The sequence below is a fragment of the Prionailurus viverrinus genome, chromosome D1 (assembly GCF_022837055.1).
Source record: "Prionailurus viverrinus isolate Anna chromosome D1, UM_Priviv_1.0, whole genome shotgun sequence".
Classification (NCBI taxonomy): domain Eukaryota; kingdom Metazoa; phylum Chordata; class Mammalia; order Carnivora; family Felidae; genus Prionailurus; species Prionailurus viverrinus.
In genome coordinates, this window is record NC_062570.1 from 97,687,158 (window position 1) to 97,800,049 (window position 112,892).

At 53.4% G+C, this 112,892-nt stretch overlaps 1 protein-coding gene across 4 annotated transcripts; it reads left to right on the plus strand.

Annotated features, from left to right (window-relative positions):
* The first annotated feature begins 19,782 nt into the window (after positions 1-19,782).
* Positions 19,783-102,920, plus strand: PRDM11 (PR/SET domain 11). 4 transcript variants are annotated; one of them, XM_047878178.1, is made up of 8 exons: positions 19,783-19,988; positions 55,109-55,233; positions 55,605-55,708; positions 56,303-56,565; positions 79,444-79,511; positions 94,236-94,423; positions 98,627-99,253; positions 100,445-102,920. In XM_047878178.1, exons 2-8 carry the CDS (start codon positions 55,115-55,117, stop codon positions 102,607-102,609), a joined length of 3,534 nt encoding a protein of 1,177 aa, XP_047734134.1. In that variant the 5' UTR covers positions 19,783-19,988; positions 55,109-55,114; the 3' UTR covers positions 102,610-102,920. The 4 variants fall into 4 exon arrangements, with proteins under 4 accessions (XP_047734134.1, XP_047734133.1, XP_047734135.1 ...); XM_047878177.1 differs by lacking the exon at positions 19,783-19,988 and adding an exon at positions 54,220-54,494; XM_047878179.1 differs by lacking the exons at positions 19,783-19,988; positions 98,627-99,253 and adding an exon at positions 54,220-54,494.
* Positions 102,921-112,892: the final 9,972 nt, after the last annotated feature.

A 112,892-nucleotide genomic window follows, 5' to 3' on the forward strand; every position in this document is an offset into this window, starting at 1 on the left:
ACAACGGATGACGCATCGTCAGAGACAATGGAAGCCAGAACACAATGGACTGACGTCTTTAACGCGCCAAGAAGAAAAAGGGAATCCAGAAAAAAAACACCCTTCAAAAGAGACACTGCAAATAAGTGAAAACCGAGAGGATGCATCGCCAGCAGACCTGCTCTATAAGAAATACTCAAAGAAGTTCTTCAGGCTTCAGGGAAATTACAGCTGAAGGAAAGTCTTTTACAGGAAGGAAGTCTAAAAATGGTAAACATGGAAGTAGTTATTGAAAAAAATGTCATTCTCTTAATTTAATTTAAACATAATTGAATATATAATATATATATATATTGAATATATATAATATAATTGAAGTAAAAACATCACAATACTGTATTACGGAGTTTATAACGTATGTAGTTGTAATGTATATGAAAAATGTAACACAAATAAACAAGAGATTGTTACAAAGGTCTTACCTTTGACGTGAAGTGATAAAATATCTCTGCTAAATTCTGGATACATACTGAAATCCCTAGAACAAATACTACAAGATAACACAAAAAGGTTTGGCTGAAAGGCCAATAGAGAAAAGGTTGTTTTGTAAATGTTTGGTTAATTCAAAACAACACAGGAAAAAAGGGACAGAGAAACAAAAGATTCATGGGACATATGGAAAATAAATAGGAAAATTGATAGGCCTACATTCAACAATATCAGTAATTATGTTAAATGCAAATGAATTAAACATTCCAGTTAAAAAGCAGAGCTCATCAGACTGGCTAAAAGAGTGAGAATCTTTATGATTTTCCTTTTTTAGTTTTAATGTTTATGTTTTAGACACAGAGATAGAGCACGAGCTGGAGAGGGGCAGAGACAGAGAGAGACACAGAATCCGAAGCAGGCTCCAGGCTCTGAGCTGTCAGCACAGAGCCTGATGCGGGGGCTCAAACTCAGGAGCTGTGAGATCGTGACCTGAGCTGAAGTCGGATGCTCAACTGACTGAGCCACCTAGGCACCCCTCCTTACCATTTTTCTTTTGATTTTCTTTTCCCTAGCTTACTTTATTGAAAGAAGACAGTATATAATACATATAACAAAAAAATATGGGGTAATCAACTTTTCTTTATCAGGCTTCTGGTGAATGGTAGGCTATTAGTGGTTACATTTTGGGGGAGTCAGAAGTTCGATGCAGACTTTCGCCTGCATGGGAGTTAGTGCCTCTAACCCTCCTCATTGTTCAAGGGTCAACTGTACTTCGATCTCATTTCCATTTATAGAGGACCACACCAAACTACTGCTATACATATTCTTTGCAAGTTCATATAGAGCACTCGCCAAGATAGAGCATTTGGTAACCCATAAAATAAGCCTCAAAAATTTTCAATCTTATGAAGTCTGTTCTCTGTGGCCAACGGAATTAAGTTGGATGTTAACAATAAGGTAGCTAGAAAATCCTCAAATAATTAGAAGTTGAACAACGTGTCTTTAAGCAACTCGTTGGCCAAAGAAGTAATTGGAGAAGCAATTAGAAAATATTTAGGGCTGAATAATAATGAAAATACTACATCTACAAATGTGTGGAACGCAGCTAAAGCAGTACTTAGAAATTTATGCCATTAACTGCTTATATTAGACAGTAACAATTCAAATTCAGTGGTGAAGAAACTAGGAAAAGATGACCAACTAAACTCTGTGTAAACTATAGCCTTCGGGTAATAATACATTATCGATATTGGCTCATTAACTGTAACTGATGTATCATAGTAATGGGACATGGGATAATAGGGAGACTGAGTGAGGGGCATGGGAACTCTGTACTATCTTTCCAATTTTTCTATAAAGCTAAACCTTCAAAAGTAAAATCTATTAAAAGGGAAAAATTCGCAGCAGGTATAATGCAGCCACACATAAAGGTGATGATGCGTCATGACCAAGTAAGGTTCTTTCCGGGAATGTGAATTTATTTTAACGTTCCAAGATCAATCAGTATGATTCCCCTGCTTCCAGGTTATTGTGTTAAAACAGAACTTGGCAGAATTCAATACCCATTCATGATTTGTAAACATTTCAACAAATTAGCAGTAGATGGGAACTTCTTCCACCTGATAAAGGAGAGAAAGATAGATAGATAGATAGATAGATGATAGATAGATAGATTATAGATAGATAGATACATAGATAGATGACAGATAGATAGACAGACAGATAGATTATAGATAGATAGATAGATAGATAGATAGATAGATAGATAGATGATAGATAGATAGATGATAGATAGATGACAGATAGATAGATAGACAGATAGACAGACAGACAGATTATAGATAGATAGATAGATAGATAGATAGATAGATAGATGATAGATAGATAGACAGACAGATTATAGATAGATAGATAGATAGATGATAGATAGATGACAGATAGATAGACAGATAGATAGACAGACAGATTATAGATAGATGATAGATAGACAGATAGATAGATGATAGATAGATAGATAGATAGATAGATAGATGATAGATAGATAGATAGATAGATAGCCTTTAGTTAATATTATACTGATGAATGACCAGATGTTTTTCCTCCAAAATCAGCAATCAGACAATATCTACTCTTGTTATTTCTACCCAACATTGCACAGAGAGATCGAGCTAGGACAATAAGGAAAGAAGAGAAGGAATACATAAAGATTGAAAGGGAGGAAGAAAAGTGTCAGCGTTTGTATGGGATTGAAATGATCAGTTTTGAGCGTGGGATGAGAATCTGGCTTGGCCCAAGGAGAGGGACTCTGGTGAGGGAAAGAGATACTGTCACCCATTTTGGTGGTTGCCTGGGTCGGGTGTTCTATTTTATAAACTAAAGGAGTTGAAAACGCAAGGCCAGTGTTCCTCCACGGGAGATTTGCTGTGCTCCAAGGAGGCACAGGAAGCTAAGGTGATGAGCTGTAGACAGAGCGAAAACTCTTGGCTTAGGTGGTTAAGAGACCAAATCATGCTAGAGGAGGGTCCTGTGAGAACCACAGACTAGTTTCTTTCTCAAGACACACGTTATACTTTGGACCTAGATGGAGTGGGAGAGGAAGGAGCTAAGCACAAAACACCCGAAGAACAGGGGAGACAGGTATCTTTCAGGTTCTTAACCAAAACCCGAGACAGTCCCAGCTGAAGAATAGGGATGAACCAGATATGGGCTGAATACTATTAAAATAGCAAAGCATCCAATGCATAGCTTTACACAGATTGAGATGATCGGCCTCTCCCCCTGTTTTCCAACAGAAAAAAAGAAATCGTTGCTACTGAAAGACATAATTTATATAGTCTCTACAGTCCTTTTATACCCAAATGTCTGGTGGTGACAATTTAAAAAGTGGTAGACACGCAAAGAGGAAGGAGAAGGTCACCAAAAAATAGGAGACCCATTGATGATCCAGATGCTGGAGGTAGCAGCCAGTACATAAAAAGAATCATAATTAATACATGAAAATAAATGGAGAGATGGGGCACCTGGGTGGCTCAGTCAGTTAAGCACCCGACTCTTGATTTCAGCTCAGGTCACGATCTCACAGTATCGTGGGTTCGAGCCCCGTGTCAGGCTCCAAGCTGACAGTGCAGAGCCTGTTTGGGATTCTCTCTCTCCCTCTCTCTTTGCCCTTCCCTCAAAAATAAATAAATAAGCTTAAAAAAATCATTGGAGAGAAATATGCACTAAACGAACCAAAGATAGTGAATTCTAGTAAAATATTAAATATTTTTAAAAATCTAATGACCACTGTAGAATTGAAAAAAAAAATCAGAATTGAAAACCCGAAATGGATATAATAGCAGATTGGACACAGTATGTGACTGGATCAGTGAATTCAAATGAACTCAATAGAAAATACCCACACCAAAGTATGCAGAAAAAAAATATATAGGGCTAAAAGGTACAGAGCAGAGGAGAAAGAAGGATAAATGTGTGAAACACATTCAAAAGTTCTAACACACATACAACTGGAGTGCTAGAAAGAAGATAGAAGAATAAGGCACAACCAGTATCTGAGAAATAATGCTTGAGAGTTTTCCAAACACTTCAGATTCAGTTATATTCAGTTATATAAAGCCCAGCAAACTCCAAGCAGGATAAATATAAAGTAAGCCGCACGAAGGCTTATAATAAACAGCTGAAAACCAAAGAGAAACCATAAAAGCAGTCAGAGGTGAAAGGAAGTATTACCTTGAAAGAAGTAACAGAGAAACTGACGAACTGATTTTTACAAGAATCTACCGAAGCTGGAGGACAATAGAATAACATCTGAACATTTAAGGAGCTGAGAGAAAAAGTTGCCAACTTAGAATTCTATACCTACCAAAAATGTCCTTTAAAATTAGACGCGTGGGACTCCTGGTGGCTCAGTCGGTTGAGCCTCCAACTTCCGCTCAGGTCAAGATCTCACGGTTCGTGAGTTTGAGCCCGCGTCGGGCTGGCTGCTGTCAGTGCAGAGCCCGCTTCAGATCCTCTGTCCCCCTTCTCTGCCCCACCCCCCCCTCTTTCTCAAAAATAAACAAACATTAAAATAAAATAAAATAAAATTAGAGGCGAAATAAACATTTTCATCCAAGCAAAACCAGAACGGTGACCAGCAAACCCGTATCAAAAGAAATCCTTCAGCGTGAAAGGCAATAGTCCCAGAGGGAAGGACAGAACTGCAGGAAGGAAGGAATAGTACCAAAAATAAAAAAAATGTAGGTGAGTATCAATATTCATTACTTAAACCAGCACTAACGATACCGTATAATGTATCCTGAGCTTAGAGCAGATTATGAACACAAATACACGACTACACTGGCACAAAGGACCAGAAGAGGCGAAATTGGAAGTGTTGAAGGTCCTTGGTTGGAAGTTCTTGCCTTGTCCAAGAAGTAAAAGTATGATCTTAAGGTAGACTTAAGGGCTGCGACTGAGCTCCACTAAAAAGAAAAAAACTAGATCTCTAACCAACATGCAGGACAAGAAGGAAGTATGAAACCTAACCATGTTGGTAATTAGATTAATTATAAATGGATAAATAGTCCCCATTAAAATTTTAAATTGTCACTCCCAGTTTAAAAGCTTCAAATCTTTAAAACAAAAATAATAGGCTTTTTAGAAAGGAATGGAAAAATTCAAAATCAGAGTTATAGATTTTAACATACTTCTCAGTAAATGACAAGTAAGCAAACACTAAGTAGCAAAGTAGGGACTATTTATTTAATTTAAACAATATGATTAACCAGCTTGACCTAGCTAGCAAATGTATAGAACATCTATTCATTAACTTCAGAGTGAATATTCTTTTTAAATGCTTGTGCAAGGGGCGCCTGGGTGGCTCAGTCGGTTGAGCGTCCGACTTCAGCTCAGGTCACGATCTCGCGGTCTGTGAGTTCGAGCCCCACGTCGGGCTCTGTGCTGACAGCTTGGAGCCTGGAGCCCGTTTCAGATTCTGTGTCTCCCTCTCTCTGCCCCTCCCCTGTTCATGCTCTGTCTCTCTCTGTCTCAAAAATAAATAAACGTTAAAAAAAATTTTAAATGTTTGTGGAACATTTACCAAAACTGACTATATGACGGGCCATAAGGCAAATAACAAAAATTTTTCAAAAGGCTAAAATTATACAGACTATGCTCTCTACTGGGGTGAAATTCGATTAAAAAATCTATACAAAAAGATAACTAGAAAATCTCCAAGTGTTTGGAAATTAAGCAACACATTGCTAAATAGTCCATAGGTCAGAGAAGTAATCACAATAACAATTAGAAAATATTTTGAAGGCTAATGAAAGCCTCTGAGATGCATCTAAAACTAGTGATTACAGAGATTTATAGCTTTAAATGCAATTATTATAGAAAAAGACACATGGAAAATCAGATTTTCTCTTTTTGTTTTTTTTATTGTTTATTTAATTTTGGGAGACAGAGAGAACACGAGCAAGGGAGGGGCAAAGAGAGGGGGACAAAGGATCAAAAACGGGCTCCGTGTTGACAGAAGAGAGCCCCACGCGGGGCTCGAACTCACAAACCGTGAGTTCATGACCTAAGCTGATTGGAGGCTTAACCGACTGCCCTGAAAATCAACTTTTCTAAAGTTCTATCTCAGCAAATGACACCTAAAGGCAGTAGAAGAAAAGAATAAAGATGAAAGAAGAAATCAAATGGTAGAAAAAATAGACCATAAAGTCAACATAGATAAAACTTAGGCTTTTAAATAAGTAAATAAAAGCCAGCAACCCCTAGCGACACAGATCAGGAAAAGAGAGAGAGGGAGAGAGGGAGAGAGGGAGAGAGAGAAGAGAGAAGAGAGAAAGAAAGCATAGATTATATCACTGAGAAAAGAAATTATCACTACAGATTCTACAAATACTAAAAAAGATATGGTGACCTCAAGCACCATTTATGTATGCCGATAAATTTGACAATTTAGATCAAATGGGCAAATTCCTTGAAAACATAACTTACCATGCAAGAAAAAGGAGAAATACTACAGTCTGATATTCATTTAAAAAATTGAATCTTTAATTTGAAATCCTCCCTCCAGGAAACCTCCAGGGCCAGATGGCTTCACTGATGAATTCCTTCAAATATTTAAGGAAGAAACAATGCCAACCATATACAATTTCTTTCAGAAACAGAGACAGAGAAAACACCTCCGAACCTGTTTCATAAAGCTAACATAACTCTGATAACCAATTCTGACATTTTTATTATTATATATTGTAAGAAAGGAAAGGAAAACTATACGCCAATATCTCTCATACATATAAATGTAAAAATCTCAAGTAAAATAGTGAAGAAAATCTAGTGACGTATAAAAAGGGGAAGTAAATCATGACCAAGCGGTTTAGTCCAAGACTACAAGGTTACTGTAACATTCTTTCAATGCAATTCACCGTATTAATAAAGAAGAAAAATTATATAATCGTCTCAATAGATATGGAATTATTCTTTGACAAAATTCAATATTTGTTCGTAATAAACTACCAGAAAACTGAAAATAGAAAGGAACTCCCTTAATATAATAAACAGTACCCACGGGGCGCCTGGGTGGCGCAGTCGGTCAAGCGGCCGACTTCGGCTCGGGTCACGATCTCGCGGTCCGTGAGTTCGAGCCCCGCGTCGGGCTCTGTGCCGACCGCTCAGAGCATGGAGCCTGCTTCCGATTCTGTGTCTCCCTCTCTCTGACCCTCCCCCGTTCATGCTCTGTCTCAAAAATAAATAAACGTTAAAAAAAAAAAATTAAAAATAAATAAATAAATAAATAAATAAATAAATACATAAATAAATAAATAGTACCCACAAAAAAAAAAACCACTTAGCGAAATAATGGCTGTTGTCCCCCTGCAATTAGAAACAGGATGAAGAAGGCTACTGTCACTCCTTCTGTTTAGCATTGTACCAAGGATCCCAGCTGGTGGAATAAGGCAAGAAAAAGAAAAGGTGTAAGATCGGAAAGGGAAAAGCGAAATTGCCATTCAGCCACATATGACACAGGATGGTATATGTCAAAAACTTCAAAAGGGTTTACGAGCAAACTATTGGAAGTAATAAACCAATTTAGAAAGGTTATTGTAAATAAAGTGACTTTGCACAGATCAATTGTATTTCTATCTAATACTAAGATCAATTGGAAATAGAACTTCAAAATCCACTAGTTAGAAGTGGATTTTAAAAATCAAATGCCTCGGGGGCTCCTGGGTGGCTCAGCCACTTGAGCGGCCGACTTCAGCTCAGGTCACGATCTCACGGTTCATGGGTTCGAGCCCCACGTCGGGCCCTGTGCTGACAGCTCAGAGCCTGGAGCCTGTTTCAGATTCTGTGTCTCCCCCTTTCTCTGCCCCTCCCCCGCTCTCTCTCAAAAATAAATAAACCTTAAAAAACATTTTTTAAAAATAAAAAAAATAGAATGCTAGCAAGGAAAGCTGATGACAATGTGGGGGGATGAACGTCCACATACTTTGCTGGAATAGTGATAAGTCAATACAAAGTTTTGGAGGGAAAATTAAAGAAAAACCTTTAAAAAATACAATTTACCCGGTAATTTCATTCCTAGAAACTTATCCCTGGGACCAGACACACAGGTAGAGATGTGCACGAGGGCTGTATCACACCCTTGTTCACAATGTCAAGAAAATTGGACGACACCCGATGTCTCATGACATGTTGAATACCGCGCAGCTATTAAAAATCCTGTTACAGGGGCTCCTGGGTGGCTTGGTCGGTTGAGCCTTTGACTCTTGACTTCAGCTCAGGTCATGATCCCGGGGTCGTGGGATCGAGCCCCCGCGTGGGGCTCTGTGCTGAGCATGAAGCCTGCTTGAGATTCTCTCTCCCCCTCTGTCCCTCCCCCCTGCTCACGCTTTCTCTCTCCCCCTCTGTCCCTCCCCCCTGCTCACGCTTTCTCTCTGTCTCTCTCCCCCCAAAAAGTAAAAATAAAATATTGAAAAATCCTGTCACAGACCAGAAGTTACAGGGACTTGTGAAGATGTTCGCGCTAAATGAAATGGTCGTTTGACTCTTGGCTTCTCAGGGAAGGAAGGTATCCTTTCCTCCAGCTGCCTTCCATCTGCTACATTGTGATCACAGATTTGAGACACTGTCTCCTTTCACCTGAGGCGGGTTTTGCGTGTTCTGTTTTTTCTACTTGTTTGAGGCTGATCTTCAAGGAAATCTCTTCAGCTCGCCTTAACGTGGCAGGCACCCATGAATCTTGGGAGGGACTGTCCTGTTATCACCCAGTTATTATTTCAGGTAATATTTAGAATAAAGTCAAAAGTTTCCCCTTCTGTCATCTGCCTCTCTCAAAAATGTCCCATTGAGATTTTTTTTTAAATGGGCTTTATTATTTTGAAAATCCTTTTATTTATTTATTTTTATTTTTTATTTTGGGGGGGAGGGGCAGAGAGAGAGAGAGGGCAAGAGAGAGACCATCTTAAGCAGGCTCCACACTGAGATCCTGACGGGGGGCTAGATCTCACAATCCCGAGATCACGAGCTGAAATCAAGAGTCAGACAGTCAAACCCCACTGAGCCCCCCCCCAGGCACCCCATATTTTTTTTAAAATACTTTTGGGGCGCCTGGGTGGCTCAGTCGGTTGGGCGGCCGACTTCGGCTCAGGTCATGATCTCGCGGTCCGTGAGTTCGAGCCCCGCGTCAGGCTCTGGGCTGACCGCTCAGAGCCTGGAGCCTGATTCAGATTCTGTGTCTCCCTCTCTCTGACCCTCTTCTGCTCATGCTCTGTCTCTCTCTGTCTCAAAAATAAATAAACGTTAAAAAAATTAAAAATAAATAAAAATAAAAATACTTTTAAATTTGCAGAAAAATTGCAAAGGTATTACAGAGAGTTCCCCGTATACCCCTCACCAAGTTTCCCACGTTATCAACATTAGTATGATACATTGGTTACAGTTAATGGACCAATGTTGATACACTGTTATTAACTGAAGTCAGTAGTTTATTCAGATTCCCTTAGTTTCCACCTAAAGATGTTTCCGCTGTGGGATCCTGTCCAGGATGTGACCGGGATGTTCAGTCATCATGCCTCCTTGGCTCCTTTTGGCTTTGCCAGTGTCTCTGACTTTCCTTCTTTTTGATGACCTCAACTTTGAGGAGTATTGGTCAGGTATTTTGTGCAATGCCCTTCTATGGTGGTTTACCTGATGTTTCTCTCGTGGCTGGATGGGGGCCATGGGTCTGGGGGAGAAAGCCATTGGGAGTTTGATGGGATGCCATTACATTTACAGGACGATTCGAGGAGAATTGACATTTCCACACACCGAGGGTTCCTTCAGGGGTGGGATACATTTCTCCATCATGCTCAAGTCTTCTTTTATGATCGTCAGTGAAGTTTTATAGTTTGTTTCTTGTGGACCTAACATATTTCTTGTTAGGTTTATTTCAAGGTATTTTATAGCTTTTGTGGCTATTGTGAGTAGGAGCTTTTCAATTACATTTGTTTCTCAATTGTCCTTGCTGGTTTATTGGAAAGCCATTGGTTTTTGTAAATTTATATTCTGACTAGCTACCCTCTTAAATTCACACGTAGTTTATGATCGTTCTGATTGAGTCTCATCATTTTTTGATAGATAATATCTTAGGCAAATAATGATGTTGCCTCTTTCTTTTAAACACGTATGCCTCTTAGTTAATTTCTTATCACATTCGTCAGAAGCTTCAAAGCAATGGCGACTAGGATTGGAGACAGCAGGCATCTTTGTGATTTTACTGACGCCAGCCTTTCACTTGGTTTTATGAGGTTTCCTGTGGGTTTCTGACAATCTCTTAACATTTCGGAAATGTCCTATTCCTATTTTAGTAGGAGTTAATATTAGGAATGAAAATTGAACTTTATCAATGCCTTTCTTTTGGTATGTGAGAATCAGCACCTTTTTTTTTTTTAAACATTATCTTCTTAGTACAATAATTATTGCTCTGTTTTGTTTCCCTTCATGGTGCCAATTTGCAATTTGCTTCCTGGTCCGGGCACCCTCAGGGGAACTTCTCTGCCAGCCTCCTCCCTCTGCGGCTGGGATGAATCTCACCTAAGACTCCTAACCCCTCTGGCCACCTCAGAACAGTGGCAAACAGTGACCCACCTACACAATTGCTAACAAAGCCCACATCTACTGCTGATGGTGAGGGCCCAATGGGAGCAGGGGCGGGGGGATGCATGAGAAAGAAGAAAGCCAGTCTGCCCACCCAGAACCTCAGGAAAGGCACAGGGATAGGAGGGGCCAGGTCTCTCAGAAGGTTGAGGTAAAGCCTGTGGCTGAAAATACAGGAATCTTTTTTTAAAACCCATGCGAGAAGCAGTGAGACTTCCAGATAGCCCATCCCAACCCCACCCCTGGCCATCAAGGAGTTGTCCCTATCTTGTACCTGCAGACCACTAGAGATATCTTTTCTAGAGAACACAGAGAATCTTCTGACTTGATTTCACCAGGTGTTGAAGAGGGTGAGAAAGGGTTGAATTAAAACTAGATGCTGGGGCACCTGGGTGGCTCCGTTGGTTAAGCATCCGACTCTTGATTTTGGCTCAGGTCACGATCTCACGAGCCCCAAGTTGGGCTCTGTGCTGACAGTCCAGAGGCTGCTTGGGAGTCTCTCCCTTTCTCTCTCTCTGCCCCTCCCTTGTTTGTGAGTGCGTGCTCTCTCTCTCTCTCTCTCTCTCTCTCTCTCTCTCTCAATAAACAAGCAAAAAACAGGTGCTTAAGCAGAAGTCAGAAATCTGCAGTTTCCTCCCCAATGAAGTCCAAAATTAGAGGTCCTTCTGACCTGGCATCAGTTTGAAGTCACTCAGGACTAGACTTAGTACCCCAACCCCCTCGCCACCCCCCACATACACAGAGGATAGAGTGGAGGATCACTGATTGTCAAAGAAGGAAAACCCTGCACCACACAGAGGAATCAGCCCACCGTAGTCTCCAGTGAGCCCTGTCTACAAATCCCACGCACTCGGGCGCACAGAGCCCATTTAGTGCCCCACTCTCAAAAAGGAAAAGGCAGCCAGGGATCACTGGACATTGGAAGAAAACCCCAACGTGAGAAAGAACCCAATACATAGTGGGGGAAAGAACTTGAAGGGGGCAAATCAAACAGAGGATGGTGGGGGTGGGGAGCAATATTCCTAGAGAAGAGAAAACGTTGCATCCGTTAAAAATAAAGGAAGTTCTAAGAAACAGAGAGCAAGAAGCCTTGTTTCTTGATAAAGATTGAAAATATGGGAATTGAAAAAAAATTTTAAGCGTCTCTATGTTGAAAGATAAGGTCACGGAAATCTCCCAGAAAGTACAATAAAAAGGCAGAAATCTTGGGATATTGATGGAATGAAATGTTACTCAACACTAAAAACTAACAAACTTTTGCTGGTTCAAGCAACAACACGAATGAGTTTTGTAAAAAAAAAAAACAAAAAACACACAGCAAGGGGCGCCTGAGTGGCTCAGTCAGTGAAGCCTCTCACTTCGGCTCAGGTCATGATCTCAGGGTTCGTGAGTTGGAGCCCCACATCGTGCTCTTTGCTGACAGCTCAGAGCCTGGAGCCTGCTTCGGATTCTGTTTCCCTCTCTTCCTGCCCCTCCCCCACTTGTGCTCTGTCTTTCTCTCTCAAAAAATAAAGAAACGTTAAAAAAAAGTTTAATAAAAAAATACAACAAAATAGAAACCAAAAGCCAAAATAGCAAGAATATGTGACAGAAGCCATAGGCATCCCACGGAGCCTATAGTATTCACTGTCTGAGTTTTCAGAATGTTTGCTGAGCACTGCTATGGAAAAAAATGTCTCCAGGGAAAAAAACAAACGCTCTCGTATATAATCTCACAGGTTTGAGGATATTGAAAATTATAATGAAAGCCATTCTACTATGTTGGAGGGTATATAAAATCTCAGCTATGAAAAAAAATAAGTAAATGAAAAAAGATGAGTCTATTACGAACTCTAGGAAAAACAAAAAGCTGTAAAATAAAAGAAATTTAATTACAGTGTGTCTTTGGCTCAGCAGTTCACAATATTCGTGTGGTCATTATAATGAAAACACTGAGTAGGAACACAATCCAACATTGAGATCTGACCACATTGAGCCTATGGTGGTGGTAAATTGGGGCGGGGGGCGGACATCAGGGAAAAGAAAGTGTAAATGAATTTAAGAGTCTCATCTACCATGTCAGAAAAATCAACAGATAACATCTAAAACTGATTAATCAAAAGCTAGCAATATAAGCATACAATTTAGGAATGCAGAGGCAAATACTAGCTGTACCAAAATAAATTCCAGATGGATCAAAATATTTAAACAAAATATTAAAAGTAAATTAGAAGAAAATTGAGGACAATGTTTTTACAATTTCCTGAAGGAGGTCTTTCTAACCATGCCCACAAAGCCATAAATAAAGGGAAAACAGAAAACATTTGAATTTCCATATAGTAAAAGACATCATAAATAAGCTTACGAAAACCTTCTGAAGTGAGGAAATAAATTGCATTGTATATTTCAAAGGCTTTCGCGATCCTTCATACGTAAACTACATTTATAAATCAATAAAAAGACGCAAGGTTCCCAATTTAAAAGGCACAAAGGATACGATCAAGCACTTCACAAAAGAAGTACAAAAGATTCATAAGCACGGGAAAATATGCTCATCTTGCTAACAAAATCGTGTCACTTACAACAGCAATGAGCTATGCCACTTGCACATCAGGCTAGTGAAGATGAAGCACAGTGGTGATGTTGAGTTTGCAAACACCTAGTCTAGTGATTCCCATGTTTCTTAACTTCACGGACTAGTAGACATTCCAGAAACCTGAGGCAACCAATTACTAACTATTTGATAACTTTTTGTTTTGCCAAGTAAGGTCACTGGGGGGGAAGAACCCCCCCCCCCAAAACTGCCTACATTGTTTACACGTGCTGTTACCAACAGTTGGTAAGGGAAAGAACATTTAAACACTAGAATAATAGAGAACCCATAATCTCAAGTAGAAGATTCTTTAAGATGCATAGGTCTGGCTGTATGAAATAATCCTCACTGCTTCATGGTTTGTATCTTCTCCACAACCGGGGAGAAGTTCCTCTCTGACAGAGGTGTCTCCGTGCATGGCCATGTGAAAACTGGTCTTCATTTTACAGATTGTGAGACTGAGGCTCTGAACAGATGTAGGACCCGACTCTAGTCCCCCCAGATGCCGAACCGCAGGAGGAGGACCAGAACCCACATCTCCTGGCTCCCGGCCCAGAGCTGTCTTCACGACAGGACCTGTGACCTGGCAACGTGGTTGCGCTTTCCTAGAATCAAGCATATTCCCCTGTGGTGGACACTTTGGAACTCATCAAACCTGAGATCTGACCTGGGGATAAATCATCTCCGCAAGAGGCCCTAGCTCACAGGGAGCTCTCTATGTGCAATGGCATCCCCTTTGTTGTGGGAGTGGCTCCATTTCTTCCCTCCCCACGTCCCCTCCCCACCCCCCTCCCCACCAGCCGAAATCTGTCTCTATGTGGTTCCACCCAGCAGTCCCGAATCTGCTCCCGCATCTGCATGGGGTCTTGCTCGCTTAGAAATGTGTAGCATTCAGGAGCCTGATCCCAGAGTTTGCAGGGACTGGAAAACAGCCTCTGTGATACCTCAGTCTCCATCCCGCCCACCACCCCCTTCTTATCCCTAATGAACGAAAAGAAAAAGACAACACTAGGGACATATTTCAACATTTCAATGATGATTGTTGCCAACACTCCCAACCCAATTTAGAGATGAGGAGACGGAGACTCAGAGACTGAGAGAGAGAGACTTCTGTAGAAGCCACCTGTGCCAACACAGCACACAGTGAAGTCCCCCCGAGATGCAGGGGGTCACCCGGGTCCTCAGATCAATGTTTCCACCTTCTCTGCCTTCACCAGTCTGCCAAGGCCCTGCGCGTTATACACAACAGAAAACTGTTTCTTATAGCTCTTGAGGCTGGAAGTCCAAGATCAAGGTGCCGGCAGACTCAGGGTCTGGTGGGAACCCACTTCCTGGCTCAAAGAGGGCTGTCTTCTTTCTGTCTCCTCACAGGGCCGAAGGCCCAAGGGATCTCTCTGGAGCCTCCTGTGTAAGGGTGCTGATCCCATTCATGGGGGCCCCACCCTCAGGATCTAAGCTCCTCCCAAAGGCCCCACCTCCTGATGTCATCACATTGGGGATCAGGTTTCAACATATGAATTCGGGAGCGGGGCACAGACATCTGGTCTACTGCACCGGAGAGGGAGTTTTGGTGTTTTCAGCTTCTCCGGCGGGGCGCCGCGGGGGTCACGCCCTGCCTCTCCCCAAGGTCAGAAGGTGGGAAGTTCCCCGGTCACCGGAAGGGAGGTCAGACGCTGGGCAGCCAGAAAAAAAAAAGGCAAGTGTGCACGTCAGTCTCATCTCTAATGTGGGGATAATTAAGCAAGATGGTTTCTGAACGTGCCGACCTACTCACCCAGCACTCGAGGTGGTTGGTGAAACATGAATCAATTCCCCCGTCTCCCAAGCTTGCAGCTGGCCAGTGATTTCTGCTACCTTTCAAATAAGTCCAAACTGGGGGAAAGTGTGGCCCAGATCCCTGCACATCTGCCCCTCATCGCCCTCCCTTGCCCATCCCCCCGCCCCCGCCGAGGCCCACTCTGGGCACAGTGACCTTCTGCCACCTCAGCCAGGTCCTGTTTCGGGGCCCCTGCACCGGCAACTCTTGGTGGGTCTGTTTCCTGCCGTGCCTCGACGGGAGGAACTAACGGGGGCTACTCCGAGGGGGTTAGGTAGGGGCTGGTGGTCTGTGCTTCCTGGGGAGCTGGCAGGAGAGAGGCAAGCTGTATGTCAGTTGAGCAAAAAATAGCAATGATGATCTGACCCAGGGCATTAGGCCTTAGCCACCATCGGCAGCTGGGCAAGGAATCCCTCGGTCTTAAGCCAGTCCCTCCTTCCTTCCAAGAGAGGGATCCCTCAGCTGTTGGGCAAGTGAACAAGACAAGACCAGAAGGGGACCGTGCCTGGCTTAACACAAGGCCCAGAGAATCCGGGTTCCTTCAGATACTCTTCCAAATGTGGACTCATTTTAAATATTTATTTCTTGCCGTTAACAAGGGGGGACGGTCATCTTTAATAAAAGACAGATGAGACAAAGCTGAGTCCGTAGGATTAGAAGTGAGAAAGAGGGAATGAGGAGGAAGCAACTGCCAAAGCTGTTGGGAACGGGGGCGGGATTTGGCTCTGAGCTTCCTGGCAGCCTATGCAAAAAGGGAAACCTGATCAGTTATGGAGCTCTTCTTATTAGCAAGGGACATGCTTGCCAGTTCCCCGGGGCGCAATGCTGTTGATTTTCTATTCTTGTTTTTTCCAGGCACTAAATCTCGAATGAAATTTCTCACTTGAGGGTTTAGAAGGGATCATCAGTTGATGGCATGAACAACATGCTTGTTTTATAGCAAATGTGGAAGTGAATGACTAGAGAGCCAGGAGGCATTTAGCTTGTATCATTGGATGCATATTTTGCTGTATCATTATTATTAGCGGGTAAGAAAGGCCTCAGATTAGCTTTTCTTTCCAGAGAGCTGAGCTTGGGTCACTTAGAGCCCTTATTGTCCTCACAGGGACCTGGAGGGGGCTCAGATCGTCAGCACATTTTTTGCGGGGGGAGGTCTTAAAGTCCCCGACCTCACATTCCAAAATTCTACTCTCCTCGTTTTGTGTGATATGCCCAAGAGAGAAACTTGGGAAATATTTTACCTTAGGTTGAAAAACTGCATTATGGGGCGCCTGGGTGGCTCAGTCGGTTAAGCGGCCGACTTCGGCTCAGGTCACGATCTCGCGGTCCGTGAGTTCGAGCCCCGCGTCGGGCTCTGTGCTGACAGCTCGGAGCCTGGAGCCTGCTTCGGATTCTGTGTCTTCCTCTCTCTGCCCCTCCCCCGTTCATGCTCTGTCTCTCTCTGTCTCAAAAAAATAAATAAACGTTAAAAAAGAAAGAAAGAAAGAAAGAAAGAAAGAAAGAAAGAAAGAAAGAAAGAAAGAAAAGCTGCATGATGGAGAAGGACAGTGAACCGGAAGTGTCCAAGAGCGGAAGATATTGAGCAAGGGGGTCAGGCAGACCTGGGTTGGAATGTTGTGCCACCTCTAACTAGCTGTGTGGCCTCAGGCAAATTTCTTAACCTCTCTGAGCAGGGTTTCTTCTCTGTAAAAATGGTGATGATTTCTGCCTCGGATTGAGTCAAAATGGTAACGTCCCCAAAAGTGTGTGCAGCCTGTTGCGTTCATTTCCATCCCCTATCCCCCCTCCCCTGCTAGTTTCAGGGAATTCAAGCGGAGCGCCCCCCCCCCACCCCCCCACCTCCACTCACAGAGCTGAAGTGAGCTTATCTTCCGTGGCGATTACCTTCAGGCCCTCAAGTCACTTGCTGCCCACACTAACCCGAACCACCTGTGCCGGCCCCTGGTGGCCACGGGCTCCCTTTGGACATGGTTCTAGCCACTCTCCCAGCTTGGTTTCAGATTCCTCCCTGTGCCTTGGTCTTGATTATCGGCTATGCGGCCGCTTCCCGAGGGCAGAACGTGAGACCCCCCGCCCCGAACTCTTCACATCACGCAGGAGGACACTGGAGCCCGCACAGTCCCCCTCTCCAAGTCACACAGCGTGAGCTATGCCTCAGACCCGGGTCTCTGTCCCGTGGAGCATCTCTCTGCTCTCCGAGGGTGACAGCTGAGGTGCCAGCTCCCCAGCCCGCGGTGCCTGAGGACCCGGCCCCGCTCCGCAGGTGCAGCCCCCAGGACCCCGGCGTTCCTCGCCAAGGGAAGCCGGACTGGGCCAAATGGGTGGGGAGATTCAAACAGAAAACCAGCACTACAAGGAAAAATTCCCTCTTTGCCTCACTTACCAGCTCATTCATTCTCTTAAAAGACCACTCTTTGGCTCTTCGGAGGCTGTGACCACACTCTCTCTTTATCCGCTTGGCTTTCTGGCCTCATCCCTAGTTCCTCCGCCCACCCGCTCTCTCCTCCAGGCGCAGCTGACCACACGTCAGACACCCTGGGCACTTCAACACCCCTAGATCTCTGCTCGAGCTGTTGGCCTTCCTGAAATGCCATCTCACCACTGCTGAAAATTCCAGCCTCCGCAAGGCCCCCCTCTGACATCACTTCCTCGGTGTGCCATGCTCCTTGAAGGCAGCGAATGTTCCTTCCTCAGTGCCCTTCCCCTGCCTAGCCGCTTGGCCCCCAGCATAAAGCTTAGGGAAGCTGGGCGTGCATTCATTACTGAATTATTTCGAGTTAGCTGTGAGTGCCTCCGTAGAGGCCAGATGGAGACGTCCTTGAAGGATCCCGTTTGACTAATCTTGGTACTTCCCTGTACCCCACACTCTGCCTGGTGTGGACCAGATGAACACTCCGGGAACTTTTATCGTTGTATTGGATGCCATATAATTATGGCATTAGCTACTGTTACTGTGGCCAGCCTGGCGATGGGCCCCTTTATTTATTTTTTTTAACGTTTATTTATTTTTGAGACAGAGAGAGACAGAGCATGAACGGGAGAGGGCCAGAGAGAGAGGGAGACACAGAATCGGAAGCAGGCTCCAGGCTCTGAGCTGTCAGCCCAGAGCCCGACGCGGGGCTCGAACTCACGGACCACGAGATCCTGACCTGAGCTGAAGTCGGAAGCTTAACCGACTGAGCCACCCTGGCGCCCCGCAGCGATGGGCCCCTTTAAATACAACTCTCATGGCCCCTCACGCAGAGCTGGCAGGACACGTGGGTTATTTAGTGTGCCTCACTTTGCAGATGAGAAAACTGAGGCTCAGAGAGGGAAAGTCACTTACTCAAGATCACACAGCTAGAAACAGACACTGGCTCCGAAGAAGCTGCGTTTTTGATGTCAAAGTTAAGGGGAAAAGATGATGTGGTACATAAAGTTTTTCGCCCTTCACCCCCCCCCCCCAACATCCAGACTCCAAGAGCCATCAGCACTTCCGGGGACCTGACCATGGACGCCCATCTCCCGGCCAGGCTCCCCGCCAGCAGCGAGGTCGACAAGGAACTTCATTCCCTTGGGAGGACGAATCCCCAGGGTAGTACCCACCGGAGGCTGCCTGTGCCAGCTCTTGTCGGCTCAGATGGACTTTTGAGGGGGGAGGGATGAGGCGCCCCTCAGTGGGCAGCGCCCCACCTAGGCACCTTGGTGGGATCGAATCCCTCCAGGCAACTTCTGAGTGAGGGTTATGGCTCGCGTTTTAAAGCCAGCGCAGCACAGCCTCCCCTGGCAGGAGACCTTGCAGTTCAGCCTCAAGCCTCGCAGACAATGCCAAGAGAAAGGGGTTATTTTGGGAATGGTTGCCCTGGTTACGCCATCCCGCGGTGTCCTCTGCCCCATCACAACCCCTCCGGGTCTTCTGGGCGCTGAAGGAAGACTTTCAGACTTTTAAACACTTTGCCTTTACGAAAATTCCGCCCCATCTTTTCTTGGCTACTTTGTGACATTGAATCCCATTCACAGACGGAGAAACTGAGGAACCGAGCAAGTGAGCGAGGCGTAAACGTCCTTTCCAGGTCGGCCAGGGACCAGCCTGTCCGATTCTCAGAATCTCCAACCCTGTGACAAATGTCGATTTGAACAACACGTGCGATTCCCGACCTAAAACCGCAGCCCACCATAAACAGTTAACATTCCAAGCGAACCCCCAAATCCCTTACCCTCAGCTTGTAGCTGGTCTCCTGTGTTTTACGACTTTAGTTTGTATCTCCAAACTGCTGGGCATTCAAAGGGTTAAAAGGGACCAGGAGGGGGCCTGCTGCGCGCGGCGGGGCCTCGAATGGGTTAAAAATATAAACGCATTAACTCCCCCTGACTATTTGGATCAAAACGGGCAGCCAAGGGGCCAGGAGAGCTAGGGAGCACACCCCCCCTCACCCCCGCCACTGAATGCCTTTTTAAAATTCTAGAACTTTTAATTCCGACCAAAAAAAAAAAAAAAAAGTGTCCCAGTTCGAAAGTTCTCTTCACCTTTTCTTTTTTCATTTCATTTCTTTTTTTTTTTTTTTTTTCTCGATTTCTCCGCGGGCTGGGTTATAAAACTCGCCCTCTCCTTTTGGGTTCGAGGAGCTGGGTTCCCCCCTCCGAGCAGCGCGCGGGGCGGGGGCCGAAGGGGCCCCGGGAGTTTTTCTCCGGGGCCGGGTTGGGACGCGGCTGGTGAGTCCCGGCTCCGGCCCCTGAATTGGGGGGTCCGCGTCTGCCCCAAACGCCGCTTTCTTCCGTTTTCCATGTCATTTCCTGTACTAATAAGATGGTGGTCAAAGCAGGGGAGGAGAGCAGCAGCGAGTCGCCGCCGCCGCCGCGCCGAGGCTGGCGCTGAAACTTTGCCTCGCCGGGGACCAGCGCGCCCGCAGCGCGGCCGCTCCCGCCGCGGGGGCCGCCAGCCGGGGCCGCGCCGCCTCCGCCGAGCCGCCCGCCGGGCCGCCCGCGCCGCCCGGGCCCCGCGGCTGCCGCAGCATTCCCGGGAAGGTGAGTCAGCCCCGGTAGCCAATGTGGCCATTGAAAATGGCTTCGGAAAGCGCTCGGCAGTTTGCCAGCGAGCGCGGGGGCCGCCGGTGCAGGGGCTGCGAGCGGCTGCGGGGGGCGCGGGCGGCCGGGGGCCCGCGCGGGAGGAGCGGGGGGCCCGGGCGGCGCGGGCGCGGGCCGGAGGGGGGGGCGGCTCGTCCCGGCCCCGAGGTGGGTTAACCCTCGGCAGGTAGCTGCCGCCGCCGCCGCCGCCGCCGCCGCCGCCGCTGCTGCGGGATTCGGGGGCCGCCCCTCCGCCTCCTTCCTCCCCGCTCGCTCCTCGCTCGCTCGCCTTGTTACAATGTAGCCTTTTCTCTGCGCCGACGTTCCGCCCGCTGACGGACGTGGCCGCCGACCAATGGGAGCGGCCGCCCGGGCCGAGCGTTCGGAATGAGAACGCGGTGACACGGGCGGGGCGGGGCGCGGAATGCTGGAGGGCTCCGTGCGGCCGCTGGCCTAGTTCTCGGGGGCACTTTCGGCTCGGCGCCTGGGGCATTGTGGGGGGCTCGGGCCCTTCGGGAGGCGGTGGGGCCTCTTCCAAAGCAGCCCGCGACTTCCCGCTAAATGTGGCCGAGCCGGAGGCCGTTTCTTTAATACGTTTGAAATCTTGGTTGCGGTGTAGACTCTTCGGGAAATCTCTGTGGAGTGTAGCCTCCTCCATCCCCCCACTCGCAGTCCCCAAGGTGCTCGCTCGCACACGCGGAAACTGCAGAAACTTAGCGGCCGATGACCTTTCTCCGGTCAAGGCCAGCACGCCCTAGGCAAGTCGCTGCAAGGGGAATGCACATTTCTTGAACGCTGGGCGACGCCGGTTGAAAAGTTGCTTCTGTCTTGAACTGGGTTGGGCAATAGAGGCTTGACCCCCGGGATGGGCCGGGACTTAGGAGAGAAAAATGTTAAATCTCTCTTCTTAGACGTTTGCTTCATGTGGAGAAAGGCCGTGGTATATAATTTGGAGTGGCTGAAAGGAAGCACGCCCAGCCCTTTGTGCGCGGGGACAGGAGGCAATAATGAGAGATTGCTCTTGATGGCTGGAAACCCTATAAACTTAGGGGTTTTTGTCTGGGCTGGGGCGAACGAATTTTCCGTGGAGCTTGATGCCTGTGGCACTCAAGCTTCCTTTGTCCACAGTACCCCTTGAGAGGCATTGGGAGTGTGGGGTGCGTGGCCAGGAAGCTGGCCACGCGGGGCATGGTCTTCACCCACCAGCTCTCCGGGAGGTGCACGCAGGGTGCTGTGTGGGCGCAAGTCTGAACACCTTCTGGGAAGAGCCCGAGGCGGCTGCTTGAGTTTAATGACAAGGGGTTTCTCTGTTGGAGTCCTTCCCCCTCCGCCGCATAACTCGCGTGACTTTGAATTTGGCACAGTTACCTTTGGCCTCTCTGAACCCTGCTTGTCCATCCCTAAAATGGGGCCAACAGAGCCTGTCTGGCAAGGCAGTTGTGAGATTAAAGCCGATAGGGATAAGATGCCTCGTCTACGCCCCGCTCCTGATTTCAGAAGCGTTGTTCTCTCTCGGGGATTACTGCTAAACCGTGCTATCCCGGGGAATATCAGCATGACCTGGCAGGCCCCACCCAGAACCACGCGGTTCCAAACTGACAGGGCCTCCAAGGAGCCGCTGGGGCAGGGTCTGGTTCTCTTCTCTAATGACATTCTCAAGGATGAGGGGCTCCCCTCTCTTGTCCCAGGAGCCCTTGATCCACCATCACAACCGTCCCTTATATACTCCAGCGGCACGAGTTATGGTTCTGTCTTCTAGGGCCCTTGGATTGATGCGTTTCATGAATTTATTCTCCTTGGGGTCAAGTAAGACTTCTATCACCTGAATCTTTCCTCGCCCGGACGGGGGTGGGGAGGCAAGGTTTTCGCGGTTCTAGGTCACTGGCGAGTATGAAGGAAGTAAAGACCCCTGGACTACGAGTCAGGAGCCGTACTTGTTTATTCAGCTGCCTCCTTGGCCTGTCTTCTTGGCTATGTCACAGTCATGACCAACACATGGTATCCAAGGCTGTCCCTTAATCTGCTCCCTAAGCCTCCCCGAGGGCTCTGATCTTGGCCAAAGCTGCCACCTTCTTGCCAGTCCTTAAGGCAGAAACGTTGGTGTCTCGGTTCCCTCATCCCAGTCCACATCCTTCCCCAGGTCTAGAGAACTTGAGCCTGTAGAGTGTATCCATCCACCTCTCTCCATCTCCCCTCCTCTCCAGCATCCTGGTCTCTCCCCAGGACAACGTTCAGAGCCTCCTAAGTGCCCACCTGCAACCTTCCTCCCATGCCAGACTCCACGGTGCAGTCTGTCAGATCTGTTCCAAAAAAGATCACGTCAGGCCTCCCATTTCTCGCTTAAAACAGTGAAAAGCCTTGTCGGTGCTTCTGGGATAAAGAACCAAATTGTCACCACGACCTGAAAGCCCTGGAGTGATCTGGCCTCTGCCCTCTCCTTGGCCCCATCTCCTACCCTCTCCTGGATCTCGCCGCGCTCCGTGTGTTGTTTTCTCCTGCGCGTGCTTGGCCCTCCTCCGGAATACGAACGGTTGAGATCTGAGGAATGAGTTAAGGCTGGCAAAGGGCAAGACAGAGTGGGAGGGTGTCTGGTGGTCCTCATTACAGTCCCCTACAGTTCCCAGTTCACCCGGGCACACGGTAGGACGGAGTCTAGGCCCCCTCGTGTTTGGGTGGGGCTGTGTGGCTGGCCAGTGAGTTGTGAACTTAAAGTGACGCAGGTCGCATTGGGCCAAAGCATTGAGTGCCTGGCACAGGCCCGTCCAGAGTGCCCTTTTCCTGTGGCAACTAGCAGTAGGTGGGATGGTGGCTGCTCTTGCTTTTGCTTGTGTCACTATGTGGGATGGAGCCCCAAGACCTTTGTTGTCTTAAACCACTGAGATTTGGGGGGAGGGGATGTTGGTTCCTACAGCATAACCTCACCTGACCTGACCGATACGGGGACTAGAGGAGCACTCCAGGCAGAGATGAGCAGACACACGCAGACTCGGGGAGGCTCATCCTTAGCAGCCAGGGCGACCCTGTTGACAAACAAATCTGAGGCCATCAATCCCTGCCTGAAAACCCCTTCAGGGACTCCCACTGCTGTTAGGAGAAAGATAGAAATCCCTTAGCTGCCCTCCAGACCCTATGGGGACACCATTTTGCATCCCTCCATTTGCTGTGTTCCACCTGACATGACACTTGCCTCCTATTGTCCCCTCTGCCCTGTCCCCTCCGTCCCCTCATATTGTGCATTGCACTCCCCCTGCTTAGGCTTCCTCATCCTTCAGCTTCCGCATCACCTCTTCAGGGAAGCCCTCCCTGATTAGGTCGAATCCCCCATTACAACCTCTCATGGCCCCGTGTACCTCCCCTTTGCTGCATTGCCGGGTAGCAATTTTTACATTTGTGGGTGTGGTTATTGATTGTGGTCTCCCCCTTTCGTCAGACCACCGGGAGCTCTGTGGGGGGCCGTGCCTGGGTTGGCTTGTGTGTGTGTGTGTGTGCGCACGTGCCTCTGTATTTCCAGTGTCTGCCCGCAAGAGCTGCTCGATAGATACCTTCTGAAGGATCCCCAAGCACTGACTGCAGGCTCACTATATGCTGGAGGTGAAGGACAGGATGAGTGAATGCTGTCTCCCGGGCGTAAGGGCAGGTGGGTGCAGCCAGAAGGAGGTGTCAGCCGTGACCGGCCTGTAGAGTACAGAAACTAAGCTCCCCATACTTACAGGCGTCCATGCCGCAGAAGGGCTGTGTTTCTGGGATGTTTGAGAGGCGATTCCAGGAGGGCAAGAGGGTGAGATATTTGCAAACCCTTGCTGATGTGCTGAGCGAGAGAGTGTATGATTCAGCGAAGGGGCCACAGAGTAGGGAGAACCGGGGATGACGGAGATAACGACGATGAAGGCAGCAAATGTTTTTTGAGGGCTCATGGCGTGCCAGGTATGGTCCTAAGCACGTCGCTCTGTGGAAGACAACTCCACAGGGTGCGTGCTGTATTTCCATTTCACAGATGGGTAAATTGAGGCCCATTTACTTCATTGAGGTGAAGTAAAGGATCCAGGGTGACACGGTAGCATGGCCTGGATTGGGACCCTGGCATTCTGATGCCGCCTCCCTAGGGATGCCCTCTTAGAATGAAGGCAGAGAACCCCAGACCCCCCCAAGGAGAAGCCCCTTTAGAAACGTCACACAGGGTTAGAAAATCCTTATTGGGGGGTAAGTTTCCGGGAGGAAACACCCACCTAATATTGGGGTTTGTGCAAGCGGGTTTCTGGCTCAGAGCCGCTTGGTGGCCTGGTGCATCTCCACCCCTGCTGGGGCCTAAGAGTCTTTGGAGGCCCCAGAGCCCCATGTTCTCAGAGTGGGGCCTGCAGCTGGCCCAGGGGCTGCGCCGGAAAAATAAGCCACGCAGAAAGAAAAAAAACAATGAAGAAAAAAGAAAAATGTGCTGTTATTTTTAAAAAGCCTGTTTCCTATTGCAGATTTGTATCTGCGCTGCAAAGTCCAATGTTCACACAGTGCAGCCACCCTCGTGCTGATGGCTCTGGCTGAGGCTCTGGAAGAGGGGAGGCCCGGGGCATCCCTCAGTCCTTCCTTCGTTCATCGGGTGGTCGGGACGCTTGTGCCGTCCCTGTGCCAGGCACCGTGCTGGGCTCGGGGGGTGAGGTGTGGGAGCCCAGTCTTGGCCCCTGCAGACCTCACAGGCCAGTGCGAGAGGTGAGCGATTCACCAAGCAGTTACAGGGTCTAGCAGAAGGGTGCGAGGCACGGACTCTAAGTCAAGGAAAGCTTCCCTGAGGAGGAGGCAGGCTTTGAGCTGCGTTTTGAAGGGCGAGGAGGATTTGGGCAGCAAAGAGGCATTCTAGTATGGGGTGTGGCTTCTGCAAAGGCATGGGCCCACAGAAGGTCTCCGGTAGTTCCCTTGGCTGGAAACTATGTATAAGGGAGGAGGTGGAGGGAGATGAGGCTGGAAAGGGAATAATAGTAATAATAATATGAGTAACACACCAGCCCCGATCCTGCCTCAGGGCCTTTGCATTGGTTGTTCCTGCTCCCTAGAGCACTCCTATCTGTTATCTCCAGGGCAAGCCCCTTCACCTCCGGCAGGATTTGCTCAGATAGCACCTTCTCATGGGCACCTTCCTGTCTTAAATTCCCTACCCCCTGGTCCCTCCACGTCCCAGCCTTTTTTCTTAGTGTGGAACACATAGAACGAGCCCTGTGTGGGCCTCACTTATCTTGGTTCTGGCCATCTTGTAACTCTAATGCCAGTTCCCAGAGAGCTGGGATTCTCGTCAGTTTTGCTCTTTGCTGTATGAACAGTGCATAGCACGTAGTAGGACCTCAGATGTCTATAAAATTAGGGAATGAATTGAGCACTTACTCTGTGCAAACTGCTTTACATGCATTTTCTCACGTAATCTTCCCAGCAGCACCCTGATATTGGTACGATTATCTTCCCATTCTTTAGGGGAAATGGAAAACCCAGGCTCCGAGAGGTGGAGTAGCTTGCCCAAGGTCTCCTGGCGGGGATTCACATCGAGGCCATCAGGCTCCCGAGCCCTCCCGCCCTAACCCCCGATGCTTTGCCCCAGCCAGGCTGTAAAAGGTCGACGCTGCTGAGCTGAGGAGTTTACCTTCTGTCTGTGGGGCCGCAGGGAGGAGGCAGCCGACCCGGAGATCAGATCCAGGTCCCAGATTGCTGCAGCAGGTTGGGTGTGAGGTTGGAGGCGGGGAGGCCAATTAGGAGGCTGTGGCAGTCATCGAGGCAAGCGGGGATAAGGACGAGGGCCTGGGGGTGGCCATCCCAAGGTGGAAGGTGGGCTGGCGGGGACTTGACCCTCCACACTGGGGCTCGGAGTGGGTGGGTTGGGGCACAGTTCTGTTTCTGGGTAGCTAGGACACCCTAGTTAGGACCCAGCGAGTTGGGCTGGCCTCCTGGCAGGGAGGGGGGCACCGAGAGGGAGCCAGGGGAGCTGGTCGGGGGCACAGTGCTGGGCCACGGGAAGGGACATGAGCCTCGGGTTCAGTCCTGCTTCTGCCCCAGGGAGACCTGGGTGAGGGGCTGCTGCTCTTGTGGTTGTGTTTCCTCATCAGCAAAGTGGGATGATGATAGTGCCGGCCTCATGGAGGCTCTAGAAAAAGAAGCACGGGGCACCTGTGCATGGCATAAGGCCAGCTTGGGCGTCGCCACCTTGGGTGTGAGGTCATGACCGCAGGGAGGCATGCCTGGGGTGCAGAAATAGTCGTGTGCCCCTTGCTGGGGACAGCAGGGCCTGGGTATGAGAGGCTAAGCGTGGCATGGGGGCCTCCTGCTTAAAATTGACCTGACGACGTTTTCAGACACCCGTCCCACCCCGTCCCGCCCATGGGCTTGTGTTCAAGGCCTGCCATGTCTTGGCCTCAGTTTCCCTTTCTGTTAATGGAGACATTAGTGGGGCGCCTGGGTGGCTCCGTCGGTTGAGCGTCCCACTTCGGCTCAGGTCGTGATCTCCCAGTTCGTGAGTTCGAGCCCCGCGCCGGGCTCTGTGCTGACAGCTCGGAGCCTGGAGCCTGCTTCGGATTCTGTGTCTCCCTCTCTCTCTGCCCCTCCCCCGCTCATGCTCTGTCCCTCTCTGTCTCAAAAAGAAATAAGCTTAAAAAAAAAAAAATTAAATGGAGACATTGGTATCAGTCCTGTGCTACGTTCTCTGGAAGAAAACTTTTTCCTCCGTTTTCTCATGACCAAATTTAAGAGGAACACATACGATGCCCCACGAGGTTGCTTCTACATCCATTTATGGATGGGGGAAGCTCAGTCAAGTTCAGGGGGGTTAAGTGACTCGCTCCAGGTCACACAGCTATAATCTAATCTTTCCAATTACCTCAGGAAACCCACATTTATTTACATAATAATTCCCTGCAGGTCTCCTGGGTGCTTTAAATGTGGGGTTTATTTATAAGCTCTTGGTTTACACAGCTGGTTTCAGGACCCTCTCCCCACCTGGGAACCTCATGAGTGAGAACTCGCAGGCATATCTGGACAGGCCAAGAACCTCCACGAAGAAATGACGCTGGGCGAGGGGAGAAGGGAGGAGGACGGGAGGGCTGCTGGCTGTCCTGCTCCCCGGTCTCGGCCTCAGATCCCGGGTGGGTGCCGAGGGGTGGGGACCCTGTGTGCAAAGGCACACCTGGGCCTCTGGAGCCTTCAGTGGCTTCTAGGGCTTTCTCCTCCACCCTTCTCTCTAACCTACCCAACCCGACCCGTAAGGCCAGCGGGGACGCTTCCCAACTTTGCCTTCCTCCAGATCCCTTGTGAATACCCCAGCTCTCGTGACCCCCATTTGGGAGCTGAGAAAATAGAGCCTCGTAGCGGGAGAGCGGTGCGCTGGGGCTCACGCTGTTTAGGGAGCGACCAAGCTCAACCCCAAATCTGACACCCCTTCCTGGGCACCCACCATCCTGCCATCATCAGAGCAGGGTGGGCCTTTGGCCCAGTCTCTGCACCCTGCTCTCCCGAAGGAGAGGCTGTCGGGTCCTGCTTGACTATCTGCTGTGGCAGCGGATCACCCCTTCCTGAGGGGACGGGGGCAGCGGCCCCCGGGAATGTGCGTCCGCGAAGGTGCTGGGGTGGGGAGGGCCAACGGGGCTTCTCCTGGGCTAATGGCGGGGTTGGGGGCCCGAGTGGGACCAGGAGAGGAGACGAGCAGCTTGACCTGGGCACTGAGCTGGGCTGCTATGGACGTCACCAAGCAAGTAAATATGGAACCACCCCCACAGTGTCAGCTTTCCCAGAGTGGCTTCTCCCACTATCTGTCACTTTCCCCAAGGGAAAGGGGTGAAGACTGGGAAGGGCTCCTGCTGCCCGATGCTCGGGGGATAGAGATGGACGGCCTGGGAGGCTCTGGGGCGGCTGAGGGGCATGGGGAGTGGCCCACTGGACCCTCCCCCCCAGCAGGGAGTGAGCCTCTCGTGAGGGCAGCTGACTGGGACCCGGCCCAGGTGGACTCAGCATTGTCATGGCCCAAGGTACGGGGAAGTTGGGCTCTGGTGGGCGGAGGTAGGGGGAGGTGGGAGGAGGCAGGGGGAGGTGCGGGGAGGCACTTGCAAGCTGGGACCCCGTCCCCGACCTCTCCGCAGCCGGGCCATTCATTGCCCCAACCCAACAGGGCAGCATTTTCCCAGGGTGTTGCAAGGCACCTCCCCAGACAGCTGCACCCTAGAGAAAAGGCCAGAGCAGCCAGAGTGGCTCGTGTTTAGAGAGGAGGTGAAGAGGTCAGAGGCTCAAGGTGTCCCAGGGACGGGGGCAGGGTCCTTAGACTGCGGGAGGGGAGGCCAGAGGGGTGAAGTCTTCAAAGGAAATCCGCCAACTTAGCATCCAGGGGACGAATTTACCCCCCAGAAAGGACCTGGGGTCTTGGGTGGAGGAAACGCAGAAAGGGAGGAACCAGGGCCAAGTTTCAGGCTGGGTGATCCCCGGGGCCTCTGTAAACACCAGCAATAGCCAAACTTGAACGAAGCCTGTAAGTGTGGCCGGGCCCTTCCTGAAGCGGTGTGCCGCCTGATCATGCCGGTGTTATTAGCCGCCACTAACAGAGAAGAAAGTGAGGCCCCGAGACGTGAAGTGACTTACCCAAGGCCCCACAGCTGTGAAAGGCAGAGCTAGGACTTGAACCCAGGTCTGTCTGATTCCGGAGGCTGAGCTCTTCTCTACTGTGTGGGGCTGCATCGCTGTTACTCCACGGGAACTGCTCTTGGCGGCTGTGCTGGGAAGGAGGGTCGGCTGGAAAACTTGCTGGGCCCAAGCACCTGCCCCTGTGATGCTGGGTAGTCCTGAGAAAGTACAGCGTCGGCCAGGCCGCTCATCCTCTCTGTGCCTCTGTGTGCTCGTCTGAGAAATGGGGCCGCATAGCACGGGTGCTGCCCGTGTTACAGGGTTGTTGGGCCCTTCCCAGCCAATATTTGGGACAGCCGATCGGGGAGTGCCCCTTGGGCTCTGGAGGACCAAACATAAACACGTGATTCGATGGGCCCCGAACCCAAAGAGAGGGTGGTCTGCTAGACCTCTCCCCATCTCTGGGCTGTGTGTTACTGGTGTGCAGCGAGGTAGGTACAACATTGAGAGTAAGTGATGAAAAACTCCTACTGCAACTTGACATTGCTGTGTCATTCTTTATTGTAACTTACAAAAGCATCAGTTGGCAACAGATTGGAAAACTTAAAAAAAAAAAAATCTCTTTCACAAATAGCGTGAGGAGCTCTGGCCCAGATCGTAACTGTGATTGAAGGTGGAAAGTGCCCTACTTGCTCAGGGATGTGGCGGGGAGGGGAGGGGTGGGAGAGGGAGAGCCCGTTAGGCTTCCTGGAAGAAGCGACATAGAGCTGGACCTCGAAGGGAGAGTAGAAGTTTGCCAGGTGGAGGAAGAAGGCAGGAAAGTTCAGGCCCTGGGAACAGTATGTGCAAAGGCAGACGGCCTGAGGATCGGGTGGTTCAGGGACGTGGTCTTGGGTGTTTGCGAAAAGGGAGAGGAGATAGTTCTGGGAGCCCGACCGGGGGGGCCTTGAATGCCAGGCTGAGTCAGGACTTGAAGACTATTCTGGAGGCGGAGGTCCTGAGGTGGGAGATAAAGTCCCAGCTTAGGAGGTGCTTTAAACGACCGAAGGGGCCATCCAAGTGGTGTTTCCTTTCGGTCTTCAGCCTCCAGGAAGGCAGTTTCTTGGTGCCCAGTGGGGTAAGTTGTTGGTGAGCCGGCCTATCCTTGTCCCAGTTGAGGCAGCCAGCCCCATGATTCTGCTGGTGCCTGGTGGCCCCTGGGTCCCTTCTGGCTGGACGGGCAGGCAATCAATCCTCAGGTGTGAGCAGCAGGCCTTCCCAGGCTGCTCTGGTCAGTGGATTGGCACCTGTCGTGGCTGGCTGGCCAGGGTGGAGCCTTCGTGTCCCCGCTGCCTGATGCTACCCGTGCTATGAACTGTCAAAGGGGGTGTCCCGGCCGCCCCCAGGGAGTCCAGAGCCATGCCAGGGAATGCGGGCAGGAGGAGGGAAGGCCGAGGTCCGAGGCTGAGGCCTGAGGTTGACCAGGCACTGGGCGCGATGGCGTGGGGTCCGAACAGGAGGTGAACAGTGGACAGCCGCCTGAAGTGGCTTCCCGCACCCACCCTCTGCTGGGTCAGGGCTGAGGCCTGCGGGTGTGGCTTGAGGAGTGAACTCTTGGTTGAGGCGATGACGGACGGTGGGTGTCCCATCCGGGGCTAGCCAGGTGAGTGTCGCTGCGGTGGTCTCAGCCTGGGGAGGAGAGGAGCCAGCCCGCCCTGTCTGGGGGCTGCTGGGAACAGCCCGTGGTGTGCCCGGGCCTGCGTGTGGCCACAGGTCCAGGGAGAAGGCTGGCCTGCGGGGAGGAGAGAGAGCTGTGGGAGGCCCCTCTCCTGCCCGCCCCACCTACACCCTCTTCTGGGGCCCCCCGTTCAGAGAGGCCCAGCCTCCTGCTCCCTCCCTGCAGCTCCCTGTAGGCTGGGCCCCCAAGCCAGCGGCAGGCAGGACTGTCTGGCTGCCATTTAGCGGGGAGTCCAGCTGCCCCGGATCCTGCGGGATGGGGCCGGGGAAGGGGGGGTGCGGGGATTTGCAGCCTGTCTAGGTGCTGGCTGTAGGACCAGGAGTCCCTGAGGGGCTCTGGTTTTGACAGTGGCCTTGGTTGTATCTGGAGGCTTAAGGCCTGAGTCCTTGGACCTCTGTGGCTCTCTCTGCCTTGGGCTGGTCCCACACTGGACTCCATACTTGCCACGGCCCTAGGGTCCCCCTGGGGTGACAGAGGGAGGCTCTGGGGCAGCCCTCCCTCAGGCTTCATGCTGCTGCCAGCCTTGGCCAGAGCTGGCGCTTTTCACCGTGAGCACCAGGTGGGACCTCCTTGCTTCTCAGTGGCCCCTCTCCCGGATCAGATCCTCCAAGGCTATGCCCCGGGCCCAAGGGCAAGTCCGGCCCTTTGGCCCACTGCAGCCGGTCATGGCTGCTCTGTGACTGAGCTTTGCTCTTCCTCCTTTGGTTTCCTTTTGCGGATCTGTCACCTGCCTCTGCCCCAGTTCCCTGGCTACCGGTGAGGCAAGGGCTCACTGGCCTGGCTCCTGGAGTCCCCTCCCCCAGTTTCAGGTAGAAACCGCACTCTTCCTTGGCACCCGCCAGTGGCTCCCTGCCCTCTCTGAGCACCCTGGCCCTTGGCCCAGGACAGTGGCCAAGAAAGGCTCCTCTGCTCTTTCAGACTTACTCCTGTCTCCTCGCGCGTCCTTGTCTCTGTCCGCCAGGAGAATCCTTCTGTGTGTTCCTTCCTGGTCCCTGCCTGGGGCCACAAACGGGCCCCTTTCTGGCTGCCTCTGGGCTTCAGATTTGCAGCAAGTCTAGCTGCTTTTGGAGCTCCGTCGTGGCCACCTCCGTTCCTCAGTGCCCTGTATCCGTGGCCTGGATGGGGCCCTACGTTTTGTGGGAGCCCACAAAGCGACTATGTGGACGATGTCTCATTTCAGCTACGCAGCCGGCTTGGGAGTTAGCCACCCTCCGCCCATTGTGCAGACGAGAGGGTTGAGGTGCCATGGGGCTCAGTGACTTTGTCAGGGTCTCTTAGGAGAAGTCAAGGGCAGGTGCTGGGACTCAGACCCATGTCTCTTGGCTCTTGGCTCGATCTCATTGCTGTCTTGCCAGGTGAGGTAAGAGCTTCATTGACCTTTGCTTTTTATATTGTCGGGGGTCAGAGGCTGGCTGGGGCTGGGGCTCAGCCTGTTGTGGATTAGGGCTCACCACGCGCCCGCGGCCATGGCCATGGCTTGGGCTCGGTGTCACAGGGGCGGTCAGCTTTATGAGCATTTCTTCTCCTCCTTCTGTCCTGAATTCTTGTCCCCAGCGTGAGGTCCTCCCAGAGACACAGCCCCTACGCTGGGAGTCTGAGGCTAACGCCGGGCATGCTGGCCAGTGGCTGGGGGCTGCTGGGACTGAGAGCCTAGAGCTAGGAGTCCCTGGGAGGGAAGGGGGGTGGAGAGACTGGCCTGTGCGTCTCTGCCCAAGCCATGGTGAGGGTCCACGGCCTCTCCCTCCTCTAGCGTCCGATGCTCTGTGCTTCCTTAAAGCCACTCTTGGTGCAGGAAGAATAAGAGCTTTGCTCCTATTGCTCTGATAAGGCTCTGAGGTTCCGAAGGGCCAGTAACCCACCTACCCTTGTCTTCTTCACGTTTTTTCGAATCCCTCCACCCCAGGGTGGATGCTTTTGTACTTCCAGGGACAGGGAGTTCACTGGTTCCCTAGGCAGCCCACCGTGTCTTTTCTTATATTGTTTTACTAAGTTTTAATCGTGTATGGAATATACAAATGTACCTTTTCGTTGCAAAAACGTCAAATATTATTTAAACAGCTAAGTATTCTCTTCCCGGATAACCACAACATTCCAGCCGCCTCCGCAGGGTTAATCATCACTGTTATTACTTTGGCGTATAGCCTTCTGGATATTTTTCTATGCACCGACACACAGAACCTGTAGGAATATGTGCCATTGTAATGGGTACGTGTGTGTGTGTGTGTGTGTGTGTGTGTGTGTGTGTGTGTGTTCAAACAAATGGTTACGGATCATTCGGTCAATGCTTTTCTCACTTAACATTGGATCTAGGAAATCTAGTCATGGTTTTGCATAGTCAACTACTGTAATTGTTTTTTCCTCCCTCCCTCCCTCCCTTCCTTCCTTCCTTCCTCTCTTCCTTCTCTCTTCCTGCATTCTCTTAATGAAAGGCATTTAGGTTAATTCTGATTTTATTCTTCTGCCTTCCTGGGCTTACCTAGAGTAGCTATACTGCTGGGTACGGGAGCCTGTTGCATTTTTTAAATTTGTTTTTTTAACGTTTTATTTATTTTTGAGACAGGGAGAGACAGAGCATGAACAGGGGAGGGTCAGAGAGAGGGAGACACAGAATCGGAAGCAGGCTCCAGGCTCCGAGCCGTCAGCCCAGAGCCCGGCGCGGGGCTCGAACTCACGGACGCGAGATGGTGACCTGAGCCGAAGTCGGCCGCTCAACCGACTGAGCCACCCAGGCGCCCCGCCTGTTGCATTTTTTAAATGCTTATTGTACAATATTTAAAGTCTGTCCACTGAGACTTTGCACAGAACCAAATGTCACCCTGTGGTTCCCAAACTATTCCCGTGTCTCTTCTTTAGAGCCGGGGGAAAGGGCTGCTCTCCTGTCCCCTGCCAAGTCCCCAGAGAGCTGCCGACGGTAGCCACGGGCCCTGGACACTTTCCTCCTTCACACTTGGGTTTTTCTACCCTTACTCAAAGGACGCGTTTTTGCGTGACCCGTCGCTTGGGTGGCTGTTGTGGCAAGTGGGCTCTTGGTGGCCTTCAAATCTTGGTGGTTCTGGGAAATCTCCTTCGCCTCTCTGTGCCTCAGTTCCAGCCTCTGTAAAATTGAGGTGACAGCTGCATCTGCGTCACGGGGCTTCTGTGAGGACAGAGGCGAACACAGGTAAAACACAAAGTGTTGTGCCAGGCGCCCAGCAGAATCCCAACAGTGCTCTATCCCGAGGCCTCGCCTGTATAGCTGCGCTCCTCACCCCTGCGGACAGGGGCCTGTGCTCCCGGTGGGCAGCCTGGGATGACTCCAGCCTTTGCAAAGGTCTCATCCCCCTGTCCACTCCCTGATTTCCCAGAGGAGGCTGCTGCCTGGGAATGCAGCGGGTAATTGGATTTCTTCCCGGCTTGGCCCTGCAGGTCCTGGACCGGGGCCTACGGGGAGGGAAGGAGGTCAGCCTGACCCTTCGCTCAGTGGTGGTGGCCGGGAGCCTGGTAACGTAACCCCACACCTCGGGCAGATTTACCGGCTCTCAATGGGGCCCGTTGTGGCCGGGGATTTGATCTCCCTTAGCCTGCAGGGTGGGCAGGAGAAGAAAGCAGCTTGGGGCCAGCCTCTCCCCGGAGAGCCCTGGGGCCCCTCTGGGCCACACTGGCTGGTCCAGGCATGGGTCTGCCTTTCAGCTCCCAGGGCAAATCTCTGCAGGTGATTTATACTTAGCGCTGGAAACATGGCGCGTTTGCTTTTTCCTCACCTCCTCCCCAGCCTTCAAGGTCTAAACCACCTCCGATGCCATCATCTAATCAGCTCGTCACAGCCACCCGTGAAACGGGTGGCCCGGCCAAGGCCATTTCACGGATGCAGACACCGAGGCTCAGAGAGGTTAAGTGACTTTCCCAAAGCCGCACAGGTAGCCGCCGCTGGAGTTGAGACTATACCCAGGCTGTCTGGCTTCTTGTTCAGTTCTTTTTCGTGAGGCCACCCAATGTGACAGTCTGGGCAGAAGGTGCCTAGCTGGGCAGGCCTGCTTGACCTCTTCCCCTTCGGTCAGTGGCATGTGCGGTCAGTGAGCACAGAGGGTTGGGATTATTTCCTAAGAAGCGAGAAGCACCGTAGCTGGCCCGGGGCCCGGCCCTTCCCCAGCACCAGGCACAAACCCTCTCCGTCGCTAGAGGTGCAGGGGGACAGAGTGTGGCTGCGTCAGCTGTGGCCATCTGTCCCGCTGGGGCGGGGGCTTGCTCTCTGAACCTGTCCTGTGGCGTGTGGGCAGGGGGCCACAGCAACCCTTGGGACGTTGGGTGCTCCTGCCAGGGAGGCAGGAGAACAGCCATCATCGGGCCCATTTTAAGACCGGAGAAAGCAAGGCTCAGAGAGGCCCGGGGGCTGCTCTGAGCTGGCAGCTGGCAGAGGGGAAACTCGAACCCCACCTCCTGATTCTAGCTGTAGAACCCTTACCAGTCACGCTTTTGGGTCACACCAAAGGCACTGAGCTGGCCTAGCTCTGAATTACGAGCGTGGCTGATGTGGGCTTGGGTCCTGGGTCATGAATGACTTCGCATTTATTGAGCACTTACTATGTGCCTGGTGCTATTCCACGTGTTGACCTGTAACATTTCACTCAATCTTCAGACCAACCCCATGGGGTAGATACCATTATTATCGTCCACTGACAGCTGAGGAAACTGAGGCCCAGAGAGGCTACGTGACTCCCCAGAGTCATATGGGGGTGAACCTGGGATTTGAATCCCAGCGGTGTGGCTCCAGAGGTTGTGTGCGAACCACCACAATGCTTCTTGTGGCCAGGAGGACCCCCAGGGCAAAATACACCTGCCTGGCTCTTGGTGGTGCCGATGCACAGCACGGCAGGTGCTTGGTAAAAATGTGTCAAGTGAATGACTCCATGAATGACTGAGGCTTTAGACAAGCAACTCAGTCTTCCTGGATGTCAGTGAAGTGAATACCAAGCCGCCGTTCTTCCAGCCTCGAGGGGAAGGGCCCACTTAGCATGTTGATATTTGAAAGTGCTGACGAGCTCAGGGCTTGAGCCGTGGCAGCTCTGGTCCCTCTGAGGGGGGACAGTGCCGCTGAGCTGCTCTGAACCGTGTCCTGGGAGTGAGCGGTGCTGCCCTGAGCTGTCGCACTGGCCCTCAGCTGCCTGCCCCGGGGGGCTCAGCTGCATGGGTGGTGGTGGGGTGTCACCTGTGACGGGCCTTGGGCTTCCTCTGGGCCAAGCCAGGGGCCAGAGGGGCTGAGGGTGAGCACTGTGACTGCGTCCGTGCGGGACCCTTGCATTCCTAACGAACACTCACAACCTGCTGGGTGATTCGTGCGCGCGCGTGCGCGCGCGCGCACACACACACACACACACACACACACACACACACGTCTTCTTGTCAATTTCGCGGGCGCGTTTCTTCCCCAGGCTCCCGAGGCGAGGTGACCCCTCCCGGGTTCCCACAGGTCTGGAGCAGGATTCTGCCTTCTGAGGAGCCTCTCCAGGTGCTCACATGTTCCCTGTAGGTTCCAGAAGTGTGGGCGGATATCAAACATAACCAGATCAGGGGACCCCAGGAGGTCTCCGGGGTGACTTCCGCCTCGGCTGCCCCTGCGGGTAGGGAATCCCCCTCCCACTCAGATTTGCTGTCTTTGTAAATAGTTTTGACAGCAGGTTCCCTGCAGTGGGACTCGGGAGATGTAGTTTCATCCTAAGCTCTGCCACAGGTTTGCTGTGTGGCCTTGAGTAAGTCCCTTCCCCTCTCTGGGCCTTGGCGCACAGCCCTGTAAAGGGAGACCATGGGGCTCGCTTTTGTCTGCTGTTCTGTTCCTCCATTACGGGGTACGATTTTATGCCGCATTTTCTCAACCCCTTTTTAAGACACTAGGATATTGGGGACCCTCCACCTTGCCACGCGGGGACAGCAGGGCTTGGTTCTGGTATTGACTAGTCGTGAGACGGTGAAGAGCATGTGGTAGGACTTGCCAGGGAATCCCCGCTGGGTCCACTGCCCTCGGACCACCCTCAGAACTCCCAAGTTGGGCGGGCAACACCCAGCTCGGGGGGGGGGGGGGGGGGCGGAAGTGCAGCTTTTGGAGTTCATGAGATCGGGGTTGGAATTCTGGCTTCGCCCCGGACCTTTGGCCACCTACCTGAGCTCTCGGCACATTCATTCCTCACCTGGGAAGGCTTGGGGTTGACACGATGAAATGCTTGAGCTTCTCCCCAGCAGGCCCCCGGCACTTAGCAGGTCCCCAGCGGCAGCCATGTGGGTCTGTGGAGTGTGGTGGGGCGGGGGTCAGCGATGGTTCCGGAAGGCCTGCCAACGGCCCTGGAGGCTGAGTCCAGAAATAGAAGACCCCAGAGACAGAGGCTCCCGATGGCCAGGCTGGCCTCTGCCAGCCCCTGGGAGGCCACACTGAGCTGGCAGCGTGGGCCTTCCCTCCCTCCTGGCCCTGTTGGCTGCATAAATTACTCGGCAGCCTTTGGGCTAATTTTACCTTCTTGGTTTTCATGAATCATTTCCCATCCGGGGGCGTGTGAGAGAAATGGAAACAGCTCTGCCAGCTGGATGCCCCAGCGCCAGCCGCAGTGCAGCGCCTGTGGTGAGAGCTCTGCTTGTGTGCTTGCAGGGGTGAGGACGGGACCCCCGGGGACCCCACTAGGGGCCCCCGAGGGCTCGCTCCTTCCAGCCGTGTCCCTGTACCTTCGGGGTATCATGACTTGGAGTAAAGGAGCCCCAGCTGGTCCCAGAGCTGGAGCTGGGGCTGAATGGAAAGCAATTTGGCGTTGAGTGACCTTGCCGTGACGGCCATCGAAGGTCTGTTTGGACCTCAGCAGAGAGGTGGTTAACAGAGAGCCCCCGGTGGCCCCGGGGGCCTGTTTGTGATGAGCTCCGGGAGTTCGCCCGAATGCTGACTTTTCCTAGTGACGGAATACCAGAGCTGACAGGTCCTGACAAAGTCAAACCTAACCACCTTGGATGAACTGGGGCCCGGACCGGGGGAAGGAATTTGTCTCAAGTCTGTCCACCGGTGGGAGAGGTCAGGCTAATGGTTGTTTGTGGACCGCTTACCCCTTCGCTCACGCCACCCTGTTTGACTATTATTATTCCCATCTTCCGGAGGGGTAGCTGAAGGCACAGAAGGGAACGTAACTCCCCACCCCCCAATGATACACTTGTGAGCGGTGGGTAATAGTCCGTGCCGAGCCGTCTCACCCCAGAGCTCACGTCCCGACTTCCAGACCACGCTGCCTCTTGGAGTGGAGTTTCTGGGTGGCTCACACACACTCGTTTGCTTCTTCTACTCCACAAGTGTGTGTTGAGCCCCTGCTGGGTACCAGGAACGGGGGACTTGGGAGCAGCCCGAGTGGACAGAGGCTGGGTGGCTGGTGAGGGCCCACCCCTGCGCCCCATCTCACCCGAGTCTGGGTTCTCAGAGGACAGCGTCCGCCCAGCACTGCGGTCCCAGCCACGCGGCCGTGAACTCGGATGCTGGGCTGGGCAGGGAACACGGCCGGCTGGGGCCGTGGAGAGTAGGCATTGGAGCCCATCGGAGCAGGGCCCCCACCACCCAGCTCCGGCAAATTCTCGCCATGTGGAACCACCTGCCTGCTGTTGCCAGTCCTGATTTTCCAGCAAAGCTGAACATCGTGTTTTTGCAGGAGATCTTCCGTTTCTTCAGAGTTGGCAACTGGAACAAAAATACAAATTAAGAAAAAAAAAAAAACCTCAGAAAACAAGAAGGAGCCACCGGTTTGTAACCTGCGGATCCTTTCTTCTGCTGGCTTTCTACAGGCCGGTTTCCAGTTGGATCAGGTTCTGATTATCCCGCCAGGGCCACCTCTCCCAGGAAGCCCCTTCACTACCTGCTATGGAAGACCATACCCCACCCCCTGACTGTAGGGTGTCACCCCCATGCTGGACTGCCACCTGGGAGTAGTGGAAATCGCATGGGCTTTGACTTAGATAGATTCCAGACGGCTGCTGTGCGGCCTTGATCAAGGCACTGGCCCTCTCGGAGCCTCTGTTTCCCGTCTGGAAAACAAGTGAAGTAAAACTGTACTCACTAGGTTTTTGAAAGGACTAAACACAGTAAGACAGAAGCTCAAGTCAATCAGGACTAGGCCAAAATGGAATTTATGGGCCTAGCAAAGTGCAGAGTCCAGGATCGTGCACGGCTTCAGGAACGGTTGGATCCAGGGCTCGCACGGTGTCCTCGGCGCTTGGTCTGTTCATCTTAACTCTGCACTCCTTTGCGCTGGCTCCTTTCAGAGGCAGGCTAGTGTTTGTGGTGCCACAGTGGCTGGCTGCCAGCAGATCCGTAGTAACTCGGTTCTTTCGGCACTCGCCCTCTTCCCCGCAGGTTCCTCCAACGCCCCAAAACCGCCACTCCTGACTGGCTGGCCCTTTACCCTTCCCTGCACCATTCACTATGACTGGCAGATACGCATTCTCCGAAATCGTTTCGTCCTTTGCTCCTTTGCCTGTGCCCGGATAATTGATGTCTGTCACTGTTTCGAGACTGAGCTACATGCCTTAGTAAATGGCCACAGGGGACACACACGGAGACCCCAAGACGTGCCTACGCATGCACACACGTAGGTCGGCGAGAACCCCACGCTTCTGGCCAAGACTCTACGAATCAGCAGGACAGGTGACTGCAGCCCAGCGAACGGCAGGGTCATTATATGGTGGCATTGGTCACTGCACCCCCCAGTCCCATGGGGTGACACAGTGGGCCCAGACGGTGACCGTGCAGGCAGTGGGGCAGTTCAGACGGGTGCTCTCCAAACTTACACGCATGTGCCCGTCACCTGGGGCTGTCTCTGATGCAGGAGGTCTGGGGTGGAGCGTGGGACTCTGCCTTTCTCCTTCTTCTTCTTCTTCTTCTTCTTCTTCTTCTTCTTCTTCTTCTTCTTCTTTTGTTTACTTATTTATTTGGGGGAGTGGGACGGGCAGAGAGAGGGGAGGCAGAATCCCAGGCAGGCTCCGCGCTGTCAGAGGAGAGCCGGACTCAGGGCTCAAACTCACGAACCGCGAGATCACGACCTGAGCTGAAATCAAGAGTCGGACGCTGAACCGACTGAGCCGCCCCGGGCGCCCTGGGACTCTTGCATTTGTAATAAGCGCCGGGTGATGCCCTTACGGTTGGTCGGCGGACCACACATTGAGAAGTAAGGATTTAGGTGACTTTTGAGGTTTCTTTTAATTTTGAGATTCGGGGCAAGACCGGGAGAAGAGAATAAAGAGGCAGTGAGAGGGGCAGGGGCAGGAAGGAGCAGCGAGGGGGGAGGAGGAGAAGACTGCTGAGGAAGTAAAGGCAGGGTGCCAGGCTTACAGGGCCCTCCCACCCATATTCCCCCAGCGTCTCCCTCCACAGACCTTCCCCTCCGGTCTCACCGTGCACTGGGACCCCTTTCCTTGGATCCGAAACACCACGTGTTGTTTCCCCGGGGTCCTACCTCCCTAAATGGAGGCTCCAGCCCCGCAGGCGGGGGAAGTGTGGGTTTGAGAATACACAGGACACCCTGGACAGGGGCTGGAGAAGGGAGGGCTGGGTGAGGGGGTGCCCGGCATAGACCCGTGGCAGTGGGCTCGTATCTCCCGCCACCGTCCTCCTGGAGGCTTTGAGCAGGTCAGTCCCACCTGGACCTGACCTTTCGAGCCAGGAAAGGAGGGCCCTGGACCCAGTGGTCTGGGTGCAGGCTTTCAGCTCCCACGGCCTGCTGGAGGCAGTGGGATGGGAGAGCTCACTTTCTCCAGCCCTCCTCCTTAAAAGCCACAGGGGACCTGGGTGCAGATGGCTTAAACTCCCCGCCTTCCTCATTAGCATCACGGGGGAGGGGGCGCAAGTCCCCTACCAGGGGACAGCAGGTGGTGGAGGGGAGCCCTCTCTGCCCACCCCCCTCCATCAGCAGAGGCCTCCCCTTCTGCACCGTTTTTGCTGGTTGCTCCCTGCCCGGGAGGTGGCAGGACAGCCTGCAGGTTATTTTTTAAACCATCAATACCAACACGCCTTTGAAAACTTTTTGTTAGATAGAAGAGTGTAGGAAACTTCCGTGTACCTGTCATGCAGCCTCAACAATCAATAACTCATAGGCGTTACTAATCTATTTTTTTTTAATGTTTAGTTTTTTATTTAGAGAGAGAGAGAGAGCAAGGAGGAGTACAGAGAGCGGGAGAGAGAGAATCCCAAGTAGGCTCCCCGCTGTCAGCACAGGGCCCGACGCGGGGCTCAAACTCATGAACTGCGAGATTATGACCTGAGCCAAAATCAAGAGTTGGATGCTTAACAGACTGAGCCATCCAGGTGCCTCTACTAATCTATTTTTTAAATCCAAAATGCACGAATCCGGTGTAAAACTCTGTTGGATGTAAGACCCTTTCCTCCTCTCGCCCTCTGGCCCGGGAGCAGAGGCAACCACAGATTAAGAATATTCTTCTGCATCCGTGGGCCCATGTAAATGTGTGTGTCCTTTTTTTTTTTTTTTTTTTTTTTTAAAAAAAAAGGTGATTTTCAATGTTTATTTATTTTTGGGACAGAGAGAAACAGAGCATGAACGGGGGAGGGGCAGAGAGAGAGGGAGACACAGAATCGGAAACAGGCTCCAGGCTCTGAGCCATCAGCCCAGAGCCCGACGCGGGGCTCGAACTCACGGACCGCGAGATCGTGACCTGGCTGAAGTCGGACGCTCAACCGACTGCGCCACCCAGGCGCCCCTGTGTGTGTCCTTTTTATTTGTTAAAACGGGGCCTGTTTATTTTATATAAAACTTACACAGCTTACTCGCTTCGTGTCAGTTGCCATTCTAAGTATATTACAAATATGAACTCATTTAATCCTAACAGCCTTACCAGGTAGGTGCCCCCAAGCACAGAGAGGTTAAGGAACCGCCCCCAACATCACACAGTGCTAAGTGAAGCAGCTGGGAGTCGAATCTAGGCAGCCGAGGACCAGAATCTGTTCTCTTAACCACCGTTTTCTGCGGCCTCTCAACTTAGGCTATCTTGCCCTGGGTTTTGTTTTCACCACCGATTCTGTAACCCATTCAACAAACGTTTATCGTGTGCTCACTTTGCACCAGGCACGGTTCCCCTTGCGGGGGATCCAGCAGTAAACGGAAGGTCAACATCCCTCTGCCCTCCTGGAGTTTACATTCTGGCTGGGGAGACAGAGAGCAAATAATATAAATGGGCACCACGTCGATTTGGTGGTGAGTCGTGCTCAGGGCAAAAATCCAACAGGGGAGGCGGGGTAGGACCGGTCAGGAGCCGGCAGCTTTATGTAGGTGGCAGAGAATGGGACACTGAGCAGAGAAAGGCCCCGACGGGAGTGAGGGAGCCCCGCGGGTCTCTGGAGGAGGAGCATTCCAGGCAGAGGGAGCAGCCGGTGCAAAGGGCAAGACAGGAGCATGGGGTGCTGCAGGCCGAGCGAGGCAGCCCTCTGGCTGGGGGGGGAGGGAGGGGGCACCCCGTGGGCGCGGAGGGCGCAGAGGGCAACGGCGTCTTGTCTGGAGAGCTTTGCTGTTTGCCGCATGTGACACGGGGCTCCGCGGAGGGTTTGATCTGACAGGTTGTAACAGGCTCACCCGGCTGGCCGCGGGCTGGAGGATGGACAGCAGGTCAGAGTGGAAGCCGGGAGACAGTCAGGCTGCCCCTGCAGCCCTTCAGGCCGGAGGGAGACGTGGCCCCGACCACGGTGGTGGCCACGGTGGGAGCCGGACGGTTGTCCCATCACCTCCTGCCCTGAAACGGCCGCCCGTGGACCCTCTCATTTATTCAACCAGCCTCCAGACAACTCGTTGGTTATTTCCAGTCTTTTGCTGTTCTAGACTGCGCTGCGGTGAATACTCTCGCACGTGTATCTCGGTGAAATTCCTAGAAGTGAAATCGCCGGGCAAAAGGTCATGTGCATGTTTTTTAAAGGTTCCCGGCATATACTGCCCTTCACAGATACACCAGCAGTGCGTGGGAGAGAGTGCTCAGGTGATAGCTGCCGGCCGTGGGCTTGGGGGACCGGGGTGCCAGCGGGGAGATGTCGTGGGGGCTCTTCATTTGCCCCTTGGGAGGCCAAGGTGCCAAGGCAGAGTCTTTTTTTTTTTTTAAGTTTATTATTTTGAGAGAGAGAGAGAGAGAGAGAGAGAGCATGGGGGTGGGACAGAGAGAGAGGGAGACAGAGAATCCCAAGCAGGCTCTGGCTGTCAGCGCCGAGCACGACGCGGGGGGCTCCCAACTCAGATGGTGACCTGAGCCAAAATCAAGCGCTTACCTGAGCGAGCCACCCAGGCACCCCAAAGCAGCGTCTTTACAGAGGCACAGCCAGAATAGGTAGGCAGGTGCCTCGACCTGTGGTCGGGCAAGTACCAGGGGAGATGGTGACAGTTGCACAGAATAGAGACCCGCCCTAGGGGGCTCGAGTAACAAAGAGGCATAACAGGGGGTGCAGAAGTAGGCCGATTACAGGAGCAGTTGATTCCCTTGTCCGCTGATGTCCCCGCCCCTGAGATGTTTTCCAACACCAGCCCGTTCTTTGGTTCTCTAACACCAGCTAGGTGTCCCAACGGCTCAATTCAGTTCTAAAGCCACCCAGAGTTAGCCCTGGTCCCCACAGATTGAAGACTCAGTCCCATGAGACCGTCCCCACTTCAGGGGGGCCTGGGGCGGGGGCTCCGTCAGTGAAGCGTCTGATTCTTCATTGCAGCTCAGGTCCCTGAGTTCGAGCCCCGCATCTGGCTCCGTGCTGACAGCACGGAGCCTGCTTGGGCTTCTCTGTCTCCCTCTCTCTCTGCTGGAGACCAGCTGCAGGTCCTGGGGCACCCGTGTTCCTTCTCCTCAGCCTCTATCATTTGGTTGAATGACTCACAGGGTTGAGGAAAGTGCTTTACATACAGTCACCGGTTTATTATAAAGGATACAACTCAGGAATAGCCAGATGGAAGAGACGCACAGGGTTAAGTACGTGGGAAGGAGTGTGGAGCCTCCGTGATGTCTCCGGGTGCACTGGCCTCCCGGCATCTCACGTGCTCGCCGACCAGGAAGCCCTCTGAATCTCGTTCGAGAATTGTTGAGGCCACTTCCCGAGTGAGAGAACATATTTGCAGATCCAGATCGTGTATCTGATAAGGGATTCATATCCGAAAGATGCAAAGAACTCATGCCATTCGATAGCAAAAAACCCAAACAATCCTATTAAAAGGTGGGCAGAGGATGTGCCCGCAGAGCACACAGGTGAATATGGATGCAAAAATTCTCAGCGAGATACTAGCCAACCGGATCCAACGAGACATTAAAAGGATTATTCACCACGATCGAGTGGGATTTATATCTGGGATGCAAGGCTGGTTCAATATCCACAAATCAATCAGTGTGATACATCACATTAATAGAACGGCTATCGTCAGAAGGGCAACAGGTAGCGAGTGATGGCCAGGATGCGGAGAAAAGGGAACCCGGGCACTGCTCTGGGGCTGTAAGTTGGTGCCGCCACTGTGGAAGATGATATGAAGGTTCCTCAAAAAACTAAAAGTAGAAACACCATATGATCCAACATTTCCACTTCTGGGCATTTATCCAAAGAACGAAAACGCAATTGTGAGAAGATCCCTGCACTCCCATGTTTATGACAGCCAGGGCATGGAAACCACGGAAGTGTCCACGGACAGGTGATTGGGGAAAGAAGACGTGATATAGATACACGGCGGAATACCATGTATCCGTATAAAAGAATGAATTCTTGCCGTTTGTGACAGCGTGGGTGGACCTCGAGGGCATTGTGCTAAGTCAAGTAAGTCAGACGCAGACAAATACTGTATGGTCTCCCTTCTCCATGGGATCGAAACCAAAGCAGACCAAGCTCAGAGACACGGAGGACAGATTGGTGGTTGCCAGAGGGGTGGGGGAGGGGGGAGGCGAAAAGGATGAAGGGAGACAGAAGAGACAAACTCGTAGGTGTAAAAGAGACAAGTTCTGGGGGTAAAATACCCAGCGAGGTGACCACAGTTACCAATACTGTATTGCATATTTGAAAGGTGCCAAGGAAGTAGATCTTAAGTGTTTTCATCACAAGAAAAAGGCATTCTGTAACTACGATGAATGCTACCTGCACCTGCTGTGACGATCATTTCGCAGTGTAGACAAATACCAAGTCATCACCGTGTAGACCCAACACTAATGTAATGTTGTGAGTCAACTATGCCTCAATTTAAAAACCTAAGAATCTTCGTAGGTCTCAATCTCCAGCCCCCCCTGCCCTCCCAGGAGGTCAGTGGGTGGGGGCTGGAAGTTCTGACTTTCTAAACACTGGGTCTCCGGGACCCTCCCCATTTTGAGGCTATGTAGGGACCCCACCGGAAGTCACTTATTAGCAAAAACTCAGGTGTGCTAGAAAGGAGCTCCTCATGAATAACAAAAGACGCTTCTATTACTTGGGAAGTTCCAAGGGTTTCAGGTGTTCTTTGCCAGGAACTGGGGACAAAGAACAGATATATTACTTATTATGCCACACCTTCCCTCTGCTCTGCCTACCAGCTTCGTCCTAAAGGGTGCTTCCCGAGGAACGTGGCTGCTTTCTGTAGCAATGGCTGCATCCTTTCTTATTCAAGTCCTGAGATCAAAGTCCTTTTCTTCCTTTGACGGGCCTGAGTTGGTCAGGTGTCTGACCTTGACCTCCTCCGGAGGGGAATGTCAGGTGCTGATGAAAGGCCAGGTCCATGATCCAGTAATTGGGGAGGGGGGTGGTATTGCCATAATCGGCTTAGATTCATCTGAGCCCATACCTGGAGCTGACGGTAGGCTCAGCTTCTGAATCTTATAGTTCCCGGGAGGGAGGTGTCGCACCTGAACATTGTTCGCTTCTATTAGTGGGGAGGAAAGGGGGAAGGGGATCCAGGTACCATCAGTGTCCCCTGTCAGAAGCAAACACATAAAAAAGGTGTGTCACTCTTGGGAACGCCTGGGTGGCCCCGTCGGTTTAGTGTCTGACTTTGGCTCAAGTCATGATCTCACGGTTCGTGAGTTCAAGCCCCGCGTCGGGCTCTGTGCTGACAGCTCGGAGCCTGGAGCCAGCTTCGGATTCTGTGTCTCCCTCTCTGTCCCTCCCCCACTCATGCTCTGTCTCTCTCTGTCTCTCTCTGTCTCAAAAAATAAACATAACACATTTTTTTCAAAAAAAAGGTGCCACTCTTGACCGCCTTCCCCACTTGACTCAAGAAAGTTTACAGTGCTTCTCCCAACCTACTTTTTACGTTTTATTTTGAGAGAGAGAGAGAGCTCGCGCGTGCAAGCTAATGAGTGGAAGAGGGGCAGAGAGGGAGAGAGAGAATCCCAAGCAAGCTCTCGCCTCTCTGCTGTCTGTGCTGAGCCCAGCTGGGGGCTTGACCCCAGGATCCGAGAGACCGTGACCTGAGCAGAAACCAAGAGTCAGATGCCTAACCAACTGAGCCACCCAGGCGCCCCTCTCCCAACCTCTTTTTATCAAAATCTTATCCATGGTGGAGTCAACCTGTTACCTTTAAAAGGTTCAGCAGGAGGGACCTCCTGGGGAGAATGTGCTCACCTGCCCCCCAGCCAGCTGTACCGCTGATGCTCCCCCAGAAACCGCTCTGCAGACAAAGCCTGGAACCCAATCGGGAGCCTCACTGGCCGGACCCCAGTTCCTCCAGCTGCAAAATCACGGGCTGGACTGGGTTAGTTTCCCCCATGGAAGTTCTTTGCTCTTCCTCTTCAGCGCCGACTTAAAAAATAGAGCGTTACCAACATCGTCTAAGCCCCTTCCTTATCCCTTTCCAGTTATGCCCAAAGATTATCCCTGATGCGTCTTCTTTTTTTTTTTTTTTTTTTTTTTTAATGTTTATTTTTGAGTGAGCACAGGGGAGGGGCAGGGAGAGAGGGAGACACAGAATCCGCACCAGGCTCCAGGCTCGGAGCTGTCAGCACAGAGCCCCACACGGGGCTTGAACTCATGAACCCCGAGATAACGACCTGAGCCGAAGTCGAACGCTTAACCGACTGAGCCACCCAGGCGCCCGTGCCACTAACGGGCTTCTAACACTGCAGTTTTGCCTGCTTTTTAAACTTTATAGAAATGAAATTATACAGTATGTACCCTTTGGGGCTCGTTTCTTTCCTCGGCATCGTGACTACATACTATAGCGTGTAGTTGTGGTTTGTTTATTCTCATTTCTACATAGTAATCTACCCGCTGAGCTATTTTGTAAACATAAAAAGTTTAATGAATGTTGTACGGTTCTCTGTAATCAGCAGGACAAATGAATGAGCAGGCCAGAGTTCTCCGCTTTTGCCTGGGATGATAGCGGCTAACCGGTTTACCCTGGTTAATCCTGGTTATCGCACACCGGTGTATATGGGAAAAACTAGGAAAATGAACGAGTCATTACACAATGCGTGCAGGCTTTTCGGCAGATAAAATCTTTCGAAATGAGAATCGTAGAGAAAAAGAAAAACAGAAGTCTTCATGATCGAAATATCAGGGCCCTTACTGGCCAGTCAGTGGATTTGCATTCATTCATGAAATATACAGCAAGTGCCACTTATATGCCTGGTATTCGGTCTCTAATTTTGTTTTTATTTATTTATTTATTTATTTATTTATTTTTTTAATGCTTATTTATTTTTGAGACAGAGAGAGACAGAGCATGAACGGGGGAGGGTCAGAGAGAGAGGGAGACACAGAATCGGAAACAGGCTCCAGGCTCCGAGCCGTCAGCCCAGAGCCCGACGCGGGGCTCGAACTCACGGACTGCGAGATCGTGACCTGAGCCGAAGGCGGCCGCTCAACCGTTCAGTCTCTAATTTTGAAGCCTCCTTCCTCCCGACCAATTGGTTGGGTCTCAGCATCCGGTGACGAAGTCGGTGAGGGCGACAGAACCTGAGACATTATTATCTTCGCTAGCAGTTCTTAAATTTAATGAGTGTAAAGAGTATAAATGAGCTTTAAAGAGTTAAGTGACTTTTTTTTTTTAAAGTTTTTAAATTTATTTGGAGAGAGGGAGATAGGCAGTGCATACACCTGTGAGCAAGAGTGGGGGTGGGGCAGAGAGAGAAGGAGAGAGAGTCCCAGTCTGCTCAGTGTAGAGCCCGACTCCGGGCTTCATCTCACGAATCGTGAGACCGTGACCGGAGCTGAAATCCAGAGTTAGAAGCTTAACACACTGACCCACCCAGGTGCTCTGAGACTTTCTTGTTTCTCATAAGCGAAAGGAAGAAAAGAGAAACATTTTCCCTTTAACACTGCTTCAACTAACCACATGGGATCTGCCAGAATATATTCTCCTAGACCTGTGTGTGCAAATCCATGTTTCTTTTTTTATATATGCATTTTAATGTTTATTCATTTTTGAGAGAGAGAGAGAGAGAACGAGCCGGGGAGGGGCAGAGAGAGAGGGGGGACAGAGGATCCAAAGCAGGCTCAGGCTCTCTCAGCAGAGAGCCCGATGTGGGGCTCGAATTCGCTAACTGTGAGATCATGACCTGAGCCAAAGTCGGACGCTTAACCGAGTCACCCAGGTGTCCCACTCCATATATATTTCTAAAATGGAATTATTTTATATCTATCTTTCCACAACTTTCTTTTTTTTTTAATTTTTTACTGTTTATATATTTTTTTATTTTTTTTTTAACGTTTATTTGCCCTTGAGATAGAGAGACAGAGCATGAATGGGGGAGGGCCAGAGAGAGGGAGACACAGAATCCGAAACAGGCTCCAGGCTCCAAGCTGTCAGCACAGAGCCCGACGCGGGGCTCGAACTCACAGACCTGAGCCGGAGATCACGACCTGAGCCGGAGTCGGCTGCCCAACCGACCGAGCCACCCAGGCGCCCCCTGTTTATATATTTTTGAGAGACAGAGTGTGGGGGGGGAGGGGCAGAGAGAGGGAGACAGAATCCAAAGCAGGCTTCCAGGCTCTGAGCTGTCAGCACAGAGCCCGATGCGGGACTCGAACCCATGAACTGGGAGATCGCAACCTGAGTTGAAGTTGGACGCCTAACCGACTAAGCCACCCAGGCGTCCCAACAACCTTCATCTTTAAAAATGGATTTTATTTTCTGGAGAAGTTCTAGATTCACAATAAAACTGAGGGGAATGTGTGGAGAGCTTTCATATTCTCCCTGTCTCCGCACACCCGCCATCTCCCGGACTCCGGGAGTGCTACATTTGTTGCAACCGATGAACTTGCCCTGACACGTACGTCATCATCACCCGAAGTCCGTGGTTTACATTCAGGCTTCCTGTTGGCGTTGTACATTCTAGGGGTTTGGACAGAGGTACAATGACATGTATGCACCATTATAGTTGTCCCACAGAGTAGTTTCACTGCCCTACAAACCCTCTGTGTTCTGCCTGTTCCTCCGTCCCTCCTGCTAACTCCTGGAAACCACTGAACTTTTTACTGCCTACATAGTTTTGCCTTTTCCAGAATGCCATATAGTGGGAATCATACAGCAGGGGGCCTTGCCAATTATCTTCTTTCACTTAGTAGCTTTCATTTTTCACTAACAGTATGTTGAGCATGTGTTTCCATGTCAATAAATATTCTTCGGAAGCATTGTTAATTGCTGTCTAATATTTCACCATATGCTACGTATTATTATTTTTTTTATGCTACGTATTATTAATGCTACGTATTAACTTCTCTCCTGTTTTCAAGGTTTACTTTTATTCTTCGGTGGTTTTTGTTTGTTTGTTTTGTTTTTGTGTGGTTCTTTTTTTTTTTTTCCCCTACTAAAAATAGTGTTGCAGAGGACAACCTTATGGGTAAATCGCTGAACACAACTTAATGATGCCCTTAGGAGAAATTCCTAGGTTTGGGGTTGCTCCTACAAAGGTTTTCTCATTTCAAGTCTTTTGATATGTGTTGCCAAGTTGCCCTCCAAAAAGGTCACACCAATTTATATTCCAACCAGGAGGGTGTGTAGGTATATCCCCCACGCTCTCGCCAACCTGGAATAGGATAGAGATTTTTAATGTTCGCCAACCTAACAGAGGAAAAATGGTGTTTGTTTTCATTTATATTTATTTGGGTATTAAAGTGTTGTGGCTTTTTCATAAAGCATATCGGCCATTTGTCTTTCTTCTTTTGCAAATTGCTTTTTTAATGCTATTTCCCATTTTTCTACCGGGATGAGCATCTTTATAGTATAGACTTATTAAACGTGTTTCTCTCTTAAGGGTCGTAACTGCTTGTAAAGCCCCTTTTTCTAACGTCAAAAAATTTTTTCATCGACGTGCCCCCCTGATGTCTGCTATACCTTTAAAATAGTAAATAAATGAATGATAATAAGAACTAATTATTTATAGAGTGCTTGTTGTATGCCAGATACTATGCTATGTGAAACGGCCCTAGGAGATGGGTCCTGACATCCGTCCCATTGGACAGGGAAAGGAAGGTAGGAGTGGTTAATTTCTCCAAGTTACGTAGCTTGTAAGTGGCTGTGCTGGAATCAGTTGGTGAATAAAACACATGATGACATTCGGCTTCTCCGAATTCAGTAACATTTTAATATAAACTTATCATTTGTTCATGGTAAAAGTATGTATATACATTTACAAATCTGTCTCACGTGCAAGTTCAAGGCGTATCATTTATTCTCTCTATAGGCAGTGCTTGCTGGGCATTTGATTCAACAACTCCCTTAAGAATTCCATGCTCTCCCCCCATTGCCCCCGTGATTTACCGTTAAGAACCATGTCGGACCTTTTATTTCTCGAGAAAGGGAAACTGAGTCTCGGGGCAAGGCAGGAACTTGCTCAAGGTCACCTAAAAAGTTTATGGCACAGCCAGGACTGAAGCTCAGAGCCGGGGGGCGGGGGGGGGAGACCCAGCCCAGGTCACCGCATGACTGGGGCCAGCCCTCTAATGGCCTGTCCCTTTGTTATGGGACGGAACAACACAGGATGCTGTCAGACCTGGACAGCAGACCTGTCAGATTCTCGTGGTGCCAGCCTCTAGGGAAACCAAGTGGGCACAGATTCCCAGTCCTCAGGCCACGCTGGCTGCCGGGCATTCCAGGACCCTGGCACGCCGCCAAGGGTGAAAACAGAGCTGCTGCCTCCTGAGTTGCATTCTGCCCCCTCCTCTTGGGTTTGCATCTCATTGCTGGGTTTGCAACATGCCTAATCTCTGCGTGTGCAGACTCAGAGGAGCCAGCTGAGAGGGACCACTGCCAGCAGCGTGGAGTCCTCCGTGAGGCCTGCTGACCACCCCTCCCCCAAGCCCCTCACTGGGCAAACGGGTCCACAGCAGACGGCGGAAACAGTTGCTGGACCTTCCACTGGTTGCGGGCTTTACAGCGCCCGCTGAGATGGGCCCAGTGAAGGACACCAACCTGTGGTGGTCTCTCTCTCTTCCCAAATGGACGGCCTGCCGCACGCCATCCTCTCCCTCCCCCACCCCACTCCCACGGCCTCCGCTCCAGACACAGAAGGGACTCGTAATGCACCTCAGTCACGCAAGTGAGGCTCGGTTCCGGTCCACCAGGCGGCTGGACTCCTCTAAGAATGGAAAGAACTTAATCGTGTGTCACGTAACGAATGCTCTGTAACCCATCACGTTTCCCTTTTTGCCGTAGCTGCCAGGAGGCTCAGAGCCGAATGCGCAGCTGGACCGCTGGCCGTCTTATGATAGATTCTTGGTAGAACTGGCCTCAGTCATTCTCCATGAAATCTCTGTCCTGTTTGAGTATGTGTTTGTGTTCTAAATCATCACGATTCTTTTCCCTGATGAAGGTGGGATGTAAATGAAAAGTAAGACATCCCAGGAAATGGCTAGAAGACCTCTCTACTTGGAGAGACGAATGAATGTTTTCCTCAGAGGGGATAGTTTTCCATTCAAGATGCAGAAAAATGTCTGCATGTGTCTTCCTCCCCACCCCCATGCCTGCTTTCCTCTCTTCCCTCCCTCTTCCCCTCCATCCTTGATTCTCTTACTATTGCCTTTTCCCTCCTTCCCCACCCCCTTTCTGGCCTGTCTTCCCCCCATCCCCCCTCTCTCTTCTTCCTGCTCACCCTTTGCCTCTGGGTGGCCAGTTAAATACTAATACCCTTTACAAACGCGTAGCACTTGGCCCCTCCCAAGGTCTTGCCCCAGCCTTTCTCTCATTCATTCCTTATGGGGATAACCTGGCAATGATGATGATTTCCGTTTTGCCAAGGCCTGGTGCGTTTAAGTGATGTTCCCATGCTCACCGCATACACCTATGACTTCCTATCAGGTTCGGGTCCAGGACTCAGGAGTCCAATTCCATTCCTACTCTCCACTGTACCTACCTCGCTGCCTCTCAACGCCAGCCTCACCCATCGGACCACCCACCTTGCCTAGCAGAGATCACTGAGGGAGCACCCCAAAGAGACGAGGATTCAAGACAATAACCCACCCGCCCTGTCTTCGCTTCTCAGATCTCTTTCAGAGTTGAGATTCTCCAGGGGGCCAGCAGGACACATGAGAGGGGGCTGGTGAATCGTGACATGGGTCGCCGGTCGTTAATTCCTTTGGCAAATACTGAGAATACGCTATGTGCTGGGCAAGGCTGAGGCCAGGATAAGGCAAGCCAGGCCCCCAGGGCGCCAGATTCAAGGACACGCTCATCTTCAGGTGCCGTTCCTGCAAGTGCATGATCCTGAGGGTGGGTGCCTCCTTAAAGTTTATGCCTTAGCACGTTGCTGGTCTTTCCCTAGCTCTTCCCTGGTGCCAGACACGGTGACGGTGACGAGTGCTGGCAATTCACTGGAGAGCAAAAGTGCCTGCCCCTGTGGAACTTACCATCTGTTAGTGGGAATGAGGTATTAATTAAATAATGCTGCTGGCAAAAGACTGTTCTAAGGGTGACAAGTGCCCTAAGGAAAAGAACATGAAGCTGGAGAGGGTATTAAGTCGGTGAGGGGGCGACAGTGAGGGCTGAAGCATGGGTAGGAGTTTTCCAGGCGTCCGGCAAGCGGAGGACCCAAGTTCACAGGCCCCATGGCAGGGTGGAGGTGGCATACAGGTGGGGCTGGCGGAGGACGGAAGGGCCGGAGCAGGAGAAATGCAAAACGGTCCCAAGCAGTCTGTTTCTAATAGAGGGCCAGACTCTGCAAATGATTGACTTCAACAACAACAACAACAACAACAACAACCCAACCCAATAGAGGGAATTCAAAGCCACCCCTTAATGAGGTCAGTCAATACCCCCCTTCCCCATCAGCTTTCTTCATGTGCAGGTACGCAGGGACTGCGCCTGGCCCCCTCCAAACTCATCTTTGTCCATTTCATACAGCAACGTCTGGGACGGAATCTAACACGGGCCACATTTTCCAGGGGAACAAATGGGCACACAGGGGAGTTGGATAACCTGCTGTCTCAGTCTATTCAGGCTGCCATAACACAATGCCATAGACGGGGTGGCCTAAAGCACCAGACGTTTATTTCTCGGGTTCGGAGGCTGAGAAGTCCAAAATCAAGGTGCAAGCCGATCAGGTTCCTAGGGAGAATTCTCTTCCTGGTTTGCACACTGGTGCCTTCACCTGGTGGAGAGAGAGAGAGAGAGAGAGAGAGAGAGAGCACACTCTGGTGTCTCTCCCTCTTCTTATAAGGGTACCAGCCCTATTAGATTCGGGCTCCACCCTTAGGACCTCATTTAACCTTTATCATCTCGCAGGCCCAGTCTCCAAATATAGTCACGTGAAAGGCCATGGCATCAACCCATGAATTGGGGTAGGGGAGCATACAAACTTTCAGTCCCTTACACCTGCCCAGGGTCACGTAGCCAGTCAGCGGGGCGTGAACACAGGCAGTGCCCCTTTGGGGACCCAGGGGTCTGTCTAACCACCAGACTTCACTACCGCGCGGTGTGTTGTGTGTGAATATCGCCCATCCAAGTGAGAAATGCTCCTCAGGGCAGAAGTGCTCAGTGAACCTTTACGAATCCATAGGACCTTGCCCCTACCTGGCAGCTGGACTTGTGGGCTGCCTTAACCCATCCCAGGGTGATCCCGGTGATCCTTCTGGAAGAGGCTGGGCAGAGGCCTGAAACATAACGCTTGGATCTGGGGGTTCTCCTGTTTCCCAGTTACTCAGCAGGCCCCAGGCTCCAGTCTAGATTCCATCAGGAATGGGCCGGGCGACCTTGGGCAAGTCCCTTGGCATCTTCCCCCCCCAGGTTCCTGCCTCAGCGACCCTCAACCCCTGCCCCCTGACGGGTGGCTGAGGGCCCGCCACCAGGCATGGAGCCCCCCCCCCGCCGCCCCCTCCCCCGCAGGCGCCGGGTCCCCACCCTAGGCCGCGCAGGTGGGGAAGGGGCGGCGTGCAGGGATCTGTGTCGCTCGGTTCGCCGCAGGCCGCGCCGCAGCCGCGCGGAGTCCGCGGCGGCCGCAGGGAAGGCGCGCGGGGGGCCGCCCGCGCCGGTCGCCCACCCGCTTCGCTCGCCCGCCACCTCCGCTCCCGGCCACCGCGGACGCCCGCCCGGCGGTGCACCCCCTGCCGGGCGGGCCCCCGGCCGCCGCCCCTCCCGGGCGCCCGCTGCCTCCCGCTCCCCGCGCGCCCCCCTCCCGGCCGCCAGCCAACTGCGTGCCCCCGGGGCCGGCAAGAAGCCACATGCCCCCGCAAGGAATGCCGGGCCTGGCGGGCGGGGGGGCGGCGCTGGGCAGGGCCGGGCCGGGCAGGGCAGGGAGCTCCCCGCCGGGAAGGTTGGTGAGAGGGAGAGAGCGGCCCGCGCCCTCCCCGGCCCCCCGCGCCGCCCCTGCGCCCGGCCGCGGGACCTCACACTTTCCCCGCCGGACACGCGGGCGGGACGCCGCGCGGGGCCGCGGCGGCGGGCGGGGGTGGGGGGGCGGCCTGGGGGCCGGGACGGGGCGGCTCGGCCCGCCCGGGCAGCCCCCGCCCCCTCGGCGCGCCCCCCCGGCCCCGCCGGCTCTGGAGGAGGGGGCAGGCCGTCGTGTTTCCCCGCACCCCTCCCAGCAGCCGCCGGCTTTGGGGCCCCGGTGGGGAGCAGGGGGCTGATTAGCGGAGGAGCAGGGGTGTGGCCAGCGGGGCCCCGGGTAGTGAGTCACACACGCCGCTTGCCCAGTCCCGGGCCGCGAGCGCGGTCCCAGCCTGAGCCGCGCACCGCCCTGGCCCGAAGAGTGTCCCCGGGCTTGGCATGAGGACCCAGGGGTGCCGAGGGAGGGGCTGAAGCCCGGCGCGGTGGTGGAGGAGGGCGGTAAGCGGCGGGCTGGGGCGACTTCCCTGGAGAGAGCGGGTGGGGCTCGGAGTCAGGGCTGGCTCGCCGGCCCGGCCCACACCGGGACCCCCAGGCCCCGCCTGTACCTGCTCTGAGCTGGCAAAGCGGGCCCGGCTGCATTCCCTGGCAGTCTCTGGGTGAGGGGCTGCACAGCCAGGCGCTGGGGGCACGTTTCATCCTCCAGCCCCGCTTGGCCCCAGCTGGACTTGAGTCTATCCCTCCCCTGCCCCCCAGTGCAGACTTTTGTGGGGAGGCTCCTTCCTGTGGATTCCCCATACCCTCTGCCCCTTGGCCTTGGGGTCCGGTCTGCGCTCTCCAGTCCTGCCCCCTGGCCTGAGCTGCCCCTCGTCCTCTGACCCCATGGGGCTGGTGGCTCCAGTCTTCCCCAGGACCAGCCCGGGATAGAAATGGCATTTCCTCTTGGCCGAGCTACAGCTGTTTTTGTTGTCTGTGTTCTCCAGCGCTTCCTCTGGGGATGGCAGGGAGGGTAACCAGACTCCACGGGACCCCCCGCTTGCCCTCTGTGACACTCACCCTTCTTCCCCTGTCTCTTTGATCTTCTTCCTGTGCCGGTCCCGCCTTCGCGTCCCCAGGACAGAATGACTGAGAACATGAAGGAGTGCCTGGCGCAGACCAAGGCGGCCGTGGGGGATATGGTGACCGTGGTGAAGACAGAGGTCTGCTCCCCACTCCGCGACCAGGAGTATGGCCAGCCCTGGTGAGGCCCTGGTGTGGGGACAGGAGAGGGAGAAGTGGGGAGTCGTTGGGCTGGGTTGGTTGGAGGCCCTGGGGAAGAGTTCCCACTCCTGGCCCACCTTCCTGAGCCGGCTCTGGGCAGCTCCTTGGAGCAGAGGGGAGAACGCAGGCTCTAGAAAGCACGCAAGCAGGGAGCCTAGAAGGCCTGGCTGGGTCCAGGTCTCAGATCCTACCTTTTTGCTGTCCCTGCACTGAATGGGCAGCCTGGCTGGGGTTCCTCGGCCCATCCCGCATCCCCGTGGCCTCCTGGCCAGGTCCACGGCTTCTCTGCCCCTCAGCCTCCCGCTCTCTGATGGCTTCTTTGCTTTCTCCACTGGCCCCTGGTCTGGCCAGCTCTAGGAGACCAGACCCCTCGTCCATGGAAGTGGAGCCCAAGAAACTGAAGGGGAAGCGTGAGCTCATCATGCCCAAAAGCTTCCAGCAAGTGGACTTCTGGTGTAAGTGGAGCTCGAGGCTGTTCCTGGGTTGCTCCTCCCCGCCCCCCCCCCCCCGACTCCCACCCTCCACCCCAGCTCTGCTTAGGGAGTTTGCAGCCGTAACTGACCACAGGCGTTCGCCTGTCATGTATCAGACACGGGTCCCGGATTCAGTTTAGCCTCACCATTAACCACTGAGGTGGCTGTTATGGGTCCCATTTTCCAGGTGAGGACCCCAGGGCTTGGTGAGGGTTAAGCACCCTGCCTCGGGTCCCACAGGCCACAGAGGCATGGTTGCAGTTCAAACCCAGACCCATCTGACTCCAAAGCTGTGCTTGAAACTTGATACAAAGGGAGCTACTGGCTTCCTTCGCACTGGCAGGCGTGTCCTTTGAGCCCCCGGGGAGGGGAATGGGTTATTACCGCTGAAGACTCTGGGGTCTGTGGCTGGCTGGGGCGGAGCCAGGGCCGGGACTCCCGAGTCCCCTGCGGTGGGCTTTTCACGGCCCTGTGCCGTCCTCAGGGTGGGCTTCCCATCAGCCCCTCAGCCTCTGCCATGGAGGTCCTGCCTCCCTGCAGCAACTGAGGCTCTCTTCGCTCTTTCCGTCCCTTCAGTCTGCGAGTCCTGCCAGGAGTACTTTGTGGATGAGTGTCCGAACCACGGTCCCCCAGTGTTTGTGTCCGACACGCCGGTGCCCGTGGGCATCCCAGACAGGGCTGCCCTCACCATCCCACAGGGCATGGAGGTGGTCAAGGAAGCCAGTGGGGAGAATGACGTGCGATGCATAAATGAGGTCATCCCCAAGGGTCACATCTTCGGCCCCTATGAGGGGCAGATCTCCACCCAGGACAAATCGGCTGGCTTCTTCTCGTGGCTGGTGAGTGTCCCCTGGGCTGTGCAGTGGGAGAGGGTGCTAATGAACATGGAAGGAAGCCAGCAGGGGGAGCCATACGCTGGCCCAGCCAGGCCCAAGAGCTTTTTTTTTCTGCCATCACTCCGGGATGCGTGCATGATGGATCTTGCTACCCCCTGGCCCTGGCTGAGTGGTTGTGCTCCTTGGTGGCCGAGGGCCATGCTAAGGAGCCCGTCAGGCGGTAGTCCGCAGAATCAGTGGTAGGGCTCTAGGGAGCCCGTGGGACCAGCCAGCCGGAGAGAATTCAGGGTGATTTTCTCATGATTCTTCATGTGTGGGTCTGGTAGACCGTTCTGTGAAATGGACCAAGGGTTCACCTCAAGCCCTCCTCCGGAGTGGGTGACTTGGGTCTGGGGGCTGTGGGAATGCAGAGCACGACATTCAGCTAAAACAGTGATGCCCGGGGCTGGACCGGGTGCCCGAGGCAACGTGGTCCCTGCCCTCGGGGAGTGGACGGTCTGGTGGGGGAGGGACAGGGATTGAACAGGTACGGGCGCATGTGATCATTGCTACTGAAGGAGGGAAGATGAGACATTCTAGTTGCAGAGGGAGACGGTGGAGTTCATGGTGCTGATGGATTTGGGGCCTGGAGCCCAAGTTCATTACGCCAGCCAGCTTTGCTCTTTCCTATCTGGTGTGACCTTGGATGAATCATTTCACTTCTCTGTGCCTGTCCTGTAAGAATAATCATAGTTGACGGTGCGACACGATGGGTCAATACTATAGAGTTCTTAGGACCGCGCCTGCCTTTAGGAGGCATGCGGTGAATATCAGCTATTATTATTGTTGTTGTTGGCCTACTCCAGGGGCTTGGGCGGGATTTCCTCCAGCTTGAGACTTGAAACATGAGTAGTAGTTAGTGGAAGGGGGGTGGGAGGATGCCGTATTCACACAGGTCGGCTGGCAGGTCCGTGTGGCGACAGCAATGAGCCTGACAGGCAGAGTGGCAGGAAATCAGCAGGAGAGGGAGTCAGGGGCCAGATCACCCTACATTTCATAAGCCAGGGTAAGCGCATGCTCCTTCTGCGGGCCATGGGAACCTCTGAAGATTGTCGGGCAGAGGCGTTACGGAATGGTTAGGTCAGGTTGCAGAACGCAGAATCAGGATGGGTAGGGGCCTTGCTGGGAAAGGGGGGAGGGTTCAGGTCGGAAAAGATGCTGGTTTCAACTTAGGTGCTAGAGGCAGGCACATTTGAGAGAGACTTAGGAGGGAGAATCAAGATCTGAAGTGGAAGGGATTATTAGGGATGCCTCTCGAGCATCCAGCTTGAGCAGAGTTGGAGGAAGGTGGGACCGGTAGAGAAGAGCAGGCTAGGGAGTAGGAAGATCGTTTATCAGTCATGAACTAAACCTTTCTCGTGGGTCTCGTTTGTGCTAAGCCCTGAACTGGCCTCAGGGATACAGTGATGGGCCAGATCAGACATCAGTTCTGCCCTCATAGAGCTTATTGTGGGGAAGCCGGAATGAATCAAATAATAAGGTAAATAAATGTAAAATTATGGCTCAGGTGATGAAGAGGCAGTGAGGCTAGGAGAGAAGGGAACAACCAGAGGAAGTGATGTGGCCAGAGGTCAAGGAAGGCTTCCTGATAGTTGAGGTGTGATTGAAGAAAGAGAATGCCCACCAGATGAACAGGACAGCATGTGTAAAGGCCCTGTGGCGGGCGAGAGTATGGCATGTTTGCGCAACTAGGTCATTGTGCCCGGAGTGGAGCGAACACAGGGGCCTGGAGGGGGAGACGGTCTTGGATGTATAGGGCCCGCTGAGCCAAATTGGGACTTTTGTTCTTTATTTTAAGAACAATGAGAAGTTTATTTATGTTTTGAAAGGGTGACTTTGGCTGCAGGCTGGAGAACAGATTGGGACCAGGGGGCATGGGTCAAGAATGGATCATTGTCTGAGTCGGGGATGGTGGAGGCTTGGGTTAGGGTGGGGCAGCAACATGAAGAAAGGGTGAACTCGTTTGTGAACTATTTCGGAGATGAGCGGGGTTGACTTGGAAGTTGATTGATTGGCCTAAGTAAGGGAGAGGGAATTGGCGAAAACGAGCCCTTCAGTGTCCTGCTCTCAGCAGGTCGGGAAGGTGTCCGTCTCTGAGAAATGGAATATAGGCGGGGCCTGGGTGGAGGGCAAGAGGCAGTTGTAGACTCGATGACTTTGGAGTGACATCAAGGCACCCAGTGGCCATGGCGACTAGGCAGTTAGCGATAGGGGTTCGGAGCTTGGAAAGGAGATTCGGAGATGTCACTTCCCGAACCACCTGCACCCAGGTGTCAGCGGGGCTGGGAGTGGGGAGGGCCGCCCCCAAGGAGAACCGATGGACGAGAGGCGGAGAGGGCCTAAAATGAGCTTTGAGGAACTTCGGTGGTTCAGCCGTCCAGAAGGGGAGCACGATCCTTGCAAGGGAGACTGAGGAAGTGCACCCTGAGAGGCGGGAAGGCCAGAACGGTCAACAGGGTCAAGTGTTTCTGAGAAGCCAGGCAAGAGAAGGACTTGAAATGGTCCACTGGGCTTAGTGCCAGGGAAGTCACCGGCCACTTTAGCAAGACCTGGTACTCCAAGACCGAGGTTCCCGACCTGGGGCGGTTTGCTCCCTTCCTCCCTGCCCTCCCCCCGCCCCCCACCCGGGGGACATTTGGTAATGTCTGGACACATTTTGGGGCCGTCACAGCTTGGGATCGGGGCTATGCTCCTGGCATCTAGAAGGTAGGGGTCAGGAGTGCTGCTAAACCTTCCGTAATGCAGAAGACATCCTCCTACAACAAAGAGCGATCTGGTCTCGGGGGTCCAGAGTGCTGTGGTGGAGAAGCCCCGTCAGAGCACCACCCGAAGGGAACCTTGTGAGAAGCCGGGTGACCAGCATAGGCACTTCTTAGAAGCTTGATTAGAGATAAGACAAGTGGAAGAGAGACAGGAGATACGAGGGTTGGCTGCCGGCAAGCACGGGGGGCAGGGGACTTTGTTAAGAGAGAGACGTGAACGTCTTTGAAAATCCTGGTGGGAGGGTCCCACTGAAGAGACGGTTGGATATCGAGCAGAGGTGAGGCGTGATGGACAAGCTCTCCTATCGCCCGAGAACGTTCAGATGGAGACGTTGCATATGGAGGGGCGATGGGTCAACACGTCTTCTGTCACTGGAGGGGTACCCTAGAGGCTCGGAGCAGACGGAGGGAAGTGAGTATAGTAGGCCAAATAATGGCCCCCTCAAGATGGCCGCATCCTCATCCCCGGATCCTGTATGGATGTCATCTTAGAGGCCAACAGGGACTTTCCAGGCGTAATTCAATTAAGGCGCTTGAGGTGGGGAGATTATCTTGGTTTATCGGGGTGGGCCTCGTGGAATTACAAGCATTTTTATGGGAGGGAGGCAGGAGAGTCAGAGTCAGAAAGACAAGATTGGAAGATGTTATCCTGCTGGCCTTGAAGATAGAAGAAGGAGCCAGGAGCCAAGGGACTGCATGCAGACAGCTTCTAGAAGCTACAAAAGGCAAGGAAGTAGATTCTTCCCTCAAGCCTCCAGAAGGAATTCAGCCCGCTGCCGACGCCTCGACCTTAGGACTTGTGACCTCTGGAACCGTGAGATAATAAACGTGTGGTGTTCGAGAACCACCGTATCGTGGCAGTTTGTTAAGCAGCGCTAGGAACTGAGTGCAGTGTCTGGGGGACGTCTGCTAACACGTGCGGAGCTGTGGAGAGAGCTGGCCTGAGACGGCAGAGCGGCGAAGGTGAGTTCGGGGTGGGGGGGAGGGTGAGTGAAGCCGGAGATGCCCGTGAGGTGCTCAGGTGAGCCATCCTGGGGCGCACCGACGCACATGGGTCAGCCGAGGACAGAGGCCTGGGTGTAGGGGACACCAAGCGTGTAAACGGACGCGGGGAAGCGTGAGGCCTGAGAGCCGCTGTGTTCGGGCAGCACGGGGGTCTTCGTGTCCTGGGCACAGGCAGTTTCACGGCAGAAGCCACGCTGCTGGGGCCCGAGGCGTGAGTGGGAAGTGAGGAGAGGGAGCCAGCAAGGGGGGCTGGCTTGTTTTCAGAAGTCTGGCCGCCTGTGAGCAACGATGGTGTGCCAGCCGTGTGCCACATTCGTCCTCACAGCAGGTTGCTGCCCTTCCGGCCCAGATGAGGGAACCCGGGACCCAAGAGGTCATTAAGGAGGCAACCCCAGTTCCCACAGCCCACGCGTGGTACGCGGCGGGTTCCTTCAAAGGTAGCGCCTTTCCGCGATGCCAGGCTTTAAGTAGCTCCTCCGTGGGGCCACGTGGCTGAGAAGGGAGCACTCAGGAGCTCTGGGGGCAACAGAAACACATGAGGTTTGCCGCCTGTTCTCATGGAGCCTGGGGTCCGGCTACAAGAAGCAGGGACTGAGGTGGATGGGAGGGGAGGAGGCCTATGTCCAGCCGAGTAATACCGAGGCAGAGCATTGTTGGTGATGGTGCTACCACAGAAAGCTATAGGGCCCGGGAGAAGGGGAGCTGGTTTTGACTGGGCAGATCGGAGAGGGGTCTTGAAGGATGGGTAGAAGTTCAGCAGAGGAGAAAATCTAGGGCCATGCCCAGGGAAGGGCTGTCAGGGCCCCCACCTCCCACCATGGGAAGCTGCACTTTGGGACAGCCCGGCTGGGCAAGCTTAGAGTCTCTAAAGGAGGCAGCTTCCCCGGGTTTGTGGCCTGGCCTGGGTCTAGGGTGTGGAGAAAAGGGGGAAGAGGAGGCAGCCCTGGAGTTTGCAGCCTTGTCTTAGACCAGCTCTAGCAGAAGTCAGGAGTGGGCGTGGCCTGCAGCTCAGGGACCAGGGGCCTGCAGTGTTGCTCCCTTGGATGTTCCTAAGGCCTGGGAGCCGCGAGCTGTGGCATATGGATGGGTGCGGGGAGGGAGTGGTTGGAGGCCGCGGGGCCACGCGGAGGCTTTGTGATCCAGTGAGGTGAGAGGTGTCGAAGGCTTGGAGAGAACAGATGTGCAAAATGGCTCAAGAAAGCAGGACCTGTGTGTGTGTGTGTGTGTGTGTGTGTGTGTGTGTGTGTGTGCGTGTCCTCAGTCGGGGCCTCAGTCAGGGAAAAGCCAGAGTGAGGAACAACTGCCAGCTCAGTTGATGGGTTGGTTGAACGGAGGGAGGGCGGAAAAGTGGGGCGAACCACAGCACTGATTTTGGACCAGGATCTGGAAGCCCCCACATCCTAAATAAACCGCATTCATTTGTCAAATCCGGTCTCAAAGCCGTACTTGATGTCCTTTCTTGACCTCCTGCCCGCCTTCAGAAGCTCTGGCCCTCATCCAACACAACGCATTTCCGTCCACGACTCCTCAGTGTGTGCAGTGTATTCTGGTAGAAGTAACGATGGGGCTCGTGATGAGCGTGGCTGTTTGCGTTTCTTGAGCACCTATGATGTTTCTGGGCCTGTGCTCAGCACTTTACAGCAGACCTCGTTTGATGCTAACGTTACCCCTTGTGAAGTGGGTATTCTACCCATTATACCAACTGAGAAAACTGAGGCCTGGAGGGGAGAAGTTCTCCTGCACAAAACTAAACAGCTGGTGAGCGGCTGAGCTAGGCTTCCAACCCAGCAGTCTGGGCCCCGGAACCCACCCTCTTGTTCTTCCGCCTGGCCCTTCTCCGCCTTCCTTATCTCACCTGTTCCTCCCTGCTGGCCTTGGTTGACTTTCTTCTTCTCATCCTTTCTGCCCAGCACTGGTTCCCTCTCCTTCTCCCCTCAACACAGAGGAAAGCTGGTCCCACCGTGCCCCGTGTGGGGACAGGGCCTGCATTCAGATGGACCCAACGTTCATTTCCACTTTGCATCTCTCCATGGCCCGGCCTCCTCTGCAGGAGTCTTGCCATCACTTCTGGCCGTTTGGGAAAGAACTGCCCTCGTCCTCTGCTTTCTCATCTCACTGGAGACGAGAAACTCCATAAATCATTGCCAGGGTTTCCAGGCTGCCCTCAGACACCGAAGGCCGGAGACGATGCTGCACGCGTGAGGTGTTTGGGAGTGCCGTGCAGCCGTGTGGTTTGGTAAAAAGCCGAAGAAAGAGGAAGCCAGCACAGCGTTTTTATTTACATTTTGCACTTAGAGCCAGTCTTGTGCCAGAAGGGATTTAAGGTAGCCTAGCAGGATACATAAAATATACCATTATAGCATGTTAAAACTGGGAGAGACAGAAGAAAGAAAAACAAGGGTGGAGACCCTCGACGGAGCCAGGAAGGAGGCTAAAAATGCATACCACAATGACCCGTATATGCACTTTTAGCTATATGGGGTCCGAATCTGGCAGCCGCTGGGAAAAGGCAAGCCTGGTCTGCCACCAGGGCATTCTTTCCATGTCGTGAACAGTCCCCAGATAGTTCCTGGGGAGGTCCCCCTTCTGGGTACTGATACTGGACGGAAGGTTTCCTGGCGGCCCTTAAAGAGAGGACACTGTTTGGTGACATTGCTCACCTGCTGACATGCAGCCTTTCCACCTGCCAGATCCCTACTGTACTGGCTGGGTCGGGGCGGGGGGGGGGGGAGCGGAGCAGAGGTGAAAGGGTATTTCAAGTGTTTTCTGCTTCAAGTTCCATCATAAAATGGAGATTGATTTTGAAACTTGAAATTGGAGGTGCAAAAGCTCGTGACACAGCCTCCAAAACAGAATCCGAAAAGCCCTGAGTGATTGGGACAGATGGAAGCGTTAGCAGACGGTGGCAGTGCCTCGAGATGTCAGCGGGAGCAGGCAGGTGTTACCAAGTTTGGGGGAGCTCAGAGAAGGAAAGAATAATGGGCTTGTCCAGGAAGACAAGAAGGGACATTTGAGACAGGTTGCCTTGCGCGCGCGCGTGTGTGTGTGTGTGTGCGCGTGTGTGTATGAGCAGATGCTTTTCATGCATGTTTGTTAATTTCTATTAACTCTTTATTTTGAAATGTTCAAGCTCTGTAGAAAAGCTGTAAGAATAGTATAATAAACACCCACACACCCAGCATCTAATTCATCCATTGCTAACATTTAATAACAATTGCTTGAATCTCTCTCTCTGTATGCCTACAGGCACACGCACACACATGCACACACATTCTGTGTTGTTTTGTTTTGTTTTTCTGACCTTTTTGAGATACGGCTATAGACCTCAGGCTTTTGGGCCATGCATTCCGCATCTCTGCCACTCAACTCCGCCACTGCAGGGCGAAAGCTGCCGTAAACGGTACATAAATGAATGTGTCTGTGCACCAATAAAACTTTATTGATGAACACTGAATGTGCATGGCGTACAATTTCCCTGGAATTGGAATTTCATATAAATTTCCTATAAATGAAATGACATGAAAAAACTTTTTTCAATCATTGAAAAATGCGAAAACCATGCTTAGCTCACAACTGTATAGAGCGCCTGGGTGGCTCACTCGGTTAAGCACCTGATTCTTGATCCCAACTCAGATCTTGATCTCAGCTCAGGTCTTGGTCTTGGGGTCGTGAGTTCAAGCGCAGCATGGAGCCTACTTAAAACAAAACAAAACAAAACAAACAGGTAGGGGGCTGCATTTGAACTACAATCAGTGGTTTGCCAACAGACCCCTGCCCTACATAACCACAATATAATTGTTACATTCAGGAAATTTAACCATGGATACGATACAACACTCTGTCGGCTGCAATCCTTATTCAGATTTTCCCAATTGCCCTGGAGAAATGGCCTTTACAGTTTGTCCCCCATCTAGGACCCACTCATGCATTTAATTGTCATGTCTCATTAGTCTCCTTTATTCTATAACAGTTCCGCTGCGTTGTTTTTTCCTTTCAGGATATTGACACTTTTGAGAAGTTCTGGACAGTTGTCAGCAGAATGTTGCACAGTTTAGATGTGTCTGATTGTTTCCTCATGATAGATTCAGATTATAGATTTTTGGCATGAAGGATGTTGTGTCTGTCTCCCTGTAGATAGCAGGAAGCTTGTGAGGTCAGTTTGTCTTCTCTTTTACCCAGTGGTTTTAGCGACTGTTGATGATTCTTGCCTTTATCAATTATTATTTTTTTTTATTTTTTTAATCTTTATTTATTTTGAGAGAGAGACAGAGTGTGAGCAGGGGAGGAGCTGAGGGGAGGGAGACACAGAATCCGAAGCAGGCTCCAGGCCCCGAGCCGTCAGCACCGAGCCCGATGCGGGGCTCGAACTCACGAACCGTGAGATCATGACCTGAGCCGAAGTCGGACGCTTAACCGACTGAGCCACCCAGGTGCCCCGCCTTTATCAATTATTCTCCATGGTTTAAAATGATTTGCATCCTACATTCTTTATTTACTATGTGACATCCTTCGGCAAAAAGAAAAAAAAAAAAGTATTCAACTTTCTCCTCCACCCCATCGCTTGTTTTAGTTATTTTTAGTACTGGTATGGACTCATGAATCCTTTTTTTTTTTTTCCTTCAGTGTGTTCCAGTCCATTCCTGTCATTCATTTTGATGTTTCAATTGCCCTAGATTTGGCCAGCGGGAGCCCGTGCAGACGGGCTCCTTTTTCCTATCTTAGTATTTCCCTTACTTTCTGGTGCAAAAAGACGTTCTGGCCATCTCTCCTAAGAGCCCTGATTTGTTTTAGTGGCAATCGTGTTCAGAAATCAAGATCCCTGGGCACTAAGCGCGTGTGTGTTGCTACTGGGGTCTCCTTGCTTCTAGGCCTGAGCTAGGATTAGATGAATGAGTTGCAGGGAGTCAGGGACTGAGGCAACGCAGAATCGCCAGCCGCGGGCACAACATGTACAGAGGTCCAGGGGCACGGGTCATGTGGAGGGGAAAAGGTAACAGGTTAGAGCCCAAGTACAGAGCGTGCTTAGAAGGAAAAGTGGAAGATGATGCCAGAGAGAAGTTGCTTTGCTCATGTTCTGAGATGCTACGCATCTTAAAACACTATCCATTCAATATCAGCTTTTCCAGGAATAAAAGTGTGCACCTCAGTCTTAAGATTCCTCTTACTATCAGCAGCATTAAATGGGCTTGCCTTGTATAACGTTTTATAGATGCTGGTCGTTTGGTTATCGAACCACAAAGCAAACCAAAGATTCCCCCCCCCGCCAAATATGTGATCTGCCGGTGAACCCGCTTTGGCTGGAACTGTCTGTAATTCTCAAGATCTATTATTTTGGGATAAAAGTAGAACATGGATCCCTGCTCTGAATAATGCACTGAAGGGCCGCCCGTGTTATTCCAAGTGGCAAGATCTCATTTCTTCTTATGGATGAGTAATATCCCGTTGTATAGCCACACCACATCGCCTTGAGCCCCTTGTCCGTCGATGGCCACTTGGGCTCCTTCCATGTCTTGGCTCTCGTAAATCATGCGGCAACTTTCTCTTCACATCAGGTGTTTTCATTTCCTTCTGGTAAATGCCCAGGAGTGGGATTGCTGGACCACGGGGTAGTTCTCTTCTTAAGTTTTTGGCGACCCTCCATGCTGTTTTTCCATGTTGGCTGCACCTGTGTCGATTCCCAAAGCAATGCACGGGTTCCCTTTTCTCGACTTCCTGGCCAGTCCTTGTCACCTCTCGTCTTTTTGAGCACAGTCCTTCCAACAGGCATGAGGGGGTATCACATTGTGGTTTTGATTTGCATGTCCCCGATGGCTGGTGAAGTCGAGGACCTTTTCCTGTACCTGTCCGTCAGGTGACATTTCATGCTCGTGGGGTCCCAATGCGACCTTAATTTCACTCTGATGTGGTTTAAAAAGGTTCAAGCAGAGAGCTAGAGGAAACATTTCTTACAGCTTTGAAACAGCTGTAAGTCCGACACAGACTTGCAAATGTCAAATGAACAGACCTATGCAAACATGCGTAACTCAAATGAGTGAAATCATCGTCACATGTGCGATGATGTTGTTTGTTGAACCGAAATTGCTGTTGCCAGGGTGACCGTGGTAATGACTATAAACACCCAGGTTCTTTGGCGTTTGGTATGCCTGTGCTTTCGTGGGCTGTGTGACACCTTTATTGTCTTTCTTCGTCTCTGCTTGAAACACTGGGGAATCCTCCAGTGCAGTGGCCTTGATGTTTCTTACTCTTTTCTTTACCAGAATGCATCCTGTGCTCATCAAGTTGGTGCCTGCCCTTTTCTCACTAGCTCATGGCCAATAGCAATGATCGATGTTACCTGCTCGCCTGTTAACGGTGTAGCAGGCTACCTCCAAATTCGGTGTCAGAGAACGGGGGTTGCACCCTTTTTGTGTCAAGCGCCAGACCGTAAATATTTTAGGCTTTGTGGACCTCACGGTGTTTGCCACAGCCACTCGGTTCTGTCACTGTAGCCGGAGAACAGTCAGAGGTGGGGGGTATGCTAGCAGAACTTGTCACGGACACCAAAATTTGAATTCCGGACAACTTTCGCGTGATGAAATCTTCTTCTGATGTATTTTCAACCACTGAGAAGTGGACCGTTCTTAGCTGGTGGGCCATCCAAAACAGGTGGCGGACTGGACTTAGCCTGCAGGGCCAAAGTCTGCCGACCTGTGGCGTAGAACAGCCATCATTTGTCCTCGCTCAGGTATCTGCTGGCTGAACTACGGGGTCTCATTTATTCTGGCGTGTCTGCCGGTGGACCGTGGGCGGGCTGATTTAGTTGGGCGCGGCTGGTCCTCTCTGCCGCAAGCCACTGGGCCAGATCGTCTCCTCAAGGGGAGCCAGGTCTGCTCCAGGCGTGTTCGTTCTGGGCCCAGACTGAAGGAGCAGGTGCTCTCTGGAGAAGCTGTCCTCCTGGTGAAGGCAGAGGTGGTCCCAGAGGCAAGCCCCCCCCCCACCCCCCCCCCTTTCGCAAGCACATTCCCGGTCTTTGCTTGGTGTGCGGTGGCATCCCACCGGCCAAATAAGTCATACAGCTGAAGCCAAGGTCAAGGAGCGAAGAAGGACAGGCCACCTGTAAGAGAGAGCCTAGTGCGGAATCACATGGCCAAGGCCGATCGAGAAGGGCAGAACCGGGGCCAAGAATTCAGTCTACCACAGGTGCCCACCCAGTTACATGCACAGCAGTCTTTGGGCTGGAAATCTCATGGCGATTCCCGTATGTTGATTTTTTTGAATGAAAACACTGAATTAAACATTCTTAGAACTTTTAGATCCTGAGAGCGTATCCAAAGACCCTTGTTTGAGAGAGACGAATTTCTAGTAACCCCCCTGATTTTAATAATAGGGAACGTAGGGTTTTTTGGTGGTTGAAAATTCCTTTAGGAGCGGTCTTGTCGGAGCCTGATTCAGCACCCTTAAGCCCCAGTGGGTCCTCAGCAAAAGTTGTGAGGGAGAGTTGGGTGGATAGCAATACCTCTGACAACCCCCGCAACAGGTGCTATTCTTCGGGCACTAAAGGATTTGTGTGACCTCATTCTGTGCCCTCACAACCTTGCTGTCAGATAAGTACGCTTCAGCCTCCTTTCTACACATTGGGAAACTGGGGCTTCAAGGGCTAAATTTCTGGTCCAAGGCCATACAGCTAATCATGGGGCCAGGACTTCAAAACTGGATCTTCTTCTTCTTTTTTTTATTTTTATTTTTTACATTTTATTTATTTTTGAGAGAGAGAGAGAGAGAGAGAGAGAGAGATGGAGAGACTCAGAGCACTAGTCGGGGAGGGGCAGAGAGAGAGGGAGACCCAGGATCGGAAGCAGGCTCCAGGCTCCGAGCCGTCGGCACAGAGCCCGGCGCGGGGCTCCAACCCACAAACCACAAGATCATGACCTGAGCCAGAGTAGGACGTTCGACCGACGACCGACTGAGCCACCCAGGCGCCCCCCAGGGAGTACTTTTCAAGCAGATGGTATGAGGTGGTTTTCTTTATCTTGTCTGATGGCTGCCCGTGAGCATTTGGCGGACTTCTTACAACCGCGTCATTGAGATACGAGCACATACCGCGCAGCTCGCCCACCCAAAGTGTGTCATTTAGTGGTCTTTAGTAATTAACCACTGTTTGCCTCCACTACCGCCAAGAGTTGTGCAACACTCTCATCGCCTCATAGAAGAAAGTCTATCTTTAACTGTTACCCCATCTCCTCCTCTCCCACCCCCCTCCCCCTTCCAGCCCTCACTAGCTTACTCTGTCTCTACGGATGTCCCTCTGTCTCTACAGGTGTCCCTATTCTGGACCTTCGCATGAACGTGGTCTTCTGTGACTGGCTTCTTGCGCATAGCGTCATGTTTTCAGGGTGCCTCCGGGTTGGGGCAGATTATCACTGCGTAGCATGATCCTTCCTTTCACTGGCCTTTTCCCCCCCCATTGCGCGGATAGGCCACATTTTGTTCATCCGCTCCCCAGTCGATGGACAGTTGGGTCGTTTCCATCGTCGGGCTATTATGAATGATGCTACCCTAAACATGTGTGCACAAGTCTCTGTGTAGACCTACGTTTTCACGTCCCTCGGGTAATACGTAGGAATGGGACTGCTGGGTCACACGGTAACCCTATGTTTAATCCTTTGAGGATCTGCCGGACCACTTTCCAGAGCAGCGGGACCATTTTGCGTTCCCACCGGCAGGGTGCGAGGGCTGATTTCTCCACATCCTTGCCCACACTTGCTGTTAGCTGACTTTTTGACTCCAGCCATCCTCATGGGGGTGAAGCGCTCTCTCGTGGCAGAGCTTTGGTTTGTTCTCTGCTTTTTTTCTTCCTACCTCTCGTTCATGTCTCTGGTTATTGGGGGGGCGAGCCGCCCATGACGGCCGTGCTGGTTGCGCTGTGGACGACCCCGTGGGTGCTTTTCACATCAGCTTCCCTCTGCCACGTTAACCTGGAAGATCCTTCACATCTGTAGCGTATTTAAAGTTTGTTTCTATTGTTTCTATTGAATCTCTCCGGAGCAGACCCATTCTAATGTGCATTTTTGCTGCCTCCAGGTTGAGCAGATTGGGGGGGGGGGGGGCTCTCTCCCACTCTTGCCCCAGAGCCCCTCAAGTTAAGGCATAACTAACAGGATTCAGGCCAGCCTCCCGAGGCTGTCAGTCCTTGCCCGAGGCCTCAACCCACTGGTTTTGCCGATAGCCAGATATTACCAAGAAGAGTGAGGCCAAGTGTGTTCAGGGGGTAGTTGGTCCTGAGGCTGGTAACAGGCCGGGGGGACTTTTACAGGCCAAGCAGAAGGACTTGGGTGGGGACGAGCTTTCTGGGTTGGCTACGGGGCTCCAGACTCCGACATTTTTCCTTGAGGGTCGTGCACCTTGGGGCTGGAGGCTTGTTGTCTCCGAGCGCTGATTTTCTTATGCATAAACTGGGGATGCACGGTCTATCCGGAACATGACCTTATGCGTTGTGAGCCTTGATGCCTGGAACATGACCTTATGCGTTGTGAGCCTTGATGCCTGTTGCGTGCAGGTGCACAGCAGGCGAAGAGCAGTTCACAGCTCTCTTCATTATCTCCAGTAGCGCCTCGGGGTTCGTGGGGGCGGTGAGTGGAACGAAAGTATGTAAAACCTGGATGTGGAATTCGAGATTGTATGTAAACATGCCCCATTTACCACATCTCGGGGCCTTTTCTGAAATTTGATAAAAGAGAGTTTTCGAACAAGAAAAGGAAGCACTAATGCTACTATCAGTTAAAAGGGGATGGGGGCAGGTTAGATCCTGGTTCTTGACCAGCCTGACTTAGGGAGTTGTACTCATATGTATGTACACCAATATTCACGGAATGCCGTGCACATTTTAAGGAATCTCCCCTTCCCCTTGCCAACGTCCATCCGTAGGCACCAGGTTTGGAAGCCGGGGCCTGAATAATCTCAGAGGCCTCCTTGCAGCCGAAGTATTCAGGTCAAGTTCGGGTTCAGTCTGGCCTCTTTTTCACTCTGCCATTTCAGGTTGCTAGACTGGGAAGTGGCTGGAGAAGAGAGCCGACGCTGTCTGCCTCCTGGGGTTCGGGGAGGAGCATCTGAGACGGGCAGAGTGCCTTGTCAACTGTGAATAGCTTCATAAATCATTTTTGTAACCACTTTGCTCTAAGGAGGTGCGGTGCTGAAAATCAGAATGTTTTATGGATTCCATGGGTTCCTGGAAAGTTGCAAGCAAATCAGGTTTTTGAAAATCTAATCTGGGCAGCAGCCGGTGATGGCACCACTCAGAGGAGCCCAGCAGTGAACCCTTGACTGCAGCAGACCTTCTGCCACCAAGCAGAATGCTCCCCTCTAGTAAAATGCAGATCTTCACTGGGCAAGTCTGCTCAAACCAGCAGCAACACTGGAAATTCAGAGGGAGCCCCCAGGACATTCCTGGCGGATTCTGATGAGGTCATTAGAGGGCATGAGGTCCATCTCGGTGCGGAAGAGGCGGGCTGTTGTTTGTTTGAACGAACTCCGGCTTCCCCACACATTTCCTTTGTGGCCACAGGCAAGTTGCCTGTGAAACGGAACCTCGGTTCCCCGGTCTGCAAAATGGGGGTGATGATCGTAGTAGCTACTTCACAGAGTTGTGAGAACCCATGAAAAGGTGGGGCAAGGGTCCTTTGCACAGTGAAATTGCTTTCTGAATGACAGCCCCTGGCGTTGCGTTGCTGATGTCTTTGTTAATCGTTACCATAGTCAGAAATAGCACTCTGATCCATATAGACCATGCTTGCCCCAGGGGACCCAAACTTTGGTTTTGTATTGTTTTCTGAGGATCTGTCCACATAGAATCATACAGGCTGAGTTTTAGACGTAATTTTATTTATTTATCTATCTATTTATTTTTGAGAGAGAGAGAGAGAGACAGAGAGAGACAGAGAGACAGAGAGTGTGAACGGGGGAGGGGCAGAGAGAGAGGGAGACACAGAATCCGAAGCAGGCTCCAGGCTCTGAGCCGTCAGCACAGAGCCCGACGCGGGGCTCGAACTCACGGACCGTGAGATCATGACCTGAGCTGAAGTTGGACGCTTAACCAAGACGCCCCTAGGCAGAATTTTAGAAGCCGTTTAGGCCAGACTTCCACTCTGGGGAAAATCCTTTCTTTAGTCTTCCTAGTGGTGGGTCATCCACCTTCTCAAATACTTCTGGTAACAAGAGGTTCGCCACCTCACGAGGGCGCTCGTTCTGTTGCAGGACTGTCCTGCCTGCATATTCCTTGTGCCCCGTTCAGGCTTGTGCCCCTCTAAGTTGTCCTGGCCCTGCTCCCTCCAAGTGGTGGTCTTTCCCACGTTTGATGATCGCGCTTTCTCTGGCTTCTTCTTTTCCAGGCTAAGGAACCCTCTCACCACGCGGGTCACCCTTCTCTGGTCAGGTCTAGGCTACCAAGGTCCTCATATCATCACAGTGTTCAGAGCCCGGGTGGTTCCAAGAAGTGTTGGGTTCAGAAGGGCCAAGGAGTTGACCTTGTGGGATCAGGCGAGGGAGGACATTGGGGGACCAGCTTCCTCGGGGGTTGGTCCTGAGCATCTGGCCCTGGCTGGCCATTCCTGGACCATCTCAGTGTCGGCCTGCTCTCTACTGAGGGTGGCCTGGGCTGCTCAGTGACATGTGACACGGTCCACAAACGCTGTGTGATCCTGCCCGCTCCTGCTCCTTCTGCCTAGGACACCCTCACCTTCCTCTTCTCCAAGACCTCAGCTTAGATTCGCCATTTCCCAAGAAGGGCCTCAACTGACTCCCAGATCCCGACTCCAGCTCTGAGTTCTCTTTCCACAGATTTCCCCGCCACAGTACCAACCACCGGGCATCACAGTGGCCTCCTTTCTGTATCTCCCTGGACTGTGAGTTTTGTGAGAGCAAAGACATCGTCTCCCGGGATCACCATTTTCTCCCCCAGAGCCTGACATTGTAGCTACTCACTCAGTGATATTTGTTAAGTGAATGAATGCATGCTTGGTTGGAGAAAACCCTGACTGGTGGCAAAGAGAATGCCGGAAACATCCCTCAGCAAACCTCCAGATCTGAAGCCAGCCTGAGGGGGCCTCCGGCAGTCCCCTCATCCCTCAAAGCTCCCTCCGGGGGCCTCTCTGTTCAATTGAAGGCAGATCACAACAACTCCGCGTTAACCCGAAGACCTCTGCAGGCCGAGAAGTAATGGTAACTAACAGTTGGGCTCTTCATTCGGAGACCGGAGACTGGGATGACAGTCACGACCGAAATGCTAATAGCGACCCTTTACTGAGTACCTCCCACATCAGCCATTACAGCAGTGCTGCAGGGTTGGGTTGTACCCCATTTTACAGATGTGGAAACTGAGGCAAAGCCAGTAGAGTTGCCTGCCCAAGACCACTCACTTGTAAATGATGAAGCTGAGATTCCAGCTGATCCCTCTGGCTCCAGGGCTCTCATGGCCCACTGGTGCCCCCGTTACTGGCTGCAAGGGCCTTGAGATGCTTTTCTTTTTCCCCCAGGAGGGAGAGGAGAGTCAGAAAATGATAACGTAGGGGGATGAGTACTATGATCACGGGCAGGGTTCTAAGAAATTCCAGGGGGAGGTCCCGGAGGACCGGGGCACCGTCTGGGGAGACTCTGCGGGGCGGGGCAGGGAGGGGGAAGCCTGATCTGCGCCTTTTCTCTTTTCGTCTATCTGAGGATTTTAAACCACAAAGACGGCCCAGTCTCATAGAGAAATAAAGCAAAAGCCTCATCCTGCTTTTCTCTTTCGTTTCCTCTAGAGGTAACCAGAGCTGAGAGCTTGAAATGTATTTCCCAGACTTTCCGTGCACACGCAAACACACGCGCGTGGTGTGCGCTAGGTGACGTGGGGGCAGTTGTGGTCAGGTGGGGGGAGGGGGGACGTGTGCCGATCTCCGTGGTGCAAATGCTCCCACCGTGGCCGCTTTCGAGGCACCAACATGAAGTCGCTGAGCCAGGAGGTGGAAAGAGACGCAGTAGATGTCCGTTTCCCTCGAGAACCCAGGTTATGGGGAAACATACAAATGATGAGGAAGTGGCGAGCCTCGAATATTTATTACCTTCGAAATAATATTTATTGAAGTGTACATTTCTATCGCTTAATTTGTAATAATGGCTGTGGTTCACGACTGGTTCGTGAAATTCTGCAAAGTGTTAACTGTCAGCTCTCGTCAGTCGGTACAAGCCAGCTCCGACACAGCATTCATTTCCTTTTTACTAAAATACTGACATTATAGGGGCACCTGGGTGGCGCAGTCGGTTAAGCGTCCGGCTTCAGCCAGGTCATGATCTCGCGGTCCGTGAGTTCGAGCCCCGCGTCGGGCTCTGGGCTGATGGCTCGGAGCCTGGAGCCTGTTTCCGATTCTGTGTCTCCCTCTCTCTCTGCCCCTCCCCCGTTCATGCTCTGTCTATCTCTGTCCCAAAAATAAATAAACGTTGAAAAAAAATTAAAAAAAAAAAAAAAAAAAAAGGCCCTTCATCCAGGGGCGCCTGGGTAGCTCAGTCGGTTGAGCGTCCGACTTTGGCCCAGGTCATGATCTCACGGTCCGTGGGTTCGAGCCCCGCATCGGGCTCTGGGCTGATGGCTCGGAGCCTGGAGCCGGTTTCTGATTCTGTGTCTCCCTCTCTCTCTGCCCCTCCCCCGTTCATGCTCTGTCTCTCTCTCTCAAAAATAAATAAACATAAAAGAATTTTTTTTTAAAAAGGCTCTTCATCCAATCATTCATTCATTCAATGAATATTCTGCTATGTGCCATGTGCGGTGTTAGCATTGGGGCCAGGCCACCATTGGGAACGAGATAGCCATGGGCTTTGTCTCCATTAGCTTGTGGTCTAGCGAGGGACAGAGTTCATAGCCATGCTGACAAATAAACGCCGTCGATAACAAAACCGCACCCTGCCATCAGGTCTTTAAAAGGAAGTGACAGGTGAGGTCATAGAATTAGTGCTGTGAGGGACAGGCCTGTGGAGGTCAGGAAGTGGCAGGGGAGAACCTACTTCAGGTTCAGGTCAGGAAAGGCTTCTTCGGAGGAGGTGACAGAAACTGAGACCCAAAGGATAAGAAGGGGCCAGTCGTGCAAAAAATCAGTGGGAAAAAGGTACGAAAGAGTATGTTCCTTGGGTGCCATATCTGTAAACTTCACAAACATGCAAAACGGCTCTGAGCGTTGTTTCTAGAAAACTCCTTGTGTAGTGAAAATGGCAAGGCTCCCTACGCGCTTCGGGACGGCGGTTAACCTTGGAGGGCGAGTGAGTTGGAGGCAGAGACGGTCTTCAGTTACATCAGGTGTTTTCTTGAAGTGAACCAAGTGGGGACAGATGCGGCCGGGGGTCACTTATGTTGTCTCCAGCCGACGGGCACGCGGTTTTCAGCTGTGTTCCTCATTATAATTTCCGAATGCTTGAAAAATTTCATGAGTATTAATTTTTTAAGAGTAGGCGGTGAGGGGGCGCCTGGGTGGCGCAGTCGGTTAAGCGTCCGACTTCAGCCGGGTCACGATCTCGCGCTCCGTGAGTTCGAGCCCCGCGTCGGGCTCTGGGCTGACGGCTCGGAGCCTGGAGCCTGTTTCCGATTCTGTGTCTCCCTCTCTCTCTGCCCCTCCCCCGTTCATGCTCTGTCTCTCTCTGTCCCCAAAATAAATAAACGTTGAAAAAAAAAAAAAAGAGTAGGCGGTGAACCCTACCAGTGTCAAGGCTCACTGTGGCTGCAGCTGGTGAAGGGAAGAGGGAGGCCCGTGCTGGGGAGGTAGGCGGGGACCAGGTTATACGGGTCTCCAAGACCGTGGCCACGAGTGCAGATCTTAATGGAAGTGTTAACGTGTGATACCCACTGAGTGACGTGATGGGATTTACATCCACAAAGATTGCAGCTGCTGCTCTGAGGAGAAGTAGTGGAGAGTCGAGTCAAGGACGGCATCAGGGAGGTTAGTTAGGATCTCCTGTAGCTAGCTGTCTGGAAGAGAGCTCGTGTCTCCCACCAGCACGGCCATGGGACGCCATGGAGTCGGAGGGGCGGTCTTGACATCTGCTGCCAGGATTTGCTGAGGGATTGGATGGGGGGCGCATTGAGAGAGCAAGAGGTGAAAGGTGACTTTCTTTGTCCTTTTTTTTTTTTTTTAAACACCCTTTTCAAGGTCTAATTCGCACACCATACAGTGTACCATTCACTGCTTTTTGGTGGGTATCGCTTTCTTTTTGAAACCCGCGTGGATGGTGGTTTCAAACACAGCAAAACCTCGGATGGCAAGTGGCTTGTTCTGCGAGTATTCCTCAAGATCGGCAAATGTTCCTAATTCGTTTTAACTTGATAAACAGATGATGTCTGGCGATACGAGTCATATGTGACACGGAACGTCCCCTGATCACAACTGAGCCAGCGTCCCTGAAATTTCGCTTTGATGTACGAGTGCTTTGGCTTACGAGCATGTTTCTGGAACGAATTATGCTTGTGAACCAAGATTTAGTTGCTGTGATGAGGAAAATAGGGGAGGAACGGGTTTGGGGGTGGGGCCTGGGGGGAGAGTACCTTGGGGGAGGTAAATTTGAGGTGCCTAGGAGGCATCCAAGGAAGGGAAGTCACATGGGAAGTCAGATATTCACACCTGGGTCTTGAGATAAAAATTGTGTGTAGTGAACAAATGAGAGTCTAGAGATAGATGTGAGTATCCAGAGTGAGAGTGTAGGTGAAGAAGGTGTGTGCGGAAGGGGCCGGGGGACTTCTAGTCAGATGCACCGAGAATTCACACTTTGACCAGCCCGACCCTTTTTTCCCCAAACACTACAACGAGAGTCTAAGAAAAACAAAAAAAGATGACCCCCTCCCCAAGACTAAAGCTCCAAAACGAATGAAGCAATGTTAAAAAGACAGCCTCTGAATAACAAATGAAGCCACACTAAAATAAAAATTATAGAGTATTCTGGAAATGAATTTAAAATAACCGTTTAGGGACGCCTGGGTGGCTCAGTCGGTGGAGCATCCAACTTCAGCTCAGGTCATGATCTCACGGTTCGTGAGTTTGAACCCCACATCGGGCTCTGTACTGACAGCTCAGAGCCCGGATCCAGCGTCAGATTCTGTGTCTCCCTCGCTCTCTGCCCCTCTCCCACTCACGCTCTCTCTCAATCTCTCAAAAATAAATAAACATTAAAAAAGATTAAGAAAGAAAGAATAAAATAACCATTTAGGATTTGTATCAGGAATAGGCTTGACTCTGAGTAACTGAGATTCAAAATAACAGCAGCTCAAGCAAAAGACGAGTTACATTTTTCTACTATGAATACATTGAATACATTTTGGAGCCGATGCGGTGGCTCTGCCTCAGTAAGTCCCCAGGGAACCAAGCTTGATCCCAGCTCATCACTATCTCAGTGTTTGGATTATCCTCATAGTCTGGTGAGTTGGTAGCTAGAACTCCAGCCATTACGTCTGCATTCCAGGCAGTAGGATGGTGGAAAGGCACGTATCAGCTGTTTTTTGAAGAAGTTTTCAAGAAGCTGACACATGACACTTCCAACTACATCCTATTGGCCAGAACTTAATGAATGGAGAAGCCAAGAAACGTATTCTGTTATTACACGTAGCCAAGTGCCCAGTTAGAATCCAGGGGTTCTGTTGCTGCGGACGAAGGAGGCAACAGATAATGAGGGATAACGAGCAGTCTCAGCCTTCGGATCCCTGAGGAAATGAAGGATAACACCCGCTAAAAAGAACAAGACAGCGGATTTTTGTTTGTGTGTTTGAATTTCAAACCTCTGCTCTTCGAAAGATATCATTAAGAGGATGAATAAACAAGCCTTCGATTAGCAGAAAACATTTGTAGGTCGTATGTCTGATGGTGGACTTGATCCAAAGTATATTTCCAAAAAACCCTCAAAACTCAATAATAAGGAAAAAACAACCAATTTCAAAAATGGGCAAAGATTCAAATAGACCCTTCACCGGAGAAGATCTGCAGCTGACAAGTAAGTGCACAAAATGATGTTCAACATCATTAGTCATCAGAGAAATAAAATTAAAACCACAAGGAGATACTGCTTCATACCTATTAGAATGGCTGAAATAAAAAAGACTGTTCATGCCAAGTATTGGCAAGCATTGGGCCAGCTCGTGGGTCCATAGGCTGGTGTATGGAAATATAAAATGTTGCAGCCACTTTGGAAAACAGGTCAGCAATTTCTTAAAAGTTAAACGTATACTTGCCACGTGACCCAGCCATTCCACTGCTACGTATTTGCCCACAAGAAATGTGCGTGTCTACACAGAGATTTGTAACTGGATTCTCATAGCAGATTTATTTGTAATAGCTGAAAACTAGACACAACCCAAATGTCCATCATTAAGTAGATACAAAGGCAAATTGTGGCACATCCAAACAATGAAATACTACTTACCAGTACAAAGGCGTGAACTCGGATGCGCCCATCAATATGGACAAATCTCAGAATTGTGCTGAGCGAAAGAAGCTAGACATGGCTTCTATCTGATTTCATTTGTGTAAAATCCTAGAGAACACAGAGTAATTTTTAGCGACAAGAAGTAGCTTGCTGGTTGCCTGTGGACTGGGGATGGGAGGTATGGAAGGGGGCAGGAGGGGAGGTTCTGGAGCACAGAGACACTTAGGGGTGATGGATATGTTTGTTTTCTTGCTTGTGGCAGTGGGTGTATACATTTGTCAAAATGTATCAAATGGGTACATTATATGTCAATTATACTTCAATAACACTGTTAGGAAAGGAGAAAAGGAATGTGACATTATGAAACGGAGGTGGAATGACCAAAAGGTGGCTACGAAGATGCTGGGAATGAAAAATACTCATTGCATTAAAGGTTCTCATTTAGGGGCGCCTGGGTGGCGCAGTCGGTTAAGCGTCCGACTTCAGCCAGGTCACGATCGCGCGGTCCGTGAGTTCGAGCCCCGCGTCAGGCTCTGGGCTGATGGCTCAGAGCCTGGAGCCTGTTTCCGATTCTGTGTCTCCCTCTCTCTCTGCCCCTCCCCCGTTCATGCTCTGTCTCTCTCTGTCCCAAAAATAAATAAAAAACGTTGGAAAAAAAATTAAAAAAAAAAAGTTCTCATTTAGAAAGGAAGACAAAAAAGAAAGGAAGAAGCTTCATATGTGGATAAATTCTCAACTAGACACAGTCAAAGAGAGAATTAGTGAATTGGAAGAGAGTTCTAAGGAATAGTCCCAGAGCACTGCCAAAAAGAGAGAGAGAGAGAAACAGAGAAAGGTAGTTAAAAGACATGAGGAATACTCCTAAATATGTTTCCTAGAAATCCTACACGAAGAAACTGCAGACAGTGACTCAGAAGCTGTATTCGTGAACGTAAGAGTTTTTCAAAATTTTCGAGAATTGAAGAAGTAGGTTTTCATCAAGTAATTAGCTCCTCAAGTAATGAGAATTCTAAGAAAATAACTCTCCACTTCAAAACCACAGAGGGAAACTGCAGAAAATCAAAAATGAAGGGCAAGTCTCACATTTTACCAGAGATGGCCGATCCACAAAGGAACAACAATACGTTGCTGAACGGCCTAGGGGCAGCCTTTTGGGCGATCGTCCAGGTGCCGAAAGAAAATAAAACAACCTGCTTAGAATTCCATACCCCGCTGAACTCTGATTCAAACGTGATGAGGAAATAGGACATTTTCCAGGAGACAAGAGCCCGGCCCAACCCTGAGGCTGTTGAGGATTTAGAGGCTGGCAAGAGGAGGAGCCCTCTCACATCACAGGTGCTCAGTCATCCGGTGCTGGCCTCTGTGCCTCACAGAAGCTAGAAGAGAGAAGGGGGGGTGGATGCAACTTTCATGGTGGCCGTGCGTGGCTACTGGAAATGCTGCTTATTGGCCCTGTTGCCGGGTCTGTTATCAGCACAGGAGAGGAAGATGGGATTCCTGGCCCTAGCTAGGGTTTCATCCTACAGCAGTGGGGGCATTGTAGCAGGAGAGCAAGAGGAGGGGAGGGGAGGTAGCAGATGGGCCAGGCCCCTGACCCTGGCGTGGGGAGGAGCCCAGGGACACGAGAGCCTCTGCAGGGTGGCCCCTTCTAGACTCTCTCTCTGTCTTCCAGATTGTGGACAAGAATAACCGCTACAAGTCCATAGATGGGTCAGACGAGACTAAAGCCAACTGGATGAGGTGAGTCCTGCTCTCTGCTGCTGATTTCCCGGGAGCCTTGCCCAAACTCTGGAGAGGAAGCCAAAGGAGTGTGCTGGGCCTCTGCGGTCCCCAGCGGTGGAGGCCCCTGAAGGCCCTGGGACTGCCTTTTGCAGGGTTTGGGATGTGTCTAGTTCTGGGGGACCCTCTTGCTTCCCAGGCCTTCCGTCAGGGGGCTCTGGAAGAGGCCGGTGGGTTACAAGGACCCCTAGAGGCTTCACATTTTGTCCCTGTGTCTGGAGTACCCAGGGCCCCCAGCTCCGGGCAGCATTCCCACCAAGGAGGGGCCCCCCCCTCCACCCAGGATCCCTCTCAGAGGGCAGACTCCTGACGTAGGGGTGCAGGGCTCATCCCACCACAGCCGCCAACAGTTGTTTAAATGGCCTCCGTGGGAAAGGAGGCTCCCAGCACAGTCTCAGCTCAGTTTTGGATGGCCCTTGCTGCCCAGGCGTGAGTACTTTCAAGAGTGGTTTTACAGCGGTCTGGTGTTGGGGACGGAAGTTTGTGCCAGAAGGATCCTTAATGGCCAGAGAGAGCAGGAGACTGGCCCAGGGTCACCCAGGGGTGGCTGCACTGAGCCTCTGGAACCGAGGACCCAGCTCACGGCTCTCCTTTTGGTTCCGTGCCGTTGGCCTGTGCGGTGTGCCGGGGCCCGGCCCAGAGGGGTCTGCGGGCCGTGTGAGGGGTCAGACTGGTGTTGGTGCCTTGCCCAGGAATGGTGACAGGATCTGGGTTGGGAGGGAAGGGAGGTCTCGGATGGCCACACGTGGGGACACCGTGGATCGGGCCTCTGTCGGCGTTTGCGCAGTTGTGTGACCCGTGGCGGCTGGGGGGTGCAGGAGAGGTTGCGTTTGGAGGGAGGGCAGTCAGAGACCTCCTGAGAGGGAGTTTGCCATATTTAAACTCTGACACCTTCGAAGCAAACAGGGAGAGAAGGTGGTTTGCACTGGGGCGTCTATGGTGAGGTCTGCTGTCCCCTTCCCTGGAGCCTTACCGCCCCGCCCACCTGTGCTCCCCACCCGGGAGCCATCGATGGCAGATGCAGGGAGGATGGCGAGAGGGGCTGCGGTTTACCCTCTTCGGAGCACAGTAGGATTTGTTCTCTTATTGTCGGAGGAGCTATTCTCATTGCCACTTAACAGGTGCAGAAGCAGAGGTGCCCCGGGGACAGGTGACCCCTGTGTCACAGTATAGGGACGCACGCTCCCTCCCTCCAGCCCCCTTTCATGTAATCGGGTCGGCCACTGCCCTGAAAGTGCTCCAAGAAGGCCCTGGACACCCTCCTAACTCCTTCTCCCCGACCACTGGGCACCGGTCAGCTCGGCACTTGCATAGCAGACCCCGTAACTGGGTGCCCTCGATGGATTTGCCCTCCCAGTCCTCCCAGGACTCACACCTTCCACCGTGGAGATTGGTTTTTCCTAACAAAGTTGTTGAATGAAGAAGGAACAGACAATATGGTGCGAGGGCCCAGATCAAAGAGGAGGGGGCCTTGGAGATGGGCCTTCAAAGGGGCCACGTTTTCATTTGAGGGCACTGTGACCAGAGACACGGAAGTGGGGACCAGACCCCTGGCCTGGGCTCCTATTCCCTATTGCTGCGTCTGGCTCTAGACAAGCAAAGGAGAGGGTGTCTGGACGCAGTCTAGTGTCAGGGCTTTCTGCACCGCTGCTTTCGAGACTCTAGAAGCTTTGCCGACGAGCTGGTTCTGTTCCACGCTCCCCGCCCCCCCCCCCCGATCTTTCAGCCTGGGGGCAAGGCTTTCCCACAAGCCCCAAAGAAAGACACCATCTGAACTAACTGAGCGATCATCTGATGCCCCTGAGATTCTGACTTAATTGGGCTGGGGAGGAGCCCACAGTTATCGGTCTTTTTTAAAGCTCTCCATGGGGATTCTGATGTGCCGCTAGGGTGGAGAACCACTACCCTGTACTGATCTTCATGCTACAGTGGTAAACTGAGGCCCGGGGCAGGGCGAGATCTTACTCAAGATCACGAGGACGCTGGCAGAACCAGGACTTGAATCCGCCCCTGGACTTCTGGGCCGGTGTTCTTTCTGCTCGCGCACGGGGCCCAGCCAAAGCATGGCCTCCTGGACTCCGTGTGGGTGGGTTCAGCTACTGCTCCCTTGCCGGCATGGGGTCTGTCCGATTCCCATTCTGTCCCAGCTGCTGGCCCTGTTGCAATGCACGATGGTGCCAGGGTAGCCACAGGTGGTGCCCCCGCCCATCTCATCTAAGACTCAAGGTGTAGGTTGAGGTTGGGTACGTGGTTTGTTGCCGTGGAGATGTCCCTCTGGTGGTGGTTGGAGGGGAAAGCCGGTTCATCCTGGGAACCTGCCTTCCCCCTTAGGGTATAGCTTCCTTCCGCTGTATAGCTCATTCCGCTTTGCAGACGCTTTCACTTGTACTGTTACAACCTAGGGGCTCGTGGATGATTGAATGGAGTTGGTTAGTGTTTTGAAACACTTAAGTGGTGGGCCGGGAAGAGAACGGGCATCAACGTAATGAGGGTTGACTTGGTGGCCTCCCTACGCCAGGTGCTGTACATCCGAGTCATCGGTGGTCTGGGACCGGGGGCTGTTTTGCTTGGGGGCACTTTGGGGTTGTCACATCAAGCCAGGGAGGCTGATAAACATCCTAATTAGCCACGATGTCCGTCCCACCCACCCACAAAGAATTTTCTAGCCCCAACTGCCAATAGCGGTGAGACTGAAAAACCCCCATGACTTCCTCCTGGCTGCCCTGGGAGGTGGCGCTAGAATCACGAAGGGGGTGGGCACCAGAGGCTCAGCCCCTAGTTCCAGGTCTGTCCGAGTGCAAGGCCCGGACCACGGTCCCTGTCTTGGCCGGGTAACAAAGCCCCGACCTTCCTTTCGCCTGAGCTGTGGCGTTCTGGGTAGGTGACGCGGAGAGGTAAAGGCTGAAGGATCTCTGTGCCCCTAGCCTCCTGCTGTGGTTTTGGGGGCAGCTGGAGGAGTGAACGGGGCTCCAGGTTCCCCTCCATGTGTTGGGTTCCTCTCTTGGGTTGCTCTTGCTCAAGCGGCCCCGGGCTCCTCTGTGCACGTGGAAGCCAAGGTCACTCCTGGTCTCCATCAAAGGGGAACTTGTCTCCCGGTGGCTGCTCACGGGCCGCTCGCGTCCTACCCACGAGCTGCCCAAAGGTCACCGCGGCTCCCCCCGAAACGAGCTGACCCCAGCTGGAGGGGAGCCTACACCCACATCCGGCGGAAGGCGGGGACGGGGCCTGGGGAGGACTTGGAGGCCGGAGGCCGGGGACAAAGAGAGCCGCAGGGCAGAAAGCGCTTTCTGTGACCACACCCTGATCGCTGGCATCGCCCGGCGAGGAGATTGAAACATCCCCCTGTTTCACTACTCTTCCTGTGAGCCATCTGTAGCGACCTTGGCCCGGTCCGAACCCCAGTAAGGACCCTTTCTCCCTCTTCGGGGCTTTAACGCTCTTCGTCACTCTGCTTTCCCCTGTCTGGTGACAGCCCCGAAGGTGGGGTGGTTGTCCCTCCTGACCCGGCTGGGGAGAGAGGCCGGGAGGGGCTGAGCCAAGCGCCCCGGCTGCCGGGGCCAGCCAGGGCCACCCAGGGCCACGGCAGGGCCCGACACCGGGCCGTCCGGCGCGGGCCGCGTTTCCACCCACTCCGCCGCACCTCTGCTGCCCGCCTGCCCTCTGAGGAGTAGTGGAAGGGGCCTCTCGCTAGGAGGAGGGTGTGGTGGTGGTGAGCAGGCCAGGGTGCCCGGGTGCCTCCTGGCTCCCCAGCTGGGGGCCGGCAATTAGGAAGGAGGAGGACCGCCCGCGCTGACGGTCATTTACCCAATTGTGCTTTGTGGGATATTCAACCCAAGGAATGTGGCGCCCCTGGCTGAGCGCAAGAGGAAGCCCAAGTTCTCCAAGGAGGAGCTGGACATTCTGGTCACGGAGGTGACCCACCACGAAGCGGTTCTCTTTGGGAGGGAGACCATGCGGCTGTCCCATGCCGACAGGGACAAGATTTGGGAAGGCATAGCTCGGAAAATCACCTCCGTCAGCCAGGTGCCCCGCTCCATCAAGGACATTAAGCACAGATGGGATGACATGAAACGGAGGACCAAGGACAAGCTGGCCTTCATGCAGCAGTCTCTGTCGGGCCCCGGGGCCGGGGGCCGGGCCCCCGCCATCGTGCTCACTGCCCACGAGAGGGCCATCGAGTCAGCGCTGCTCACGGCCCGTTCTGGGCACAGCTTCCCCAGGGCGGAACTGGACGGCACCGACAGCCCCTCGACCAGCTGTGAGTACCACCTGCCTCCCTCCCCGGGCTCCCGCTGCCCAGCCTCCTCCTCGCCTGCCGTCCCCCCCTTCCCTGGCCTTCTCCTGTCTCTGTCCCTCTCCGTCTCGTCCAGTCTTCCCATGCACCCGTCCCTCCTTCCCCCGCTCTGTCTTCTCCACCCCTTTCCGTTCATTCATTCTAGAATATTTCCTGAACTCTGTGCCAGGAGCTGTGCTAGGAGCTGGGAAGACAGCGTTGTATATAAATCCTACACGGGCCCCGCTCTGGGGTTGTCCCTAGACTCGTGGGAATAAACAAGCTTGAAGTCATTGTACAAGGACAGTTGTAATGAAGGGATGAAGGGCGAACGCCGGAAGTCCTGAGAGCGGGGCTGACGACCCGGGCCACCTGCGCAGTGTCCCTGGGGCCCTGCACGTGCAAGGGCACCGTGCGGGGGGTTCGTGCTCTGCTGTTGGCCTCCTGAAATTCACACTGGGTTTTGAACACGGTGCCCTGTATTCAAGTGTTGCATTTGGCCGTGCCAGTTATGTAGCAGCCCTGCCTGAGAGCAAGGGGGCCGGGGAGCTGGCTGTCCTCCGGGGCCGGGGAGGGCCTCCCAGGAGTGACAGTTGCACTGACTTGCGAAGGGTGAGTAAGAGTTAACCAGGCCTCGGCATGGGGCGCCGGGAGGGGAGCGGGGAGCCTCCAGGCTGAGAACTGCATGTACGAGGCCCCCGCATCAGGAAGGCGCTTGGCACGTTCCAGGACAGAGAGGAACCAGGGAAGCCCAGTGTAGCAGGCGTGGGGGAGGGGGTGCGGGAGGAAGCCAGCCAAGTCTTCAGGGCCCAGGCCACGGAGGGGGTGGGGGGGGAAGATGAGTTCCTGCTCTCTCTCTTCCTAACCTCTTCATTTCTGTGTTCTTTTCTGTGCTTCTGCGCCCACTCCTCTCTGCCCTCTGCCTCTTTCTCCCCCCCTCTAAGGCTCTCTCTCAGATCTCTCCGTCTCACCAGGTTCCCTCCCTGTCCTTACCGCCCCCGTGCCCTTCTCCACCCCTCTTCTGCTTTATTCACCTCTGCTTCCCGTGACCCAGGATGGACTTGGATGCAGGGGCCTGACTGTGGAATCTCCTGGCCCAGCAGGCTGTAGTTGGGGCTGTGGTTCCATCTGGGACTCCCCCGAATGGGGAGCGGTCGAGACCCTTCTGTGGTGGGACTGCACCCCCTTCTCCCCACACATCCCCCCACCTTCGGCCCACGGTCCCAACGGGAGTCTGGCCTACGATAGACGGAGCAGGGCAGGAGGACTGCAAGTCAGCGGCTGGCCAGCCCGGGGAAGGTGGTTCACAAGGACCCCGTGTTCCCTCCCGCGGCCCTCTGCTGTTGGGATGGGGATCGCACTAATTTCCTGTTTGGCTGGGGCTCCTGACAGGTGGCCCCTCAGAGTCCGTTCTTCAGGACTGGGAAAGGAACGGAGGCCGTCTACTCTGACTCCCTTGCTATGTAGATGAGGCAGATAAGTTCCAGAAACAGAGGTGGCCCCCCCAGCTAGATTCAGAACCAGGACTCGAGCCCAGGTCTGCCAGCTCCCTACGAATTGGCGTTGTGCTAAGCTTCAGGGTGATTCCACCCACTTAGAGAAAAAGACGGGGGGGCCTGGCAGCCAGGGCCGTCCGTTCCCTAAATCCTGCCCTGCTCTCTCTTCCATCTCCCCAAGAAGGTAATGAGGTTACCAAATGTGACCTGGGCTGGGCAGGGGGCCCGGGACCCCTCCACCGCAGACTTGGCCAGGCCCCCCTTTCCCGGATGGTCGACCAGCTGTTACAGCACGAGGCCAGGGGCTCTATGGAAGGAGGCCCTGGAAGGGGGGTCGGGGGGGAAGCACCATCGCCTCGGCCCCGCTCACTCCTTCCAGCCCTGCCACGCCAGAACGGGTGTCCTGGGATCCCCGGGGGGGCTGGCAGCTATCCCACCAAGTGCGGTTATGAATCACTGGGCTCTTCTCGTGCCAGCCCAGAGGGAGGCCCTGGGACCCTGGGGAGGCATGCATGTGTGCGGCCGGGGACGAGATGAGTCAGTCTTCTCGGTCACCTCCCCTGGGGGGTGGTTCTGAATTTAGCCCCTCTGGTGCAGGCAGGGAACCTGCATACTTTTTATTCCTGCCGTGGGAATCAGCTCATAACCTTGCTCACAAGAGAGCCAAGGCCTGGGTGTTGCAGGGGCCCGGCCCCTCCCTGTGACTGGCCGTCTGTGTGGTGGTGCCTTGCAAGCCTTCAGACGCTCCCGAGTGAGAGCCTTGCTTCTTCCCTGGGCGGCCCGCCTCGGGGGTCTCGGGGGACATCAGGACCCGCTGCAGAGGTGGCTCTCCTGCTCTGCGCCCTCCAGCCGCCTCACTCCTTTCCTATCCCTTGCCTCCCGACTCCAGACTGCCCCGGGGCCTGTCCCCCTCCCCGTGACTTAAAACTGCAGATTCTAGCAAGGCCACGAGGTGGCCCAAGCGAGTCAGACACAACTCCGAGTGCCTTTTGGCGGGTGTCACTCTTCCGGCTTTGCCAAGCTCCTTCGTGTCCGTTCTCTTGTTTAATTTTCTTGACAACCCTGTTAGGCGGGCAAGCGGCTGGGTAGATCAAGACAGAGCGGTTGTGATCTTTGCTCTGCAGAAACTGAGTCACAGAGGGACGAAGTGAGCGAGCGGGTTGACTTGCTGTCACTGGGACAGGTGTCTCCAAGTCCCCCGACCTGGGCCCTCCCGCAAGCGTGTTGCTGTTCCCGTGAAAGGAAGGGGGCCGGGGCAGCGCTCACCCTTGTCCCCCGGGTGCCGGGCCCGCACACCTTCAGGGATTTGGGGAGCAGGTGTTTGTGGGTCGGTGCAGGGGAGCAGGCAGGTGCTGAATTAGGCTCGGGGGTGGCCGGGCAGGGGGATTATAGGGCGACTTGTGGGGGGGGACCAAAGCCCAGAGCCGCCCCCTTTCTCTCTGTTGTAATCATTTGCCCTTCTTTGTTTCTATCCCGCAAGATGATGAAGATGAGGAGGCCCCGGGGCCCTCGAGGCAGCCTCTGCGGGTGCCCCGGCAGCGGTCACCAGAGGAAGAGGCCCACCTGGCCAGGCCTACCCTGCTCCGCTCATCGTCCTCCTCAGACCAGTCCGAGATGGTGGGCCCCAAGCCAGAGGCCCTATCCCGGCCCTCACCGCAGGCCCAGGCTGCCTGCAGGACCCCTCGGCCGCACCCCAGCCCGCCCGGCACGGGCCTTGACTGGCAGCTCCTCCATGCCTACGTCCGGCAGACCGAGGTCCTCCAGCAGTTCTGCCAGGAGCTGGTGACCGTGCACCGGGACATGGCGAACAGCATGCGTTCCATCGGCCAGACCGTGGCGGAGCTGACCGGCCGCGTCGGTCAGGTGTGCCAGACGCTGACGGAGATCCGAGACGGGGTCCGGGCATCTCAGCGGGGGCCAGACGGGGTAGCCCCCGCGGGCTCTACCCCTCAGGTCGAGGCCCCCCCGGCAGAGCCCCCGCAGGCTCCCCCGGCGCCAGCCCCCGCACGGACTACCAGGTCTCGGAAGAGAAAGCACAACTTCTGACCCGGCCGGTCTCCAGTAGGAGGAAGAGAGACGGGGGTGGGGGGACGGGTGCCTGGCCTTGCGACGGGAGCCAGTCTCCCGTGTCCGGGACCAATGACCCTTGTAGGATGCTGGGGAGGCGGCCACCTCCTCCCCGAGTGCAGGCCAGCTGCCCTGGGCTCCAACGGAGTGTGTACTGAGCCCCGCTCCCTCGTCTTCGGCAGATGCTGAAGATGCAGGGAAAGCGACCTGCCCGATGCTTGCTTGCCCCGGGGCGTCAGCCTCCTCTTGGTCCGCACCCACGGCGGCGGCGAGCCTTGCGGGGCAGAGGGGAGCAAGAGGGGGGAGCGCCTGAATGGACTCCTGCTTGCCGACCGCAGGGCTGCCACGGCTGCCTCCCACGCCCTGATTCCGCTGCTTCCGAAGGGGGCGAAGCTTGAGGACGGGCAGGGGGAGCTCAGCCCTTCCGGGAGGGGTGCGTCCTCCCCTTCCCCAGGGCTCTGAGTGCGGCGGGTGGTGCCCCTGCCTTGGCCTTCCGCTTGCCCTTGCGGTGCGTGTGCTCAGCTGCTGTGCTTGCCTTTTGTGGAAGGGGATGGCGTCGGAGGAAGGCGAAGAAGACTCCCCGGAGTTCTTAGAGAGAGCACCTTATGCTTTCCCTGCATTTGCAGGTGTGTGGTCTCAGTTGGGTTCTCAGGACAGCCGGAGAGGCAGCCAAGCCGGGTATCGTTGTCACCGTTATTACTGCCATCACCTGCATTTCCTAGATGATCAGTGACACGACAGTTAGTTGGCGGGGCGGCGGGGGGTGGGGGTGGGGCGCCAGGACTGGAAGCCAGGTCTGCGGATTGGTCCAGCTCCCCTGTCAGAGGCCAGATCGGGAGTCAGGAGGGGTACCGCGCCTCGCCTGCCCACGCCTCGGCTCTCCTGGGTGCCGGTGGGAGGCAACGGCAGCCTCCGGGCGGTGAATCCACCCACCCGGCTCTGGCACTAAGGCTAACGGCCGGGGGCGGGGGGGTGGCTGGGGAGAGGCAGGGCCCAAGCCTCAGCACCCACAAGGTGACTCCTCTTCTGGCGTCTATAAGAACCCCGCAAGGCTCCCGTGCCACCCAAGTTCCAGCATGCCTCGCCTCCGCTTGCTTGGGCTGCAAATGCATTAGCTACACATATCTCTAGCTTCACGTTTCATTTCGGAGTGTGGGGGGAGAGCCGGGTTCCTCGAGTCCCGGAGGGAGGTGGGGGAGGCAGTCACAAGCTTAGCTCTGACCCAGGTTGTAGCTCGGCTCTGTGTCCTCTTTGCTCCCTGGCCTGAGGCTGACCCTAGCAGAAGCTCCCCTCCCCCGGCCGGCCCTCCATCTATCTCCCCCACGCCTGCCCCCTAGAGCCCGAGTGGGGGCTGGGAGGACTGCCGTACCCAGTGCCTGCTGTGGCTGTTCCTGGAGTGCTGCTTCTGAACCCAGACCGAGCTTGGTCCCAGGGAGAGAGCTCGGAGGGCAAACCGCTAGGTCCCCGTGTCCTCAGCCTCCATCGCCCCACTCTGTGGTCCTCTGGGGGTTCCTGCCACCCCAAACCGAACAGTCCCCAGTCCGACAGCCCAGTGGCTTGATTATTGCCTGGCATTCCCCTGCCCTCCCAATGCTGGAATCAAAGATTGCCTTCCCAAGTATTTTTGTTAAGACGGCAATAAAAAGAAATTGATCTCACACTTGGAACACACCCAGTCTCCAGGATCTTTCTTTGGTGTATATTCTCTTTCTTCGCTTCCTGTGAAAACCTCAAGGCCCCCAGAGCAGGGGTTAGATGATGGAGGGAAAGCATGCTGGCCACAGGGGCTCGAGTGCCCCTGCCATTTCCGGGATTCCGGAAGCACTCAGATGCCCCGTACTCGGCACCAGGCTAGCCCTGTAAGGAAAAGAAAGGAACCCGTGAGCTGAGCGAGATGAACAGCCACGTCTGAAACCACTGAGCTGTATTTTATTAAAGTCTTTGCACAGTGAGAGTGAGATGTTGCTAAGTGAATTTTTACCTTTTGTTCCCTAGAAGAAGTTAGGGGTCCTGCGGGGGGAAAAATCACTATTTCCGGCAGGAGGCTCCAGATGGTCAGGGGCTATCCATTCGCCAGTGAACTTCAGGGACCACTCTGAGGCGTGACCTTTTTTTTTGGACACCTCCCCACAGATCCTAGTATCCGTCTGTCACAGGCAAGACCCTGCCCACAGAGATCTGAGGCTTTCAAAGTAACCAGAGTGGCTCCTCTGGGTCCCTTTGGGAGTCTTCTTAGAAGACAAGGGCCTCCTAACCTGTGAGTTGCCCTGGCTTACTGCCAGTCACACAGAGAGCTTCTCCCAAGCAGGAAACCCCCACGTCCTGACCAGGGATCTGTCCCCTCTCTGGAAAGTTCCAGCCTGCCTTTGACCTCTTGGAATCCAGGTCCTCCTCTTCTGTTCTCGGCCGAAAAGGATGGCCATGGAAATCAAAATTACTCGATTTCCACAAGAGGCAAAGATCCTGTGAAACCAGGCCCAGGATCTTCTCCAGCAAGGTGTAGGTACTGACTGGCCTTTCCCTCTGGTCCTGGGGAGGGAAGAGATCAAGTTGGAAGCAAAGGGGACAGAGAGACGAAGAGCCTATGAACTTCAGATGGAATTTCATTAGAGTCTTTTTCTAGGCTTCAGTGGGGGACTGTGGGTCTAGCACATCAAAACAGGAAGGGGAAACTGAGGCCAGTGGACAGAAGGCAACGGGCAGCCAATTTCAGCTTGAGATGGGGAAGTCCCGCCTAAGAATCCGAGGCCTCCAGCCGCACTCAAGGTTGGCTGCGTGACGTTCTGTCAGCGTTTGGGTGACCATGTGGTGGGTGGGTGCATGACCCAAAGACCCGCCCAGCTCAGAGACCTAAATGCACGGGAGAAAACAGAGCCCTGCCTCTTCTCGGTCAGTCTTTCCCATTCCTGCCTCCGTGAGTGGCACATCTTCCTCTCCGGCAGAGACCTACCCCCTGAGCAGGAATGTCTGAGCCTGGCCTTTGTCTGCCCCCACTCCAACAAAATGGATGCCCCGTGGGTTATTTTCTCTCTTCCGTTGAAACCCATAGTCATTTCCTGTCCCAGCTAGAAAATCTGGTGCATTTGATAAGGCACAGGGGGTGAGGTCGAAGAAGTGGTGTCTTAGTGCCTGTCTATGCAATTCCCAAAGCCAGCAAGGAGCTCAGAATAAAAATAATCCATTATCATCGTGAAACCTTCAGTCCAGAGAGCAGCTCCCGCTCCCACCCACCCCCTCGACTGCTTCAAAGGTTGTCACCTCTGTGGGTCTGATTTGAAAAGCTATCAGAGGAGCTCTTGCGTTCGTAGAGTGCCCTGTGCTAGCCATTTTCCACCCTCCTTCCGACATACTCTGTGCCTTCTCTCCAACGAGGTAGTGACCTGGAGACTCAACAGATACAGGGACCTTCACTCCCTAGAAGCTTTGTCTTCCAGGGAGGGCTCTTGCTTGTCTGCAGCCATGAGATGGGACAGGCGTGGTTCTTCATGAAGGGATTGTTGTACAGGAACAGGATTCTGGGAGTGGATTAAACCCCTGGGTGTCACTGCAAAGTACTTAAAAGAGGGAGAGCGAATTCCAGGTAATTGGTGTTGAGACTTAGCTGCCTCCATTGAACACCTCGGGGGAGTGGGTTGTTACCATTCGCTGAGAGGTGCCATAGATATTATATCTCAAAACGACCAAATACAACCAGGTGCCGAACAAATTTTGGTCTGTTTTGGGAGACTGTGATTGATGCCAGAGAAAGTAATTCTAGCTTTTAGAGCTGGGTGATTGTTTGCACAGCCAAACCAGAGAAGAGCGTATCTTTCCTTGTGCTCTGTGATCCAGGTGATTCTTGTGAGGAGACAGGCGAATGAGCAGTTTGCCTTCTGAATCCAGGAGTGGGAAAGTTTGGGTCTACCCCAGTTCTGTTCGATGCTAGCCACAAGTATGATTAATTTTGGATGTCGAACCCCAGGCTCTCAGTAAACTGGGGACTGGAAAATATTTTGCACATTCAGAAGGAATATCAGATCCAGAGAAGAGCAGACCCCTGCAGCTGGAGAGCTGCAACTCAGAAGGGTCCGTGTGGAAAGACCGCCCTGGGCCAGGGGTCCTCTTCTCCTTCCCCCCCAAGTTCTTGGTTTGCGGCACGCCTGGGCGTCGCGGATATCACGGTATTGTCTTCACGGCTCAGGGAGACCGATGCTCATGTCCGATGCTGACAAGCACACAGATGCGTTGATTTAGTCTCTGGACACGAGCAGGTTCTGGGGATCTAAGCGCCATGCATCCTGCCCGTGTGACCCTGGCAGGGTGGAGCTCACGACTGCTTCTCTCGGAGCGGGTGAGGCAGCCGGCGCTCATGTTTGCACTGCTGCCTCCCTTGGCCTTAGCCCCGCAACCCCGGGGTCTGTGCTGCTGCCTGTTGTCAGGTGGATTGGTCCCTGGACTCTAGTGGTTCCCCTTATAAGGTCACGGCCTCCTCCAGGGCCGAGTAGAACGGAGGCTACAGGGGACTATCCTTGCGAGTAGAAAGAACGGAGGCTACAGGGGACTATCCGTGACAACGGCACGACATGCGGGTGCTCTGCCCGAGGGGCCAGGAATGTAGACTCACAATGCAGGCGGCCACCGCGACCGCCACCAGTACTGAAAGTGGAGTTCGTGTGTCTTTTCTTGGGGGGGGGGGGGGGGGGGGGAGGGGTAACTGTAATAATTGCTTAATAAGGAAAACTTGGAAATTACAGAAAAACTTACAAAGTAGATCCACCTGTAATGGCCAATCACTGTTAAAGCATTGGTATATTTCCTTCAAGTAGTTTACCAAGGCTTGTTTTTAGAGCATGGTTGGAACTATAGAATAGATAGCTTTCAGCCCTCCTGTTCTCGCGTTGCATCCTATCAGGGCCCTTTCTCCGAGTCATAAAAGATCCCTTGAAAACACTTTTCTATAGATGAGCCATTCCATCGTACGAATGTGCCGCGGTTCGCTAAGCTGTTGCCCCGGTATCGGACGTGTCGGTGTTTTTTGCTTCCGCGTTCTCGTAAACGATGCTACAGCCAGGGCGGTGGTATGCCGAGTCGTCCACTCGGTCTGCATCTTATGGTCCTTTTTAAAATTTTTCAAAAATTGCGACAGAATGCGCATACCATAACATTTACCATTGTAACCATTTTTTGAAGTATGCAATTCAGCAGCATCAATTTCACTCGCGTTGCGGGGTCGTGACCACCATCCATCTCAAGACTCTTTTCGCCTTCCCCCACTGAAACTATATACCCATTACACACGAACTCCGCGTCCCCCCCACTCCCCACCCTGGCCCCTGGCAACCCCCGTTCTCCTTCCTGTCTCTGGATTTGACTGTTCCTGCAAGGACCTCATATAAATGGGATCCTCCCGTATGTGTCCTTTTGTGATCGGCTCACTTCGCTTGGTATGTGTCTTCAGGGCTCATTCGCGGTACAGCGTATATCGGAATTTCCTTTTTAAAGCCAAGTAATAGCCATCGTATATGTATTCCACATTCCTTTTATCCACGTATCCATCAGCGGGCAGGGGTCGCTCCCACCTGCAGACGGTTGCGAATGATGCTGCTGTGAACACGGGTGTACGAGGCCATATTGCCAAGTTGCATCCCCAAGGCTTGTGCCCACTTATTCTCCACCAGTAGTCTGGGATACACTTTTCTAGCCAATGTGGATGTTATCATTAAAAAGAGAGAGAGGGAGAGAGGGAGAGAAATCTGTGCCAAAGAGACAACGTGCTCCTTGCCGTTTCTTTCCTTTGGAGTGATGCTGAGTGCTTTTCATTTGCTCGGAACCCACTGGGATTTTTCCCCGTGAATGGTTGCGTACCCTGGCCTGCTCCAGATACCGTTCTCTGGGCGATGCCGGTCAGTCCGACTTTGATTCCTATCCTGGCTTTTGAGACAAACCATAGCATGAGGAAAAGAAGTTTATTTTTTATGACGAATTTCCTGGATGCTCGCGTGGTGTGGATCCTTAAGACTCCAGTTTCCTCTTGTCCTTTTGATCTCTCCGCCTCTGCTTCTCTGTAGGTGTTACATCATCTCAGCTTTGGAAGGGGGGCAGGTTGGTTGTTGGAAATGTCATTTCAGGGAGCGGGGGTAAGGGAGAGATTCGGAGGGTTTGGCAGAACGTTAAAGGTTATCTGGGCATGGCTGGTGCTTTACATGCCCACAGAGGAGCCGTGAGATCTAGTGGGAAAGACACAGACCTCAAAGCTCCATCTCCCATTTATTCGCTGTGTGACCTCAGGCGAGTCACTTAGCGTCTCTGAGTCTTAGTTTCCAGTCGTTGCTAACCTTCTCTCGGGTCTTATTTCCCTTTGTCTCCTGTCAGCATCGGGCACCCACTTTTTAAAGACACTGATCTTCAGCATTTGTTAATTGGCCTTCGGGGCGCCGTTGTCACATGGGTTGTTTCTTCTAGGCTTCGTGAAATCCTGGAAACAGTCCAGGAATCCCACACTTAGCGCCATCGGAGGCCTGCAGGTGTCTGGGGGTCCCTGCGGTTAAAATTTAGCCAAGAGCGAACGACATGGCCTTTCGGTTTGGTAATTGTTTTTATATCTGGTGTTGAATTTTTGTGCTTACCAGTACGTGGGAGGTAGGCAGGGCGGCTGTCATCCCTAGTCTCAGAAAACAGAGACCCTCAGAGGGTCGGAGGCTTGCTCGAGATCGCACAAAACTGTGACGTTGGGACGAGGGACCGGCTCTAGCTGGGGTCCCGATCCCGGACAGGCAGCCGTCCTTCGACTTTTGCGCACGCCCCTTGCCTGTGGACCTCTGACCTCCACCGAGTGGCCCGTGCGTTCTCACCTGTCCCCCTCGCCCCCAGGTACGTGGTCATCTCCCGGGAAGAGAGGGAGCAGAACCTGCTGGCGTTCCAGCACAGCGAGCACATCTACTTCCGAGCCTGCCGGGACATCCGGCCCGGGGAGCGGCTCCGGGTCTGGTACAGCAAGGAATACATGAAGCGTCTGCACAGCATGTCCCAGGAGACCATCCACCGCAATCTGGCCAGAGGTGAGTCCCCACCCGAGGTGAGGGCCACGCCCGCCACCAAACACAGGGGAGGCCAGGAGTGCTTCTCTGGGAGCTTCCTGAGAAGACCGTTGGGGAATGCAGTCCAGCGGCGACGGGGAGACCCAGAGGGACGCGGGGCGGGGGACGGACGGTCTGCGTGTGAGCGGTGGCTCTGGGCGGGGCCGCAGACCCTCCAGGGTGCTGTCCTCCCTCAGAAACCCTGGCGCAAGGCATCGGAGAGTATCCGGGAGAGAGACAGGGCCCCAAAGCCAAGCGCATAAGTGTAATCAAAGTTGGTCCTCTTTCTCCGACTCAAACCGATGGGAAGGTGCTACAACCCGTCCCTGTCGCAGTGATACTAACATTTGCTAAGTGCTTACCACGTGCCCAGCGGCGGTTCTGCGGTGTTCACCTACCTCGTCAGGGTGCGGTGGGAATTAGCTGGGTAATGCGCCCATTTAGAGCAATGCCCACCTTGACCACTGTAAGCCCTCAGTTGGAAACTTTTAAGGCTGACCGTCCCGTGTGGCCGATCATCCCCCAGCTCACCAGTGTAGAAACTGAGCATCGGATGAATACAGCGACTCACCCGGGGTCACGTGGCTAGGAAGGGCACCGCTGGGTTTCTCATCCACATCTGTCCAGGGTCCTAGTCCAGGGTTTCAGCTCTAACCTACGATGGTATACGGCCTCCCAGACCAAACTCGTTTCTTCCCAGCTTCCTCCTGGCCTCATTCCTGAAAGTCCTGATCACACGCTGTGAATGAACCATCCCTATTAGAAGAAGGCAGTTCTTCTCAGGGAGGGAGGTGGGAAGGTGACCTTAGGTGTGGGTGGTGGCCTGGGGAGGGGGGGGAGATGTCCATCCAGCTCCATTTAAATGCGTCATTTGAAAGTAGCTTAAAATGCTCCCCAGCCCCTAGCCCTTTGCCTCTCTATTCCAGCCTCAGCCTGGCCCAGGCAAACTGGTGAATCCAGCTCCTCTCAGGGGAAAAAGCATTCAAAGACCCAGAGTCCATCTGGTCTCAGGAACCAGGACTATACCCAAGCCCCACCATGTCACGCTCCTGACCGACCTACTTATTGGAAATAAATCTTCACATGGAGTATGAGTGGAGAAGAGGGAAAGGGGGCAGGGTGGCCCATTGCAATTAAGCTATGTTCATTTTTTTTAAGTTTATTTATTTTGAGGGAGAGTGAGAGAGAGGGAGAGAGCGAGCAGTAGCAGAGAGGGGCAGAGAGAGGGAGAGAATCCCAAGCAGGTTCCGTGCTGAGCCCAGCACGGGGCTTGATCTCATGACCACGAGACATGACCGAGCCGAAATCAAGAGTCAGACGCTCCACCAGCTGAGCCACCCAGGCGCCCCAAGGCTGTTTTTAAAAACAAAACCGAACAAAGCGGGTTGTGGACCTTGAATGCACAGCTGCTGCCTGACTTGGTAAAAGGTATCTGTGATTGGGGGGGCGGTGGGGAGACCCAGCCGACATACTCACCTCTTGTCTTCTTCGGAACCGGGGGTTGGCCACGTGCCGATCTCACTCGGGAAGGCAGGTTTCTATGACGAGATTCCCATGGTTTCCGTTTGACCTCTGAAGAGACCTTGTGTAACTGTGCCTGATGTGCAATACATCTTTGTTGAATGGATAAGGGAAGACACAAATGAAGACGGCCAAGAAGTCTCCAAAAGAATCATCCTATCACCAGAAGAAAAGAAAACCAAGAGAAGTCCTATCTGAGGACACAGGTTCCATCCCTTGGCCATAATCTTCTGAAATTCTCCTGGATTTGTGATATCCTCCCCCACCCCCACCCCCACCCCCACCCCCACCCCCACCCCCACCCTCACCCCAGTGTCTTCTCCAAAGCACATCAAGCTGCGGTCATCCTCAGAGAGCCCCGAGATCCGAGGGGAACGCTCGGAGGAGGGAGTGACCTGTCGGGAGTGGTTCAAAGGAGGCGTAGCAGAGAGGCTTGACATGGGATACGTGAAGATTTGTGAAGATACAGGAGGAAGGAGTGACTGTTCCTGGCCAGGCTGAGCAGTAGGAAACAGGAAGGAGACTGAAAGGCACCGTGGGGCCGGGCCAGAGCAGCGGGTGGGCTTGATCCTAAAGCCCTCGGGAGCAGTCATGAGCTCAGTGGCCTTTAGCTGTGTAGACGTCTCTGTAGCCTGCAGCTTTGGCAGGCTCTGAATACAGTTTAGTGGCATCTTAGATCGGTGGGCCAGCCCCGCTCCCGGAAGGGGATCCCGACACTCAGTCACCGAGCGTCTTGCGTGGAAGGAAGTTTCTTTGTAATTGGGGGCTGGAGCCCTGAGAAAGGCCAGAGCATGAATTACTGGTCCTTCTTAAGTAGGGACGTTACCTGAAGCCCAGAAACTTCTTCCCGCAGACAGCGTAAAGTATGCCTTTGTGGCGATCTTTTAAGAACGGGATGCATCGGATAGGTGTATTCAAAAAAAACCTTGTGTCATTTGATCCACTTTGAGCCACCGATTCACTCTGTGGTGTTTCCCCCCATATTTAATGGAGGCTTTGAAATCAATTCCACGATGCTGAAAGGTCCTTCTCGGCCTTTAGATTTTTCTGAGCGCCTTGAGTCCGAAGAAGTCCCCCACGCATCCTAGGAGATTGGAATGACCTTGTCTTTAAGCAGAGACCCATGAGGACTCCCTGCTGATGTATAGCCTTGAGCTCCCGACATAAGCTGTTTGCTGCCTGACTGGTCTGTGAGAAGTGAAAGCGTGGCCCTTGACGTTTGGAGATTCTAAATGGGCAAGTGTCATAGCTGATCTGTACCGCGAACGTGTTAGTGTTCACGTCCACCCTTTCTGCTCCTCGGTCGTTATAAAAATATAGGCTGTGAGAGCCACCTGACTTTCAGGGGCCCTGAACATAACGTTCAGGCATTCGTGCGAGGACAGAAGAGGGGTGTCCTGATTAGGTTACCCCCTTTTGTGCTGTTACCCGTCGGAAGCCTGGATTCATACATGGGCCGGGGCACGGCACCCCTTGCCGGCTGCGGGGAGCCAGGGCTCGGGCATAGCATGGATCTTCTGGATTGTTCCCAGAGATCCTTTGGCCTCCGCTCCACTCAGAGGTTTTTAGCAAACACGGCTTTTGGAAATCCATCCGCAACATACATTCAGGTCAAGCCACTGCTCGGAGTCAGCTCCCAGGGCCCCGCCTCTATCTAGGAAGCCCTTTGAGATTCCCCGGCCCCACAGGCCGCCGTCAGGACCTTCTGAGGGTCCCCTGTAGCGTCTGCACCCCCGGGGAGCCTACGCCCTTCTATAGCAATTTATGAGACTGTGGCGGCTGTTTCAAAGGATCAGGCTAGAATTCTTGTTGGGAGCTCAGCAACGTCTTTGAAGCCAGTCACGTGATGGAAAGAGCTAGAAAAGGGAGCGTTCTTTGTATCATCAGGTAAGGAGACACAGCTATATTTCAAGAATGCTTTGGGTCAGTGGGGTCACGCCCCTCTTTGTCATGCTGGAGGCTGCCCGCCCGGGAGCCGTCAGCCACTGCGGGGGGGGCCCCGTCTTCCTGTCCCCCCCCCCCGCCGTTCTCCCCGGCCTCGGTTGTGGGAGAACCACAGACGTTCAGGTCACGCTCTCTTCCGTGCACCTCATCCTCTGATCACTGGGAGAGTTAGAAAGGATGGTTGGCTGTGGGTCGGTCTTTGCCCCGAGGGGCCGTCTCGGGGCAGCCAGGGAGCCGGAAGGAGAGGACTCCGTGTTTCGTGTGTACCTTTTACCAAGTCGAAGCAGCCGTCTTCCGATTGCCAGGACTGGACGAGAAGCCTGGAGGGCGGGGAGCCACACGCACTGAGCTCTGAGGTGCGCGCCCACCCGCCCGGTTTGATCGGTGGGGGTGTCATCTACTAGGGCTACCGAACTTCCCGCTGCCCTCCCCTATAGCATTCTCTCCACTTGTAAATGTGCCGCGTGTATACATAAGGCTCCCGTGGAACGCGTGGTCTTTTTAGAGAGGTCTGCCCACGTTTCGGGATCCCACTCTAGACCCCGTGATCCGCTGAGTGACCCGCCTCTCTCTCCCTGTCGCGTCACACCTGCCCCACAAGGCCAGATCCAGAGGGATGTGTCAAGTGACTTTCCTGATGGGAGGCGTGCCTTGTTTTCTGTTGGTTTCTCCACGTCGGGGCTTTTCCCCCCTTCCTCACGCCCTGGTTTTCCTTCCTAGGAGAGAAGAGGTTGCAGAGGGAGAAGTCTGAACAGGCTCTGGATAACCCAGAAGACCTGAGGGGTCCCCTTCCGCTCCCCGTGTTGAGACAGGGCAAAAGTCCCTACAAGCGTGGCTTTGACGAGGGGGATGTGCACCCCCAGGCCAAGAAGAAGAAGATTGACCTCATTTTCAAGGACGTGCTGGAGGCTTCCCTGGAATCCGCGAAGGCGGAAGCGCACCAGCTGGCACTGAGCACCTCGCTGGTCATCAGGAAAGTCCCCAAGTACCAGGACGAGGCCTACAGTCGGTGCGCCATGACCGTGTCACATGGCGTGCAGAATGTCGGCCGGACCCAGGGGGAAGGGGACTGGAAGATCCCCCAGGGGGTTTCCAAGGAACCAGGCCCGTTGGAGGATGAAGAAGAAGAACCTTCGTCCTTCAAGGCCGACAGCCCCGCCGAGGCCTCCCTTGCGTCCGACCCTCACGAGCTCCCCACCACCTCCTTTTGCCCTAACTGTATTCGCCTAAAGAAGAAAGTCCGGGAGCTCCAGGCCGAACTAGATATGCTTAAGTCTGGGAAGCTTCCTGAACCCCCCGTGCTGCCCGCACAGGCCCTGGAGCTCCCGGAGCTCTCGGACCCCGCAGGTAAGTTGGCGTGGATGAGACTGTGGCCGGAGGGACGGGCGCCCGGTGGGCAGGGTGAGGGTGGCCTGGCGCTCTCTGCTGGAGCCACCTTCCCCGGGGGGACCTGAGGTGTGTCACGAGGGGGGGGCGGACTCCGGTCGCGGCCCTTGCCCGCAGGTGCCTGCCCCCGACAGGCTGCTTCTCAGCTCCAGCGGGACGCCTCGCGTCATGCCCTTGTATCCTCCCCGTCAATAAAGGAAGTTCCACTGCTGGAGGGGTGTGTGCTGTGTTCTTGACCCGCTGCCTCTCTCTAGTGGGCCTCCCGGTGTCTCAGCCCCACGCTCAACTTCTAAACCCAATCTCTCTCTCTCCCCAGTCCCAAGCAGGGCATCCCGTGGGGGAGAGCTCCCGGCCTTGTTGACCTCAGTCCCGGAACACAGCCTCGTTCTTCTCTTCCCGAATCGCGCTTCTGCCGCACGCGGCCCTATCTCCCCTGCCCGGAGTGTTCTAGAAGGACTGGGATGCGGGGGCGTGTGGCTGCACGCCTCGGTGCTTTTCTGTCGGCCGCTGGGATCTTTAGACTCGGTCGACAACCGGCAAGGTTTTTTCGGAACACAGCTGCAGCTGAGTCCAGCATTTACGTAGCGTTTCCTATTTTAACCTCATCCTGTAGCGCAGAGTGAGGCGTTTCAGATACTCGAAGCAAGCGTCTTGACCAAGCTGCATTCTGATCCTGAAATAGCCCCGGGGCCTTGGCAAGCTGCCTTCCCGCGAGGGCGGCACGCCAGCCCCGACCACGCTGGCCGCTGGGATAAGCGAGCCCCCGCGTCCTCGCCCCGGGGGGGGCTCGGGGACGCTCGACGTGCTTCGTTCTCTCCGCCAGGTCGGCTCTCGTGGTCGTGCCGCTCAGTCGATGGGGAAGATGAGGTTCCGTGAGCACCCGCTGGTGGAGGGTGAGGGCCGGCGGCCCGGCGCGGGGCGGCCACCTGGGGGCGACCCCCCCACCCCCCCACCAGAGAGGAGAAGCCACACACGGATAGCCAGAGTGCCTGTAAAACAAATCGTAGGCCGGGGTTCGGTCCGTCGTCGCAGGTGGCTCGCGGGTCACGCGGCGCGGCGCCTCTGTTTGGGGCAGCGTGCCCGGTCGCTTTGGAGAAGTCGCTGTGTTCGCCCCCCGGGCCTTCAAATGTCTCCTTCCCGTTTGTCTTGCAGCCTCTGAGAGCATGGTGTCCGGCCCCGCCATCCTGGAGGACGACGACCAGGAGGTCGACTCGGCCGACGAATCCGTCTCCAACGACATGATGACCGCCGCCGACGAGCCCTCCAAGATGTCGTCCGCCACCGGGCGCCGGATCCGGCGCTTTAAGCAGGAGTGGCTCAAGAAGTTCTGGTTCCTGCGGTACTCCCCCACGCTCAACGAGATGTGGTGCCACGTCTGCCGCCAGTACACGGTGCAGTCGTCCCGCACGTCGGCCTTCATCATCGGCTCCAAGCAGTTCAAGATCCACACCATCAAGCTGCACAGCCAGAGCAACCTGCACAAGAAGTGCCTGCAGCTATACAAGCTGCGCATGCACCCCGAGAAGACGGAGGAGATGTGCCGCAACATGACCCTGCTCTTCAACACCGCCTACCACCTGGCCCTCGAGGGCAGGCCCTACCTGGACTTCCGGCCCCTGGCCGAGCTCCTGCGGAAGTGCGAGCTCAAGGTGGTGGACCAGTACATGAACGAGGGCGACTGCCAGATCCTCATTCACCACATCGCCCGCGCGCTGCGCGAGGATCTGGTGGAGCGCATCCGCCAGTCGCCCTGCCTCAGCATCATCCTGGACGGCCAGAGCGACGACCTGCTGGCCGACACGGTGGCCGTCTACGTCCAGTACACCAGCAGCGACGGGCCCCCGGCCACGGAGTTCCTGTCCCTGCAGGAGCTGGGCTTCTCCGGCACGGAGAGCTACCTGCAGGCCCTCGACCGGGCCTTTTCTGCCCTGGGCATCCGGCTGCAGGACGAGAAGCCCACCGTCGGCCTGGGCATGGACGGGGCCAACGTCACGGCCAGCCTGCGCGCCAGCATGTTCATGACCATCCGCAAGACGCTGCCCTGGCTGCTGTGCCTGCCCTTCATGGTGCACCGGCCCCACCTGGAGATCCTGGACGCCATCAGCGGGAAGGAGCTCCCCTGCCTGGAGGAGCTCGAGAACAACCTGAAGCAGCTGCTCAGCTTCTACCGGTACTCGCCGCGCCTCCTGTGCGAGCTGCGGTCCACGGCGGCCACCCTGTGCGAGGAGACGGAGTTCCTGGGGGACATCCGCGCCGTGAGGTGGATCATCGGGGAGCAGAACGTCCTCAACGCCCTCATCAAAGACTACCTGGAGGTGGTGGCCCACCTCAAGGACGTCAGCAGCCAGACCCAGCGGGCGGACGCGTCCGCCATCGCGCTGGCCCTGCTGCAGTTCCTCATGGACTACCAGTCGGTCAAGCTCATCTACTTCCTCCTGGACGTGATCGCCGTGCTCTCGCGCCTGGCCTACGTCTTCCAGGGCGAGTACCTGCTGGTGTCCCAGGTGGACGACAAGATCGAGGAGGCCATCCAGGAGATCAGCCGGCTGGCCGACTCCCCGGGGGAGTACCTGCAGGAGTTCGAGGAGAACTTCCGGGAGAGCTTCAACGGGATCGCGATGAAGAACCTCAGGGTGGCCGAGGCCAAGTTCCAGTCCGTCCGGGAGAAGATCTGTCAGAAGACCCAGGTGATCCTGGCCCAGAGGTTTGATTCCCGCAGCCGGATCTTCGTGAAAGCCTGCCAGGTGTTCGACCTGGCCGCCTGGCCCAGGAACAGCGAGGAGCTCGTAAGCTACGGCAAGGAGGACATGGTGCAGATATTCGAGCACCTGGAGGCCATCCCCACCTTTTCCCGGGACGTCTGCAGGGAGGGGCTGGACCCCCGGGGCAGCCTGTTGATGGAGTGGCGGGAGCTCAAGGCCGACTACTACACCAAAAACGGCTTCAAAGACCTGATCGGCCACATCTGCAAGTACAAACAGAGGTTCCCGCTCCTGAACAAGGTCATCCAGGTCCTCAAGGTCCTCCCCACTTCCACCGCCTGCTGCGAGAAAGGCCGCAACGCCCTGCAGCGAGTTCGCAAAAACCACCGCTCCCGCCTGACCCTGGAGCAGCTCAGCGACCTGTTGACGATCGCCGTGAACGGCCCGCCCATCGCCAGCTTCGATGCCAAGCGAGCCCTGGACAGCTGGTTTGAGGAGAAGTCTGGCAACAGTTACGCGCTGTCGGCCGAGGTCCTCAGCAGGATGTCCGCGCTGGAACAGAAGCCGGTGCTGCAGACCGTGGACCACGGGTCAGAGTTTTACCCGGACATCTAGGGGGCCGGCGTCACAGAGTTCACTGAGCTGTTGAATATTTTTTTAATCTATACTCATAAGCTTTGATATATTATATAAATATATATTATATTATATATATATATATACATACATATATATATATATATATATATATATAAACCCACACTGAAAATTTTTAAGAACCGAGGTGACGCATCCACCAGAAGCCACTGGGAGCTTTCACAAAGGAACGATGTTGGAAACCGACTCTTGTCTACAAGGTCCCGCAGCCGTTTTCACTCACGGAAGCATGTGCTGGGGCCACACGCGTTCCCGCCTAACAGCCAACCAACAGCCTAAGCTAAAACGACGGGTCTCTGTCATCACCTTTAGGTGGTTTGTTTCGTTTTATGTTTTCGTTTGGGGGGGTTGAGGGGTTGGGGTTGGGGTTTCTGTCTTGCCTCTTCTTTTCCCGTTTGGTTTACGACGGGGGTTCTTGGCCTCTTCGCTGCCATGCTGGCGTAGCTGAGACCCATCTCTGATTTTGGAGGGGGGCGGGTGGTGTATCCGGATTGGGGTGTGTGTGTGTGTGACTTTCTCCCTTGTCCCACCTGATTTCAGCTTGAGAGGTTTGTACTTGTTTCCTGTTGAGCCTTCCTTCACTGTCTTAGAAACAAACGTGTCCGTCAAACTGTGACACCCACCACTCCCCACCTCTGTCGCCTCTCCCGTCTCTGGGTTCTGGATTCCCTCCTTCCAGCCCCCTGGATCCTGAAGATATTACCTGTTGTACTGAAGGCAAAACTGCCTTACAACCGAGCTTGAAATCGTGGGGAAGGGACGAGGTGTGTGTTGGGGGGGCGGGAGGGGGGGGGTGGGAATTTTTTTTTGCATTCCTGGTCTCCCGTGGTGTGGGGTAAAATAATATAATTCCATTCAGATCCAGGACTTTGGGGGAAATGAAGAGCCAGGAAGTCCAGACCCTCATAGGGCAGCGATTTTTGGCTAAAAGCAAGTCCGATGGAGAGTGTGGATTCAATTTACATGAATTATTTATGCTCTGTCTTTATAATCATATGATGTGTTGGGGGTATTTTTTTGTGCATTTAATAATCAAATGCCTGCTATAGTTCAGTGGCAGGAGATGTCAATGCAAGTTGTGCCCTGGGTTGTGCGTGACTCCAAGGAGGGTCTTTAGAGATGGAGGCCTTCTTTGGTGACAAGGCTGATAATAAACCCTTCAGCCTGGCAGGAGGCAGTGGGGAGCCAGGCCTTGCATCCATGCCTGTGAATGCCTCCTTTTTTGAACAGGGTAGAGATGTCCTAAAGAAAAGGAATAAACAAGAGGTCAGACGGGACTCTCAAGGCAGCAGCCTACACACACACACACACACACACACACACACACACAGACGCACACACACGCACGTACACACACACACACACACACACAACCACAATATAAGCTTTAGAAATAGCCACTTGCCTATTCCCTGGGGCAAGTAATGGTTTTAAGCTAGAGGAGTCTGATCGATGCTCTTTTGTTCATTTAACTACCAGTATACCTCGCAAGGGAGTTTTTTTAAACAAAATGTGCGTGAGCTGTTACAAACTTCTGTTCATGTTTCCACATCTGATTTATGCATATCTGATATGCAGAGATCCTACATTGTGGGTGCAGGTCGTGTTGGGGGGAGGAAGGAAGATCTGCGTTGTCCGTGGTCAGGTCCTCTCACTCGGCAGAGGGTGGGCAGAGGACGGTGTGATCGGGCCACAGGCCAGGCCCCCGTGTCTCCAACCTGCTCGGCTCAGACGTAGAACTGTGGTGGCTTCCTTCCTTCTTGGTTTAGCTTGTCTCCGAGGCCTCGTGCCACTGTTGAGAACCGTAGTGGAAATGTCATCAACACTGAACATGTCATTCCCCTTTCCTTGTCCTGCCCGTACCTTCACTCCCCACACGTCCCCTCCCCCCACCCCTATGGTCTTGGTGCTAAGATAACTTTAGAATCATTGCTGCTAGTTGATAGCTTTTCATTATATAAATATATTATATATATATATTATATATTATTTTTGAAACTTTTTCGTTTGTTTTCAACAGTGATGTAGCATGTTAAAAAAAAAAAAAACAAGAAACAAACAAACAAAAAAAACCCCACCCGTTTTTCTCCAACGGTCCCACTGCCAGGCCTCATATGCTGCCTTGTTCAACAAATCAATGCACCCCTGCCTGGTGACATTCACCACCGACCCCCCCTCCTGGCCCCCTTCCCAGTCCCTCGTACTTCACCACCCCCCTCTGAACAAGGAGAGAGCAGAAACTAGCAAGGAAACACCCAAAGCTCTTTCTGAGGCTTCGGAATTCCCAGCCTCAAACCATGTCCGTACTTCAAGCTGATGTGTTCCCTACCCCCCCCCCCGCCCCCCGCCCGCCCTCCGCCGCTCCTCCCATCCGGGTCAGTATTTGCGGTCAAGTGGGATGCCCTTGCAAAGCACAAGGTTCCACCCTACCCTCCCGGACATTCTGTCCGCCACACACAAAAACTATCATGCCTGTGGGAGCTTTCTTGGAACATCACACGGACTGAGGTGGGTTGGGGGCAGAGAAGGCTGGCAAGGGGAACCTTGGTGGGGGCCGGCAAAAGTAGGTTGGGATCCTTTCTTCGAGCCACCAGTTGCCTTAGACCTTCTCCTTTCCCCTTCTGCTCCTCTCCTCCCACTACACTGGGAGCCATCCCCTGGACCACTCATTTGAAAACCGGGAAGAGAGAATCACTGATGTCTGCCTGAGGACTGGTCAGGGCCGTGACTGTTTCAAGAGGCCGTGGCCCGAATTAGCTCCGATTTGTATCCAGACGGGGAAAAAGATCCTTCGGGCCTACGCCAGCATCTGCCGTGAGCTGGTGACATACCTCTGGGCTAGGAGCATGAGCGCGAGCTAGCGGCACGGGGACTGCGGGTGGTCTCCTGCCGGGCCAGGCTCCACGCCCGGGGCAGGTCGAGCTCTCTCGGGGGCCGGGGGTGCTCGAAGTTTGGCAGGGCGCTCTAAAACTCCGCGTGCTCGTGGCTTCTGTCGAATCCAGCCAGGCCTGGGTGGTGTGAGGCACTCTGAAGGCCACTTTACCTTGGGACCGGAAGTAACCAGGGCACAATTTGGGTGACACGCCCACTGCAATTTACACAGGGTCTTTTTTTTCAACCCGGATGCTCCCGGGAGGCTCAGTGCTCCCAGCCTGTGAATGTCGCGCGTGATTTCTAACATGGGAGTTGCCACTCTCCCGCCTCCTCGTGAAAGACTTTCGGGAGAACGGGCCCCCACGGGGTCTCGCCCGGGGAACCACAGGCTTAGCTAGCCTGATCTCCCTTTGATGGGTATAAAAAGCTGTGGCCGGGCAGTCCTTGTATCCCAAATATGGTCACTTCAGATGAGACAGAGCCCTTGAGCTCAGCCACTGGCTTAGAATGACATGTTTGTCTCCGGGGTTGAGACGTGTGCTAATTGGGCTGACCGATGAGTGATTTTCTTTGGCTCATAGAGGAGGGTGGGAAGTGAGTTCAGGTTCATGGCCGTGTGTGTCCAGGAGATACGCTGCACAGCCTGGGCGCCACAAGCCCCTGTGATTAACATGGTTCGCTTCCTCTATTGGAGGACAAAGACACCCCCTGCCATCCAGTATCTGTGGAAGCTGAGGGTAGCCCAGCCCCGTCTACAGCTCTCGCCACATCAGAATCCCCACGTTTTGCCCACCCGGTCGGACAGGAGAGTCCAGGCATCCAAGACACCAGGTTTTTATTTTTATTTTTACTTTGTCCACGACCGCCTACGACATTCTTGTCTCCTCATCCTCACTGGAGAATGAGGGCGGGCTTGGGCTGCAGGGCGTCTGCTTGGCCGGCCGCGGTGCTGGGCCCTGAACCCAGGGCAGGTGGGGGTCTCGCCCCAGCCCGGCTACCTGTTTCCATGTTGAGTTGTCTTGCTCAGCCCCCTGTCCTTGACTTGCTTATGTCAACCCTCTCATTTGGAGGAAGGACCTTGTAATTATTTAAGGTAACGTTTAAATAGCTGCCATTTGTTTGGACGTGATACCGAGAAGGAGGAAACAGGGAAGGACTCGTAGAATGCCGAACGTGGTCGCAGCGAGACAGAAATGGCTTATGGGATTGGCCCAGCTGGGCTGTGGGGCCGCTGTTCTCCTGAGCCCCGTGGCGTCCAGGAGGCGGCCTGGGGTTGAAGTAGAACTTCTTTTCTAGATTCCTCCCCGTGTGTTTTCCCTCCCATCCCCTCTAGGGACAGGAATTCTGGATCTGGATCTGGTGGTGGCATATGGTCTGGGTTGATTTCCAACTAGAATTTGTGTTTTTCTAGGTCCTACGCCCAGTTTGTGCAGAGGGTTCCGGGGACACTGGACCTCACGCCCCCCTCACCCCTTCAAGTGGCCACCCTAGCCAGGTCAGCCTGGGACAGCCAAAGCAGGGAGGCCAGGCCTCCTTAGGTGAGAAAGGCGTGTTTGGACAGCAGGGGACCCTGGGACGGTCCCATCGCAGACACCAGCCTCCTGGGAGTGGTCATGGGTTCTGTGCTGGGTCGTGGGTTCTGGCCTTGTTTCCTCCTCATATCTTGAGGAAGGAAGATTTCCTCCAGAGACACGTGGGGCCCTTCTGCTTGGAGGGAGACCTCTCTCCTGGTCTCTGCTCACAGGGTCCTTTCGCTGAGTGGATGGAGCTGTGATATTTTAAGAAGCCTTTGAGGTGATCCTTGTGCGTTAGCCAGAGGGAGAAAAAAAAGTGCCCTTTTGGGAGGAAAATGGTACAGCCCTCCTCTTCCATCTGGCTTTCCCCCCTCCGCCCTGTCCCCACCCCCTCCCCCATCCCTTCAAGTGGTGTTGCCCTGGAAATACCTATGCAATCCAGTCTCCCTAGGAGAGCGCATGGAAGCAGGGGGTATGTGCAGTGTATCATACAAATGCTACAGCATATATATTGTATATATGGACATATGCCGTACGTATACACACAGAGTAAGAGATTAAATCACGTCTATATATCTATAAATAATATCCTATATATTTATACATTTCTATGTTTTAAATAGATATAAAAATAGAGTCTATAGAGAGCTGGGAGAGCAACGGGAAAGCCTGTCGCTATGTTGTGCAAAGAGGGAGGAGGCAGGGCCTCTGCAGGGGGAGATGTGGAAGCCAGGAGGGCACTGTCTGCCGGGAATGGGGTCTCCTGCCCACGGTGCAGGACAGGAGAGTCCCCGGGCCTCTGCCCTCTCCGCGCACTTTCTCTCCTTTACCGCAGGCTTGGGCTGAGGTGGAAGGAGATACTCGCCCTCTGAGCTCCAGCCCAAGTGCCCCCCACGCCCCCCCTCACCCCCTGCAGTCCGACGCTTAGGTGGTCACTGCTGCTCGGCCCTGGGACGTGGTCTCTGGGCCCTGGTGGAGGGACCACTGCACAGTTTCCCCTAATGCCCTCCCCCTACAGGAATGAGCAGCGCTGGCGGCAACCGGAAAGGTGCACATTGGACCCAGAGGGGCCCGGGGAGGATGCCGTCCTTGCCCCGTTAGGTGCTTCTGCTGACCCCTAGAGGCCAAGCCTCTGAAGTGCGGCTGCCCCCCGCCTCCTTCACCCCCTCCACCGCTGTCTGCCAGGGCGCTGCAGGGGTGAAGCAGGCGGCGTGAACATCACCAGCCAGTGCTGCCCGCTACGTGGAGGCTTTCCGGCCAGGGCGGGGGGGGGGGGGGGGGGCGCCGGAGAAGGGCGGGAGCGGCAGACCCCCCGCACCCAGAGCTTCCGTGAAAACTCAAGTTCACAAGCAGGGCTTCGGCTCAGCCCGGTTTGCACAGCTGCTGTTGCTGGCTGTACTCAGGACAACGCTCTCCCCTCCCCCGCGTGGAGGCCCGTGACCCCTCCGCCCACCGCCACCGTAACAGGCAGGTTTAGTTCACGTACACTGTTCCGATTCTGTGACTCGAGGCAGCGGCTGAGCCGGATGCCCGAGCTTATCCGCTTCCACTGGGGAGGACGCCTTCCCTGGCTTTTATCCCTGCTCCCGCCCCAGGCTGGGAAGGTGTGTCTGGGGCGTCTGGGGAGGCCGCTGGTGCAGCCGGCAGTGCCACCGAGGGCTTGCGTGGCCCCGACCAAATCAGGAGCCCGTTAGCTTCCGGGTTTCTCTCCACCGTTTCGTTTCCCTGGAGGTAGGAGAGGAGGGGCCGACAGGGCTGCAGGTGATAGGAGACAGCCAGCGGCTGCCCCCTCTCCTCCAGACCAGCCTAGGCCTTTCGGCTCTCCAAAGGCACTTACCTCTGTCCCCGAGCCTCCTCTGACCCCACGTCCTCCTCTTCCCTGCCATCTACCAACGTACCTCAGTCTCCAGCAGACCCAACCTCTACACCTATGGTCTGGGGCAGGTCTGTTTCGCCAATGCCCACCTCTTCGCCCCTCCACGTCTGCCTGGGTCTCCTTGAGCCACAGCTGGCTGCCCACTGGGTCTCGGAATCCCTTCCAGTGCCTCCAGAAAGACCAGGGCGGCCCGAGCCTTTCTGCCACGGCGGTGGGTCAGACCCGTGGCCAGGGGTGGGCATCCCCGGGTAGCAATCCACGATGCACTGTACCTCAGAGAGAGAGCATACCATGGGCCTCACGGGCACCGTGCCTCCGTCCAGGCGAGGACAGCCGGTTACAGTAAATACTGCTTGCAAGGAGACAAGGGCCAGGCTGCCCTCGGGCGCCCCTGCGTCTTCACTTTGGTCTCTCGGGAAGAGCCAGCAGGTCTGATTTGCTCTTTTTCAGCCCTGTCTCTCTCCTTCTCTCCACCCCCACGCTGCTGAACCGATTCATTTCAATCACAAAGGAAAACTAAGGTGGGGGGGGGGGATACTTAGGAGTCTATTATCACACACATATTAATATGTTAATACTTTCTTTCTTAAAAAAAAAAAAAACCTCTTGACGTTATTATTTCGCAGACTACGCTTTATAGTACCTGTGTGACGGGACCTAGAACACTGGATACAAATAGAGCTATGTTGGTTTATCATAATATGTACGCAGAAACTTTCCTTTTGTCATATTATCCTTGTAATGTAAGAAGATTGTTAATAAAAGCATTTAAATTTACTCACCAAGGTCGAATCTCTGCCTCCTTGCCTCCATCCCAGGCCTGGGCCCTGGGCAATCCAGAATGGGTCCTATTTCAAAGGCTCCAGGGTCTGGATAGGAGCCTGCCTGCCGCTGCCAGGTTGGAAGGTACTAGAAGAGACCTCTAAGCCCCTTCCTGCCTCTCTCGCTTCCCCCCGGTCAAGTCCATTTCCAGCAGGTAACCTACATGCCTCACCCACCTATCTGGCCAAAAGGAGGTGTAAAACCGAAACCATTTAAAATAAACCTACCTGCCCCCGCATGCATTTATCTATCCCACAGAGACTCTCGGAGGAAGCACACCCAGAGCGGTTGCAGACAGACTGTTGTTCTGATGCTCTCTCCAACTGCCTTGCACAGTTCTCCACCTGCACACCTGGTCCCTGGGGAGGGTCTTCCCCCACTGGTTCACTAACGGCACTGGCATGGGGACGGGTGTAAGCGATGCTTTGCCCAAATTGTTCTAGAGAAAAGATGGGCATAAATTCAGTAAAGACATAGACAAAGTGTTTGTATTTCTTCTCAGGATCTAAGCTCTCCTACTCTCGGCTTCGGCTCCCCGCGAATCTGGCTTCCTTTCAGGGGCCGTCCTTCTCCCCTTTCCTTAATCTCTGCCATCTTCCTCCCAGGCTGTGACCCTCAGGTCACTCAGGTCCCCTCAGTTGGTCACTCAGAGGCTTCCTGTTGTGAGAGCCACCCCACAGTGCCCATGGAATGTTCTGGTTCTCTTCTTTTCCCAGAAGACGGGGGATAGGAGAGGAAGGAGCAAAGGACCATAGCTGTCCATGCCTATCCAGCCCAGGGGAACCAGCATCAGCCCACACTCCATTGCTGGCCATCTGGATTTGACTTTCATTGGCGGTCTCATCTGGAACCTATTAATGATTTCATCACCGGAGAGCAAGGAATGGAAAGATCCTCCACCTGCACTCGGCCGTGAGATCGGTCTCCCCCGAGCCGGGCTTGGAGGATGTGGTAAGACAATGAAGTCTAGCCCACTCCCTTCCTTCCCCCTTCTCTCCAGTTGCTCCCTAGCTTCCCTCTCCAAGAATCAAAGGACAAGTTGCATTCACCTCAGAGAGATGACGCAGGACACTGACTAGTGGCCCAAAGACCCGAGGGGATGCTATGTGACGATGTCTACAGTGATCTTTTGAAAACACAAGTCTAGTCATGGCGTCTTCTCTGCTTAAAACTCTCCGGTGGTTTCCCATTGCCCTTGAAGTTCAATCCAAGGGCCTGAGCATGACCGTCGCCCTGCACAATCTAGCCCCTGCCTACCTCCTGGCCTCAGCCTGTGACCTCCTCTGCCCGGGGCTCCAGGCACACCTCCCTTCTCTGTTCCTCGGGCTCACCAAGCTTTTTTCTGCCTCAGGACCTCCCATTACCCCGGGGCCCTCTGCCTGGGATGGTTTCCCCCAGGATGGTTGTATGGCTGAGCGCTTCTCCTCTTTTAGAATCAGCTAAAATGCCACCTGCTCAGAGAGGTCTTCTGTCTCTAAATAGCCACCCTCGAGGCACCGCCCATTGTCCCTCCCGTAATTATTTTCTTTCAAGACCCTTATCTCTGTTTGCCACTGTGTCTGGGGGTGGGGGTGGCCGTGTGTGTCTGTGTGTGATTTTTCTATCTCTGGTTTTCCCCCTCTCGGCTGTAAAGCCCACAAGAAAAAGTGGAGACTTTCTAATATCACATAGTAGGCCTTTAATCAATGTTTATTGAAATGACTTCACGCAGCACCTGATAAAAGTATAATCCCATTAATGCTGTATTGGTCACAGGGGAAGTCCTGGAAGCTTCCACTTCATCTGTCCCTGTATGAGTTTCTCCATTTAATCAGGATGACTCTGCACCTGACCCCCGGCTATCTCCGGCCTTGACTCAGCCTCTTCTTTATACAAAGCTGGACGTGGCCCCTGAGGTGCCTACTTGAAGTACCCTCCACTCCCACCGGCTCTTGTCCCTTGGATAATGGTCTCTTCCAATCCAGGCAGGTGTCCCCTCTTTCCCCGAGCAAAGAGAACTTCCCAGCGCCTTTCAGCTTGGTAAATTCTCAGGCCGTGGTTCCAGGGAGCATTTTAAAGCCACTGTGTGCGTATCTAAGTTACCTTTCCAATAAAGACGCTTGGCCACTGGCTGTATGTCAGAGCCTGGACTTTAGGGTTAGAGGACACCACGTTGGATCCCCGCGCCCCACCCCCCACCCCCGCCTCTTATAAGCTGTGAGACTTTAGGTAGGTCACTTATCTGAGTCTGTGCCTTCAGCGCTTAGCACAGAGCAGTGGTCCACGGCATGCTGTCTATCGTCATTATCGTCAGATCAGGATGACACGGGTGCTAGAAGGGTGTTTGCTTCCCCACTGCCATCACCTTTCACCCGGAATTACTGGGGCCACCTTGGATGAGGACAGCTGGCAGGGACTCCTCTGCCTGAATGGGGGTCACCTCTTCCTTCTCAGTCTAGAGAGCCTCAGGGAAGATTCTCCTGTTTCAAGAGCTCACCCTACCTGGCTTTCAAGGGCAAAAAGGCTGCAGAGAGATTTGTTTGTTTGTTTGGGGCTGGAAAAATGAGTTTCTCTTTGCTTGTCCCTGGCTTGAGCGCCTGGGTTTCTGAAGCAGGATTTCTGCCATCCCCCGGTTGCCACTGAGCTGTCCTGAAACACCAAGAAGGAGCTCTGGTCTGGGCTGCTTGAGGGGAGACCACACCCGACCGAAGAAGAACCATCTCAGGGCCCTGAGCACATGGTGGCCACCACCGGACCGGTTTCCGTGGCAACGCCTGGCTTCCGGCCCCAAGACTGCCTTCCTCCCACCTCCTCCCAGGCAGGTGTCTGCCTCCATTTCTAGCTTGGGGATGCTTCTGAGGTTCCTGCCAAGGAACTCAGGTGCTGGCTCACCTGCAGGAGGGAAAGGTGGGGAGGATGGGGGCAGTTCTTCAACACTGGCAACAAGAAAATGCCCCACCCCCTAAATCTATCCATAGCACCTCCTGCGGCTCTAGCCTTGCCGGGTGTCTGCCCTGGAAGGGAGACAGAACAGATGCTAGGGTTCTGAGCTTCTGGAATGGTGGTGCTTCCGACTGGCTATAAAAAAGAAATAGAAAGTCTTGGGTGGAAAATCACCACCAGCACATGAGAAGAGGCTGACTCGGGAGCCTCAGGTGACATCGTATATCGTCCCG

What these genes read in the sequence shown, in the direction of transcription:
- PRDM11 (XM_047878178.1), top strand. Translation starts at nt 55,115, where the DNA reads ATGACTGAGAACATGAAGGAGTGCCTGGCGCAGACCAAGGCGGCCGTG. An exon ending in CAGGAGTATGGCCAGCCCTG is followed by an intron (nt 55,234 to 55,604) that starts GTGAGGCCCTGG and finishes TGGTCTGGCCAG; the next exon opens with CTCTAGGAGACCAGACCCCT. An exon ending in CCAGCAAGTGGACTTCTGGT is followed by an intron (nt 55,709 to 56,302) that starts GTAAGTGGAGCT and finishes CCGTCCCTTCAG; the next exon opens with TCTGCGAGTCCTGCCAGGAG.